Source organism: Podarcis cretensis, assembly GCF_951804945.1.
Source record: "Podarcis cretensis genome assembly, chromosome: 8".
NCBI classification, from domain to species: Eukaryota; Metazoa; Chordata; class Lepidosauria; order Squamata; family Lacertidae; genus Podarcis; species Podarcis cretensis.
In genome coordinates, this window is record NC_137177.1 from 12449804 (window position 1) to 12589722 (window position 139919).

Below are 139919 nucleotides of genomic sequence, written 5' to 3' on the forward strand. Positions count from 1 at the left end.
ACGAAATCTATGGTCGTCACCATAGACTGACTTAGACGAATCGGAGGCGACCTCATTGAGGTGGCTGCGCTTGCCCCATAACTCTATGGTAAAAGAGCCTTCCCACCTATCGTCAACGTCTTACTTGGACGCATCGCGCCCCTTACGTCGCACCAGGGCTGCCTAAAATATTGCCTGAAAAAATAATCACGGAGTGTGCCCGTCTAGGGACCACAGAGGGGTAAACGCGCGAAGACTCCCCAGTCCCAGTCTATTCCTGTATCCAGGCCACGAATAAAAAGCTGTGGCGGCAACGACATAAAAGTATGTGCATGGATATTAGTCAGGTGGCTGTTTAGACATCGCCCTACAGGAAATTGGCGAGGGAGGGCCTTGTTGGAGATGGAAGGTCCCCGGAAGCAGAGGAAAAAAAAAGAAACGTAGAGAAAGGTGACGGTTGAGATGTGCATTTTTATTTTTTCGCGTTGACAGGGGAGCTGAGCGGGCCTTTTCGAGAGAGGCTTTTCCTTGTTTCTTAAGGGCCGGGAGTGGAGAGATGGCCGAGGGAATTGCCTGAGGAGGAGCTGGAACAGTCGAGGGACTGGCGAGAGGTGAAGGTGGGAGACCTGACCGCGAGCGGAGGGAGGAAGAGAGGCTGTTCTGGGCCGAACCGCCGCGTAGGTGGGGAGGGGGCACCGCTAGCCTAGAGAAGGGGCTGGGAGCCTATGGTCCCCACAGCAGGCCTTTCGGGGACTCTAGCTCCCGGCGGCAGTAGCCGGCGGGACCCATGGCTGAGGATTGTGGGAGTTGTAGTCCCACGAGGGCTCTCCCCCTCCCGGCTCGGAGGAGGTGATGTTGTGGGGCTAGGGGTGAGGTGGGCGCTTTTGCGGGAGGGAGGAGGCTCTTTTTAGGAGACGGTCAGCGAGGAGGAAATGTTGGGGGCGGGCCCAGATGTATAGCACTTTATTAGTTAAAACAACCTTTCAAGACACGTTGGGTGGTTGTTGTGTTTATTAGCATGTTATATATTTTCACGTTTTTGGTTCGTAAAGCACCGTGTGATCCTTGGATGAAGTGTGTTATATAAATAAAATAAATAGTACGATTGTGATGATGATTACCAAAAACCTGGTAAGCTGGTCCATGAAACAAGTAGTAATAGCCTCTTAGAATGTCCGCATATACTTTTGCTAGCATAACAGCGGTCTTAAAAAAGCAACAACTGTATGCTTGTGCATTTATTTTTCCTTGGAAGACAACACTTTCAGTAATGTTTGCACAGAAACAGCAACAACAAGAGTCCGCCTGTCTTCTAGTTTACAGGTGCCTCTTCGCTTGGTTGACCTGAAACAGTATGTTGAAAAAAGCTGCTTCGCTAACTGCTCTTTACATTTCCTGGAAGCAGAAGCTATGAGGAGCATCTCCTTTAAAAAGGAGTTTATCACACATGGGCATAACCTGAGTTGTGTATGAGGAAGGGAGCCAAGGGGGATTGGTTTTTTTGCTCACAACTTGGTTTCATTCTTACAGGTAGCAATGGCTGACTCTTCTGCAGTCGGTACGCCACTGTTGACTGAGCATCTTCTTACAAAGGTGTCGGACTGCAATGGGCTTGATGTTTCAATAGCCCAGGAGCATCTAACAATCTGTAAGCCAGAGCCTATCTGTGTAGAGGAGGTGAGCTCCACAATGCTGCCCCCTGTCTGCCCAGGCACAAATGACAGAGAAAAAGGACCCCCTAGCAACAGTACAATCTGTGAGTACTATGGTTTTGTTCTTGCTTTTAGAATTTAAACGATTCTCCAACTGGTGAAATAGCACCCTTATTAAAAAGTTGCATTGGAAGTCCTAATCTTCATGTTTCTCTGCCAGCATTCTGAAATATGAACAAGGATGTGACTGCATGGCATCATGAGACACAGGTTTTCTGCATGGCACCATTTGCAGTGCAGACGGCCAGCTCTAGGTCTATGCATGCAACCCAATGTATTGCCCAGGTTCTGCAGTTTCCTAGCTTTCATTAAAAAACGAGGGGAAAGCTTCTAGCTCTCATGACTATAGAGGGAAATCTTAAAAACTGTTACTTAATTTAATGCTCACTTTCAGGTAAGTAACCACTGCCTCTAGGTGAGGAATGCCTGTCCACTTTTATTGCCTATGTCACTTTCATCCTGATAGTTTGCATGTGAGGCCCTTCTCCTAATCAACTCTTCATTCTCCCTTTATCCCTGCTAGGGAACAGCCAAAGTGTTCCACAGTGATTACTTGACTGGAGAAACACAACAGTGTGTAAAGGCAGCTGATGCTTGGTATCTCCCCTCTCCCCACTTCTGCTATCAGGTATCACACTTCATCAACAGCTGATGGAGAGTAGCTTATGCATCCACCTCCTCAATAGTTTGTGTACAATGCTGACTTAAGCCCACATAGCTTGCGTAGTCCAAAGGTTGTGAGAATGAATAGTGTCCTGCTGATGAAAAACTGATTGCCAGGAAGGCAGACTTTTCATGGCATTCTTTCCACCTGTTTCTCCTTCTCTTCAGGGAGGTTTTGCAAAGTAAGCTGCAGGTTCTGCCAGGCCCTGCTTGATTCCCTCTGTTTCTCTTCATCTCCAGACAGCCTGGGTGCCAATCAGTGTTTTCACTGCCTGATCACCTTCCCAGATGAGAAGTTCAAGGAACGGCACATGAAGCGGGAACACCCGGAGGACTTCGTTCAGGCCAATCTGCGTGATGCTCTTTTTGTCTGCTTCATATGTAACAAGGCCTTTGAGAGTTCACGTGCGCTCATCTGCCACCAGCGGGGCCATGCGCCAGCCCCGCCCTCCGACTCTACTGACTCCTTGCGCCCTACCTTTGACTGCCATGACTGTGGCCGTCGCTTCAGCCAGTTGGCCAACTACCAGCGTCACCGCCTGGGCCATGCTGCGGGCCACAGCTTGCCTCACCAGTGTCCGGACTGTGGCAAGAGCTTCCGACAGCTTTCGAACTTGCGTCGGCACCAGGCTTTCCACCAGCAGACCCAGGAGTTGCTGCCCTCCCTCCCCTATTCCTGCATGGACTGTGGGGAGAGCTTTAACCAGGAGGCTGGGCTGCATGAACACTACATCCGCCATGCCCGCGGGGAGCTCTAATATAAGCTGTAGCTTCGTATCTATTCCCTGGATCCAGATGGAGGCAGGAAGATGACAGGCATTGCTGTGTGAGATGAAGAGCCAGAATGAGACAAGAAACAGAATTGACGGGTCCTTTCTGGTTCAGAAACAGAAGGGGGAAGCCGCTATTTTCAGGAGGTGTCACATATGGTTTTGCTACAGCCAGGAAGAATAGTTGGTACAGGGATATATGCAAAGCTGCATTTTCCTTATAGGAAGTGCTGTTTCCATAGAGTGAGGATAACTGAAGGACTGAGGATGGGAATATTCACTTTTAGGAGATGCTGACTTCCACCTAGTTCATGGCAAGATTTGCTACTGGTCAAAGGGGTGGGAAGCTTCCATCAGTATTTTGACTTTTCTAGATGCTCGGCTGTCATGAAGGGCATACTTTTTGCACTCCCACCTCTCCAAGCTTGGAATTTCTGGGTAGCCTTGCAGAGAACCTGCTTGCTTCCTGCAGAAGGTTGGGAAGAGTTAAATGTTTGAGGGTGCAGAGTAGAAGTTAAGTCAGCTGATTAAACCCTACAAGTGCTTTTTTATAGGGAAAGGAGAATTCAAGTGAGATTATTCTCTTGCTTTTTAAACCTGAATTATACACAGCTTTGGATTTGAGCCAACCCCTTCAGTTGTGAGTATCCTGATTGGATTCTCTACTCAAGTGAGAGTGCGGCTGATTGGAGGCAGAATACCAGTGCTTTTTCCCTTGGGGGTACTCGAGGGTGCACAGTACCGGCACCTTTTCTTTTCCTAGAAGAAAAGCAGTGGTTAAAAACATGGCACTTACTGTAACAACTTCATGGTGAATACTGGCACCTTTTTTTACTGGCACCTTTTTTTTTAAGAGGAAAAGCACTGCAGAAGACAATATAAATTACGTTCTCAATAGGCCAGCAGTGGAGAATCATTTTCCTGTTGATGGCTGCATTCCCTTGAGGGAGGGAGGCAGAGTCAAAAGTGGGCAGGGCCACCTCTCTTCTCTCCTTCCTTTTCCTTCCCCACCCAGCAGGCAGCTGGGGGAAGTACATATCTGTGCTTCCCAGATATCTGAGCCAGTGTCTTGCAGAGTCTCTCTGCTACCTCCATCCATTTCAGCCTTCCTTCTGTATTTTGCCCCTTCCTGCCCTCTTTCCCCAGACATTAGGCTGCATGATACTCTGAAGTCCGCCGATTACCCACTCTGGCAGGATGGTAAACGGCGTTTCTGTGCGCTGCTCTGGTTTGCCAGAAGCGGCTTAGTCATGCAGGCCACATGACCCGGAAGCTGTATACCGGCTCCCTTGGCCAGTAAAGCAAGATGAGTGCCACAACCCCAGAGTCGTCCGCGACTGGACTTAATGGTCAGGGGTCCCTTTACCTTTTACCCTTTCTCCATCCCCCTCCTTGTCCCTTGAGGTAAACATATGCCTTGAAAAGAGAATGGCAGAGTGGTATACAGCGGTACCTTGGGTTACATACGCTTCAGGTTACAGACTCCACTAACCCAGAAATAGTACCTCGGGTTAAGAACTTTGCTTCAGGATGAGAACAGAAATCGTGCTCTGGTGGCGCGGCGGCAGCTGGAGGCCCCATTAGCTAAAGTGGTGCTTCAGGTTAAGAACAGTTTCAGGTTAAGAACGGACCTCCGGAATGAGTTAAGTACTTAACCTGAGGTACCACTGTAGTTTTTACACTCCAGTTTGTTTGCTACTCAAGCATGGAACAGATTACGCTGGCTCTTCTGGCCAGTGCGATGTGTTAGAAATGTGACAGCCCTATGCTGTCCACTTGGTGGCACTGCCAGCTAGAAATTGAAAGCATAGTCTCCATTCCAAGGCATCTAACACTAACAAATAAATCTACTTTGTTCTGAGTCACTATATATACTGAGTCATTGGTCTGCTTGGTCCAGTACCGTTTTTGCCAGCTGACATTTGAGAACACTCTCAAATCCCAGATCCTTTTAAACTGGTGATGTTGCAGATGGAACATGAGACCTTCCGTTCTCCCAAAACTGAGCTGTGAACACTGCTAAACCATGCTGGATCACATGGAATGGCTTTTGCTTGCCCAAATAGGCACTTGGGCCCCTCCTGCATTACAACCTGCTGTGTTATACGGCTTTAAATTGTCATGGCTTTCCCCCAAAGGATCCTGGGAACTGTTGTTTGTTATGGGTGCTGTGAGTTGTCAGGAGATCTCTAATCCTGTCACAGAGCTACATTTCCCAGAGTTCACTAGGGAGAGGGATTGATTGTTAAACCACTCTGGGAACTGTAGCCTTGTGAAGGGAATAGGGGTCTCCTCACAGCTCTCAGAATCCTTAACCAAGTAGGATGTTTTGGAGAAGAGCTATGACTGTTTACAGTAGTACAATACTGCTTATGGCGCCTCAAACTCAGCTCCTGGTCCTTTTTATTTTATAATTTCCACCCTGGATAATAAAAACAGCCCATGATTTCTTTCTTTCCCCACTAATGCAACTCTAGTAGTAGTCGTCGTAGTAGTAGTAAAAGATGGCTCTTCCCATTAAAATTAATTGTGTGGCTGTCTTGAGAGAGCTCTATCCCCATTTACAGCTTGTGATTGCCATTATTCATATATTGCTACAGGGCTATACAAGTACTCCTGTGCTAGAGGAGCACAGCAGAAAGCTCAGTATCTGAATTCACAAAATAAAACTGAAAAATGTTAACAATGATTTGCGTGCACATGTCTAATGTGGGATAATGAGTTGTTGCTCTTTACTCATTGATAACACAGACACTAGCCAATAGGTGCCTGCCATACTCGCTCAGCCACATTCCACCCAGCACACAATGGATATTTTAGTGGGAGGAGGAAAATTGCTTAGCAATGAAATGTGTCTTAAAAGCAGGGAAGTATGCTGTGCCCATAAATAGTAGGGCTACTAGAAGTGTCTGGGTGCATGTCCCAGGTTCTGTCTTCATCCATCTTCAGGTAGGGCTTGGAGAAAGCCCTGTCTAAAATCCTGGAGAGCTGTTTCCCACCCATCTCGGCAAGACTTAACCGAGATGGACCATTGGTTCTGACTCTGTAGAAGGCAGCTTCCTATGCTCCCCATATTTGCCTGTGTGGGACTGTTTTGTTCTCCTTCTGCATGAGCGAACAAGCCAGGAAGTCAGTCACACACACTCACTTCTCTCTCTCTCTCTCTCTCTCTCTCTCTCTCTCCTTTCCAGATCAAAGCACACACAACCTGTTTTTTTAAAGTGCTTCCTTGATGGCACGCATAGCTAATCACAAGTACTTAAATAGAACCTAGATCTCCTCTGGAAATAAATAATGATTTATGTTCACCAACAAGAAAATAATGTTTGGATTTGTGTTGTGTCACATTAGTGTTGTAGGAAAAGAAGAGTCTAGCATGCTTTGGGAGGGAGATGGATGGGTAGAAAGTCACCAGTATCCTGCTCCTATCTGAGCCAAGAGTTACAGTAAGTTTCCCCAAAGTCTTATGGCAATATTGTGAACTTTTAAATAATAGTGGCTTCTGGGATGTATAAATATAGCTACTGGTTTTTTTAAGTTAAGAAGGCAGGAACATTACTCAGGACAACAATGGACTTGTTCTGGAAGTAATCCAAAGATGACCCCGGGGGTGTGTGTGTCCCTCTAAATTCTACAGTTCTATGATTTGCTATCTCAATACAATGGTACCTCTAGTTGTGGACACGATCTGTTTTGGGGTGCCATTCGCACCCTGAAAAGTCCGCAACTAGAGTGGAGTTTCTGTGCAAGCACAGAGTGCGATAGAGCGCTTCTGCGCATGTGTGCTAGGAGAAACCCGGAAGTATACACTTCTGGGTTTGCTGCGTTCACAAGCTGAAAAGACACAACATGAACCTAACGCAACATGAGGTATGACTGTACAGCAATGAAAATGTTGCCCAGGTTGGTCAGCAAGGCAGGGATGGGGAACCTGGGACTAGACTACATCTCCCATAATTACACACTAGTGGCCATGGCAGGTCAAAGATAGATACCACCCTGTATATAGCAGGTGCAGAACAGAGTTTCCCAAACTTGGGTCTCCAGCTATTTTTGGACTACAACTACATCCCTAGCTAGCAGGACCAGTGGTTAGGGATGATAGGAATTGCTGTCCAAAAACAGCTGGAGACCCAAGTTTGGGAAACCTTGGTGTAAAATTAATAACCAAGTAAAGATTTCAATCTCACCTCCACATAACATCAACATTTCCCATCGTTTCACAACTTTATTATATAGGTAACAGCAAGCAATGCCACATAACAACAGTTCTTGAATTGAGCTGAGCAGGTGCCGGGTGAGAGACTCGCGAATAAACAGCTGTTTGGGCTCCACCCCAGCATCAGCATCCTATTACTGAGCAAGCAATAAGGAATGGCAGGCCGTTCTGGCAGCATCTTGCAGCATGACTTAACAAATACATAACAAGCCATAGATAATGAGTGGCTGACTAATAACTCTTCCTAGTGCCCATCAACAACTTGTGTTTGCCTTTATTAAAAAAACAGTTAGTTTGAACAACACAAAGCCTCTGAGGGTCCATTCCCAATACAGGCTCAGTGGCTCTTCTGTTCCTCAAAAGAACAAATACTTCTGAAAAGGAAGAGCACATGTCAACCCCTCTGGGTGCATAGGTCAGGGTCCCAGAAGAAAAGAAAAGATGCACACCTAATTTTGTGCAAACAAAGAGGTTTTGCACTTTCATTCTCCCTCCCGCCTCCATTCCCTGTCTGCCATTCAAAGCCAAGCAAGGGTTGGGCTGTGATTTAAGGTATTTGTTTGTTTCTAAACCAAGGGTTTCTAAACCAAGGCCAAGCAGTGCTCCTAAGGCAACTTGCTTTTTGCATGTTGAAAGTTACTCTCAATCAGAACAATTAGTCAAAAGTTGCTCTTCGGAGGGTTCTTGAATTCACAAGTAAGCTGTGGCTGATGGTGCCCATTGGGGATGGAAGGCAGCGAGACCAGCAGTAGATGGAGCCTGAGCCAATGAGCACCAAATAAAATTGTCTTCCTCCTTCTCCTCCTCCTCCCTTTGTTGAGTTCCACAAAGCCAACACTGAAACTGAGGAGAAGGAAGCTGGCAGCCATGGACCGCTTGAAAAGGAGGCGGCAGGCAGGTGGGCGCACTCAACGTTGGTGAGGCAGTGCTCCAATTGACCTGGGTCAGCCTATCCTGTAAGTAAGATTATTGAAACAGCAAGATCACACAATAAGCAACCAAAGACAAGGAAATACAAGGAGAGGTGGAAGGGAGGGAACAGGAACCCAGCTGGCTCTGCCCTGTGGCTGAGGCTAATATGTGCAACATTTCTGCCTACTTGGTTTGAACTGGTCATCAAGGAGTGTTTAGACAATCTTCCCCTCTTCCATTCATTACGGTCCTAAAACGATAACCGGCACACTTTCAGGAGGACATTTTCAAGGCGAGGCCAGTGTGAGCCCAATGGATCGGTAAGCACTGCAAAAGGGCAATGAATGACTCTCACAGGTAATGCTTAACAATGCATGAGCTGAGTTCAAAAAGGATTTGTTTTGAACTGGCTCCGTTAAAAAAAAAAATCATGTAAGATGGTAAAGTTGTCCTTGTGCTAGGCTTGCCATATGTCAGGAACATTCCAGACATGTCCTGGTTTTCAGGTGTAAAAGTGGCAAAAATGTTGAATCTGCAAAATGTCAGGGGAAACCCGGATGTATGGCAATGCAATGGAATAAATAGCAAAAACAGCTCCAAAAGCTCAAAATAGCTATTTTCAGGGGAGGTTTCCCCAACGAAGCTCAACAATTCTGGGGTCTCAACAACTTCGTGTCTACTATACCACTGGGGATTTACAGAACTGACTCTTCATCCCTTCCCCTAACCAAAAAAAGCTCCCAACAGAAGGCTGCTGTTGTCAAGAAATTAGCATAGCCGCCTCAGCAGATAGTTGCGGTGAATCGTGAGACACCCCTGTCTTCCCTGGCTAAAGTGATGCAACCCAGTGTGTCGCTTCTCATCTCAGCGACAAATAGACACCCCCCCCTTCTCATAGCCAAGTTCTGCCACAAGTCTTGGTCTCAGATAGTCATGATGGTATATAACCAAGGCAGTTGGATGCTTTACTTTTTAAAATCCATCGTAATGCCACTCTCCTTGGAGACCCTTGGTCTTGTTCCATCTCATCCTCCTTATGCGCTACGTTGATAGGTTATATTGTTAAGGGTGGTGTGCAGCGTCGCACCCTCTAAATCAGTTCCTACCCAGCTCTATTTCTCCGTGTAGGCCAGCTGCAGCACCGCCTCTGCGTTCTCAGACAGTTCCACCACAGCTCGCCTCAACATCTGGTAGGTGGACTCAAAGGAGATTTCGGGCTCCACCTTGACACCCCGCCCCAAATAGGGCACATAGCTCCATGCCCAGCTGGTCAGGGAGGTCGGCTTGGTGATGAGGCTGAGCACGTACGCAGGGTCCAGTGGTTTAGCAAAGGGGCTTTGGATCACTGCCTGAAGCAGCCGGCGGGTTGTGCCGGTAGCCTGGGCAGTGTACTCTAAGGAGGCCTCATCCAGGCCAAACTCTATGCAGAAGCTGGCAATGGTGGTGGTGAGGCTGTCGACCACGTCCGGCTGGGGATGCTCCACCCAGAAGAGGCAGCTCTGAAGGGCCTTCCCCCACACATCTTTCATCAACACTTTGGCTTTCCGCCTAACCACTCGGGACAGGACGGTTGGCAGGGCTTTCCTCAGAGCTTTCTTCTTCAAGTCTGGAGCGTTGCTGCTGAGGACTCCCAGGAGGAGCGGCAAGTCAAAGGCATCTGGCTTGAGGCAGGAGACCAGGAAGACCTGTGGGGAGTCCACACCGTCCTTCTTCAGAGCTTCCTCACAGCTCTTCCGCACCTGACTCTGCACTTCCTCTTTGGCAACGGGTTGGCTCCCAGGCCGGGTCTCCACATCCACATCTATCTTGCTCCTCACAAAGAAGAACTGCTTCCCTGCTGAGGTGATGGCTCTGGCCAGGCAGCTGTGGGTGTGCTTATAGCGCTCGGAAGCCACCAGCAGGAAGAAGTCGTAGCGGCTGAGATCCAGGTGGCTCACGTCTTCCTCTGTCAGTCCCACTCCTGGCAAGTCCCAAAGGTAAAGGTTGGGGACAGCTGGGAGCAGGTAGGGCACGGCTTTCTTCGTCATCTCGGTCACCCCAGTGGGGGCTGCATCTGGTTCCCCACAGCCCACGCCTCTCAGAACATTAACCAGCGAGGACTTCCCTGAGCCAACTTCACCTATCACGGCGACGTCCAGTCGTATTTGTGTGGGGTCCGTCAACACGGATGAGATCACAGTTGGGACTTCTGACAAGGTGCCGTCCTGGCAGATTGCGTACAGCTCCTTGATCTTCTTCTGGCTCACTTTGTTCAAATCCTCCAGGCTTCCATCGTGAGTTCTAGAGAGGAGTGAGAACAGAATAATAAATATCCACAGTCTGGGGCTGCATTTCCTCAGGAGTTGCACGTTGGCAGTTGGCAAAGCCGAAGCCAGTGGTGTAGTGGTCTGGGGTCGGAGGGGATAGCCAACCTATTGGTATTTCTGCAGCAGGGTCCCAGCACTCCCTGTCTCCAGCTTCCTAGGGCCACCCAATGAGAAGGAAAGGGGAGCTTTTTAGCTACGGTATGCTCCGAAGCGAAGTACTTAGGAACATTGAAAAGGTAAGGTGCTCCCATTTCAAGAGAATGGGCTGCAAGTACAATGGGACTTTGAGGAAACACAACTCCAAAAGTTGGAAATAGTGGATCTAGCTAAAAGGCAACACATGGGAGTTTTGCATTGATTGTTGCAATGCATCCCTAATTATGATTATTATTGTAAAATAATTATAAGATGGTTGGCATGGTCTTAGAAGAGAGTATGGTTGTGAGGGGCCATCTTCAAATATCTAATGGACTGTCACATAGAAGAAGATGGAGTAAGCTTGTTTTCTCCTGCTCTGGAGGGCAGGACTCGAACCAATGGATTCAAGTTCCACCAAAGAAGATTCCAACTAAACATGGGGGAAAACTCTGATAGTAAGAGCTGTTTGGCAGTGGAACAGACTCCCTCGGGAGGTGGTAGGCTCCTTTCATTGGAGGTAAACAATGCAGTATTTGCAAAGCATAATCTAGTGCGGGTGTGGGGAACTTTCAGTACTCCAGAGGTTGCTGAACTACAGCTCCCATCATCCTTAGCAATTGGCCATTCCTACTAGGGCTGATGGGAGTTGAAGTTCCCCACTCCTGGTCTTGTGTCACCCCATGCCACAGATTTGTCACTGACACAGATTATGAGATACCGCCAAAACGAAAATTGAGAAGCTTTCCCCCGTCTCCAGAGTTCACAGAACGGTATGAAAGGGAACCCCATTTCCAAGAATTTATCCTAGTCTATTTCACCTCTTGCTTATTCACATCCCTGCCTTAGCTAAGCCAGCTGTCATGTTCTAGCATTCTGATGTTCCACTGGTCCTATGCGAGAAAAAAAGTTCATGACCCCAAAGCTTTAGCACACACTTCACCCAGGTTCCCTCCCCCACGGTAAATATTTTTTTTTTGTGCTACTGAAAAAAGTTAGCACTGCTAGTATCTTCTTCTTGTTTGAAGGCGGCACAGTTTTGGCTACATAGCCCTAACCACTCAAAGCTTGAACAAACACTTTTGCATTTCTACATTGTGAGCGGCTGAATGATCCTTCCCATGGTGCTGCTGCACCAGAATTATCTGTTTTTAGGAGTGCCTGGATGAAAGGACAGGACAGCAACTCATTCAGAGATGCAATAGGCAACCTCCTTTGTAGACGAGTACTTTGGACTCACAAGAGTCTTCCATTACATAATTTATTTTTTATTTCTCAGGGCTTGCTAGGACCATTCTTATGGGACACAGCCTTTTAAAAGGTTTCTGCCTTTTAAAACCGGGGTAGATTTGATTTAAATCAAATCGATTTAAATCACAATTGAAATCACTATGCAGGAAGACTTGATTCAAATCATTTTTTTCCTAGAAAGACTCGTTCTTGCTGGTGTAATCTTAATATTTACAACCAGATGAAGGTTTCATTTTTGGAATAATAAATTTTCAGAGTCGTTTTTACAGTTATATCAAAAATTACTGATTTGGTTATACTATTAGAAATACACAGATAATTATGAAATTATTCTGAGGTTCAATAAGTTAACTGTTTATATTTGGACAACTTTTCTGCTGTGCTTTATTGGAAGGAGAAAAATAATCATTTCCTTGATAACAATTTATTTAACTAAAACAATAGCATTATAGCATATGTATCCATGTTTGTTAACTGATGTGGTTAAACAATTAAAAAACAAACAAACTTAGACTGAGTTTTAGCACACATGAAAAACTTAAAACAAATCCTTATTTCCTGATGAATAGCCTTTGAACTATAATGTAACCCAAATAGAAAACTATCTTTAGAAAGATTTTTCCTCCAAAAGTATTTATTTTAAAAATCTGATTTAAATAAAAAAAAATGAGTTAAATTTAAATTTTATTTTTTTAAAAAAACATACTTGGTTGTTCTTGCGCTCTTTTTATTTTAGCTGTTTTTAAGGATATCTCTGTAAATTGCTTTGGAGCGTAGATACTGGAGGCAACTCACAAATAAATAAGTGAATCAAGAGAGGCACTTGCTTCCTGACTCACCTCTTCAAATTGAGCACCTCTTCTTCCAGGCTGTCTTCAAAGCGTGCAAACTCATATCTGTCCGTCTCCAGCCCTGACACCAGGAATACCTTCTTGGGGTCCATCCCATGCTTGGTCAAAACACCTGCCAGTTCCTTCCGGATCAGCCCCAGCTGCTTGGCCGGATTGTACCTGGATCTGAGCCGCCGCTCGGCTGTGTGCAGGTCCAAGTCCACCTTGGTGCGTGCCAGGATGAAGCCTTTCCCCTTCTGCTTGATGGCCTTGAGGACTTGGAGGTGGCTGTCCCTCAAGCCTCCAGCCCCGACCACCACCACAAAGCAGCTGAATTTGCTCAGGTCGCCCAAGCGTTTGAGGTAGACGGACGGCTTCTCCGATGCCTCAAAGCCTGGCAGGTCATGCAGGGTGAGGTCAGGGTAGATGGGGTGAGCGTGGACAACTGGCTGCTTCGTGGTCTCAGGGGCCTCTCGAAGATAAGCCCATGGATCCGTCACCCGGCGGGGCTTGTCCAGGAGAGCCCCGACCAGAGTGCTCACCCCTGAGCCACGCTCCCCCAGGATCCCGACCTGGATCTTGAGGGTGTTCACACAGTCCACCAGAGCCTGGATTTGGGAAGCAGCTCCGCTGGCGTTCTGGGCCTCATACTGGGCCTTCAGGATCTTCAGGTGCGATTCGTCCAGGACCGAGGAACCGGCCATGGCTGGAGCTGCAAAGAGGACGTGGGAGGTTACAAGGGGTCAAAAAAAATATGGATGTACCGTGCTATATTAGAAGCAAAAAAACTTGTTTTGACGAATTGGAAGAGCCGCAAAAAGATTCCATTGAGCACATGGATTGATAACATGGACGGATTAGCTACATACGAACGAATTGCATGTCAACGCAAATTAAGAATGGATAAATATGAAGAAATCTGGAAGGAATATTTAAGCGATAAGGCGGACAATGGTGGGAGGTAGGGGAAGGAGAGAGAGGTGGGAAAATATTGTTAAAAAGGTGTAGTCATAGGTATATCAGTGTATTCAAATCTGAATTGTCAAATTGTGTTATTAGTGTTATTATGGTTTTTGTTGTACGCGTCTTTTGCGGTTGCTGTTTGTATTGAAAAAATGATTAAATAATAAAAAAAAGAGGACGGGGTGGGGGGGAAGAGAACGCTATCTGCAGTTCTCTGTGTGCTCTTTTGGGGTGCATGGGCAGATGCTTATCTCTGCCTGCCTCCCTCCTTCCCTCTCTCACACACATATGTATTTACCATCCATACAGTGAGTTGAGGAAGTGGGGGGCCACCCATTTGTGATCTGTCTCAGAGCCACTTCCTTGGTTACCTTAATGGTCCATGCTTTGAGGGCCATTATCTCACCAGGAAGCTAGCCTGGGCTATTCCAAGAAATGAATGCTGTGCTGGATCCAGGAATTTAGAAGGGCACTCATGCACATATCCTACCCTACACCCCAAAGAAAAAGATATAACAGTATGCTTATGTCTGTAGTATGGTTAGATTCCTCTTTGTAGAGTACTCTCCCCAGGGAGGCTCACCTGGTGCCTTTGTTCCATATCTTTAGGTGCCAAGCAAATAACCTTCCTGTACAAGGTAAAGGACCCCTGGATGGTTACGTCCAGTCAAAGGCGGCTATGGGGTTGCGGTGCTCATCTCGCTTTCAGGCCGAGGGAGCTGGCGTTTCTCCACAGACAGTTTTCTGGGTCATGTGGCCAGCTGCTTCTGGCGCAACCCGACACCGTGATGGAAACCAGAGCGCACGGAAACGCCATTTACCTTCCCGCCACAGCGGTACCTATTTATGTACTTGCACTGGCGTACTTTCGAACTGCTAGGTTGGCAAGAGCAATGGGAGCTCACGCCATCACGGGGATTTGAACTGCCAACCTTCTGATCGGCAAGCCCTAGGCTCTGTGGTTTAGACCACAGCGGTACCCGCGTCCCTGTACAACCAGGCCTTTGACTAATTAAACAATCTATGGTCTTTAAAACTGTGAGGGGAATCTATTGTTTTTGCTTGTTGCTATGTTATGTATTTGTTGGTGTTTTCATATTGTAAGCTGCCCTGTAGTCCTCGGATGAAGGAGAGGAAGAAAGGCAAATTTATATAAGTGACAACAACAACAACAAAAACAACAACAACAACAGAGACAACAACAACAGAGAGTTGCTAGGCACTGTCTGCAGTTAAAAGCTCTGCCAGCAGGCTTACAATCTAATAGCAACCAGAGTCAAAAGGGAGGGAACTGGAGAGTAAGGGGTGCAGCAGTCCCCAAACGACAGGGAAAAAGTGCCTAGAAAAAGAACCCAGTAAGTCAGCCTATATAAAGAAAGAAGACTTTGGCTCCAGCATCAGACCACTAAATATATGTCCCAGTCAGGAGTCCTGTTTCCAAAGCAAAGCCACCTCTGCCCACTTTAAACAAACAAAGCCAGCCCACGAGCCCAACAGGAAAATCAAATATTTGGTTTCTTTTTTCTTGTCAAAAACTAAGTGCTGCATCCAACCTCTACTCAGAGCAGCTCCAACCAAATCAATGGACCTCAGTTAGCCACATCCCATTAATTTCAATGGGTCTACTTCTGAGCAAACCAGCACTGGATAGAACTCTAAATTTTGTTAAAGGAACACTCCTTAGCCCCTGGAGAAAACCTAGAGGTTGTAAGAGAAGAACTAAGAACTACTCTCCTGGATCAGACCATGAAAGGCCTACCTAGTCCAGAAGCCTGTTCCCACATTGGCCAACCAGACACCAAAGGGAAGCCTGCAAGGGTGAAGTGAGAGCAATAAGCACAAGAATGGAACTTCTCAGTTGTGGCTCCCCAGTTATGGAACACTCTCCCCATCATTACCTATATTTAGGCAACAGGCCACAAACCTTTCTTTTCTGCCTGGTCTTCGGCTTTTAATTATCCAATGCATATTATATATAATATGTACGTGTTTTCAGCTTAAAGGGGGTTAGACAAATTAATGGAGGAGAAAACTCTCAGTGGTCACAATGGTTATATGCAACTTTCAGGATCAGCAGCAGAATATCAGTTCTATGAGGGATTATTATTATTAATCCTTTATTTAGTTATCGAACTTATCGGTCACTTAAAAAACAACAAATGAAAAGCAACTCAAAAAGCGACTTATACATTAAACCAAAACAATCCCTAAAAGCCTAATTTCTTAACTAGTGCAAACAGTGTGTTACGTCACTTGGCACCTGCAAGAGTGCCAGTTCTGCAGATCAAAGCATTTATGGGATGAGGTTGATCCTGCAGGTAAACTGGCCCCAAGCAGTTAAGGGGCTTTATATGCTAATAGTAGCATGTCAAAACTAACCAGTAGCAAACTGGCCACCACTGCAGATATCAGAGCAGAGGAGTTATAGGCTGACAGGGTCTCACCCCTGCCAGGAAACATGTCACAACATTCTGAGTTGGTGGCCACATCACGCTCGGAGCTGTTGGTTCATAGCTCAGAAGCGCCTACACTGATTGGCAGCAGCTATCCAGAGGACATTCCCAGGCCTACCTGAAGATGTTGCCAGGCATTGAACCTGGAAATTTCTGTCTGTAAAGCAGATGCTCTACTAGCTGAGCTACAAGCCCTTCCCCGTGACAGCAAATGCCCTAAGAACAGGTGTGTTTTGCTGGAGGCAGATCTGGGGAACTGCTAGACTTTCCCAAACATGGGGGTCAGCCAATGGCTTGTAACCCAAGACCTTGAGAGAGACGTTTAATAATCAAAACAAGCCTGCCGGCCTCCATCTTGATAGATGCAGGCCTTTCTGAGCACAACACACCGTCAATAATTGCCCTTGTTCGTTTAACTGCTCTCTTTCCGTTTGTTTTTGAACATCGAGCCTGATGCGGAAGAACGCCGAAGAGCTCAAAAGCTTGCTCACTATTTCGTGATCTTTTGCGGGGTTGGTCCTAATACAAATAAAGTAAAATCAACGTGAGGATTTTGGATCCTGGACAAACGCGGCTATGATTTTTATATTTTAATTTATTTTTTAAAAAACAGTTTTAATTAGGCGCTGTGTGCATAAATATGCTCTCCTTTGCGTGTCCCGGATCCCCACCCCCGACTCCGGTTCTGGTCTTACAGCATAGGGAGAATGCCAGCTACAAAAGCAAAAACACCAACTAATCCATTTCCCCTTCTCCCTCCAACAAAAGGAACCCAGGAGTCCTGGATGGCTGCCAGCCAGCCAACCCCACCCGGCCACCCAGGGGCAAGACCTACCCGTCCGTCTCTGCCTCTCCGGGTCTTCCGTGCGCGGCGAGGCTTGGATGCTGCTGCGCCCCTGCGCCCCGGCTCCAGATGACGCGCAAAGCAAAAGCTGGGAAATAGAAACCTATTGGAGGGGGGCGGAGACGGCGGATCCTCCTCTTCCTCCCGGCTGGCTGTGCTTGGCAGGCGGAAAGGCTGGTCTGACGTCTCTGGGATGCGCAGGGAAAACAGATCAGAGCGCATCGGCAGGCGAGTGGGATGAGGAACCAGCCATAGGGGGACAACGCCAGGAAGCCGAGCGAACGGTCCCGGGAGCAGCCTTGTAGCGGGTAAGCGAGCCCAGGCCGGCGGGTGTCTCCCCATCTTCTTCAGCTTCCCAAAAACGAAGTGTCAGACGGCGGGTCGTTCTGGCTGCCTGAAGATCTTCTCCCCGGCCTGATGGAAAAGGCAAAAATAATTTCTGGCCTCTTTCCGCATTAGTGCGCCGCTGTGTCTGCCAGATCGCTTAATCAACCTGTTTTCTTGCCTAAGAATCAGCAGCCCTCTTATGCCATAGGCACAACCCTTACGCCAAAACTAGGATAGGCGAAGGGTCGCGTCTTTTGCTGGCGGGGGATGACCGACTTCAGGGGCTGGTGATTTCAAGGCTGGATTACTGCAATGCTCTTTTTGTGGGGCTTCTCTTGCAACTTGATCTGGAAGCTGCAGAATTCTCCAGGAGTCAGGCCCTGTTAGCATATAGCACTCCTGCTCAGAGATCTGCACCGGCTGCCCGTTTGGGGTGAAACCGCCCCCCTCCCGCCAGCATATAACACCTTGTTTGCGGGGGTTGTACTGCTTGCCAATCTTCTACCCAGGTTCAAGATTATACCAGGTCATACCATTCAGGACCAGGTGACCTGGGAGATACACCATGGCTGTGGTCCTCAGCTTGAGGCCTGGCCCATTCCATTTTGGTGGTTGTTTATGTGTGTGTGTGTGTGTGGACTTAAAATATATACAGCCAAGTTCCTTGTGTTTAATCACAGCCTCTGAGTAATGTTGTTTTTCTCTCTCCTCCCATCTCTCCCCTTTCCTTACGTTTCCACAGCATCCCTCAAGAAGCCCTGTTTCCCTGCACCCAACATGGCTCTAAAGACCCCCCAGGGCTCTGCGCTGAGCTCCTCAGAGCAAGGGGATGTCTCTGTGGTCCTTGTGGGAAAATCTGGGGTGGGAAAATCAGCCCTCCTTAATGCATTGCGTGGGGTGACTGAAAACGATGTTGGATGTGCCCCGTTGGAAGCCCCGCCTAAGTCCGGGGGGCCTGTCATGTACCCCGACCCATCCCACCCCAATTTACTGATATGGGAACTAGCTCTGGATTGTGAGGGGCAGGCCGACCGGTGGCTGAAGGAGGCTGACGTTTTTGTCGTGGTAACAGATGGCAAGTTTGACGAGACTCATGCCCACCTGGCCGGGGAGGCCCGGGCGGCTGGCAAGAAGGTCTATTTTGCCCGCACCAAGGCCGATTTGGATCTTCATACCCTCAAGCGGTTGATGGGGGAGCGCTACAACCGACCCGAGGCCCTGCAGGCCCTGCGGGGTGTCTGTGCTGAGTCTCTGGGGCCCCACGGTCTCGGGGAACCCTTTGTCTTCCTGATCTCTGCTTTTGAACCCTACGCCCTGGACTGCCCCCAGCTGCGAAAAGTGTTGCTGGAGGACGTCCACACATATGAGAGGTAAGTCAGGCAACCAGCTTAAGCGAACTGTAGGAACATAGAATCATTATCAATGAATGAACATGACTAAGATTCATAATGACGATAACAATACAGTGGTGCCTCGCAAGACGAAATTAATCCGTTCCGTGAGGCTCTTCGTATAGCGGTTTTTTCGTCTTGCGAAGCAAGCCCATTGACAGTTTAGCGGATTAGCGCTATTAGCGGTTTAGCGGCTTTTAGCGATCAGCTGTTAAGCGGCTTATCAGCGGATCAGCTGATAAGCGGCTTAGCGGCTTAGCGGCTTAGGAAAAGGGGAAAAAAGGGGGAAAAAAACCCATTTTCGTCTTGCGAAGCAAGCCCATAGGGAAATTCGTTTTGCGAAGCGCCTCCAAAACGGAAAACCCTTTCGTCTAGCGGGTTTTCCGTCTTGCGAGGCGTTCGTCTTGCGGGGCACCACTGTATTGCGGAGCTAGAAAAGGGTTGCCGAAGCAATCAAGGGGATGAAGCCACTCCCCTATGAGTTTAGAAAAAAAGATGATTAAAGGGAGAGGACATGATAGAGGTGAGTAAAATTAAGTGTGACACAGATAAAGTGGATAGTCATAATACAGTTGTATCTTGGTTGGCAAACACCCTGGTACTCGGACATTTTGGCTCCCGAACGCCGCAAGTGTTCCAGTTTCCGAGCGTTTTTTGGAAGCCGAACGACTGTTTCAGCTGTCGGCATTGTTTCCGGGGCCAATCAGCCAATTGGATCCACCAGGGCTCTTAGGTTCTTAAGTTTAATGGAAGAAGACCTACAGAGACTTCATGAACAGAGTTTTGAGGCCAGGTGCCTGAGGGCATGGGCACATCGCTCATAAGGACAAGGGCCTCTGGCTGATGTTCTTGTAGCGTGACAAGGAATGTAAATTACAGCCGCAGGCCGATATTTATATCCTGGCAGCCTTTGCTCGAGTGTCATCAGGACTTTTGCTCAGAGCAAAGCAACCAGAGAAGTGGCCTAGTTGGTCTCTGTGCCTCCCCTGTGGAGAAAACAGTGTTTACAAGCAACAACCCCCACCGCCAAGATGCTCCTGTTACCCAGAGTTGTAATCAAACAAAGCTGTGCAAATCCAGTGTAGCGTAGTCTTGACCTCTAAAAAGGGTGGCAACCTTTTACAACTCCACCACCTAGGAAAGAACGTTCCCTCTACCTCTTTGGACCTGTAAAATGGTAAAAGATTATTGGGAAATGATCCATAATGAATTGAAAAAAATGTTTCAAAGTATTCCCCCCACCCCCAAACCAAAGTCCTTCCTGTCAGGGATAATTCAGACTGAAATTCCAAGGTGTCAAAAAAGGTTATTTATTGATGCAACAACTGCGGCCCATGTTTTGTTAGCTCCCAAATGGAAAACGAGTGAGGTTTGGCAACTTAAGTTGACAGAATATGCACAGCTTGCAGACTTAACATATAGAATAAGAGAACAAGAAGAACATACGTTTAGAGAAGATTGGAAAACGTTTATTGAATATATGGAAAATAATTGTGTACAGCTGAAAATGCTGATAGCATTAAGATAAATTCAGCAGTGTAAATAAGTTTTGATGGATGCAATAATGGAATACTGAATGGCATAGTTTTTGTAAAATATGCAGGGATTTATGATATGTAAAATGAACCAGGGAAGAAGGGAAGTCATTGATATCTTAAGGATGTAACAATGAGTATTTAAAATTGTAAAACGGAAAATTTAACAAAAATTATATACAAAAAACCGAAAAGGGTGGCAACCTCTAAATGAGCTTAGTTGCTGTGGAATGCCTGCTGACCAATGGGAAATGGAAGGGGAACGGGAAATGGAATGGAGCACTCCACAATACAACATTAATTTCATATGATATTAATTCTAGTCATTGGATACTAATGATGTTAATATAATAGGATATCAATTATAGTTAACAATATTAATCCCAGTTCTTGCTCCCTATCCTTTGCTGTGTCCTGTTTACCCCCACAGGGTCCTAAAGCCCACTCGCTTGGACTACGAGGTGATCAGCGAGCAGGAGATTGCAGAGATCCAGGAGGCCTATGAGCTGGGAGGCCTCTCGGAAGTGGTGACCCGCATTCAGTGCAGCCTGGAGACCCTCTGGAATGCCCAACTTGACATTGGCGTCACAGGGGAGTCAGGCGCTGGGAAATCCACCTTTGTCAATGCCTTGAGGGGTGTGGGCGATGAGGAGGAGGGAGCCGCGGAGACGGGCGTGACGGAGACCACAGCCCAGCCTACGCCATATCCTTACCCCGGCCACCCCAACGTCATCCTGTGGGATCTCCCTGGCATTGGCACGCCCAGCTTCCAGGCCGAAAGCTACCTAGAAGCGGTGGAATTTTCTCGCTATGACTTCTTCATCATCCTGGCCTCAGAGAGGTTTAAGGAGAACCACGTTCATTTGGCCAAGGCCATTGTCAAAGAAGGCAAGCGGTTCTATTTTGTGCGCACCAAGCTGGACAATGACCTGGAGTCCATGAAGAGGCGGAAGAACCCTCCAACTGAAGAGGAAGTCCTGGAGGAGATCCGGACTGACTGCCGGGAGAAGCTCACCAAGGCCGGGCTGGCAGACACCAAGGTTTTCTTGCTCAGCAGCTTTGAGATTGACAAGTTTGACTTCCAAGTCTTCGAGGAAACCCTGGAGCAAGAACTTCCGAGCCACAAGCGCCATGCCTTCCTGCTGTCGCTGCCCAATGTCTCCTCGGTCATCATTGACAAGAAGAGGCAGCTCCTTCACCAGGAGGTATGGAAGGTAGCTCTGATCTCCAGCTTGGTGGCCGCCGTCCCTTTGCCGGGCCTGGCCTTCACCTGTGATGTCTCCATTTTGCTGAGGAAGCTGTCCACCTACCGCCAGGACTTTGGCCTCGACGCAGCGTCCTTGACCCGTCTGGCCGAGCGGTCGGGGAAACCGCTGGAGGTCCTGAGGGCCGAAGTCCACAGCACTCTAGGCCGGAGCATCAACAGGGATGTGGTCATTGGGTTGCTGGGGAAGGCCACCGGGACAGGCTTGGTGGTGGCCAATTTCTTCATCCACCGGATCCCGATTTACGGAGCCCTGGCTTCCGGCGGGATTTCCTTCCACACCACTTACTACATGTTGAGCCAGTGCTTGGAAGAGCTGGCCAATGACTCCCAAAGGGTCCTCATGAAGGCCTTTGAAAGTGAAGTCTGAGGCAGCTGGAATAAGGCGGCAGTCCCTAGGCGCCTCTGTGACTCTTCCTCAGATGCCTTAGCACTGTTACGTTTCTGCTTTAGCTTCATCATGGCTGAACTACTTGTTGATGTTTATGGAGTCATGGGACCATGATCTTGTTTTGGAACCTGGTTTTGACGAATGGGAGTTGCATGAGGCCGCCATCCCCCACTGGAACGAGAGCAAGATTTAGACGAGTAATTTCTGTGCAGTGTCCCAGAAGGCTCCACAGTTCCCTGTTACTCAGGGGCGGCCAACCCTTCCAAATGTTGCGGAACCCATCACCGCTGCATGTAAGCCAGGGTTTCCCAAACTTGGGCCTCCTGCTGTTTTTGGACTACAACACCCATCATCCCTTGCCAGCAGGACCAGTGGTCAGGCATAATGGGAATTGTTTTCCAACACTGCTGGAGACCCAGGTTTGGGAAACCCTGGTGTAAGCCATGCTGACTTGGGCTGATGGGAGCTATAACCCAACACCTGGAAGACAATTAGTTCCCCGTCCTGTTTTATGATAATGTTACATGACTAACCTGTGCCCTTCTGGATGCTGCTGAACCACAACTCCCATTTTCCCTTTCTATTGGCCATGTTGACTTGGGGTGATGGAAGTTGTAGTCCTTTAACACTGTAGTCCATCAACATCTGGAGGACCAAAGACTTGTCTGTTCTGTGCCGTTAAGCATTCAGTGGCAGGTTTAGTAACAGATGTGGTAGCTTCAGCTTTTGGAAACTGGAGCTCACTTTGCCTCAGATACGTGACATAATTTGGAATGTTTCCTAGAGATATGTCCATGGACATGGTGGAGAAGGGTGTGTAGGAAAGGAAACTAACGTATTATCAAGCTTTCTACACCGTCTCATGCAGCTGATGGAATCGGACTCTGGCCCTCACATGCTTTTTTCCTGGCCACAATAAAACGTGTTAAGTGCTGTGATGCTGCTATGTTTTTAGCTATTCTTACTTTTGTCTGTAAGCTTGCCTTGAGTCCCCATCAGGGAAAAAGGTGGGGTATAAATAAACATAGAACAAAAACGATACTTTTTGCAGGTTTCAAAAGCTGCAAACGTCGCACTGCTAACACTTTTGGGATTTTCCCATGTGGTTGTCCTTATAAATGCACATGGTTGAAACATGGTGGAATTGGAGGGATGCAGCCTGGCCCTTTAAGAACAAAGGGCTGGTGTCTATGTGCTTTGTTTCCTTCAAAGCAGTGGAGTCAGAGCACCACCTGGTGGAGGGGAGCTCCATGGCACTTGAGACAATGCGGTGTATTGCAGCAGCCCAGTTCACTTGCTGGTGGAATCAAAAGAGTGGCTTGATGCAAGTATGGAGCCCCATGAAGCCTGGTCGATTAGGGTGACTGGCACACTGCCCTGCTCACCTCAAATCAGCACCCTGTCGGTCACCTCCTTATTCTTACTTATTTATTTAATTTGTTTACCTGTGGATATCAGGGCAGTTCACAACACAGCCTTTTGGGTGATGCTGGCTGTCAGCTGCCTCCTCTTTAGTTTTCAGGGGTTCCCTGGTGCAACTCAGCAGGGAGGTTGGTGTGGGTCAGACCTGGGATTAGTCGGCTCCACCTCAGCTGGATAGCTCAGTTGGTTCGAGCACAGTGCCGATAACACCAAGGCTGCAGGTTCGATTCCCCGTAAGGGACAGCTGCCTATACCTTCATTGCAGGGGGTCCCTTTGGGCTCTGTGATTCTATGAAAATAAGCTGTACACATGTTTCTTATTAGGAACCTGCTATAGGCTCTGACTTTGCCTCCTGTTGGGCTCCCTTCTCCCTGCCCTACCAATTCCAGTCACTAGTGGATGGAGCAATCTGTCTCTCCTCCACCTGCCTGGTCATTCGATCTGCATGGAATTCCCGGTCACTTGCGGCGACCAGGCTAGCACTAAATTATAAGGCTGGGCTAGAAGATCCTGGGAAGCAGAGCTTTCAGTGGCCTCTGTCTTAAGACCTCGCAAAGGAGCTACCCATTGGGGTAGGTGGCGGCCCATATGGTTGGAGTCCAGCTCTCATTATCCCTGACCACTTACTGGGACCGCAAGTCTAACAATGAAGTCATCTTAGCTTGGTAGAGCATGTGACTCTCAATCTCGGGGCTGTGGGTTTGAGCCCCACGTTGGGTGAAAGATTCTTGCATCGCAGTGGGTTGGACTAGATGTTCCTGTTGACACTTCCATTCCACCTTAAGGAGCAGACGTGTGGAATTGTTGCGTGTCACATGTCTGTTTTCATTCCAGCACAGCTTGCTGGGAACTTCCATTGTGTATAGCTTTTGCTTTTTTCTCTGAGATGACGAGATAGAGAGACATGTTTCTTTGTCCTGATCTATGATTAATAAATCTGTAGTTGTAGTATGCTTCCACAAGCCTCACACCTATTCTGTGTGTGCAGTTCAATCTGCTGATAGTGTGCCCTGGCTCAGAAGCCTGGATCAGTGATTTACATCGGAGCAGAGGTGATGGTCTTCGCAGCGGCATGGCTGGAAGGAGACGGCCCAGCCCGGGCTAGCCAGCTGGCCTCCCGGCCCTCTGCATGCCGACAGTTCCTCGTGGTCCCTTCCAACTCTACCCTTATGATTCTATGATCTCAGTGGGCCCACAGACTGCTGACTGCAAGTGATGGACATTGTCGGAAAGCGGCTCATTTTACAGTGTGCAAGGAGGTGAGGGAAAGGGAGGGCAAAATACTTACCTGGACCATGAGGGAAAATCCCATATGATCATTTCAGAATCCAATCCAAGGCATGGGCTGGAGGTTGGGGAGGAATGTTGTGCCTCTAACAGCAGTTTCCCTAGTATGCCACTAGAGGGCAGGGCCATGCAGTTTCTGGAATAACACCTGCAAAATTTGCACTTGCAATCCTTTTGCTGCATTGGAAGGAGAGGGAAAGGGGAGTGTGTGTTTGTACATGAGAAAATGCACGTTGAGGAAATTGCCAAATCAGGCAGTTTCTAATTACGTAGCTCCCCCTTCCCCATTTTCTCCTGTGGTGAAACACTCATATTTCCCTGCTACCATTAATAAAGTTGTTAAGGCATTATCTGTTGTCCTCATGCTTATTTATGAAGTCTCTTGACTATTTCTTTGGAGCTGTTTAGGTGTGGAAAGCTTTTCTAAAACCCTCAGTTACGAATAGCCATTTATAACCAAGCAACACACTTTAGCCTGTGAATAAGTCCGTGAAAGTTAGTAGCTGACAGCAAAACATAATGCGTAGAATTGAGCCAGTTTGGGATGTGCTGATTTCAAGGGGGGGGGGGGGGAATCCAATGAGAATCACATCGGCCATAAACTGGGAGGGTTGCAGATCAGTGTGAAAATGTTCTATTCAAAGTGTGGATAGAAAGCATGGCTTGCTCTTCTGATCTGATTTGGTGATGCTGTCATATTGCAAACCCTAACGGGTTACATGATTCCTGACTGGGCCACTTAGTAAAGAAGAATTTTTCTTTTAAAAAATGTACACAAAGCAATTATTGAGAGAGGCAGCTAAACGAGTGAAAATGAAATAAATGCAGGACTTTTTTTTTTTTAAGGGAGAGCATTCAAGGTTCCTGTAACACCCTATTCTGGCATTGAAAATGCCCCTGGAAACTTGGCTAGGTTCCAGTTATTTACCTGCCTATGCTGAATCAGTGGCCTCAAAGAATCGCCTACAATTTCCATAGTTCCCTTCGTGGAGGAATTCATGGTTAAACTGCTCAGGGAATGGGAAACGGGTATCTCCTGACAACTCTCGGCACTCGGCACTTTGGGGAAAGTCATGTCTGCTTAAAAGTGCTATGAGAATGCTTTAACTGTAACGTGGATGTGAGCTGAGATTCAACTGTCAGCCCACTCTGCTGCTGTCTGAGGAATTCAGGCAAGGCACTATTTTGTCCTTCACCTCAGATACTAAATAGTTCTGCGAAGGCCCTGTTCATGACAGATGAGCTAAACACACAACTTTTTGCTGTAATTTATTTGTAGATGACATAGGGCACGCATGCCAAAAGTTATTAAGAACTTCTTTTACAAATTCATTTATTCGTGTTACGTGATCTGCACTACCTGCACCAGGGGCCTCCTTCCCAGCTTACATTTTTTGGGGACTTTCACTTCTGCCTGGGACGTGGGTGGCGCTGTGGGTAAAACCTCAGCGCCTAGGACTTGCCGATTGCGTGGTCGGCGGTTCGAATCCCCGCGGCGGGGTGAGCTCCCGTCATTCGGTCCCAGCTCCTGCCCACCTAGCAGTTCGAAAGCACGCTTAAGTGCAAGTAGATAAATAGGTACCGCTTTATAGCGGGAAGGTAAATGGCGTTTCCGTGTGCTGTTCTGGTGCTGGTTCGCCAGAGCAGCTTCGTCACGCTGGCCATGTGACCCGGAAGTGTCTGCGGACAGCGCTGGCTCCCAGCCTCTAGAGTGAGATGAGCGCACAACCCTAGAGTCTGTCAAGACTGGCCCATACGGGCAGGGGTACCTTTACCTTTTACTTCTGCCTCTGCTTTAGTACCGTCGGCACTGACGAGGCCCTAATTTTAGACACAATTAACTGCTAGAGCAAAAACTGATGGTGACACAAGCACTTATATGGCCACCTTGCCCCGATTTCCTCGCTCTGAGGACCCCATTGGTCCTACCTAGAGCAGGGGAGGAGCTGGAGGTGGAGGGCCTCACCTCTGGATTAAATTTTCTGTTTTTCAATTTCAAATACTCATTTTACATCCTTAAGCTATCAATTGCATCGCTTCTTTTCTTTCCATGGTTCATTTTACATATCTTAAATCCTTGCATATTTTACAAACACTATACCAGTCAGTTTTCCATTATTGCATCCATCAAAACTTATTTACACGGTTTAATTTATCTTAATGCCACCAGCTTTTTCAGCTATACCCAATTATTTTCCATATATTCAATAAATGTTTCCCAATCTTCTCTAAACACATGTTCTTCTTGTTCTCTTATTCTATATGTTAAGTCTGCAAGTTGTGCATATTCTGTCAACTTAAGTAGCCATTCTTCTTTGGTTGGGACCTTGCTCGTTTTCCATTTTGGGGCTAACAAAACACAGGCCACAGCTGTTGCATACATAAATAACCTTTTTTGACACCTGGGGATTTCAGACTGAATTATCCCCAAAGTACTTTTTTGGGAAAGTACTTTTAAACATTTTTTTCAATTCATCATAGATCATTTCCCAATACCCTTTTACATGTCCACCCCACCGCCTGAGGTCTTTGCCTCAGTCTGCCTAATGGAAGGGCCGGCCAACTTCTGTAATCCTGCAACACCACGAGGGCCACCCTGGGCCCCTGACCTGGGTTTACATTTTAAGGCCGCTAGAAAGAGAGTTGGATAATTAATGACTGTTGGTCTGTGGCTGCTAAACAGAAACTGTTCTGATGAGGTTTTTCAAGATTGCCCAGACTTCCCAATCCTCGTGTGTTGGCCAAGTGGCGGCACATGTCACAACAATCCAGTTCCTCAGAAATGACATGTTCCAACTTGGTGCAGTGAACTCGGTCGTATTTGGATATGATAAATGTTCTCGATTCATGGAAGTGCGGGAGTGGCATTGATGACGGGGAGGAAGGGGTGTGGGCCATATGGCCAGGCTCCTGTGTGGATGGGAGGCAGAAGATAAGGCACAGAGATGGGTTTGGGATAAGCACTTAACAGCATATGAACCACAAGGTAATGAGACTGACCTGCAGGGAGATCCATTTGTGCCTCTGCAAAAATCAACCACAACTGGTAAGTGTGGGGGTGGAGCTGATCAGCGATTAAGTCATTTTCGGTAGCATTGGGTGGTATCCTGATAAGTTTTACTCAAAGCGGACCACTGAAATTAATTTGCATGATTATATTAAGCCCTTTAATTTCAATGGGTCTGTTCTGGATAAAATTTAGAAGAAATCATCTTCATTTAATTTAAACTGTAAGAGGGAATGGCAAATTGGCCAATTACAGTTTCCCATTTCCCCACTCTTAACAGTCTGCAATTAGAAAACCCAGCAGCATTTTAGTATGTTAGCTTCACTAAGAAGCACGTTAGTGAATATACACTTTAGCATGTACATTTTTGCAGAATCGCATTGTAAAATTAAAATGTGGAAGGGTGGTTGGTTTTCGGAATGCATATTGTTTCACAGAGTGTGATTAGTTTTGCCTTCAGATGCAAACTGAATCCAATTTCTCCCTCTTCCCGAAGTCTTAAGTGAACAGGTACCACCTGAGTCTGACACGGACAGGTGTTGCTAGCTCAACGTCTCTTATTTGAGATAGCAACTGCTGGGAACTTTCTCCATCCCAAGTTCTGTAAGGAGGGTGATGAAAATTAGCTGGGAAACTGGATTTCCATGTTAGGGGTGCTGTTAGAGGGTGACCCTTTGGGTCATTTCCATGAACCCTCCCTGTTGTAAAATGTAAAAATTAGAAAGTTTTATTTTGCTTACAGAGTGTCTGGGGGCACTGCAGATAGGCAAGACCTCAGCAATCCAGCATCTTAATTTGCCCAGATGCATCTATGCATCTAAAAGGCCCTTTACAGTGGTAGTTCCTCAGTTGTGGAATGACCCCCCTAGTGCAGTGTACCTGTCTCCATTATTACCAACTTCCAGGAGGAATCTGAAAACAGTCCTGTTTACCCAGGCATTTGGTGGCTGAAGAACACTATTCCTGGCAACCTCGAGATCATTGATTGGAAGCATGTTTTTAATTGTAACTGCTTTGAGATGTTTTTAACTGCAGTTGTTTTTAGAATGCCATCAACTGTTCTAAAATGTTTTTTGCATTGTTTTTAAATTGTTTATCTGTTTGCCACCCTGGGCTCCTTGGATTGGAAGAGCAGGATATAATTGCAATCAATAAATCGGTGCTTGAATGCAAATTTGTACCATTCGCTTACGGACAGAGTCATCTGTGCATTTTTGCAGCGCTCTTCCTTCCCACAATAAAAGACCTAAAGCGCCGGTTTCCCCCTGTTCTTTCCAGTTCTTCCCTTCATCATCTCCTGTTCTGAAGGTTTCAAACACATCCTTGCCCAAGCTTCATTCTATATTTCTGAAGTCAGCTCCCTGACAAGCCCTCACCTCTGAAGCAAGCCAGGTTTGCTCCTCCTCAGGTTTGCTGCCATGAAGTTTCAGGTGTCCCTTGTGATCTTCATATTCTGCCTTGGTGCAGGTAAGTCTCAGGTGCATCTGGCTGTATGTGCACATTGTGTGATGTGGGAACTGAGTGGGTTGATCTATTGAGAGCACCTCTTGGGTGCTCCCCCTGCTAACTTCAGCCAGGCTTGCATAGAGGACAATTCAGGTGGATGGGGACTAAGATGTTTGAAAGATATGCAGCTATACAATATATTGCAATTAATTCTTTAGCCCTCTAGAAGTGGACTTTTGTGGTACTTAGATTACAGGGGAAGGGGCAGAATAGCTTCATCCCCCTTACCCTTTGTGTTGTCTCACTTAGGCTGAAATCCTATATACATTGAAATGAGAGTATGTCCCATTGAACTCAATAGGACTTCCTGTGTCACCAGCTATAGGAGGGGGTCATAAATATGGCTAAAACTTGTGGGCCGGAGAAAGGGGCCATTGGATTTTATTAAGGGCTCCTCTATTCCGGCTCTCCCCACCCCCCAGAAAATTTGAGCTTTCAACTTTAGTTTGCAAAAGCCACAGGAAATTTGTTCGACCACCATATAGCTAACTTTACAATGCAATCATATGCATGTTACTTTTTCTTTTCCAGAGGCAGCACTCACAGTGCTTACTCTCAGATGGTGCATAAGATTGAAGCCGTCATTGAGCTCAGATCCCACCAAGATCGGAGGGGCGGGGTTGAAACATTAGTTGAAGCAGAAGTGGTGGTTGGTTTGCATTGGACTGGTAGGGCAGAAGGCAAGGAGCCCAACAGTAGGTGGCGCTAGATCCCAATACAGGAAGAGTCAGAGGCAATGACAGGCAGGGGCAACTAAGCCAGCTTTTGCCCATACCTTTCTTCTTCCTTAGAGGAATTTCTTAGAGGAATTTGAGACTAAGGAGGAAGAAACTGACAAGTAGTTCTTACCCAGAGCCCTGAAACTGTCCTCCCTTCCTCCTTACATCCCATTCCTCCAAATGCCACTTTTAACCCAATTCCACCTGCCTCTTCCCCAGTTCCTCCCTTCGCTTTCCCCCCTGTCCACAGAAGACTACAACTGTCACACACGCAGGGACCTTTCTTCCTCTCCAAGTCACTTAATACAGATATGGACCCCCCTACTTTTTCTTCCTGCCCCTCTTCCTTCCCCCACTTTTAGAACCTTGGGAGACAGCCCATGAAAACAGGGTGAAGACAGACTGGTGCAAATATAGTATAAAGAGAAATATGTCCGTTCAGATGGCACAAGCTTATTCCGCGATGAAATCGGTTAACTATATGAACAAGCTACTACTAGCTGTTCTTATGACTTAGCATCTCAAAAGCTGGAAGTGGCCTCTCTGGGCCTCTGAGAGGGCCTGTGCATCCCCAGCGCAGGTTAACCGTAGCATGGAAAAAGCATACACTATCTTTGTGTCTTTCTCCAGCCGACAGCTTGACATGCCAGAAGTGCTTGAGCAAGAACGGGAAGTGTGCAAAGAACGAAGTGGAGGTTTGTGAGCAGTCTCAAGACGCTTGCTTCATTGAGACCAAGGACTACGCTGGTTGTAAGTGCATACCCTCCAACATTCCTCCAATCAAAATAGGGACGTCCCATTCCATAATAATAATAATAATAATAATAATAATAATAATAATTTTATTATTTATACCCCACCCACCTGACTGGGTTGCTCCAGGTGCTCTGGGCAGCTTTCAATATATAAACATAATAATAAAATGTTAAACATTAAAAAAACCCTACCCTAGACAGGGCTGCCTTCTAAAGGTTGTATAGAAGAGTTTGGATTTGATATCCTGCTTTATCACTACCCTAAGGAGTCTCAAAGCGGCTAACATTCTCCTTTCCCTTCCTCCCCCACAACAAACACTCTGTGAGGTGAGTGGGGCTGAGAGACTTCAGAGAAGTGTGACTAGCCCAAGCTCACCCAGCAGCTGCATGTGGAGGAGCGGGGAAGTGAACCCGGTTCACCAGATTACGAGTCTACTGCTCTTAACCACTACACCATACTGGCTCTTGGCTTGGGGATTGCATAACCCCATATCCTCCAACATTCCTCCCATGAAAATAAGGACATCCTAAGAAAAAGAGGGACATTCGGGTACCAAATCGGAAACCGGGACGGCTTCTATAAATCTGGGACTGTCCCTGGAAAATAGGGACAGGTGGACACTGTTATTCAGACAGTGGCAGGAGATCAGAAGTGCATTAGCGACCATTTGATTGGGGCTCATGCCTCTCTATGGACATTCCTCAAAATTTAACAAGAGGCAGCAGCTGGCCAACGTCTGGTGAGGAAATGGGGTTGGGCAAGATGCTCTGCATTGCTCCAGGATCATTGATGGGTTGGAAGCAGCAGGCCTCTGAGCATCTGTCATGGAAGGCTATAGAGCAGCAGTAGGGAATCTCAGCCCCAGGGGGTGAATGTGACTCTCCTACTCTCTCTGTTTGGCTCTTGCAACTGTTCTCAGGCTACAGCCCTTCCAGACTATGCTTGAGTGTGTCTGCCTTGCTGGAATGTGTCCTTGGACCCTGATAATGCTTCCTCGGGTGAAGGACAACGAAGAGTGTGTGAATGCATGCAGAAACTTACCTACTGTACAAAGGTGAAATTTGCCTTTCCTTCTGCACTCACTTTTGCCTCTCACCCAATCCACCGCTGGCATGTGACCTGTGGAAGGTTACCGAGAATGTGGTCCTCTGGCTGACACAGCTTAGTCCCATAATTCAAGCATTTCCCATAGTTTAAATACTTGCTATAACGTAAAAAATCTCTGTACAGTGGTACCTCTGGTTAAGAACTTAATTCGTTCTGGAGGTCCGTTCTTAACCTGAAACTGTTCTGAACCTGAGATACCACTTTAGCTAATGGGGCCTCCCACTGCCTCACAATTGCTGTTCTCATCCTGAAGCAAAGTTCTTAACCCGAGGTACTATTTCTGAGTTAGTGGAGTCTGTAACCTGAAGTATCTGTAACCTGAAACATCTGTAACCTGAGGTACCACTGTACTTTAATTAAAGTACATCTCACCATAGAGGTGAAAACTAACCAGGGGACCTGTGCACCTGCCAGTCTGCTCACCAGCAGTGGGGAATTTCAAGGCCCCACTTCTTCTTCTTCTTTGAGTTTATTTACAAAATTATTTACACTGGACCTGGACCAGGCATAACATCCTTTGCAAATCTAATATGACACTTGCAATAGCGCCCTATGCTGGCAATGGGTTAACTCTTTTGTTTGATCTTTTGTTTGCAGTGGATGCAGGAATGGTGAAACTGGGCTGTGGCGACTCAAATTTGTGCCGCCGTTATCATAAAGGGAACAGGGGATCTTTAAGCTGGTCAATGATTTGTTGCTCCTTCGATCTATGCCAGCCCCTGACACGTGATGGTATGTGGTACAGAAATGGTACATGCCCATGTTGATGTGATCTGAGTTTAGCCGTGAGGCTATGTTGGGGGCAGTGATAAACACTTTCATGAAAACATCACCTCAGTGCTTTGCCAGTAATAAATAATAATAATAAGCCTATTCAACTAATGAATGAATGAATTTATTATTTCAGTCACAGACCAGTTCCAGCCCACATACAAGGAAGTCATAAAACATGATAGGGATACATTTGAATTTGCAATTAGGTATAACAGGGACAATACAGATATAGCAACAGTTAAAATTGTTGTTGTTTAGTCGTTTAGTCGTGCCCGACTCTTCGTGACCCCATGGGCCAGAGCACGCCAGGCACTCCTGTCTTCCACTGCCTCCCACAGTTTGGTCAAACTCATGCTGCTAGCTTCAAGAACATTGTCCAACCATCTCGTCCTCTGTCGTTCCCTTCTCCTTGTGCCCTCCATCTTTCCCAACATCAGGTTCTTTTCCAGGGAGTCTTCTCTTCTCATGAGGTGGCCAAAGTACTGGAGCCTCAGCTTCAGGATCTGTCCTTCCAGTGAGCACTCAGGGCTGATTTCCTTCAGAATGGATACGTTTGATCTTCTTGTAGTCCATGGGACTCTCAAGAGTCTCCTCCAGACCATAATTCAAAAGCATCAATTCTTCGGCAATCAGCCTTCTTTATGGTCCAGCTCTCACTTCCATGCATCACTACCGGGCAAACCATGGCTTTAACTATATGGACCTTTGTTGGCAAGGTGATGTCTCTGCTTTTTAAAAAGCAGAGACAGTGTGTGTGTGTGTATATATATATATATATATATATATATATATATATATATATTAGAAATTGGCTTGCAATCTGTGGGGGGCACAATAGTATTCAGGGGCAGGAGAGGAAATAATGTTATGTCAGAGCAACCTGGAATACTTGTGCTGATGGAACGTTTTCCTTAATGAATTCCTAATAATAAAACAACTTCTTCTTCTTCTTCTTCTTCTTCTTCTTCTTCTTCTTCTTCTTCTTCTTCTTCAGCATGTTCTCCTCTTTGCACAAGTGTCTCAAAGTGACAGAGTAAAGCAAGCTATACAGAACATGAAAAACAAAACAATTGAAAGCCAAAACCTATTGCGTTGTATCCAAAGCCAGTCCTACTCTGAGTAGACATGCTGAAATTAATGGAGAACTTGCAACCCAACCCCTCCATCCCCCTAACATAGGTCTGGCCATCACAGAACAGCTCCCCAAGGAACAATAAACCAATCACCATCTGCTGCAAAGAAAAAGGTTAACACTGAAAAGTTATCAGTGTTGGTGCCAGGCAAGCCTTCATGGGGATAGTATTCCACAGACTACGGAAAAGGCCCATTCTTTCATCATCACACATCATCTGCCAGAGGGAAAACACATCCCCCAATTAGGGGATGTGACAGAGCCGGCCTGCCCATAAGGTAGGGTGAAGAGTCCGCCTCAGGTGGCAGAAGTGCAAGAGGTCGCATTCTGCCTGCCCCACCTCTTCTGCTGCCAAGAGGGAGGTGTTACAGCGCACAGTGTTGCTGCTTATCTTCCCCAGGTGGAATGCTTTGAGGAGCACCCTGGCTCCTGCTGAGTTTGGTGACAGCCAGGGTGTTCCTGCATGCCATGTTGCTGATCAGGTGACCCCTCCCTGGGGTGGGGAGGAGCTGAATGGCAATGCTCTGAGGAGTGCTCTTGCTTTTGCCAAGTTTGCTGAGAGCTGGGAGGAGGCAGCAGAAATGGTGGGCATATGGGTGAGAGGGGGGTGGCAGGCAGCAATTTCCATTTTGCCTCAGGTGGCGAAATGGACTGGAAACTGATGATCTCTTTCTCTTCCCCCTGCTGCTCACTGTTGCTTCCAACAGTTCACAGAAACGGATCAAAAAATGGTGTGCAGTGTCAAACCTGCATCGGGAGCGCAGCTGAATGTGGCCTCAATGCGCCCACAGAGCCATGCTATGGGAGTGAAGACCAGTGCGTGCAGATCTCCCAGCACCTCCTGCCAGGTATTGCCAAGTGGGTACCAAAGCATTCAAAGCGCACAGGGATAGGAGAGACTAAAGCATCGCTAAGGATGTGATGGTCACTAGCCAATAGGTGCAGGGAAACCTCTGCAACCGCAAAATGGGGCGTAATCACCACTGCAAATGATGCACGTGGTGTTGGAAAAACATATTTCTGAGTTGCTCTCCTATGTTTTTAAGACTGTGTGTGTTTTGCAATAAAATGCAATTGCAGAGCTGGTCTTTCTAGGCTGGACAGGCAAAGCCCTACGAAAACCTTTAGAGGCAACTGTTCCTTTAATTAAATGCTTTGGTTTTTTTTGTTCTCACCATTTTACTTCTTCCTGCTGGATTCATGATAAATTGCCCCTTGTTAGAGGGCTTCTGTTTCCTGCTTGGTGGGTCAGTAGTTTAATTACTAATTTCCTTGCATATTTTTATACTCCTTTTATAGTGAAAGAGAGCTATTTAGCCATAAAAGAAAGGAAAAAAAAAAACAGGAAGCAAATAATTTGCTACTCTTCTCCACTACAGTGGGGAACGGAAACTGACAAATATGGGGCAATTAAGGGGCAATGCACCACTATCCCATATCCATGCAATGAAATGAGTGGAGCCAGCTAAGTGGAAACTTCAAATTACAAGAGACCTTTGCTGAAAGGGGCTTACTTTTGAGTAGCCATAGATGGATCTTGCCCATTGGCGTTGCTGGATAATATAGAACTATATTAAGTTCTCTGTGAAATCTGTTTTAATTGCATTTCCAGCTAATTGCAAAAAAGGAACAGTGCCTCAATGCTAAAGGGCAGTGGATACTGTGGAAGCTGTTCCACGGACCAGCAAAATATCACCCACCATGCAAATTTAAACATACATAGTATATGGAGATGCTGTAATATGTATTTAGTGAGATAATAAAGGTAAAGGGACCCCTGACCATTAGGTCCAGTCGTGGCCGACTCTGGGGTTGTGGCGCTCATCTTGTTTTATTGGCCAAGGGAGCAGACGTACAGCTTCTGGGTCATGTGGCCAGCATGACTAAGCTGCTTCTGGTGAACCAGAGCAGCGCACGGAAACGCCATTTACCTTCCCTCTGGAGCGGTACCTATTTATCTGCTTGCACTTTGACGTGCTTTCAAACTGCTAGGTTGGCAGGAGCAGGGACCGAGCAATGGGAGCTCACCCTGTCGCTGGGATTCAAACTGCCGACTTTCTGATCGGCAAGTCCTAGGCTCTGTGGTTTAACCCACAGCGCCAATGGAGTTAAAAGTGGAGACAATCTACTAGCTGCATTTCTTATATCCAAAAATGGTCCTGTTGTTTGTGGACATCACCTGATGATTGCTTCTCCAAGGTGAAGAAACAGAACCCATCATAAAGGGATGTGGAGGCAGTTCCTTTAAGGACACATTTGTGGCATACCAGATCGGGAGAGATTTTGCCTTTGTTGAGCAAAAGGTCTGCAGCAGTTCCAACTGCAACAACAGGAACTTCCCAGGTAAATGACAATCGTCGTGCTTTGATAACCTTCTGCCAGGTAGGTACTGCCTGGGTGTAGGATTCTGCCTGTATGCCAATTAATAACAATCTAGGACACTGTCTGAAGGGAAGTCCCCCCCAGCGCAAGCCCCATGGGAATGAACAGGAGAGCTGCAGGAGAGTCGTCGCACCTCTTCCAAATTAATATTTTGAAAAATAGGAAATCCACAGAATGTTTAATTTAGGTAACAATTGTACTCATGAGAGCCAGTGTGGTGTAGTGGTTAAGAGCGGTAGATTCGTAATCTGGGGAACCGGGTTCTCTTCCCTGCTCCTCCACATGCAGCTGCTGGGTGACCTTGGGCCAGTCACACTTCTCTGAAGTCTCTCAGCCCCACTCACCTCACAGAGTGTTTGTTGTGGGGGAGGAAGGGAAAGGAGAATGTTAGCCGCTTTGAGACTCCTTCGGGTAGTGATAAAGCGGGATATCAAATCCAAACTCTTCTTCTTCTTCATTTTTCAGAAGATAGAGGTGCTGTCTTGTGCCCAAGATTGAGGGGGTCCAGTGCATGTCACACACTGGTGCGCATTGCATGCACTATTTCTGTAAGGGATGCTTTAGATGAGATTCCTGCACTGCAGGGGGTTGGACTGGGTGACCCGTGGGGTCCTTTTCAACTTTACACTTCTGTGACTTCATGTGTATGATGTTGCATCATCGGGCAGGGGGAGTCTGAGTGTTGAGCCCAGCACAGAGGAGAGGGCCAGCAGAACCCTGCTGGTGCAGCATTGCATAAAACCCATCATTTCTGTAAGACGCCTTGAGGCATTTTGGAGAAAGGTGACTTAAGAAATTGAATAGATCATCATCACTAAAGCCCCCACACTTTTTTTTACTCTACAGTCATAACTTCTGGACAGCCCAATGGGCTGCAATGCTATACCTGCCAGGAGTCTGGGCATGGGGAGTGCGCTCAGGACAGACTGCAAGTTTTAAATTGCACAGGAGTCATGGATCAGTGCGTACGTGTCATCGACAGAGGTAAGAAAGCGGCAAGGGTGCGTATACAGAGGACTGGGAAGCATGCCTGTTGGCCTGATCAGATGCTAAAGAGGGCACAACTCCTTATCTCAAAGTGTTAGAGAGAAGCATGGATCAGAAAAACTGCTGCTACAGGAATCCACCCTTTGGGATACACTGCTTGAGGGCCATGTGAAATTACCTTAAACAAGGAGAGTCTCCATACACAGAGGAGGTTATTTGTTACATCTTTGTTCCGGCTTTGATCCATCCCAATCAGTATCTACAGTGGTACCTTGGTTTTTGATCGTCTTGGAAGCTGAACGTTTCGGTTTTGAACGCCGAAAACCTGAAAACCCAGAAGTAAATGCTTCCGTTTTCGAACATGCCTCAGAAGTTGAACGGCTTCTGCTGAGCATTTTTTCTCCATTGAATTTGCAGAATGCCCTTTGTGCCTCAGTTTTCAAATGCTTTGGAAGTCAAGCGGTCTTCAGGAATGGATTACATTCGAAAACCGAGGTACCACTGTGCCAGGAGCAATTAATTCTGCAACACCTCTCCGTCAGGTAGGAAATAATTCCTGACAGAGAGGATGCAGCCAAGTGACCTGTTCTCAGGTGAGGTGCCCCATCGCTTCTCTGTGTGAGTCACTGTTCTTGGTGTCCCTTCTTTTATCAACATCTGAAGTTGGTTATTCATGCAGAGACACAAGGAGCCGGGTTCCTTTGAGGACAGGAGATTCTTGCTTTTGTACCACCCATGCCATGGATTTAAAAGTGGTTTTAACAACCAACACTTTTACTTGGGCCACTCTGGGAATTGTAGTCCTGTGAGGGTGGTAGGAGGGGGGTCTCCTAACAATTCTCAGTACCCTTAACAAACTACAGTTCCCTGGATTCTCAGCGGGCGAGGGGGAAACCTTGACAGTTAAAGTGTTATAAAAGTGTGGGTAAACAAACATTCTGGAGTCTTCCTTTTTGAATGGATTAGGTGTGGCTCTCCAACATCAGAAGTGTAGAAGGCACCAAAGCAAAGGGTTTAGGTCGCCCTGATCCCAGATAAGCCTCCCACAGTGAAGCATGCAGATTCTGATCAATTTCATGGCCCCTTTTAATTGCACCTCCGTATTGATTTGTGCTCCTGATGCTATCAAGGCGTTTGCACACGCTATCCCATTTTCAAAAGATCGAGCATTGCATCTGTTTTGGGGAAACCACATTGCTTCACTTCCAATGAGTGCCTATCTCCGTAACTATTTACCGTATGACACAAATGTTCTGGTTTATTTTTGTCCTGCTTTGGTTGAGTTTTAAAGCCCCTCCGGACGGCAAGGATGTGGCAGCATTGGGGAGGCATCATAGAGCAAATCCACCACAGATGCACCATCCTTGTGTTGAGAACATGTTGCAGAATACACCTGCAATAAAACATCGTTTCTTGGAGGGCCCCTCAATTTCTCACTCATTCTTTACTTGTAGGATATGTCTTAGTCTAAGAGGACCATTTCGCCCTCTAGTGTCCATAGGTGGAATGTGATGCAGGTTTTACGCTGCTCTAAAAATCTCCAATTTAGGAGTGGGGAGCCATCTGGTTTTCAGACAGCTTAGTTCCTGAATGTTTTGGCTCCCAAACGTCGCAAACCCGAAGTGACTGTTCTGGCTTGCGAACTATTTTTGGCAGTGCTTTTTTTCTAAAAAAATGTTTGGGGGTACTCTCCTTTTCCTACTCATATTGAAATACTTCTTAAGTTATAGATGTAAGAAGAATTTATCGAGATCTGATATAACATATATTACTGTCTTTACTTTTTGGATGAATTTTTGTTCGTTTTTTTCTTTTTAATTTCAATAAAGCATTTAAAAAAGAAAGAAAGAAAGACTGCCCCTCAATGAGGCCAAAGTTAGATTCACAAAATGTTTAGGGGGATGCGTCCCCCCGCATCCCCCCAGAAAAAAGCACTGATTTTTGGAAGCCAAACATCCGTCGGGGCTTCCGAGGCTTCCGATTGGCTGCAGAAGATTCAGAAGCTGCACTTTGGTATTTGAATGATTTGGAATTCGAACTGACTTCCAGAACGGATTCCGTTCGACTTCCAAGGTACGACTGTATCTCTATTTGGCCTTCATAGAATCATAGAATTGTAGAGATGGAAGGGACCACAAGGGTCAACCCCGCCGCAATGCAGAAATCTTTCTCCTTGTGGGAATCAAACCCACAACCCTGAGGTAAAGAGTTCATGCTCTACAGAACTCTCCATAGGCCACGTCTCTCTCTTTTTTTGCCTGTCCTTGAACTTCGATAATGGAGAGGGTTGTTTAAGTGTGGGTAGAAACTAGCCTACACTACAAGGTGAAGCTTCCATTAGTTGCCCCGCCCACTTTCCCCTCTGGCTCCACCCACTGCTGCCATGCGGCCCTCAGAAGATTGCCCAGAAGGGAATGTGGCCCTTGAAAAATCAAAAAAACCTGTCTTCCTTCTTTCCCAGAGAACAGAACTGTGACCCTTCAGAAAGGCTGCGCCACCGAGACCATGTGCAGCAGCTACGAGGATATCTATTCCAAACTGATGGGGCTGGATTCCTTTGTTGAGTGTTGCAAAACGTCCTTCTGCAACCATGCCAGAGAGCTTTCTGGCCCACAGATGCTACTGATGGTGGCTGCTTCTGCCTGGTGGCTGGCATGGATGGTTTGACCATAATGGCGGCTGTCTGGGTGGGCCTTCAAGAAAGGATCGGGCCAGTCTTTGAAAGTTGGTTGCATACATGGGAATAGGTGCTTGTCGGCTACTGGGGCTCCTTTATCTGCCTGGAAGGAGGTGGCACTGAAGCACTGCTCCCCTACTGTCTATATGCCATGCCAAGACTGGATTACTGCAATGTGCAGCTTTCCTTGTGCTTTCCTTGTGCTTGATCCGGAAGCTGCAGTTAGTGCAGAATGCTGCGGCAAAAGATTAAGACCCCGGTCAACAGAGGACACCTTTCTTTAGAGGCCTGTAGTAGTTACCAATTTGCTGCTGGACCATGTTCAAAGAGTTACTATTGGTATATAAAGCCCTTAACAACCTGGGACCAGTTTACCTGCGAACCGTCTTACCCCACATATTGTATGCCTGCTTGACTGCTTCGATTACAGATGCCACAAAATATTTGTAAGAAATTGACCTTTTCCTGTGGCAGCATCCCTGCCTATTGACATCAGCCAGCAGCCTTCATTATACTCTTTTCAGTGCCTGCTAAGACCCTGTTTGCTTAGGCAAGGCTACCCAGATATGTAGAATGTCGAAGTGTATTTTAATCATCTTCTTTTTTAGCTCATTGTTGTTGTTTTTTTTTTTTGGGGGGGGATATTTTAAGTAGCTGTTTTTACTGATAATTTTGTCGTTTTATTCTTTTTTTTACGATCAAGAGGTATGGAAATTTTATGAACTAAATAAACGATAAACAAAACACACAATGTCGAAATCAGGTGTTTTTGGAGAGGCAGTTCCCATACCTACTGTTCACATGCAATGCCCTTTCTTGGCTAGAGTGGGCATTTGATTTTTAAGAGTCTCATCTTCTCACTGCCTGCATGAGGGACATCCATGCAGGCTCACAAACACAAGTCTCAAACGTGGTTGTGTTAAGGGACACCTCAACAAAAACCAAATCCTATAGGTTGAGAAGACAAAATATTACCTTTTCCAGGTTCACAATCATTCTCATGATTTCTGTTGGATACTTCTATACTATGGAAAGGACGGTTTGCTTAACTCCGGATTATTAGAAATCTGGAAAGCTGCTATTCCACAGGGCAAAAGCAGAACAGCAGTGATTGTGTCATCCACATCTAGAAGCACCCACTGTTCAATATTGCCAACAATTAAGAGATTTAGATCTTGATTTAAAAAACCCTTCAAGTTGTCAGAGAGGGCCATTCTGAGTGCAGCGTTGCTTGCCATCAAGTCCCGTTTTTGGAGAGGCTTCAACCTCCCCCCCCCACCCCGAGAACTGAAGGCCACTTGAAAGAAGGATCACTGGTGGCAGTGTGTACTTTTGCCTCTTATTAAACGGGTTGCGTTAGTTTTTAATTTTGCAGCTCCAAAACCCTGCAAAACCAGTTTCGCCAGAGTGACAGCGAGCCTAAGGAATTATGCATATATATTATGGCAAGCGAAACCTGATGGAGACGCCAGCCCAAGAAATTAGTTCTGAAAGTGTTTGTGTGTATGAGGTAAGATATAAGTGTGTGTGCGCGCACGCACACATAGAGAGACCGGGGTGTGTGTGGAACACAGGAGGTTGCTTATACCAGGAGACAAACCATTGACTCATCTAACTCAGTGTTTTCTATGGCTCTGACTGACAGCAGTTATCTAGGGCTTCAGGTAAGTGACTTTCCCAGCTCCACCTGGAGATGCCAGGAACTGAATTTTGCATGCAAAGTGGATGCTCAGTCACTGAGCTGCAGCCCTTAAATTTCTTAAACATGTGCGTGTGTGTGCATGCACGCGCACACACACACACAGAGGTCTGCACCATCCCTACTAACATTTGGCAGTAGAAAATAATTACGACTTGTTTGTGTTATGTTAGCAAGCCAAGAGAAGGATGTGTTCCCATGGGATCCGATGCCAGCTTTTGCCAAAGACCTTCGGAAGTATTAATTTCAAAATAGGCTCACCTACAGTTACAAACGCACACCTCCCTCCTGTTTAGCATCTGCTTTGCATGCAGAAGGTCTCAGGTTCAGTCCTTGCCATTTCTCGGGAGGCCTGGGAGAGAATCTTGTCTGAGATTCCAGACAGCTGCTGCAGAATCACCAAGTTACAGAACTGCAGAGTTGGAAGGGACCACGAGGGTCATCTGTTCCAACCGTCTGCAGTGCAGGAATCTTCTGCCCAACATGGGGCTTGAACCCACGATGCTGAGATTAAGAGTCTCATGCTCTACTGGTTGAGCTATTCCAACATACTAAGCTAGATGAATCAGTAATTTGACTCAATATGAAGCAGCTTCCTATAGTCCTATTTTATTAAATGATGTTTCTCTCCTCCACTCCCACTCAAAGGACATGTTTTTGGATTTTCAAAACCCAAAGTGCACAAGGACTCTCCTAAATCTCTGGCGGAGCTCTTTCCCTGCCTTGTCACTTGGGATCCTTTCTAGCTGGCTAGGAGAGAAGAATGATGGTGGGGAGAGAGACCCAAGGGCCAGAAAGAGAGACATGGCAGGTTGCATTCCACACACACCCTGGGCGTGAGGTTCTCCACCCCAGCAATAGGACATATAGAGAGTTCTGCTGGATCAAACCAAAGGCCATAGCTGTCAACCGTCCCTTATTTGGCGGGAAACTCCTTTATCCCACTGCTGTCCCTTATTGATGATGTCCCTTAAATTTCCTGGGTTTCAAAGGAAGCAGCTCTTCTCCCTCTCTCCCTGTCGGCCAGGGAGGAGGGAGGCTCCAACTGTGTTGCTTGGTTGCCCGGCCCACCCCCCTCTGGCCTCCTCTCACCAGCCTCGGCCCCTGGGAGCCCCTCCCTGCCGGGACTGGTGGGAGCCTCGGGCCCTTCCGCCGCCATCCTCCTCGCAGCCACCAAACTGAGCGTCTCTGCCTGGGATCTCCCCTCTGCCTGCTGCCGCCGCTCCCACTGGGCCGTACTGTGGCTGTGCCACCAAAGGACCCGGATGAGATGGGCAGCCTGGCGTGGCCTATGAATTGCTGAGGAGCCTTGAGAGGAGAGCGAGGGCAACCACAGAGAAAGCAGTTCAGAGAGAGGAGGAGGAGGTGGAGGCAGAGGTAGAGGCGCGGGCAGGTGTTCCAAGGGCTAACCATAGAGGGGGAGAGCGGAGGAAGGACCGCAAGTGCTTCTCCCATATATTTGTAGTGGTAGACTAGCATAGAAGGTCTGATCTGCGGGTTAACTTCGGGCGCTATTTCCCCCCCTCTTTCTCCCACCCCGCCTGATGGAACTGAGAGCTGCAGCTGGAGCACGAGAGAAAAGATACAGAACTGCAGCAGCATCTTCGTAGCTTGGACTTCATTTTGTGCAAAAAGTGGTTGCTGCTTGTAGTTATTTCGCAGTGTTTCATCAGCTGGTGTCTTGAGCAGCAACCTCTGGAAATGAAGGGCCAAAAGCCGACGCTGCTCTCCAAAATTATCTGGTCCCTTTTAACTTCGTATTTCGGCTGGTTGACTAAAATCCCTTATTTTGGCTGCCGATCCTTATTTTCGAGGCTGCTGGTCCCTTATTTTCAAATCTGTAAGTTGACAGCTATGCCAAAGGCCCATCTAACCTCACAGCGGCCAGCCAGATGCCTATGGGAAGCCGAGATGCTGGGCCTGAGCTCAAGTGCAGTCTCCACACCCATGCATCTCAGAAGCTGGCGTTTAGAGGCTTACTGTGGGTGTAGAAGAGTCACCTTGGCTAGCAGCCATTCTTAAAAGGGCGAGAGAAGTCGATTGGGAGGTCCTGCATAACAAACCCGCTTTGGGTTGTGCAAGAAGGAAAGTGATGGGAAGATGTGCTGGAAAGTGACTGACACTTCCTGTGATGCAAGGGTGTCACACCTCCACACAGAAAGGATGCTCGTTAAGGAGCCAACACAGTCTCCAACCTCCCCGCAAACAAATCAGGGTGGATGATCGACAAACAATTTCTCTGGAAGTACCTGGCATCTAACCACGGTGTAGTCTTTGCACAAGCAAGTCAGGAGGAGCCTTAATGCATCGTCTTCCACTCCTCTGGAAGCTGCTCCTTTGCTTACGGATGTGAATTAAAACCATCAGGGCTGAGCTGCAGCCAAACAGCATGTTTCATAAAAAGGCTGTACCCTCCTGTGATGCAAGGTAATTAGGATAATAACGAGGCACAGCAACCTGCTGGCTTTGGGGAGGGCCCTTGTGGACTCTGGAAGATGAAAAATGACTGTGGGAACCATGCTGAGAGCTTGGAATCGGAGTGGTGTTTTCTGGCAATGCAGAGCGCAGTTGGCTCCGGAACAGTCGCTGGCATCTGCTTATTTTTAGGGCGGTTTCAGCCCTTCCTCCTCAAAGGAGGAAGGAACGCAGGGAAGTGGGAAACTGAGTCACTCCTGAAGAGAAGAGGATGGTATCTCCAGCCAGAAAGCCTTGCATCTCAAAGCAGAGTCCAAGGTAAGAGAGTGACCTTGGATAGGGAGGAACCTAGGGCGCTGCTTCCCCCAAAGAATTGTGGGAGCTGTAGTTTGTTAAGGGTTCCGAGAGCTGCTAGGAGGGCCTCTATTCCTCTCGCAGAGCTACAATTCCCAGAATCCTCTGTGAAGATGGATTGTTAAACCACTCTGGGTATGGTCTCTTTGGGAGGGGGACAGCTCTCAGTACCCTTAACTGACGATGGCTCCCAGAATGCTTTGAGCGAAGCCATGGCTATTTAAAGCTGTATCAAAGCACTTTAAATGTATGGTGTGAATGTGGCCCTTGTTTGCCCTTAACAAGGAACTGTTGACAAGCTTATGAGGACCCCCCAACCCCAGTTCTGAGGAACAGACACAGAAAACTAAGTGTCAGGCTTCAAAGCCAAGGTCCACCCACCAACCTGCAATATAGCAACTGTTTTAAATATTGTTATTCCATGTGCTGTTTTGGGCTTAACCAATCACTTCCAACCCCCTTTCTCTCTGAGTGCTTCCAGATAGGTATCTATCATGGGTGCTCCTCATCTGTGCAACAATTTTTTTAAAACAGCATCTGCAGGGCATTGTTGGAAATTTAATCTGAATTTACCCTTTCCAGGAGAAATCAAGCAAGGGACCCTTGAGGCTGGCGTTTTACTGTGGATACATTCTGCAACACAGTCTTGACACAACAATAGTGCATTTGTGGTGAATTTATTATTGCTGTCCAAAAGGGCTATGGTGCAACAATAAGCGGAAGGAAAGCAAACCAGAACATTTGTGGTGTAAAAAGTTACGGTATTTCACTAGGAAGTTGTGGGATAGGCACTGCTTGGAAAGGAAGCCGTATGATCACCCCAAAACCTTGGGGGCACAACCAGTGTTGAAAGCACGATTGCGTACGACCAACCCTGATAGCAGCACAAGCGCAAATCATCATGCATGTGCATGGATATCCTGAGGCCCTCAGTTAAAAACAAATAAACTGTTGTCAACATCCCCCTTGCAATATGTGAATGGCTCTTAAGCCATTTTTAATGTTGCATGTTAAATTATTGCAAATCATCACCATCCCCTGCCTGGCAGTGACCTCTGGGCTCATCCAGACTTCTGCTTGTTGTGTCGCATTCCCCCCCCCCCCCCGGGAAAAACCACCCTTTACTGCTTGACATTTGCTCTGATTCTGCGCTAAAGAGAAGGCTTTCCCAGGAAAGCAGCAGGGCAAACAGAAAACTGCTCAGATCCATGCCTATAAAGCACATTGGAGAACTACTTGGACCCAAGCTTTCGAGGCATGGGACAAGCAGGAGTGTGGATGCGCCTTAGTCAGCTTCCTCTCTGTATTTCTCCATCCATCTTCATTCATTTATGTAGTTATATTTTTCTCCTGTCCTCCCTCTATGGAGCACAGAGTACTGTTCATGGCCTACCTCCTGTTTTATCATTTCAACAACCCTATGGGGTAGGCTGGATTGAAAGTGAGAATCTGGCCCAACATCACCAAATTTGCTTTCAGGATGAGCAGGAATTTGAACCTGGATTGCCCTGGGCCTCCCCAATCCTCCCCACTTTTCCTTTGTCCCAAAGATGCTTTTATGATGTACAGTCGTAACTTGGTTTGTGAACGCCTTGCGAGTCAAACGTTTTGGCTTCCAAACGCCGCAAACCCGGAAGTAAGTGTTCCAGTTTGTGAATGTTCTTTGGAACCTGAACATCCAACTTCCTGCAGCTAATTGGAACTTCCTGCAGCCAATTGGAAGCCGCGCCTTGGTTTCCAAACATTTTGGAAGTCGAAAGGACTTCCAGAACAGATTCCATTCGACTTCTTAAGTACCACTGTATTGTGATGACCCATCTTCAATCTGATTGCAGTTCATTTGCCTGTGCAACCCCTCAACTGAATAATTATAATTATAATAATTTATTATTTCTACCCTGCTCATCTGGGGTTATAACAAATGTTATAAAGTTTTTTTGGGGGGTTGGGGAGAAGTAGGGGGGAAATCCTCCAGGAAGAGTACAGTGGTACCTCAGGTTACAAAAACCTTGGGTTACAAACACTTCAGGATACAGACTCCGCTAACCCTGAAGTAGTACCTCAGGTTAAGAACTTTATCTTAGGATGAGAACAGAAATCGCGTGGTGGCGGTGCGGTGGCAGCTGGAGGCCCCATTAGCTAAAGTGGTACCTCAGGTTAAGAATGGTTTCAGGTTAAGAATGGAGCTCCGAAACGAATTAAGTTCGTAACCTGAGGTACCACTGTATATCGAAAGCCTTGCCTTTTCTGGCTAAACTAGAGACACTGCAGGGTTGGAAATTGCAACCTGCTACAGCTGAAGATGGTCCTGCCAACAAACGGACCAGCCACTGGCGTGAAATCTGCAGAAATGAAGTAGAAATTAATCTCCCTGGATCCGAGGCTGGAACTAACCCAGCTGCGCCACTGCTTTCCAAGCCATTTATTTGGTTTTCCGCTTGCTTATTCCCCTCTCCCTCTCAACCTTCTGAGATGAGTTGAGAGAGGCAACCGATACAAAAAAGGGAAATACAAAACGTGACGTTAAAAGCCCTTTTTCACACTCAAGGGGGTGGCTCAGGGGCCATGAGAGATGGCCTGGTTTTTCCATTATATAATCTTATTAAAGCTCCCGGAGCAAGTAATCCCGAGTGGCTGCACCGGACGTGGGTGGAAAGTTAAAGAAGCAAACAGCTTGCCCTCTTGCGGGCTGCGTCCTTTTGAGTTGTTGTGGGAGGGTTGGCGAAGTTCAGTGAAACCTGGCAGGGCTAAGAAGGAGGGCCTGTGGGTAGGAAGACTTCCAGAAGTCCTGCTCCCATCACGTTCCCAAAGAAAGACACACCTTGGTGACGCAGGTGGGGCACTGCCAGACCTGGGATAGAGGGATTGTCTTTCCGTGGAGGCTGATCTACAGGAGTTTTGCATTTGGGATGGGGGCAGACAGGTGAAGAAGGCATTTGCGGTTCAGTTCAGGGCTATGAGCAATGAGGCTGCCAGGAGGGCAAAGAGGATGCCCTCGCCTCTCCTTCCACCCTGGCCCGCCGCTCTGTTGCAGAAGGGGCCCTGGCAGCAGGTCACGTAGCTGACCGGAAGTTTGGGCAGCAGTGTTCCATAGAAGACCGTATCCTGGCAGAGCTGCTGGTTGGCGCAGCCAGCTCGGAGGGTGGCACCGCGGACGTAATCTGTGTTGGAAGAGAGGAGCGGAGGGAAGGGAGTTGCATATCTTCCCAAGACAAGGGATCAGATCATATGAGTAGGGACAGGAGTATTGATCAATTTCATTTCTCTCCATTACTCATTTCCCCAATCTTAAATTCAGTTTGTCACATTTCTGCTGCAAACACACACACACACACACACACAAATTCACCAGCATTTCAGGGCAAATTTCTCCTAACAAAGACATCGTTCCAGGCACTTTTGACTAATGTGACACATTCTGGGCAAGCAATTCCCTACAATCTAATGCATTTTTGTATCCAATGCATTTTATAGCTTCATTTTGATGCACACTCTCCCTTAATATATGTATTCTTATGAACATTGCTTGATTGGAGAACTGCATTGAAAAATTCAGAGAAGTGTGAATTTTGTAGGATCGCTGTGTTTCGGTTTGCGTATTGTTTCAGAAAGTGCAAATCTGATTGATTCGGCTTTAAATGCATCCTGAATCAAATTTCTCATCCATCCTTCATCTGAATTCTAACCATGCATTCCTTGTGTTTGGGGCAAATCAACTTACTCAGTTTCCTGTAACCAGAAGCTGGAAGGGCCAGAATGTGACAGGACTCTGAGGAAGGGCCATATCTGCTTTGCATGCAGAAGGTCTCAGGTTCAGTCTCTGACATCTTCAGATAGAGCTGGGAATGTCTCCTGGCTGCCCTATGGGCTCTCCTGGGCTCTGCACCTGCCTGGCATGATTCAGAATGGGCCCCTTTCCCTGCTGTGAAACTCTTTGACTCCCACATCCCGCACTGAATAAGGCTGATTTGTCTCCCCGATTGCTCTTGATGTAGATCTTCACTCACACTTCCTTCCCTGGGCAGGGCGTGGGGGGTACCATTTTGTGGTTTGCTTCAGGTGCCAAAATGTCTTGGACCGGCCCTGGCTGTAGGATCATCAACATCATCATAATTTATTATTTATACCCTGCCCATCTGGCTGGGTTTCCCCAGCCGCTCTGGGTGGCTTCCAACAGAATATTAACAACACGATAAAACATAAAACATTAAAAACTTCCTGATACAGGGCTGCCTTCACATGTCTTCTAAAAGGCAGATAGTTGTTTATTTCCTTGACATCTGATGGGAGGGCATTCCACAGGGTGGGTGCCACTACTGACAAGGCCCTCTTCCTGGTTCTCTGTAACCTCACTTCTCGCAGTGAGGGAACCACCAGAAGGCCCTCAGAGCTGGACCTCAGTGTCCGGGCTGAGCGATGGGGGTGGAGACGCTCCTTCAGGTATACTGGGCTGAGGCCATTTATTATCATGCTGTGTATTAATTGGTGTGCATGTATGCTTTGGGTTCTTAACCATTTGGGCTTTCCAGTGCTGCAAGTAAGCCAGTGCTGTAGGCCTTAGGAACGAGAACTTACCTTGGCTAGTACCGTGATTGGTACATGTGAGTTGGACCTAAGAAGGTATTTTAGGATCACAACAAAGAGGAAACCAACCTGGCCCAATCCACTGGTGAGTGAAGGCACACCTGCTCTGGTGCTTGCTTTCCTTTACCCTCCCCATTCCCTTTTCCTTTCATATCATGCCTATCAGATTGTGTGCCTGTGGTCAGGGACAGCCCTATCTTTTAGTACTGGTACAACACTTAGAAAATGTTAGGCACTTTAGAATGGTAAGATAATTATCATTACCACCACCTGAGGAGTTACCGCCGACTCAAAAGCCTCCATCCACCTTTTGCCATAAATCTTGCACCATCTCTTACCTATGACATTCATGCAATGGTCCATGTTTCCCATGCAGTTCATGAGTTGCAGATTCCCTGCACTGCATTCATCATTTCCTGTATCTAGGCAGCTGTAACACACCAGCCCGTTGAGTTCCCTCACAGAAAACTCTGAAAGGTAGGAGATGAAAGTCTTTCTCAGTAAGGGCCAAATTAGGTGTGACAAGTACCATGATTTTGTTTGTTTGTTCTGCAAATAGCAGCTGTTAGGAGAGCTGAGCAGCCTCTGGACTGTGGGAATGAGGAGTTTAATTCGTTCTCTTCCAGCCCCAACACAAACCTCATCTCCCCAAAGCTGCTATTTGCATTTTTTTAGGCCAGAATGACGTGGGACAAAATTTGGAATCAGAAATTCATGGATTCCATTTCTGACACAGTCATACTGAGACAGTGAGAGTGGAGGAGCTTGGAAGTAATGCAGGACTTTAAAAAAGATAGGACAAATTCAAGGCTATTATTCAGGGATGACCATATAATATTTCCAGGATCAGAGATGCTGGGGGGGGGGGAGAGAGAGCGAAAGCTATTGTGTTGGATTCTTGCCTGTGTACTTACTTGTAGAAGGGTAGTTAACCCACATTTGGGGGAACTTCTTTGCCCCCCTCAGTTTTATTATTAAATATAATAACAAATATTTCCCAGTCTTATCCACAGATATTTACTGCCTAATAATGCTGCTTTTTGTGGGTAGGATATTTTTATAAGGGGGGGGGGGGGGAGCATGTGAGCCAAAAGGACTTCAAAAATACATCTATGCAATCCAGAGATATTAAAAAAACCCCGGACTTCTGAGTTTTTGCAATTATCAAATTTTGGTTTTAAAGTCCTCAGCGGGGAAGGAATTTTAAACACAAAGCACCCAAAGTTTTATTTTAATTTTGGCATGCACATTTGAGTTGAAATTGGCTCTGGACTCCTGCCGCTCCAATTTGGGTCATCCCAAGACGAGTTACCTGTGAAAGAGCTGTTGTTGCACCTGGAACCTTCACAGACACGAATGGTCACGTAGCTGATTTTGCCTCCAATGCTGTATGCCAAGAGTGTTTCCTCCTTGGGGTAATTCCCACAGCCTTTGATGATGGGCTCCACCAGACCTGTTCCTGTAGAAACAGAGGAGGGTGTCAAAGATCCTTGCCAATGGCTGTTGGGGAATGTATTTGAGCAAAGGGCTGGACTATTCTGTATGCCAAGCACACTACAGAGGAGCTCAATGCGTTCGCAGCGAGTAGACAACCATGTAGGACTCCTTGATCTTCTCTTGCAGTACAATGTGCACTTACGTACAACCAGGCAGGGGATGCCTCCACCTCTCAATAGCTCTGGCTCCACATTCCATTGGTCTCCTCTCCCTCTGCTCCTCCAGTTCCAATGGGCACCAGGCACCCCCAGCGCACTGCCAGTTCTCACGGGACATTGGAGAGGCCAGGCCATTGCCCCACATGAACTGAGAGTGCACTCTAGAATCCAACCTGAGATCTTTTGCAATGCACACATGGCTTCTGCCACAAAAACCAGCAGGGGTTCTTCAGCAGATACACCTCTGTTTCTATCAGGGCTGGCTAATCATTTTTGGGGTCAAGGGCTGGGGCCTGCTGCCCCCATGCCAAGGTGGGCAGGGCCAACATACCAAAGTGCAAAGTGAGTGTGGCTTTTCTTTCATTTTCTTTTCTTCACACTCTGGGGAGTCGGGGAATCACAAAAACCTTTTGGCATCCCAGAACCTCAGCCGAGGATCTGCAGAAGTGGTTGGTAAAATGCGTACACGCACACAACGTTTAAACTGTTTCTTTTTTAAGGGCAAATTCTGGGGTCCATCCCCCAAAGCTTTTTGGCATCACAGTGGGGTACTGATGGGAGCAGTTTAGTAATTATTATTATTACAGTGGAACCTTGGTTCTTGAATGTAATCTGTTCCGGAAGTCCGTTTGACTCCCGAAACGTTCAAAAATCAAGGCGCGGCTTCTGATTGGTGCAGGCGCCCCGGAAACAATAGCTGACAGCCGATTCGGACGTTCGGCTTCCGAAAAACATATGAAAACCGGAACACTTACCAATTTGTTCATCAACTAAGCCTTTTGAGAACCAAGGTTCCACTGTATTATTATTTTAAATGGATTTTTTTTTCCCCAGCAGGGCTTGAGGACGTACAAAATGCCTTTTGACATCAAAGCAGGGGAACCATAGATGCAGTTATAGCTTTGGGGCAACTGTGCCAGGGCTGGGCTGGGGGCCTGAATTCTGAAAGAAGTGACAAATTGGAAGGGCACAAAAACACCTCTCAGATAGATTACCTGGCAGCCACTGGCGAGAGATTTCCACACAGCGGTTCTCTTTCCCTCTGCACTGGGCTGTGGGAATGCTGGTCCCATTACACTCCTCCAAACTGCCAATGCAACTGTAACACTCCACTCCGTTGCGTTCGGTGCTGTACGTGACTGCGGGAAGGCAAGAAAAAAGAAGGGTCACCAATTCTGAGGACCACAAGCACTGCTTGTGGAAGGCTTCAGTAAATAGCACCTCAAAAATCCACATTCTAAGAGGCCCTCTTGGTGGTTCTACCTCCCTCAGGAGCTTTGGTGGCAGCAGTAGTCCACAAGGTGGTCAAGGAGCCCATGCCAATGTTTAAAGCCCTAAAAACAATGTAGACCCCAAATATCTAAAAGGCCACTTCCTTTCACACAGACCCTCTTGGTTGGTTCCACCTCCCTCAGAAATTTGGGGTGAGTGTGACCTGGCAGAGGGCATTCTTTGCAGCAGTCCCTGAGTTGTGGAATTCCCTCACCAGAGAGGTGCGTCTGGTACCTTCATTATACATATTTTGGTCATTTGCAGAGGACACACCTGTTTGCATTGGCCTTTGACATTTGACAGATATATATATATTTGGGACCCACCCTACTCTTGCGATTGGAATTTGTTTCAAACTGTTTTCAGTGTTGTTGTTTTAAATGGTTGTGACCCATTTGGGGACTCCTGATCAAGGATGGGTATTAAACCAAAATAACAACAATAAATATTTGACATCACTGACTGCCCCATACAGAGAGCAGGAGATAGGCCACATTCACACCATAAATTTAAAGCGTTATGATACCAGTTTAAGCAGTCAAAGCTTTCCCCACAGAATTCTGGGAGCTGTAGTTTGTTAAGGGTGCTGAGAGTTGTTAGGAGACCCCTATTTCCCTCCCTGAGCTACAGTTCCCAGAGTTCCCTGTGAAGAGGGAATGATGTGAGGGAAACAAGGGTCTCCTCTTGGCACTTTTAAATCACAGCTCCCAGAATTCTTTGGGGGAAGCCATGACAGCATAGAGCAGTATCATAGTACTTTAAATGTATGGTGTGAATGTGGCCATACTTAGTAGCTCATGAAAGTAAGCAAGTCAGCTCTTTTTCCAGTGTGTCACACATGTCTCTGGAGAGCGCATAGGTCTGATCATTTCCACTTCAGGGTTGACCATACTCCAGGGACTCTTACCATTGTAGGGGACATCATTGCAAAGGTCTTCGGAACAGCAGTAGATGCTTCGCGATATGAAGCCCCTGCGGGTGGAGAAGTAGGACTGGCAGTACTGGAATGTGGTGCACCCTCTTTTCAGGGTCTCACTTATGGGGCCTAGAGAAGGGAAGGCACAGCAAGATGGTAGCTAAGGTGCATGATGAGGCTTACAAACAGCAAGCAACTCACTGATCACTAGGGAGGGGGAAGTTCATGTTTAAATGTGAGGTTATGAAATCCACACTTTTAAAAAAAGGAGACGAAACACAGCCATCCTTCAGAATTTGCAGTTATCCGAATTTTGCAATGCAGTTACCTAACTAAACAATACTTATAAAAAGGCATATATTAGGTAGGGTTGCCATACATCCATTTTCCTCCAGACACCTCTGGGATTGCAATGGCAAAATTATCATCCAGGGGGAATTTTCAAAAATAGGCTAAATGTCTGGGTTTTTTGAAAACAGAAGCAGGAAGTGTTGTTTTTGGGCGATTCCCCCAAACAACTTTTTGGGCAATTTCCCCCCCAAAACCCCTCAACAACTTTTTGTGTCCAGATTTTTGCTTTTTGAAATAGTCATACCTCGGTTCCCAAATACCTTGGGAGTCGAACGTTCCTGCTCCCGAACGATTGAAAACCAGAAGTGACTGTTCGGGTCTTCAAATGTTCTTTTGGAAGCCGAACATCTGATGGGACTTCCACGGCTTCCGATTGACTGCAGGAGCTTCCTGCAGCCAATCAGAAGCTGCGCTTTGGAAGTCGAACGTTTTGGAAGTCGGACGGACTTCCGGAATGGATTCTGTTCGACTTCCGAGGTACGACTGTATGGCAACCCTATATTAGGGGTAAGTACGCATAGCAGTAAGTTGCAAAACAAGATGTGCCACCCCAGCAGGGAAACCAACAACAGGTGAAGCCAGAGCCAATGGCAGGCAGAGCCAGCTGATTCTGGTTTTGAACCCATCCTCCTCCTCCCTGCTGAGTTCTGCAAAGAGAAAAGTTCCAAAAGGTAGTGAACTAGGCCTCTAGGCTTCTCAGAACTGACCTCTGTTTTCCTGCCCGATGTTAACCTACAGCAGTGCCTTCTCCTACTTAGTCATATGCTTCCTTTAAACAAACACATAAACCTCTGAAGCAGCAAATTGAATGTTAAATGCCAGGCCAGGAAGCCCTTAAACGGGCAGCTAATGACCCTCCTTGCCTGGAGACAAAGCTAACCAGCCACGGTCACACATGATTTTTTTTTTTTTAATTGATAGAGATCTGAGATAAGACTATTCCAAATCGAGCCTGTAGAAAATGTGACGCACTGGGCAAAACACAGCCCAAACACAGGCTTGATGAACCGGTTCATTAAGCCGAGTGGGGCATCTAGAGGGAATGATGACCAACTTTTCCTGTTGGGACAGCAAAGGGCTACTACCCTTTCAGTGTGTCACTGTGCCTGTGCAGCGGCTGGATTTATTTCGTATATTATTGCATTTATGCCTTCTTCAAAGAGCTCTAGGTGGTGCACATGCCTCCTCCCCTTCTCTGCATTATCCTTACAACAGCCCTGTGTGAGGTACTTTAGTTAGGGTGAGATTTGGGGTGACTACTAGCTCAAGGTCACCCAGTGAGCTTCACGGCTGAGTGGGGATTTGAACTCAGGTCTCGCAGGTCCCACTCCCACACTCTGACCACTACATTGCAGGCAGGTGGTGATGCACAACTCTCTGCAACATTGTTTTTTTTTTTTTAAGCACCACATTCTGCAGATCAGGGCCGTCTTAAGCATATGTGGCGCTAGGGTTGTCGACCTTTTTTTAGGGCGGGCCTGTGAGATGTGCACGGGAGAGCTGGCCTGGCCAGCTGCCTCAGCAGCAACAAAGGAGCCCAAGGCGGCAGTGGCAGCGACTGAGCGAAACAGGGCACCTTGTGTGTGCAGTGTGCACTGGGCAGATCTCTCAATGGTCCACCAATCCCTGGCGCGCAGGAGGGCGGAGCCGGCCGGCTGCCTCAGTGCCTCGCTCACCCGCAGCAGAAGAGCTGTGGTTCTCCAACAGGCTCTGCTCCACTCGGCAGCGGCTGTCGGCTCTTCCCAATCCCTGGACTCCAAATCTCAGCCCTGGACTCTTGGCCTGGCACCCCTGAGAGCCCGGCGCCCGGGTGTCCTGCACCCCTAGCGCCTATGGGTAAGACAGCCCTGCTGCAGATCAAGGGACATGCGCAGGCCAGGTCAGTTGGCAACCTCTTCCCCAGGCCACGTACCATAGGTAGCTCGGGTTTCCTCCATGCAAAGGGTCTCGTTGCTGCCACAGAGTTGCTGCTGGTTCGTGCAATTCTCACGTGTCCCCAGACACTTGTGGCAAGACAGGCCACGAGCTTCAGGAAGCAAAGCTGAAATGACATTTTGCAAAGGAGTCTTTCCCCATCAGGACATATTTCCCCATCAGAGTGCTTGGATAAGATGTCCCTGTGGAACTGGGCACCCCTTAAATCTGGCGATGGGGAACCTTCCTGGGGCAACATTGGAAGGGACCTCAGGGGCCATCTAGCCCCTGCAAAAGCAGGAATTGCAGCTGAAAAAATTCCTGATGGATGGGCACCTAACCTCTGTTGAAAGCCCTTCTTCAGATCAGCTACCAGCCAAGAGGTTGCCTTTCTTTGGGATACTTTGCCTTCGCTTTTAGAAAAGCAAAAAATGAATATAAAAAACCCACATGCCAGTGGTGGGTGAGGCCAGAGGCAAAAGAGGGTGAAGCAGTAAATGTAAAAAAAAAAATGCCTTTGTATAGAAGGCGGATTTGCACACACACAAACATACTCCCACCCCGCTCCCTCCAGCCAAGCAAGAAGCGTGATCAGAGTTCAAGGACAGATTCCAACCAGAAAAAACAATTTCACAGAGGGTGTGAAGCAGGGACAGTGAGGGTATGGCTGGGGAGTGAGGGAGGTTTGGAGAGTGTTGTGAGGGCCAGACCGAAAGTGTTGTGAGGGCCAGACCGAAAGTGCTTCAAGTGCCACATTTGGGACCCAGGCCTCAGTTTCCCCACCTCTGCCTTAAATGTACAGGGGCCTTCTCGGGGTCTGGACATGCCTAGCTTACAACACTTTTTTTTTTTAAAAAAAAGGAACAAGGATTTCCTCATCTCTCTGTGTTTTATTGAGGGTGAGGTTTGGGCTGTTTTTAAAATAATATTTTGTTAACCCCCCCCCCACATTTGATTAACTTTTAAATTTTTATTTTAAAAAAGCATATGCTCCTCTTCATAGAAGAAGTTTCACAAAGGAGTTCGGAACAATACGCACCAGCAAATAAATCACAACTCAGTTTTAAAGCAAAAAGGGAAGGAAGCACTCCAAACAGCACCAAAATGCTGTTAGAACTAGTACCTAGTAGAATGATGGGACCGTAGCAAAAAAAACCAAGCAATACCTGTGGAATAGGCACTTTGAGCAACAATAAAAAGCAAGTTGTTCTTTAACAGCATGATCCTAGCTATGTCCACTCAGAATTAAATTGGCTTTGCTGCCTGGCATGTGGCGCTCCTATTACAGCCTAAGGCCCACTGAAAAAGTGTTGATGGACTTTGTGGAAACCAAGAACCCATGTATATTAAATAAGCACCAAGCTGACCAATAAGCCCATTTCAGCCCAGGGCAGTGGAGGAACGGAGGAGGAAGAGTTAATTATCTTTCACTTAAAGTTTTCCCACTGACTTGTGTGGGTAGGTTGGTGTTTCTGAGGTTGTACGGCGATGTGTTCATATGCAAGGCAGGATGCAGGCTGAGATTCCTGAGTTGCCTCCCTGAAACCATTCGGCAAGAGAAGCGATTGGAGCAGGTAAAGCTAGGGATCCTGGATTTTAATTCCATGGTAGTACCGTCTGAAATTTTGGTGTGTGTGTGTTTGTGGCAGGGGGGTGACTCTGTGGCAAGGCACCTGTAGGGAGTCCTGCAGGGGGGTTCTTTCCACCTGGTCTGTTTTTGTGTGTTTGTATGTGTTCTGCAAAAGGGACGCAGGTGGCGCTGTGGGTTAAAGCCTCAGCGCCTAGGGCTTGCCGATCGAAAGGTCGGCGGTTCGAATCCCTGCGGCGGGGTGCGCTCCCGCTGCTCGGTCCCAGCGCCTGCCAACCTAGCAGTTCGAAAGCACCTCCGGGTGCAAGTAGATAAATAGGGACCGCTTACCAGCGGGAAGGTAAACGGCGTTTCCGTGTGCGGCTCTGGCTCTGGCTCTGGCTCTGGCCAGAGCAGCGATGTCACACTGGCCACGTGACCCGGAAGTGTCTCCGGACAGCGCTGGCCCCTGGCCTCTTAAGTGAGATGGGCGCACAACCCCAGAGTCTGTCAAGACTGGCCCGTACGGGCAGGGGTACCTTTACCTTTACCTTTATGTGTTCTGCAACACGTCGTTCATGCAACAATAACAGTTGCATGAGTGGTGGATTTATCCTGTCCTCACATCATTCTGCTTTAGAAGTTGTCCAGTATTATTGCATTATTTCTATCTGGAGGGCTGCTCTTGCGGTGTAGAGCAACAAAAGTGGGATGGAGAAACAAATCAGAGCAATTACTGTACAATCGTACCTTGGAAGCTGAATGGAATCCATTCCAGAAGTCAGTTTGACTTCTGAAAAGTTTGGAAACCAAGGTGCACTTTCTGATTACTCAGGCACACCGGAAGCAATAGTGGAAGCCACACCAGACGTTCAGCTTCCAAAACAATGTTCAGAAACTGGAACACTCACTTTGGGAGCCAGAACATTTGACTCCCAAGGCATCCAAGGTATGACTGTATAAAAAGTTTCAGGATAACAGAAGGATGTTCTGGAACATGTACTGGTTTGGAAGCCATGCTGCGTGTCTGCCCTGAAAACTCTGAAGGCACAACCTGTATTGAAAACTGCAAGGAAAACTACATTGTCGATACCTTCATGAGCACAAATAATTTTGCATGCACAATGAATAGGATATCTGGAATAGGCAGGGGTGAAAATTCAGAATTTTCACACACCTATTTTGAATGCTCTATGTCAAAAGAGAGAATGCAAATGAAGATGGGGGGCAGTGACCCTTTGCTAATTTTGGCAACCCTCGGCAAATGCCTGACCTTACCAAGCTCCGGAGCTGGCCCTATTCCCCACCTGCTTTTGAGGGAAAGAACTGTGGGTCAGAACCAATTTGGGTCCACTTTCCACCTAGAGGAAAGGAGCAGTAGAATCGAATGCTGCGAACAGGGTCAATGACGGGTGCTGCTAAAAGCCAGGGATACACATTACTTTTTCCAGCTCAGAAAGGGACCGGTAGATGATAATTAGAAGAGGAGCCTGTGGTTGGTCGGATTCCAGTACATGATGTGGGAGAGGAACTGTGTGGTTAAAATTGGAGGGATGGGAGCCACGGGTTGCCGTATTTCTATTTGAGAATTAGGCAAAGGAGTAAGTAAGGCTCTGATACAAAGAAGGTCCCTTACTAAGGGTGGAACCATTAATACTGGAATGGAAGAGGGAATTTTGTGGGGGACAGCTTTTCTCCACTCTGTAGCACTGTGAGAGGACAAGCTAATCCCCACCAAAATTTTGTCTTCAGTGCAATTGTTTTAGGTGCAGGAGCCCTTGTCCCTGTTGATCTGAAGCTGCACATACTTTTAATGCATACCCACCCCAAAGAATCCTGGAAACTGTAGTTTGTTAAGGGTGCTGAGAAGAGGTAAGCTATAGTTCCCAGGATTCTTGGAAGGGGAGGGGAGAATGCTTTAAGTCCATGATGTGTACGCAGCCTCGGTTACTCTACCTGAGGGAGCCGGGAGTCAGAACGACTGCCTTCTCTCTTGGGTGTAAGGGGAAGAAAGGTTATTCGGAGCAGCAGGGAGTTCCCCTGGTGGCAACCCACCTGTGGCCAACAAGGCAATCAGGATGGTGAGCTCTATGGCCGCCTTCATTGTCTTCCCCCCTTTTTTTAATCACTTCTCCGGTCTGTCCTGTTCTCCGGCTTGGCTTGGCGAGGTGTACACTCCCAGCTCTCTGTCCTGATTGCCTCTGGTTGGGAAAGGCAGCTTGGTCCTAAAACCTGCTCAGCAGGGGAGAGGACAGGGTGATGCAACCCATCCATTCATCAACAAGATGCTGCCCTAGGAACCTTGGCCAGTTCCCTCTGGACCAGATGAAATCAGCACTCTCGGGGATGGGACAGAATGGACGAGCCGAAGTGTGAAAAGGGGGAAGAGCAGATCTCAAGATGGGCTGCAGGGCTCCTAGGGAAGTGGTTCGGAAGAGACGGAAAGATGGAAGGTGCAGCCAGAACTCAGTGTTAGAGCATCTGCTTGGCATGGAGAAGGTCCCAGGTTTGATCCCCACCCGCCATCTCCAGGGAACACCTGAAATCCTGGAGACATGTTGAAAGCAGTGGAGGCTGATCTACAGTGTCCCCTTAGCCAGCCCCGCATCTGCCTACATATCTACTTACAACCTGGCCAGAAGATGGCCCTGGCTGTCAGTTGCCTCCTCCTCCTCTCCTCCTTCTTTAGTCTCCTTGTTTCCTTTGTTGGTAGGACTCAGCAGGGAGGAGGATGGCTCCAAAACTGGAGCCTGCCATTGGCTCTGGCTCCCCTTACTGTTTGGGCTCCCAATGGGCAACAGCCAACACTGGGTGCCACTCAGTGTAAACAGTGTAGACCAGGGTTTCCGAAACTTGGGTCTCCAGCTGTTTCTGGACTACAACCCCCGTCATCCCTGACTACTGGTCCTGCTAGCTAGGGATGATGGGAGTTGTAGTCCAAAAACAGTTGGAGACCCAAGTTTGGGAAACCCTGGAATGCTGAACTAGGTGGTCCAATAGCTAAGAGTATTCTGACTTTCCAGGTTGGCAGCCGTGCAAGGGGCTTCTAAGGCCAGTGTTTAAAAAAAGAAGGCTGGAATCATAGTTCGTGAGCATAGCAAATCTGTAGCCATTGCATAATGCAATGCACTCCAGTTGCAGAATGATTTGTTTCTCTGTTGCACAGTTGCAGAATTTCGGCTTTTCGGTGGCATGGATTGCAGTAGCAAATAATAACAACATAGCTCTTGGAAAACACCAGGCAGGTGGGTACAGCAATAGCAGCAAGCAGACTGAGTGGAAAATTTTGGTCACCAAAGGTTAGGGAGTGCAGCCTCAGTGTGGGAGCTGGCTGTTTTCCAACTGAAGCTTGTTAAAATTTATGAGGCATAACTTCAGAAATATACTGTGAAACACCTAAGGTAATGTCTCGCTTCATCACCCACATGGCTTCCTCATAAATGGAGTGTTTTTCACCCCCTGGATGGCATTGCCCAATTTTGCTCAGGCTTCCGGGGAGGTGTGTTGTGTTGGGAGGCAGTTTTTTTTTTTAAAAAAATGCTACAAACAGTCATATTTGCCTTAATAGTTAATAACATACAGTCCAGTGGCCCATCTAGTCTAGCATCCTGTTCCCACAGTGGCTAACCTATGGGCTTGTGAGCTCCCAAGCAGGACTAGAATGCAACGACACTTCCCCTACTAGTGAATCCCAGCAACTTTTATTCAGGGGCATATTTTCATTTTCCATTGTTGCTGTGTGCTAGCCTTAATAAACAGCCTCTTGTTCTGGGTCGACAAAGTGAGTCGACCTTGCCATATCTATCTATATAATGAATTGTAAGGATGCCGTCACGCTGAGGACTGCCCTGGAGGTCTGGGAACCCTATGTTGAATCTTTGATGTGAGAATAGGGTGTTACAAACATGCTTCTGTTTTTGTTTTGTGAAATGTCGGAGGTCATGTGCTTGTGTGTACAGCAGTATTTCTTAAATGGGAGGCTGACCAACCCCAGAGGTGGAGCATGAGAGACCTTCATGGAAGGTCAGGTGTGAATAATTTTCAGTTGGACCGTCAGTGGCTGGGCAGCTGCGGTTTTCCTTGCCTGGGCGGCTAGCTTGGGGGTGTGCTGGGCTTCTTGGCTTGGGAGCAGAAGGAGAAGGGCAAAAAAGCTTTCTTTGTTGCAGCCTCCAGTGCGGTCTGGCAGCATTTCCATTTGCCCCCAGACTCCAGTACTACAGATCTGATACTTTGATCCCAGCGAAAACCCATTCCAGAGCACTCTTTGGAGGACAGCAGTGGGAAGGGTGTCCCCAGAAGCCTCAGTGCACTGTGGTTCTCTGAACCCACTTTTTGACTTTTTCCCTATGGTTGGGTACCCAGAAATTAGACTGTGTTCAGAAGGGGCCAGCAAGTCAGGAGAACCGAAATCCTAAATCCTGAAGAGCAGCGATGCGTTGCATGGAAAGTTAATGGGCTCAATGTGCCCCTTATGTTTCTGCCATATCTTGTCAGGAAGATTCACAACTGTAAGTTTTTCTTATGCTTTCATTCATGTACGTTTTACCTAATTCCATTCAGGTTTGCATTAATTCCTTTTTTTATTTCATCCCATTTTTCTTTAACATTTTCATTTGAAATATCTTTGTTTAAAGGGACATGCTACGATCAGCCAGGGAACATTAGCACTTTAAGCTCATTTAAATCACAGCCTGTTTGGGTCTGAGTTGACTTCTATCGATGTCACCTTTGTGTTACTTTTGCACTGTCAAAATCTTTTGCCCTGATGACTACATATACAGATGAATGAATCTAAATCTTACGTTTCTGTTGATTTTCCAGGGGATGAAAGGAGGCTGCTTGGGGAATATCTCTGGAGTCTGAAGTCCACAGAAATAACCCTTCTGTTTGCTATGCATTTAAAAAACCCCCAAAGGTTGTGTTAAGCTGGAATCTCCAAACAAGCCTCCTGTTTGTACTCTGGAAATCAAATGGTGGTGAATTTCCCAAGAGAAACATACTGTATCTTGCACCTTGTCTTCTGCCAAACCCAGCCTCTTTGGCTTTTGGAGAGTGGGTTGCAGGAGTTCCCAGAAACCTCCAGCTGGCTTGAGGTTACAGGACGCATCTTCCGGTTAAACCTAGCCAGACGCGGCTGTTGCAAACACACTTTTCACTGGAAAGGGAAAACAGCCACTTGCCTAACCCACGAAGACGATGGGACAACGGGAGATGTTCCGGCACAGGAGCCAGGCTATGCTGGCGATAGCTACGGTCTTCTTCTCCATGTTGGCTGCTGGTAAGATCTATTCATTAAGTTGCTTAATGGTGGATTTTTGCTGTGGAATAAGGCAGAGCAAAGCAGGGCTTGAGGGGAGAAAGGCTTCTATTCTTTTCCTCCCCCCTCTCCCACAGAATATTTCTTGCAGGAACACAGAAAGAGTTTTTATACTGAGTCAGACAAATGGTCTATCTATCTCAGGATTGCCTACACTGACTAACACCAAAGGCTCTCCAAGGTTTCTGGCAGAGGGACATTCCTAGCCCTACCTGGAGAAGCCAAATAATTGAAACCAGGATATTCTGCCTCCATAGCAGATCCTCTTTGGCTGATCTGCCAGGCAACCCAACCCACCCAGGGCCAGTGCAAGCAATGAAAAATAATGCCATTGCCATTGTCTCCCTCCTGCATCTTGTACTGGGGGTGGAGGAAGGTTGTGTGGGGATTTTGATCTCCTCCACTCCGTTCTATAGGTGAACGGATAGAAGGAAAAACCTGTGCACCACCAGGCAGTACCTTTGTTTTACTATTTTCGGTGTTTGCTAAAAACATTTTTGTTCCGGCAAGTCTATCCAGGCATACAGAAGTTGATGTGTGTTTTAAGCTCTTTTAAAGCTCAACTGTTGATTTGAATTACATTTTGAATTTTCCAAACACCTCTTTTTTAACTTTAATTGATAATTTTAATGTTTGTTTCATTATTTGCAAACCGCGTAAAGGTTCTGCTTACAATCAAAAGGTATATAAATGTTGTAAAAATGAACAAACAGATGACTTGCGCTCGCTGTGGTATCACGGTGGGTATATGCAATCCCACGCTCATTACTATTGGTTCTTGCAAAAGTTTCGGGGCGAGGCAATTAGTAAGGGGGAGTCAGAGCCAATGGCCGCCAAAGCCAATCAATTTTAGTTTTGGCCCCACCCTCCTTCCTGCCAAATTCTACCTAAGTTAGTCATGCCCATTAATTTCAATGAGTTTACTCTGGGCTGACCCACAATTCCTCTTGTTCTGCAGCTTTCCCTCGAGGGGAACCGCTCTTTAGTGCATAATCGAAGCAAATGTCAATGGATTTTCTCCAGACTGACATTTGCTCCAATTTAGCACTAGAGAGCGGGTTTTCCCTGGGAAAGGAGTGGGGCAAGGGGAAAACTGCTTAGACTCGTGCTTTCCAGGCATGGGACAAGTGTGGATAAGCCCTCTGAGTTGAACTAGCATTGGACACAACTCCCATAGGCCACTCCTACAATGTAAATTCAAAATAAAAACAACAGTAAACCATAAAATAAAGTTTTAAAATACAAAAAAATAGATTTATTGCAGAACATAACAGGATCATTATTTCAATAAACATTAGTAGGACGCCCCTTGGTTAATTTGGGCAGAAGTAATAAAAAATGAGGAAAGAGTGTGAGGAAGTCTAACAAAGTTCTGATTTCTTCTCTATCATGGCTACTTTTAATGCTTTTTTATATTAAAAAATGTCAAATGTAACCCCCCCTCCCATATCGTTTTTGTTAGCCCTAAGCACAAGCTTAGTCTGCCTGCTGAGTCATCCAGTGCTGAACACTGTTAAAACACTGGAATATAGAAAAGCAATTATAAATCTACAAGCAGTTTGAAAGCAACCAGCAACTGCTTCTCCCTCCCCAGAGAGGAAATAACATGGAAGTCTTGGGGTCACATCCTGTGTGCTGCCTTAGCAGTGGCAGAACCCCACCTTTCCTACCATCAGTGTTCATGGTTTTTGTTTAGCTAATCTATTGTTTTCACCCTTTCAGCCAACAGCCTGCGGTGCTATCAGTGCGTGGGGATGTTCCATGAATGCGTACAGTCCGAGCAGCTCTGTACGCCCAGAGATCGCTCCTGCTTCTCATCCACCATCAAGCTCTTCTGTAAGAGAACAAAAAAGCACGGGTCTCCTCCCAGACCTAGAGTTCTCAGAGTCCTCTGTGAAGAGGGATTGACTGTTAAACCACTCTGGGAATTGTAGTTCTAGGAGGGGAACCAATGGTCTTCCTAACAGCTCTTAGCACCCTTGACAAACTACAGTTCCCAGAATTCCTTGGGGGAGGACTGCTTAAGTGGTATAATAGTGCTTAAACTGTATAGTGCGAATGTGACCTACAGGCCCCATCATGCCTGGCCATTGGCCATGGTGTCTGGGACTGATGGGAGTTGGAGTCCAGGAAGTTATGGAGGGTCATAGGTTCTCCATCTCTGGTGAAGACGTTGGGTTGCCCCCAAGATTGGGGGGGGGGGCTGGCACATGAGGTGTACATGTGATGTCACACATGTTGCACATGTGTTATGACGCATGTGCAAGGTACGCTTGACGCAGGAGGCTGAGTGCTCTGGAGGAGCCGACTGCTGTGCCTGTGACACATGTTGTGTGCCACGCATGTGGCGCATGCAGGGGCACCTTAAGATTGAGGGGGTTCGGTCCCCTCAAAACAAATATTGAGGGGGCCAAGGTGCCTTTGGCTCCCTACAGTTGGCCTGCCTGGTGTGAAACGTTCTGGTAGAACAAACGAAAGAAGCAACTCTGCCTCATTTGAGCCCCAGACCGCTTTACTGATCATCTGCCTCCCAATTGTCTTCCAGATACAAACAACTACGCTGGAGTTTTTATGCTGCCAGGTGAGTCACACTGTTTGCATGCTTGCTTGTTTACTTAATGAAAGACACTGAGACTCAAACCTGAGTGTTGCTCTTTCCTGCCAGGATGTTTACACGACTGTTTAAAGTGGTATCATAGTGCTTCACATGTTATCGTGCGGATGGGATACCTAAGTAAACATCCTGACATGGTGAGGAGCAGATGCTTCAAGAACTTTCAGGCTATGGTGCCTTATTTCCTCCAGGGCTAATGGCTCTAAATGCACTGATGTGGCTGTTTCTCTCCGTATTTTCAATTCCCTGCATTTTATGTCCCCAGACCTGGAAATAGCCGAATACGTCATGAAAGGCTGCTCTGGGGAAGGTGTGTCCAACCGCACAGCCAATGTGTACTCTGAAGATGACCGAGAGGTGCACAATACTTACTACTGTGACTCAGACCTCTGCAACACCCGTTTCACAGGCGGTGAGTGGGGAGAAGCAAAACCCTTTGGGGAGTTTTCTTGTGGGGGATAGCAGGTCCCGAACTCAGGACTGCAATACCTAGAGGACTGCCTCTCCCCATATAAACCACCCAGACTCTGCGCTCATCACTCGAGGCCCTTCTTCGTGTGCCTCCTCCACGTGAGAGTCAAATATTGAGTCACAGCATCTGGGGTCGTAACCTGAAACATCTGGAGGTGTAACCCCAAACATCTGGAGTCAAAACAACTCACATCCTCCTCAATGAGATCCACTGTTGTTATTGACCTCTAGACTGATGCAGTAGTGCTTGAATCTGAGAAAGTGAGAACAACTGAATAATAGAGAGGAGGGAAATTTGTTTAAAGCATTCTGTTTTCACTTATAAGTGCTAGGAGCCAGAATATCATGCAGAAAGAGACCCAAAGCATCAGCTTAGAGGTGATGAAATCATGGCTGTTGAAGAAAAATGAGGTTTTTTTTTAAAAGAGATGACACACCAGCAAAAGTGGGGCTTACTTAGTCCAGGGCACAGATTTGAGTTTTATCCAGCTACAAATTCCTTTCCTGATGTACAGAGTTAATTGGCTACTGTTGGGTTATTCACAGTGGTTTCATGAGAGAGAAACCCTCCTAGGACTGGAACATGATTTATTTCTCAAGTAAGTTTTGTTTGTATGATGTGCAACAACTTGCTTCCTGTGCCCTTGCTAAAAAATAGTTACATTAAAAGCAGTCAGCTGTTTAGGGAAGTTTTTAATGCTTGATGTTTTATTGTGTTTTTAATATTCTGTTGGGAGCCACCCAGAGTGGCTGGAAAAACACAGCCAGATGGGTGGGGTATAAATAATAAATTTATTATTATTATTATTATTATTATTATTATTATTATTATGTGTTTTACTTAAAGATATTGAAAACTGAGTTGCATTGCATGTTGGATTCTGACCTGGGATTACAGACAATGCAATGCAATGCAATACAAATCACACAGTAAACTGTCACCCTTCTCTGCCTTTTCAGTTCCGGCCAGTTCTCCCCAGGTGCCCAATGGCATGGAGTGTTACAGCTGCTTCGATCGAGGCACTGGAGAGTGTGCTCCAGGGAATGCCACCCGGATCAAGTGTTTGGGGGACATGAACCAGTGCATGGATTTTACTGGTAAGATGGGGCCTCTTTTGGAATATGTATATCAGAGGCTATTGAAAGGACAGAGTGTGAATGGGAGGCTGTTGGGGGCGGGGAGAAAAAAAGGAATGTGAAAGTGGTTTGGGAAGAAGGAAGCCCTGCTTGCAATACATATTGAAAGTGCACCAAGTTGGTCAAATCCTGCTTACTCCCTGCACCTTGTAGATCTTTGCACAATCCAAGGTGCTCTGTTGGCAGAAGGGTGCCCCCTCCTGCTATATAGTAAAAATGGGTGTATGTTTGTGTGTGTAGACTTTCAAAGTTTTGATATAGTGTTAAGGAATTAACCCTCCTCCTCAAAAAGGATGTTGCATTAGCTGGGAAGGAATTTATTAGCAATAGTGCTAGACCAGCAGGGGTTAAGGGATGCGCTTCGAGGACGTGGGGAGAATTTGTCATAGCGTGAGAGGATCATGAATATGCAAAACAGGAGTCCCACAACCTTTTGGTACCTGGTGATGGGGGCACATTTGTAACTCTGAGGAACTGTTGTACACACCACAAAATACACATTTTGCAGAAGCAAAATGGGCGACACTCAAGGGCCTAGGAATGGCAATTGGCTATGCTGCTATGCTGTCACAGAAGGGATGTGGCTGGCAGACAGGTCTCTGGCTTCCACTAGCAGAGCTGCTCTGCACTGAAGACCTAGGCAGGTGAGGAAGGTGTTTGGGAAGCAAAGGTAGAAGCAGCTGGGCCCTAGGAAATGAAGAGGCAGTGGACTGAGGAGGAAGCAGCAGTGGCTAATGATAGAGGGATGGAAGAATGAGTGGTCCAGAGGAAGGAGGGGAAGAGGCAAAGGCTGGAGGGAGGAGGGGAAGTGAGAACTGGGAGAGATGATGGGCACAAAAGGATGAAACAAACCAGGCCAGGAGAGCCTTTGTCAACCTGGTGTCCTCCTGATTATTTTTTTGGATTATAAACTCCCAGCAGGCTGGGGCTCTTGGGAGTTGTATGTAGGCCAAAGCATTTGGAGGTCACTTGGTTGGAGAAGGCAGGCCAAGAGCCTAAAGGAGTGAGGAAGGCTGAAATTTGTACATTGGCTTGCAACAGGCAGGCAATGAAGCCATAGCCAGTTCTGAGACCCCCTGTTCTAAGCTGCTTGCAGGCTGCAATGTGCTATTCTTATAAATGAATGTTGCTTCCCAGTGACCGACGGTGCCTGGAAAATGACCTACCGTACGTGCGGCCTTGAGACATTGTGCCGCCGCCAGTACGTACTCCCGGAGCTCTCGGGAAGGCTGGACATCAGCTGCTGTTCCACCCCGCTGTGTAATGATGGCCGGCCAGGACAGAAGAGCATCTGCAGCCACTTTTCAGAGCAAGGTAACATTTGTGCCTTTCCTGGATATATTGCAGATATTAATAGTGTGCAGCTTGAAGCAACTGGATACATAAAAACCAACCCCTTTTGAAAATGAAGCATTGTCCAGACCCATTAGATGTTATTCAAACCTTTCCATGCAGAACTTTCTTCTAAACAGAACAGAAACACCAAACGATACATCCAAACAGTTCCATAAGGCGTATGTCTGTCCAAGGCATAAGCTCAGCATCTTCCAAAATATGACATAATTTCAACAGACCTAGAAGCAGAGGTCTGTCTCTCCCTGCAGCCTGCAGTTTGCTGGAGGCTGCTTACCTGGAAAGCTTCATTTGCACCCTTACTCTCGCAGAGTCTGAGATCAAAATACTTCAGCCACCACCCTTCCAAGATGGCGAATTTGCAATTCAACATCTCTAGTATGATCTTAGGTTAAACACTCACATGTTAGCTAGCAGAAAACAACAGTGGTTTATAATCCACTCATCAAGGCAGCAGAGAGCCCTTTTTGCTCTTAATTTAGCTTAGCATACTTCAGTGGAATCTTCCACTTAAAGTTTTTCACCAATACACACAGCCATTCCCATTGCAGTGTGAATTAAATCAGTTATACTTGACAGGATAGTGACAGCAAACTGGCACAGTGAGGTATGGGCTAGAACAGGAGGCTTACCCTTTGCATCCATGTAGACTGGCCCTGCTGTCCTGAAATTGGCTTCTAGGATGGACTGGTGGTGGTGCTCAGACCTAGGTTTGGAGGGGTGGTCCTCAGGGACAGAGGACCTGTAACTTGGAAGGAACTTAAGGACACAGGAACCTCTAGATATTGTTGGACTCCTACCAACCACCACCAGCGTGGGATGATGGGAGTTGTAGTCCAACAACATTTGAATGGTCAATGAGTTCCCCTGCTCTAAGTCAAAGCCCAGTTTCCTCTTTGTTTCCCAGGAGTCAAGCGGAAGCCTGAAAATGGCCTGGAATGTGCCAGCTGCTGTGACTCAGGAGAAGGGGAATGTGCCACAGGGAACTGGACTCATGTCAAGTGCGTTGGGGACCAGAACATGTGTGTGAATGTCACAGGTGAGCTTTATGTGTGTGTAGGTACTAGGAAGCGGGTGGAATTGAGGTGATGCCATTAGAGATCTTATAGTTATGCAATAATAATACAGTGGTCCCTCGGGTTACATACGCTTCAGGTTACAGACTCTGCTAACCCAGAAATAGTACCTCGGGTTAAGAACTTTGCTTCAGGATGAGAACAGAAATCGTACTCTGGTGGTGTGGCGGCAGCAGGAGGCCCCATTAGCTAAAGTGGTGCTTCAGGTTAAGAACAGTTTCAGGTTAAGGTCGGACCTCCGGAACAAATTAAGTACTTAACCCGAGGTACCACTGTAATAATAATCTGGGATGCACTGCAACAATCAGTGCAGGTTTCCTTTATGAGATTTTTATTAAAGTTTTTCGGCTACAAGAAACTACAAATAGAATAAGTCAAATACAGAGTCCTCTCTTAAAAATAATTATTAGCTCTTACACTCCCAGAAGACAGTAGCTCATGACAGCTCTCACACAGGATTTTTCCATTCTCCCCCTTTGCCTCTTGTCCTGGGAGACCAACCTTTCCCTGTCTTTCACTCGGTATCCTCCATCGGCAACCTACCACCCCCATGAGTATGCCATCTCTGGACCTTAATAAGGGCCCCAGATGTAGGAATCAGTGCAGATTTCCATGCATTGCCTTTCTGATAGATCTACTATTTTTGGTGCACATAAATGGGCAAATGATTTGGAGGGCTGCTCTAATGTCTTCTTTCAGAGCAATCTTAAGTTGTGTTTTCCTTAAGGTTCCACTGTACGCAATGTACTGGTAAATTCTACTGAAATGGAAGCACCTTCTGTTTTCAATGTTCCTAAATGGTCAGCTTTGGTGCAGACAGTGGGTGCAGAGCTCCCCCTTTGTGCTGTTTGGGTGGCTGTAGTCTGCTGGAGATTGGGACTCCGTTGCAGAAATAGCAACGGGTTTCCAACTCACCGCAGGTCCTGGGCTGCTACATCACTGACAGATTCCAGCCAGATAAAACCACTAGGGGAGAGTTCTGAGCAGGACCAGTGAGAGGTGTGGATTTTGCAAGTGGCATTGCCCTAGGGCCACAATCAACCTGTGGGATTGAAGTTCTCCACCCCTGCAATAGAGGATCCTCATATAACATCAATCGTGAAAGACCTACATTGGCTCCCAGCACGTTTCTGAGCACAACTCAAAGTGTTGGTGCTGACCTTTAGAGCCCTAAACAGCCTTGGCCGTATATACCTGAAGGAGCGACTCCACCTCCATTGTTCAGCCCAGACACTGAGGTCCAGCTCCCAGGGCCCTCTGGCAGTTCCCTCACTGTGAGAAGTGAGGTTACAGGGAACCAGGCAAAGGGCCTTCTCAGTGGTGGCGCCAGCCCTGTGGAACGCCCTCCCACCAGATGTCAATGAAATAAACAACTACAGTGGTACCTTGGGTTAAGAACTTAATTCGTTCTGGAGGTCGGTTCTTAACCTGAAACTGTTCTTAACCTGAGACGCCACTTTAGCTAATGGGGCCTCCCGCTGCTGTCGCTGAAGCAAAGTTCTTAACCCAAGGTACTATTTCTGGGTTAGCAGAGTCTGTAACCTGAAGTGTCTGTAACCTGAAGTGTCTGTAACCTGAAGTATCTGTAACCCAAGGTACCACTGTATCTGACTTTTAGAAGACATCTGAAGGCAGCCCTGTTTAGGGAAGTTTTTAATGTTTGATGTTTTATTGTGTTTTTAATATTCTGTTGGGAGCTGTCCAGAGTGGCTGGGGAAACCCAGCCACATGGGCAGGGTATAAATTATTACAATTACTACTACTACTACTGCATGATCTGCAAGTCCCTCCTGTGCCTCTATACTGGACGTCTCATCTGTGTTTGTTTCTAGAGGAAGGCCAGACGTTGCTGCGTGGCTGCAGCTTGGAAAAGCTTTGCTGGGAGAAGCCACAGTTGCTGGGCCTGAGCCGGAATGCATCCATCCGATGCTGCTCTGGCTCCCTCTGCAACCGCAGCACAGAGCTGACCTCCGGGTCTATGCTGCTGCACTTGCTGCTGTCCGCTCTCCTGATGATGATGATGCGGCTGCTCTGACGGACCCCTAAGGATGCATGGACTCCACCGAAAGGGCCAAAGACAGGAGAAGGGCAGAAAACACTTGACCAGCACTGCATGTGCAGTTGTATTCTTGCAGCCAATGCAGCATTTTTGTCACCTGCAACGTTGCTCTGGTCTGCCATGCATCGCAGGTGCCTGTGCATTGCAGCATCTGGTCCAAGAATGTGGCAGTGTTGCATGCAAGGCTGGATTCCACGGCACCCTCTGTGACTTCTGCTTCCTACTTCCCAGACTGGAACTTTCAGGGAAGGGTCAGTTTCCTTGCGAGGGAAGAGAGGATCTGTTTACAAACGATGCCAGGATGGCAGCAATAGGTTGGCAGAGGCACCCAGACTTGTAGTACCAGTCCTGAAATAATGTCTGTCTTCCCCAAAGCGACCACACACCCTCGCAACTGCTTCTCATCTGCCAACCTCAGAAGCCTTGGCTTCCTTCTCTGTTGCTGCCCTGATTGAAACTAGAGAACTGATTCCTTCATTCCAGGTGTGGTGGCAGGACACAAACAACAGCGACTTGGCATGGCTACTGTCCATGGAAGACCTTTAAGCAGTCACCTCCATCTCTCGCCTGCTGCACCAAAGCCTAAGAAGAGTGGAGTGGTTATTGAGCACCTATCCTGATTTGCTTGTGCAAAGCTTAATGCAGAAGTTAGACTATGGGTGTCATACTCCCTGGGGATCTGGGTGCCCGAGGACTCACAAAATTCCCCATGAAGGGGCTGGGCACCCACAAATTTCTGTGCCAGGGCCATGCATGCTGCATGGCACCTGCTGCCCCAGGCACCCACAGTTGTGGGGCCAAGTTGGCACTCCTGATGAGTGTGTTCACATTAGTGCCTTAGAGTGCAGTGAAGTTGTCCCCCACAGTGTATACAGCTGTTCTCTCCCACCAGGCATTGTCCACATCAGCACAGCTTCATTAATGTCAGATTTGTTTCTGTTTCTGTACACCCCCGGGGGTATTGAAAGGGCAGGGTGGTCTTTACACTATGCAAAGGTGGTCCCACCTTGGCTAGAGATGAATAAGGACCAGCTTAAGGACTCCAATCAGCATGAAGCTCATTTGAGAAGTAACACATCACACAGTAGTGTTTTATTACAAAGTACAGGGTATGTATTTTGGATAATGGAGTGTGAAATCCATTAAAAACCCGGCCCTGGAAATGCAGCAAGTGCACAGTAAACTGGGGCGTCTTCATTGAACATTTGTTCTGGTTTGCTCATGGGGAGGTTAGACAACAAACAGCAATCTATCCTGACTTGCTTGGCTATGTGTCTTCTCATTCATCTTTTCCTCATCCCACACTTGAAGTTTGTTTTTCCCATCATATTCCTGACCACAGAAAGTCTGTTTTCATTTTTAATTGGATCTCGCTGCCCCAGGACGGCGGTGTTTTAATACTCGCACAAACCTAAATGCCCTGTCTGGAATGCCTCCCACAAAATACCAACAGTCTGGAGGCGACCTTGTACCACCAAGCAGCATGCTTTTGCAGCCTCCTGCGCCTGGCTGTTGTTGTGGGTGTTATTTCAGTCACTGCTTTGGGGTTGCGGGCATTGTTCCATGCCACTGCTGCTGCAATATTTCACCTGTGCAGAAGGATTCTATTGCACACTGAGAGCAGCAGGGACTGATCGAGTAGCAGTGGAGGCTGCCCATAGCAGCAGCAGTGAAGAGGTCTTGGGATTAATAATAGGGGATTAATAAGGGAAACCCTCCACCTGGGCACTGGACTTCACCTTTGGGCAAGCCGGGCTGGTGAAGCCTTTTGGCTCCAAAGCATAGAATCTGATGGCTTCACAGTTTCACTTCAAACTGTTGTAAGCCAAAAATAGCTTATCTCCTGAGTTTATGCCAGTAAAACTCGGAAATGGGAGGAGTTAGGAGTCCAATGTTGTTTATTGCAAAGCAATAGGTTACAGTCGGATCGTTCCGCAAAACTGCAACCCCGCCCAGTGATCCAGGCAGCGGTATTTATAAAATTTCGAACAAAGCATTTCAATTTTCACCAATCATATACATCATTACCTCATTTCATATTTAATACACATGCACAATAAGCACTGGCAATTTCTGCTGAATAAGTTCTGATTCCCACTGTGTTCTGTTACATTGTGTTAGTGTGCGTGTTGGAAACCTGTGTTATGTGTAGCCATTTGCACCATGTAGCAACTTATGTTCCAGTTTTGAGCTGTATCTTTGTGATTCACATATTAGCTGTATTTCTGCCCCAATGGGGCGGTAACTTGCAAAACCATCAGTTGCATAAAGTAACAGGCTACCGTAACTTCTCTATTAGAAGCACACTCAAGGATTCACAGGGTTACACATTATCACATTTATTGTAGCCCTCTGGGCCACTGCCACAAAATGACAAGGGAATTTTGACTCAACATTAGGAAGAAAATTATGACAGTATTATGTGACACTGGAACCAGTTTCCCTAAGAAGGTGGTGGATTAGAGTTGCCAGGTGGCGCTGTGGTCTAAACCACAGAGCCTAGGGCTTGCCGATCAGAAGGTCAGTGGTTCGAATCCCTGCGACAGGGTTGGCCCCCATTGCTCGGTCCCAGCTCCTGCCCACCTAGCAGTTTGAAAGCACGTCAGAGTCAAGTAGATAAATAGGTACTGCTCCTGCAGGAAGGTAAGCGGTGTTTCCGTGCGCTGCTCTGGTTCACCGGAAGCGGCTTAGTCATGCTGGCCACATGACCCGGAAGCTGTCTGCAGACAAACACCAGCTCCCTTGGCCTATAGAGCGAGATGAGCGCCGCAACCCCAGAGTAATCTGCGACTGGACCTAACGGTCAGGGGTACCTTTACCTTTTTTTTGGTCTGCCAAAATACAGGACAGGACTGGGTGGGGGATTGCACACCCCACAAGTGACCCAGACCGGGACACCCCACATTTTAATTATGAGAGCATGGCGGTCATTTTGGTTGCCATGATCTCACGTGATTTTGCGGTGCATTTCACCCTGAAAAAGGCTTTTTTTCTCAGGGCTGAAATGTCATGCAGTGCCCCCAAAACACACATTTATGGGCACCGTACATGAGAAAGCACTTTTGGGGGGAACAAAATTGCGCATGATCATGGCAACCAAAATGGCCGGCAAGCTTTCGCCACAAAAAATGGCAAGATGGCATCCCGGATTTTGGCTTTAAAACGTTGGATGGTATGGGGGAAAAGAGAGAGAGAGAGAGAGAGAGAGAGAGGGAGGGAGGAAATACAGGACAAACTGCTTCCTGTATTAAATCAATACAGGACATGGCATTTTACATTGAAATATGGGATAATCCTGTATTATATGGGACGGGTGACAACTCTATGGTGGATTCTCCTTTATTAGAAGTCTTTAAGGTAGATGGCCACCTAGCAAGAATTCTGTAGTAGATTTCCTGCACCAGAAGAGGGTTGGTCTGGATGACCTTTGAGGCTTCCTTTCCCCCAGCTCTGTGATTCTGATTTGCATCATATATCCCCTTTGAAATTTGTTGCTTAAGGCTCCTGGACATGGGCTACTCTGATGGAACTTCCCTGCCCCCTTGTGGTGGCTAAGGTAAGTTGCTACAAGAGGAGAACGAAGATTTTAAAATTCTGTCTCTCTTTCTTGCTATTGTCGCAGGACTAGCCTGCCATCTACACAACTTGAAGGATTCAGGTTTCACTTTTTTCTTATTTCTTTGGTTAAGGAAGGGAAATCCTGCTGAATCTGTAGGAAGAGCAATGCATAGGAATAGTTGCGAGCTGTAGGGAGTGCGTGTGTGTTTGCATCATATTTAAGGAGTCACAGGATTCAGCAAAGAATTACGCAGAACATCAGACTCTACTCCTAAGCCATAACCAGTGAGCAGAGTGGGGAACTTCAGGCCTTGGCCCCAAAAGCATCCCCCCAGACCTCTCTGCCTGGGTCTATCCCAGAGCTGGATTAAGACCTTTAGAGTCCCTAAGCACTCAAAAGATTTTGGTTCCTCCATGTATATCTAATTCAAAATATAAAACAACAATAAAGCTTAAAATAAAATTTTATTTTTTCGAAATGAAGCAAAACCTACAGCATGATGGAAAATAATGTTTGTTTTGGTATACTTCCATTTTCTTTATGCTTGAATTTTTTCTCTCCTACTTTTTCTAATTGCAAAGTCTTTGGTCAGATCCTCAAAGCTAATCTTACAAAACACACCTGCTTCTATACTGAGTAGAGATAAGGCACCAAGCTTGCCTTGCTGCATAGTTATTCTGTTTGGGATTTTCTTTAAATATACTTCAACGGAGAAAATGAACAATTTGTGACCATTGATGTTAAAAATCTGGCAATGGAAAATTTCTGTGGTGCCCCCCGCTTCCCTTGATGCCCTAAGCACAGACTTATTTTGCTTAATCATTAATCCAGCCCTGGTCTTTCCCCAGGCCACATCCCTCACTGATTTAATTCACACCCTGCTTCAGTATTTTTTTTACCTGGTCAGAATATACCGTACTTTTCTGTGTATAAGACTATGTTTTTCAATTCCAAAATCATGTTCAAGATTAGGGGTCGTTTTATACATGGGTAGTGCATTGTGGGGCCATGGGATAGGTTGCTGCCGCGAGTTGGAGATTGTTATTGGTGGCTGCTGCAAAGGCTGTTTTCTTTTTCTTTTTTTAATATACATTTTTATTAGTTTTTACATATATTTTCCAACATTTTGGCTATTTTATCCTGAGACTTCCATCAACTGCGTCTAATGATTTTCAAACCTTGTTTCTTAATCTTACATTTATTATCCTAACTATTACTTTTGATAATCCATAACTTAAAATCCATTCTCACAAATCTTTTCTGCAATATTTTGTATAATTCTGCTTACAAAACTTGTAGTCCTACAGGCATAGTCAGCTGGTTACAATTGTCTTTCAAATAACTTGTATATTTACTCCAATCTTTCAATAATTTTTAGGCCCGCTGGTTTCAAATTCTTCCTGTCATCTTATCCAATTCTGAATAGTCCATCGATTTCATCTGCCAGGACTGTTTTTGATTGGGTGGTTGATTTGCCGTGTTTTTCGGCAATGGGACAGAGGATAGTTTGCTTTGGCGATGTGTTCAAGCTCAACAACTCCCCCCCCCCCCCCCAAGCTCAACAACTGCTGGAAATCCTCCCCTCCCTAAAAAAAAGCTCAATAATTCTGTGCAATCCTCCCCAAAAAAGCTCAACAACTTTGGGGAATCTCCCCCCCCCGCATTTCCCCCCCAAAATCGTGTATGTGTGTCATACATGGGGCCGTGTTATACACAGAAAAGTACGGTATCCTTGAACTCTTGCTTGCTTGGATGCAGGATAGAGAGGGGTGTTAGAAAGAAAGTAGCCTAATGCAGGCACCCAAAGGCGACATTGCAGACACCCAAAGGTGTCATTGTCTCAGTGATCAAATGAGGGAAAAGTGCAAAGTTAAACTGCGGAACTCGCTCCCACAGGAGGGAGCTGTAGGGATACTAGGCTGGAAAGTAAAGGTACCCCTGACTTAGGTCTAGTCATGGATGACTCTGGGGTTGCGGCGCTCATCTCGCTTTATTGGCCGAAGGAGCTGGCGTACAGCTTCCAGGTCATGTGGCCAGCGTGACTAAGCTGCTTCTGGCGAACCAGAGCAGCGCACGGAAACACCATTTACCTTCCCGCCAGAGTGGTACCTATTTATCTACTTGCACTTGACATGCTTTCAAACTGCTAGGTGGGCAGGAGCTGGGACCAAACAATGGGAGCTCACCCTGTCACGGGGATTGGAACTGCTGATCTTTTGATCGGCAAGCCCTAGGCTCTGTGGTTTAGACCACAGTACCACCTGCATCATATATAAAAAAACGCGGATGAAAATTCTTCTGAATACCAGTTGCTGTAAACCGCAAGAAGGGAGAGGGCTCTTTTGCTTGGATCCAGCTTGTGGGATTCCCACAAGCATCTGGGTGGTCACCTTGTGAACAGGATGCTGGACTTTGATGCTCCATGGCCTCATCCAGCATTGCTAGTCTTAGGTTCTTATTAGAGGGGGACTTCTCAGCTGCCCAGAAGAAAACATACCTGAGCAACTCAAGCTGATGTCACAGGTGTATATAGCTTGCATCTCCCAAGCCAGGAAAACAATGGGCTCTTTTTTTGCCCAAAGGTTAACCCAGCCTCACCAACAGCTGCTAGCCAAAAGGGGTGAGAGAAGGTTCGTAATGCATGTGAGATGAGAAAGGTGGATTGGGCTGAATTATATTCTTGCATGCTGGGAGTTTCTGCTGGAACTAATCTACTTTCTGAGCGCACGGGAGAAACTCACCTCCAACTCAAAGTTTCCTGCCAAGCTCTGGTGAGCACAGACTACTCCAAATGCATGGGAAAGCAGGGCTGCATGTTCAAAAGCCTGCCAAAGTTCTGTAAGTCTCTTTCTTCTGTTATGTACCAGCATATGGGAGTCTGCTCTAACTTTTAAAAGTGGATTCCACACCCCCGCTTTCCATTGAAGCCAACATAGAACATAGGAACCCCAAGGAATCAGATTCTTCCACCCACCTTACAGACTCGACCTTGATTTGCCCAGACTGGTATAGAATAATCTTTCTGGTTGGACTGGTCCACCCAGATTCTCGGTTATCTTCTGCACCGCTGCTTTATTGGGGAGGGGTGGCTTCATCTGGAGCTGTCAGAGACGAAAGGCTTATGTTTCATCATCTGAAAAAGAACTCAGACTTCTCTTGAGCCCCGATGGAACAGTCTGTTCATTGGGTCATGTTGCAGGGCAGCCTTTGAATTTGGGAGCACCAATATGCTGTCTTGTGCCCTTTGAAAGGGTTCATCCATGCTTACCTTTCCTCTGCTTTTTCCAGGCACAGATTTAAAGCTCAGTGTCCAAGCACCCCCCTTTCTTTGCTCTGGAGCTTTCCCCATGAAAACCCACTCTTTAAAGCTCAATCAGAGCAAATGGCAGTCCACAGAAAACCCGAATAAATGTTTGCATCAATTCAGCTTTAAAGAGCAGGTTTTTGTGGAGGAAATCTCTGGGGCAAAACCAAAAGGAAACAAACCAACAACACCACTTGGACATGGAAATATTAAAGCACAGAAAGAGTGGGGCAAAAGGTAAGTGGGGATAAGCTTTAAGACAAAAGAAAACTGGGTTGACCAAGGCAGACGTTATGCCTTCAATAGAAAACCAGAGTTCAGGTTGTCTCAAAAAGCTTGCTCAGTATTTTGTGATGTTTTGATTGGCCATGAAGGTATTTTTTATTAAATCAAAGGGCCAATCACTTTGGTGAATCAGATACCGGCAAGCGGAACAGCACAACAGCATTCATACTCTCCAACACAACACAATCCGAATCTGGCACACCGTCTTCCAGGTCCAAAATCCTACGTGTCACGTGACCTGCACAAAATTGTGGACCCAGAAAACGTTTTTGGTGGGTGCGGTATGGTGCACTAAAGCACATGTGCTGGGGTGCCATGTAAGATCGTGGACCCAAAAAATGCTTTCTTCAGGGTGAGATCTTGGCTTGAAATCATGTGAGAGCAAGGCACCCCCAATGGCCATTGTACTCTCACACAAAAATGGGATGTTTGGGTTTTTCTGGGGCAGTTGATGGTTTTGCAGCACTCTGCCTACCTGCAATTCCCAGGAACTGGTATTCAGAAAAATTACAGCCTTTGACTGTGAAGGCAGAGAATAGCCATTGTGGCTAGTAGCCGCTGATAACATTATCCTCCTCATGTCAAACTTGCAGGAGTGCATTCCATTGTTTAGCTGTGCGCTCTCTAATCCAAGCTCTTTGCAGTGAGCTGGCATAAACAGTGCAGTGAAGAATGTGAATCTCAGAAAGGAGTGGTGCCAGCTTTGGGGGACTCTGATTCAGCGCCTTGTCAGTGGATTAAAAGAGATTAATATGTTGGGTGATGGGAACATGATTTGGTTGTTTTGGCTCATGACTCCATGCAGTGCATGGAATTTGTAAGATTTATTTTCCCAAGAGAAAAACTGGGTGTATGAAATGCAGCTTGGCAGTGACAGCCCATCTGTGTCTGCAGAGTTGAAAGTGAGAGGGGCCATGCTACAATCTCAGGGAAAACACAATGAAGATGATGTATAGATGGCATCAAACTCCAGAAAAACTTGCTAAAATGTATAAGAACAGATCACCTCTATGTTGGAGATGTAATAAAGAAACTGGGTCTTATTTGCATATGTGGTGGAAATGTACAGATATTTGTGTTTTTTTGGAATAATATATATGAAGAACTTAAAAAAATATTTCAATTAACATTCAAAAAGAGGCCAGAAATATTTTTTATTAAGCGTTTTGCCAAAAGAAATCGGGAAATCGAAAAGAACATTGTTCATGTATGGAATAATGGTGGCCAGAATTTTAGTAGCAAGAAATTGGAAAAACACAACAATATCCAACACGGAAGATTGGCAGATCCTAATGGTAGAATATCTGCAGCTAGCGAAAGCGACAGGAAGAGTAAGAGGCCATCGAAAACCAAAAGTCTGTAAGGATTGGGGAATCTTTAAAAAATATTTAGAAAACTATGGAATAAAAGGAAACATCTTGGCAGAATTAGACTGATCCCTATATTGTATAAATATGAGGTCGTAGGGAGGTAAAAAGATATTATATAAGAAATATGTAACTGTGCGGTATAAAGTAATGGATAGATAAAGTACAGTGAGATTAACTGGAAGTCAGTTTTAAATTTCTTCTCTATAAGTTTTATAATTGTGTTCAGTATCAGGTGTATATATGATGATAATTATATTAATCTTGTATCTTATAGTGTGGTGGTTTGTTTCATTTTTTTGTTATTTTTTTGTTTGATTGTATGTTTGTTTACTTATATGTACATCTGTTTTCTCATAAATGTATTTATTTTAAATTAATAAAGATTTTTTTTAAAAAAAATGAAAATGAGAGGGGCCAAACAAACTCAAGCGGCTCAGAGAAATCACAAAACTACGACTATTGCAGCCCAATGGCTCCTGCTAAGGTCTGTACGCCAAGCTGCTTTTAGAGGCACATCTACAGAGGCCTGCTGAAAAAAGCAGGCAACCCTAACACGTTCTATGTCATACTCTCCAGCATTCCTCTGATGTAAATTGGGACATCCATCTTTTGGTGCTGTGCTGTCTCAGGAACCCGCTGATTTGTGCGAGAGTGTGGCACTGCTGCAAATACCAGCACTCATTTTGGAAAGCCTAAGAAGGAAGATTTCTTTCTACTCTCTTGCAACAGCTTGTCTAATAAGACAATAATGAAAAAGGCATTCCTTGGGTGTTACACAACAGCATTAAGCAGTAAAGGACAAGCATTAAGCATGCATTCTGTTTTAATCTGTGACTTTTTGAAGGGAGGGGGAAGCAGATAGTAAATGTGACCTCCTTAGAGTGACGCATTATGGGGAGGAGGGTGGCTGTAAAGGATTTAAGAAGGGAGGTGTGATTTACAGAAATTACATTGGATGCTGGCATCTAAAAGAAGAGAAGCCTTCAGGGAAGTGAAGAGGAAAGATGGGAGGGGCAGCTTGACAACTTGAAAGGCCAAGGCTGGTTTTGCCCAGGGCATCACAAAAGCGCACTGTTACTCAACCCAGCTCTGTGCCCTCGGAGTAACACAACCCTGTCCCTCCCAGTCCCAGCTGTATAAACTCCCCAGAGGACAGGTGGCATCTGGCTCAGGTTCCTGAAAGCTGAGGCAATTCCACTTTGCGGTACCATGTCTCTCTTGGCTCTTTCCTTCCTGTTGGCTCTGTTGGCTACAGGTAAGTCACGGTCCGGATTGATCTTTGCAGAGTGTCTCCCCTAGCGGTGAAGGGGTTACTACTGGCCCCTCAAAATAAAAGGACCCCAGTTTCTTCCAAGTGTGAATTCTCTGGATGGTAGGTTGGCTTACTGCAGGATTCCTGCACAGTTAAGAGTTCGGTAGCTTTCCTGCAGGGGTGATTTGATCATGCAAGTTTCTGTTACAGCTGCAGGTGGGTTCCAGATTTCCATCTCCGGTTTCTCAAAATGTGTGCCTGCGCTGTACTTGTCTACCGAGTGCCTGGCCAGGGTTCCCTATTTTTGGACTGGCTCCCCCTTTAGTGATTAGAAGGTGTTGAATGTTTGTGGGGAGTGGGGAGCTTCACCTCCTGAATTCATCTGTCGAACCTCCCCCTGAAGGCGTAGGAGCAAGCCGGAGTCATTTCCCCGGCCAGTTGGCAACGCTAGTTGAGAAAGCTTGTACTTTGACCCTGTCCTTTTGATACAGGCTTAGCGGGTGAAGGTAGTAATCTGCTTGAAGTATTGTGGGAATGGAAGAGAATGGGCGATAGTAGTGGTAATTCTCTGCTGTGGCTCAACACAGGCATCAGGAAGCTGCCTAAGGCAGCTGTCTAGGAGTGTGGAAGCGTCCATGCTCTCAGTTCCATTTCAGTATGGGCATAATGACTCACAGAAAAAGAAAGGGTTGCCATCTTTTTAATCTGGCTTTCTTCCATGCCTTATAGAATCATCAGGGACCTTGTGGGTCATTTGTTCCAACCCCCTGCAATGCAGGAATCTCCACATGCAGTCCCCCATCCAATCTGAAACCATACCGGACCCTGCTTAGCTTTGCAAATGTGCTAGCAAGGTGTAGTAACAGCCTGACATGCAGACATTTACTAAGTGAAGCTTATTTCCTGGCACGGAGCCAAACAAGTAGGAAAGACTTGTTTGTTTAATTTATCAATGTCAGGCTACTGTTGAAAGGGACAGGAGCAGCTCTGGTGGAAAATCTGGCAGCCCTCCCATGCTGGGGTGTTTTAAGGACAATTACGATAATAGTTGTGAAACATTTTAAACACTCCGGTGCCACAAAAAAGAAAAAAGAAAAAAAAAAGAATTTAACCATTCTTGTTTTATTTAAGTTACATTGGGGTCCCGTCTGCACTGTACATTCAAAGCAGTATCATGCCACATTAAACAGCCATTGCTTCGCCACAAAGAATCCTGGGAATTGTAGGGGTGACTCCTATTTCACTCACAGAAATACAGTACTATACTCAGAGCAGTTTAACAATCAGTCCCTTTCTCCAGAAAACTCTGGAAATTGTAGTTCTGTGAGGGGAATAGGGGTCTCCTGGCAGCTCTTGGCACCTGTAACAAACTGCAGTTCCCAGGATTCTTAGGTTTAGAGTTGTTCAGCATTTGTTTGCAAGAAACAATATCTCATTTCTAAGCAAATGGGGGGGGGCACACCAACATTTTAAAAAATCGTGAAGATAGAAGATAGAGGCTTGCCAGGGAGAATACACTGTGTCATGCTCCTGTGTCATTAACAGCTACCTGCTCAACAGAATCCAGCAGGTGCTTTTGAAGGCAAAGGGATAAAGCTTATCAGCTGCTATTGCCTGCAGACCAAGGAGCTATTAAAGGCACAGAAGGAGGGACTGGTAACTTTCCAACACTAGGGCCTTATTAATGTGTTCACCTTTAGCATATGGTGGGAGAAGTGTTGTAATGCAGGTTACCTTTGTGCATTGAATAGGGATGTTTGAAGGTGGATTTCCTGTATGCATGATGGATTGCACATTTATCAGGATGTGCAAAGGACCATTTATTTTGCTTTCATCCTGATTTACTTGCACAAAGATTAAGCAATGCTTTGACCATGGCCACATTTATACCACACATTTAAAGCACTATGATGCTACTTTAAACAGTTGTGGATCCCCCCAAATAATTCAGGGAGTTGTAGCTTGTTAAGGGTGTTGTAAGGGGACCCCTATTTCCTTTCCTGAGCTACAGTTCCCAGCTTTCCCTGTGGATAAGGATTGATTGAAAGTGGATGTGTTGTGCTTGGCACAGGGGTCAGCAATCTTTTTCAGCAGGGAGCTGGTCCACTGTCCCTCCGACCTTGTGGGGGGCCGGGCTATATTTTGGAAAGAAAAAAAAAGAACAAATTCCTCTGCCCCACAAATAACTCAGAGATGCATTTTAAATAAAAGGACACATTCTACTTGTGTAAAAACACACTGATTCCTGGACTGTCTGTGGGCCAGATTTAGTCGGCGCTTGGGCCAGATCTGGCCCCCAGGCCTTAGTTTGCCTACCCATGTGCTAGAGTGAGAGAGCACCTTATTCCTCTTAGATTGTTTGGTTCTAAATTTCCTGCCATGTGTTTGCATATTTCCTGCAAAATACTGGCAGTCTGTAGGCTCCCAAAGATCCCCCCACCAGATCTTCCTTCATGGGCAAACATCAAGAGCGCTACCAGCTGGGATGGAGGCATTTGGGGCATGGCTAGTGTGCAGGGTCCCTCTTCTTCCTCCCTGCATCCTGGGAAGGAATCTACCTTAACACAGGAGTCAGACCATTGGCAGAGGCTCGCCAGGATTTCAGACAGTGTTCTCTGCGAGCCCTGCCTGGAGATACCAGGGATTGAACCTGCAACCTTGGTTCAAGTGAACCTTGAGGAAGTGCCATAGCTCAGTGACAATTGCTTGACCGCTGAGCTATGGCCCTTCCTCAAGGCGACAGACCGACAAGGGCTTATGTATAGACATTTCAATCACATATCAGCTCAATTCACATAGAAGTCAGTGGTGATGGTGTGGTGCTGGCTCCACTATTTTTATGACATGGAGCACCCTATCCTGTTTCTTACCTCTCTGTGCATTTCCTGTTGTGTAAAGAGCAGACCTTCTCTTGCTTTCTACGTGCTCTTTTTCTAACCTCCATTCCGGTTCAGTTGCAGGGTAGAAGAATTTCTAAAACTAAGAACAGATAAGATCTGCTATACACATGCAGGTACAAAGATTGCCATGTTTCAGCCTCTGGCTTCATGGACTTTTCCACCGAAGCAAAACTTTTTGCTCCCAGCCTAAGTAACGCTGCACCTTTTCAGAGATGGAGAGCAGCATTAAACTGTTGCAGCAAATGCAATGAAGACTCTCAAGTGTGGCTGATGGTCAGGCATCTGCTGAGGGTCCATGCCTCAGTAACAGGCCTCACTGGTGAGAGACCTCCTCTGTACTTCCTGCAGCAAGGAGGGCCACACGGGTGGGTGTCAGAGGTGGTTTTAGGGTCTCACGACTTTTTCGGCCACACTGGGTGCTACAGGGAGTGCCACAACAATGCTGTAGAATGCGAGAGGCAGTGGGGTGGGCACATGCTGAATTTTAGCACCACACAGGTCACTGCTGAAATTTGAGAGCCTGTGAAGTCCTCCACAGTGTGTCTTTTGCTGAAGGAGCCTCCAAAATCTGGAGCCAACCTTGCGGCTCCTTAAAGGCAACTGGATTTTGTGTGGCATAAACTTCTGTGGGTCCAATACTGTGGGTTGGGTCCTCCAGTCCCCTTACGAAAGAGGGCATAGATTCACATAAAATTTGCGCTGGCTGCAAATCAGCGTCCTCTTATTTGGGTGGAGTGGAGGGCACCAAAACCAAATCAGTGGCCTTACAAGTAACAAAGTGTCTGACAGGCAGAATGTAAATGGGTGAAGCTTCCCACACAGTTTGTATTTCTGAACTAGAAAAGGCTGAACCTGTTGAATTTTGGCCTGCCACGCAGCTGCTAAAAGCACCAAGCTCCATGCCATCCCTCAGTGCCAACCTGCATTTGCAGGTGTGAGAATAGGAGCAGGAAACTTTGGGGGCAGTGCTACTGCTTGCAGGCCTGCTCTTTGCTCTCATGTTGATATTAGAGCTGTGCAAGTTCTCCGGCCAAAGCTTGGATCCTGAATCAAATTGAGCTGATTCAGGTTGACCCAGAATTCAGTGGATTATCCTGGGTTTCGATCATCACCTTGTCATGGTGAGTGGGCTTGCACATTCCTATGACCCATGTGAGCGAAGCTGTCGGGAGTCTCATACTCCCAACAGGGTCACTCAAGGTGGGAAGGTCAAAAGGGTGGAATGATCCAAGAAGTCATCAATGGCAGAACAGGTGAAAGATAACAAGCGGTATGTTACAATGGCTGTGAAGGTGGATGAAGGCTACAGCAGATAAGAATCTACTGATCCTTGTGACACTCATACCATCAGAATAGAGCCTTACTGCTGGGCTTGATGGGAGAGGAAATTGCAAAGGCAAATCAAAGATTATTTATGTGTGCAACAACTGTGTCAAGAACTTTATTAGCCCAAACTTGGAAATTATAGGAGTTACCAACGTTGGAGGAGTGGCAGACGAAGATGATGGATTATGCAGAACTGGCAAAACTGATCCAAAAGCAGGAAGAAACAAAATTCCAAAGAGATTGGAGTAAATTTATTGACTATATAAGTAATAACTGTAGAAGTTTGAGGACATTAGCAGGACTGAAATAAATCTTACGACGTGGATTTCTGGAAAGGACAGGAAACTGTGAGATCTACCGTATTTTTTGCACCATAACATTCACTTTTTTCCTCCTAGAAAGTAAGGGGAAATGTCTGTGCGTGTTATGGAGCGAATGCCTGCGGGTGGCAGAGGGGATCTGCTGCAGTTGTGAGCAGAGGATCCATGGTTCCCCTTCCTTCCATCCTCCGTGGCTCACTTTGAAACAGCAAAGCGGGAGAAGAGCCACGGAGTGGGGAGGAGAGAGGGACAGAGAGCCTGCTTCTTTAAAGGAGCAAAGCGGGAGGGGAGAGGAGCCTTCTCCCCTTATACCCCTCTTCTTCATTATTAGCAGCATCCTTCTCCACACACCCCACGCGTGCTTCTTCTCCCCTTAAACCCCTCTTCTGCATTATTAGCAGCATCCTTCTCCACACACCCCACGCGTGTTCCTTGTCCCTTGAGTGCTTTTCCTTCCTTCCCCAATTAAAACGTGGTTACAATCCACATGGATCCTCAGGATTTTTGCATTGGGCTACTCCAAACTCACTGTCAGATCACATGTCTGTGACCACAGCATGAACCACAAAAATCATAAACCCACTGTTTCGTTTAGAATATTTTTTTCTTGTTTTCCTCCTCTAAAAACTATGTGCGTGTTATGGTCTGGTGCGTGTTATAGAGCGAAAATACGGTAGATTGAAAAAGAAAGCCTGTGGCTGGGAGGGAGAGAAGTCATTGCTCAGCAGAGCGGTGGAAAAGGAGTTGAGTAGATGAATGTGGAAATTTATTGTTTGTTGTTTAAAGTGGAAATTTAAAAAAAATGTATTTGAAAAAAGAAGGAATAGAGCCTTACTGCAAAGACTGTGCGTTGGTCAGCGCACACTGATCCTCACACATAAAACAAATTCACGCACAGGCGTCTTCCAAAAACCCATCCTGGGTCAGAATGGGGCCAATCCTAAGCACCAGATCAGGCCCTGAATTAGATATGCAACTCAAGTTGATCTATACAAGGACTAATATTGACCAAATATAGCTTCTTTTCATCTTCAGATGCTGCAAAGGAACAGCACTGTAAAAGACGAAGAGAAGGTTGCATGGGACCTTCTGCCATCATGTCCTTTGAACTTTTCAATCCAGAATGAGTCGTCTAATCCTTGGTTCAGTCATGGGGGCTGGTGAGCCAGTCTGGTACAGGGCTTGGCCCAGTTTCCTGAACAGCAAAGGAATGGGTGTGTGCTTGCTTAATTAGTGTGATTAACCTCTCTGACAAGTCATCCATTCAGGCATATCCTATTTTTCAAAAAAGAATAAAAGGGAGGACACTTCTTTCTTCCGCCAAAGTCCATGATCCTTTAATAGCTGGATGAAGGAGCATAAATTCAGCACATAAAGCTTATCCTGGTATGTGGAGCCAAGTGAGTAAGAGAGAGAGAGAGAGTGTGTGCGCATGAAAGAGAGAGAAACCAACTATTCTGTGGTGAGAAGGCTTGGTTTGGAATGTCAATTTCAGTTTTGGATACTGTGAAACAATATGAAAGAGAATGCCTCTGAGTATGTCAAAAGTGCATATTTCAAAGCCATCACATAATTGTGCCATATATATCTCCCACATGTATTTGATCTCTTTCCCATTGGTGTTAGTGGTTTGTTGCGCCAGGGCGCTGGCCTCTCAGGGTCGCTCTAGCGAGTGGAAGAGCTGCACGGCTTTGCCGGCAGCCTCCCCTTTCCCTGCATGCCTGCCAGCTGCACCCCGCCAACTATATGGCTGGCGGGCGTGCAGCTTCCTTCCCAAGCCTTCACAGGAGGAGAGCGATCCCCGCAGAGGCTTAGGAGGGAAGCTGCTTCCCTCCCAAGCCTCTGCATCTGCTAAAGACGGCCCTGCTCCTGGTTGTTGTCCTCCTTCTGCTTCCTACCAAAAGGCGGCATGCAGCCTTCCCGGGTGCCCAGACTCTAGAGAGCATGTCCACCAGCACGTTTTCCTGCTTGATAACCGCCACAGCCGGGGATCAGGGTGGTGGGGGAGGCAGAGGAAATTTTCTATCACCCTCTCCCTTGTTTTGGAGTTGCCGGGGGGGGGGCGGCAGAGGGGTCTTTGCACCACGGTGCTGGATATGCTTAAGACGACCCTGTTTGATCTAATATAATATCTCCTATATATTTTGGATCTAAGAAAGGAAAGGCTTTGGGATTTGTGAGGGTGTGATTTTCAGACAAACTTGAGCCCTCCCTGAGTTTCACTTCTGGTTTATGGTTTTTGGTTTAGGGGGAAGTTGGCATGTGATTGAATGGTTCTGCTGTCAGCCTCAGCCCTAATGGCTGCACTTTCCCCTCTCTGTTCTTCCACAGGTGATGCTATCTACTGCTTCAACTGCACCAGCACTGAAGGTTACAACTGCAGTACAACCCCACAAAAATGCACTGACACAGTCAACAGCTGCATCACCATTGCCCGGGATGAAGACACAGGTAGGGTGGTTGTGAGTTTGCGCCTTAACCTTTCTCTGCTGCCAGACTTCTGAGAGCTACAAACAATTAATGTTTACATCTAGTCCCTCTGTTGTTTTAAGCATGCAGATGGGCTGATTCTCCTGTTTTTAAAATGTATCATGATCCTCACCCCAATTTCTCGAGTGGTGAGAAGTCCCAGTATTTATTGTCTAAAGTTAAACATTCTGAGATTCTGCTCTGCTCCAGCAATGTACCATTACCGACAATGTGCAGGGTCTTTAGAAACATCTGTGGGGCTTTGAAGCAGGTGTGAAGAAATTTAGGCCCTCCAGCTGCTGCTGAACTACAATCCCCACCACCCCTGGTCATTGGCCATGCTTGCTGGGGCTGATGGGAGTTGTGGTTCAGAAACATCCGGAGGCCGAAAGATTCCCGACCCACTTTTTAAAGAAAGTTTTGGGTTGTATCCAGCTAAATTCTACTCAAAACACACCTACTGAAATTAACGGGTCTGATTAAGCCATGTCCATTGATTTCAACGGCTCTACTTTGAGTAGGACTAGTATCAGCTACCACGCACAACTATTTCCCCATGTCCAGTTGTTACAGTAAGGGGCTATATCCTTCTCTACCTCAGAGAAGGAGATGCACAGATAAGGGGATGGCTTCTCAGTCTAACAGACTTTTCCATTCTTAGGGTCCCAGGACATAGAGAACCCAACTTATGAAAAGAAATGCAACTCGGACGATCGCCTCTGTAACAAGTTCTATGGGCTGGTGGCGGGGGATTTTCGCATGCGCTGGAACTCCAGTTGCTGCCGGGCCGACCGCTGTAATGTCAACAAAGTAATTGGTAAGGAACTGGGGTTGTCTCGTGTAAAAGGAACTGGTCAGGACTTCTGTGTGGGGCTGGTTTAATCGGTATGCTCACTAAACCTTGGAGCAGAGTTCTAGTACAGTTGGAAAGCCTTCTAGGCTATGAATATCTTGAGTCCTTTTGTGTAGAATGTGGTCATGCTCAGGGTCCAGATGTAGGCGCACACCCTTGCAAAGAAAACCACAAGGAGGTTCTCTAAAACCATTCCAAAGATGTTTGTCCCACCTCAGAAAGGATATTGGATGAGGTTAAGAAAAGGTAAATGATAAAGGGGATGGAATGACTCCTCTGGGAAGAACGGTTGCAGCATTTGGGACTTTTCCATTTACAAATAGCATGGAGAAAGTTGATGGAGAAAAGATTTTATCTCTCTCACAGTTGGAGGCAGCAATGCTTCTGAGTACCAGTTGCTGGAAACCACAGGAGAAGAGAATGTTATTGTGCTCGAATCCATAGCTTGGCCACTGTGAGAACAGGATGCTGGACTCAATGGGCCACAGGCCCGATCCAACAGACTCCTCTTATGTTCTTATGTTAACTTTAGAGATGTTGACCAAAATGGTGAAAGCATGGGCAAGGCAAAGGTCCCTTCCAATTGCTTTTTACTAAATAATAATTTTTTTTTAAAAAAAATTTTTTTTGAGGGAAATATGAAAGTATTTGCAATGCAGTATTTACGTGTCCAAATCTGAAAGCCATGTGGATTGTGGACAGAACTAGGCATAATCTGGAATTCACTGGCTTTGAAGAGTTACTGGGCAAGAACACAGTTTTACATGTTAAGACTGACAACATACTGACTGTGGCAACACTAATGCATGCGCTGTAGGGCTCCCTGTCTTACGCTTTGTCTGCCCCTTTTCATGAAGTGTGGCCTATATATGTGTAGAACCTAATTAAACCTAATGTTTCTGTGTGTGGAGAAGGGTGCCATGAACTCCATCCTTCCTCAACCTGGCACCCTCCAGATGTTTTGGACCACAACTCCCATCGGCTGTATGAGCCTTAGCCAGCGCAAATTATGGGAGTGGTAGTCCAAAACATCCTGAGCTTTAGGAAGGCTTCCTTCTACTCTATCATATGTAAGGAAACTAGATTTTAGAGATGTTGAACGTGGCAGATCACATCCCTTTTCTCTCCTCCATCCATAGTTCAAAAAGCGTCACAGCAGCCTAACGGCGTTCGTTGCAATTCTTGCTTTGTCTTTGGCTCTGATATTTGTCTGAACAACACGGAGTTGGCCTGCACTGGGACTCTGACACAGTGCATGCACTTTGCCACCACTGCCAAAAACGGTAAGTGGGGAAGTAATACTGGAGGGGTAATTGGTATTGGGCTAGATCGGGGTAGCCAATGCAATGGCCTCCAAATGTCAGTAGTCTACAACTTCCATAATCTCTGACTGATGGCCATGATGGCAAGGGCTATTGGGAGTTGGAGTCCAATCTTGGGAGGGCACCCTATTGGCTACCCCAGTATCCCAAGGTTAGATGACGACAGAAAGGTTTGCTCCACCCTAATTGCAGAGTAATTGGTTGGCAGGGTGACACAAGGCAGGGCAGTGTTGCTTACCTGGCTTCTCAGTGCTGAGTGTTGCTGCCAGTTCCTGAGAGGGAGCTCAACGCAGGGTAGGTGTGTTGCTGCTGTCACTGTATCCGCACTGCGTTGAGCTCCTTGTGCCTCACATGAAGTTGCCCATCAACAAAATTAGCACCTGGACGGCAGACTGAGTGGAACCTAGAGGTCACCTGGGGACAGTTTACCCCACAACAGTGATATTGTTTTTCTATTTAAGTTTGAGGCTGCGTACACACATAGCTGTTTGTAGTGCAAAAATACAGTTTTTCTCAGTACAGGGTCATTCATGCTCATCCCCAAAATGCTGTTTTCAGTCTAGGTTGAGTGTAGAACCTGCTCTCCCTGCAGGTGGGTGTGGTTACTTGGTATGTGTTTGAAAACTCACCCCTTGCAATCTTTGCATACTCCCACCCACAGTGCCATTGGGCAGGTGTGGATACCCCTCCAATTTGCTGGGACCGCCTACGTCTGTTTTCAAACATACATGTTGTGGGGCAACAGAGTCAATTGCAGCAAGCTTTCATTTTTGGAATGAAACCAGTTTCTCAGGAAGCTCTTTTCAGGAGCAAGCAATATGCAGCAACTCTAGATTGTGTTGACTAGGTTGGAGGGGGGGGGGGGAGAGAGAACTTGCTCTCCATTGATTCTAGAACAAAATGTTGCACGTATGTAGCCATAGAAATGATTTCTAAATAGGCATTACCTATAAATTAGCACATGGAAGTTCTATGCAAATCTGCTTCCTCCTTTTTGCTCAGGCAATGCAGCCACTATATGATCATGGCCACTCTACTTTTCTGTCCCTTGTTACAGAGGAATCCAAGCACCAACAAGTTGCCTTCACAGGATGCGCCACCAAGACCATGTGCGAAATGGGAGCCGAAGTGCTGTTTGTTGCTGGCCGCAATGTCAAAGTCAAAGTCAACCTGTGCAGCAGTGCACCAGGAGTCCCCTCCCAATATAGTCTGGCCCTGTCTGTCCTGACAGGGTTACTCTTTCTTGCCCATTAGTCTTGATTCTTTTTAAATCCCCCCCCCCACAACTTTCTTTTGTTGGTCCTCTCCTGCTTTTTCTTCCTCTCCTGTAAGTTTTCCTTCAGTTCTCCACCCCAGACATCCATTCCAGCCAGGAACGGGAGAGGAATTCAATCCATTTTGCATTTAGAGGTGAACCTACTTGATTTGCAAATTCCCAAACAATAAGCACACCAAAACACAGCCATTCTGCGAGCTTTTGCACTTCTCTGAATTTTGCAGTGAAGTTCTCCAGCCCAGTAATGTGTGCCGAGATGCATGCGCTCAGGTAAAATGTGCCTAAAATGCACCACTGCGTAAAAATAGCAGTCAAAATGCATCACGTAGGGGAAAATTGCTTTGCAAAAATGTGTACATTATGCAGAATTGCAGACAAACGGGGGTCTATTTGGATGAAATTTGCAATAAAATGTAGCTGAATTTTCACAAGGCCTTTTTAAAAACAACAACAACAATGAACTGATGTGAAGAACTGAACTTAAGGCTGTAAAAATGAGAAATTAAGAGAAACTGAAACCGATATATTTGCTCACCCCTACTTATATCTCCCCTCTCGGAATATTTATGCATGTTGTCCTACATCTTTCACTGATGCTATTGGACTGAGTAAGGTCAGAAAACTCTTCACATCCCCACAACATCTGCCAATGTTGACTTCAACCTAAGCCCACCACACCTTGAAGGAAGGAGCTTTGTATTGTGTCCAGGCCTTCTCCACCTATCCCCTGTATGTAGGGTGTATTTCTAATGACTATGGGGGGGGGGGAGAGACCTTAGTCCTACGGAAGGTCAACAAACTCATCTCATATATCAGAGCCATCACCAGTGTGATGAACAGAGCATAGGACATGGATCAAGGTTACCCATAGGCACCTGACTGGCCACTGCGAGAAAAGGACACTGGAGTAGATGACCCCTTGTCCTGACCCCGCAGGGGCTTTTCTTATGAGACCTGGGTTCAAATCCCTGCACAGCCATGGAACTCACAATGTGACTTTGGGCCAGTCACTTGCTCTCAGGGTTGCTATACCAATAACATGAAGAGAAAAAGGGCCTCTTGAGAAACCTTTGGAGGAAGGGTAGAATCTCTGGTTGGTTCAGTTAGGTATAGGCTTTGGATTTAATGGAAATGTGTATCATTTGACTCACCACATTTTAAAGTCAGTCAATTCTACTGTGTTTGGGGACCCTGCTGCTCATTTTACTGCACGAGGCCCCGGGCTTCTTCCCCAAATGTCTTGCCCTGATGGCATCACTGGGTGGGGCAAACATTGAAAATCAATATGTGCAGCCAACGAAGTGCAAAGCTATAAAAATGGGTTAGATTCCACTTAGTACTAGATTCCCATGAGAAAAGTGGTGCATGCTCTGTGCCCCTCCTTCCCCCAGACAAAATGTTAGTAACAAGGAAATAAAAGAAATTGGCCAATCAGGTGGAAATATATATATATATATATATATATATATATATATATATCAGGCACACTTTTTGCATCTGTTTGCTTCTTTTTCATAAACTCAGCTATCGGCAGAATATACACAAATATATATCTATATTTGCATTTTTTTAAAAAAAGCAATGACTAAAAAAAGGGATGGCTATACAGAAGGTAGATTTATTGCAGCACAAGGGTGTGATATGCAGGAATGGAGGAACAGAATCCATATAACCCTCTTGCTACTGACAGCCCATCGTTTGCTTAAAGATCACACTCAGTACTGCAGAAATGCTGTCCTTCTCTTCTCTGTGTATGTCAAAGTTACATGTGTGTTAACTTTCAATTTTTTTAAGCAATAAAAGAAATACCAGCCAGATTCTGTTCTCTCAAAAATCTGTCAAATGTGCATTTTATGTATATGGTGGGGCACTGATCAGGGATGAGGAACTTATGACCCACCAGGTGTTGTTGGATAATACCTCATATTTGCCATACCAGGAGTGCCACCGATTCCTTACACCTGGTATTACACCGAGTGAAATCAGTCTGTAGGAAAGGAAAACCACCACTCACTAGAATGGCTTCTCAGCTTGTCATATGGTAAATTTATTGGCCTAAGTTAATCTGTTTTGAAAGGCTGTGCATCTATTGGAAACATAGCAAACAATTTCTGCCCCAATAGCCTCTCAAACCTGCAGAGCCAGTGTGTATTTCCTGATATACCAGCCTCCCAAAAGCATTGCAGAATACAAATAAAACAAGAAAGCTCACATTCTGTGAGACAGTTTAATTCTGCACCAGTTGAAAGTTAATGCACCCCCCCACTTTGGATGAACGGTGTGTTAATTGGTTGTTGTGCTCTACAGAATCTCTTTTGACATTGCCATTGTATGGAAGGATAGTTTCAATGTACAATTGCACAGCCTTCTCTGTTGTCCAATCAGACAAGCAAGAGTCATTCTGAGAGGTTAAGGAACCCTGGACAGTTAAGTCCAGTCAAAGGCGACTATGGGGTTGTGGTGCTCATCTCACTTTCAGGCCGAGGGAGCTGGTGTTAGTATAAGGGCATATTCCAGACAGGCCATAACATTCAAGTTGGAGATGAACCAAGGCCATTGAGGGGTGTGGCTAGGGAAAGGTCTAGGGAGAATCCCAAGGGCCAGGCAAAGAGGCCCAAAGGGCTGCATTTGGTCCCTGGGCCTGAGGCTCCTCTTGTGCAGCGATCTGGAAGCCTGTGGTCCTCCAGATGTTGTTGAACTCCAACTCCCAGCAGCCCCAGCCAGCATGGCCGGTTGTGAGGGATGATGGGAATTGTGCCACCCATGATGATGTTGGAACCACAGGTTGGCCACTGCTCCACTCATTCTTACAGATCTGAATATGTCGTTCTGCTTTTCTGGGAATGGACTAAGGGCTGTTCCCTACTTCCTTTGGAGCTGCTGCTTCCCCGTCTCTCCTGTGGGGCAGCCATGATTGCCCAGTGTGGTGTAGTGGTTAAGAGCAGTAGACTCTTAATCTGGTGAACCGGGTTCGCGTCTCTGCTCCTCCACATGCAGCTGCTGGGTGACCTTGGGCTAGTCACACTTCTTTGAAGTCTCTCAGCCCCACTCACCTCACAGAGTGTTTGTTGTGGGGAGGATGGGAAAGGAGATTGTTAGCCGCTTTGAGACTCCTTAAGGGGAGTGAGAGGCAGGATATCAAGTCCAAACCCTTCTTCTTCTCTTCTTCTTCTCTGTTCACCTGCTGGAACGTGACATTTGGCTGACATTGCTTCCTATGTCATAATTAATAAAGTTCTTGGAGGGAAGCCATTTCCTGTCTGTTCCATTGGATTGGCTGGATTTTCTACAATGAAGCAGCAAATGGCCAACATTCTCTTGCATGGTGTTTCTTTGAGCTGTGGAGAAGGTGAGGCTGTTGTGGGGAAGGGTCAAAGCCAGGTGAAGCAACATAGAAATTAACAGAAATTAACAGTGTGAAATTCAGAAAATTCATAACCGAAAAATTACACAGGAGTAATGTGGGCCCTGAAAATACACCTCACAGGTGTCAAAGACACATTGAGACACCTCATGGGTCTCAAAGGCATTGAGAAGAGCATTGTCAACATTTGCCCAAAGCTGTACAGCAGAACCTTGGCTCCTGAATGCCTTGGGAGCTGAACGTTCCAGCTCCCAAATGATTGAAAACTGGAAGTGATTGTTCCGGTTTTGGGCCGTTCTTTGGAAGCTGAATGTCTGGTGTGGCTTCCGTGGCTTCCCATTGGCTGCAGGAAGCTCTGCGGCCAATTGGAAGTTGCGCCTTGGTTCCTGAACCGTTTCAGGAATCAAATGGACTCCCAGAATGGATTAAGTTCAGGAACCAAGGTTCCACTATATAGTGATTGATTTGTAAGCCTTAAAAAAAAAAATCTTTAAAGATTTATGAACTGCCACCTCTAAGTGGTGTACAAATATAATTATAGCTAAAACAAAGCTGTGGATGAGAGGGACAAGAAGCCGAGGCAACTACAGCTAAACATCCCACCACCCAGCTGGATGTAAGACAAACCAGCGGCCATCTTGAAGTAAGAACAGCAACAGCAGAGCTCTTTTCAGTAGGAGCCGTTTTCTCTTCCCAGAGGGTCCTTTGCCATATTATGTCATGCTTCCTAGGTGAAAGGTACACCATTTTTTTCTGCAGAAACCCCCCTCAGAATGATGCTATGCCATGTGACATGGCAATTCCAATGGGCATGGCAATTGTTATTATTATTTGTTGAATTTATATACGACCCTATACCCGGTTGGACACGTCAGATACCTCCGACAATTCCCCCTCCCCCCCACTTAAATTTATTACCTCACAAAAATTATACTCCACTTGATTGTAATAGAAATGCAAAGTGGTTTACAAAGAGTATAAAACAACGAATTTATCAGAAATTGTCCCCACCTTCAATATGTGGGCCTTGCTTTTCAGATTTCAAATCCAAAAAGTTCGTTAAGTCTGTGGGTGAGGGAAGTTCCTTGGCACAGTGGTTAAGGACACAGTTTGCATGCAGGCAGTACCAGGTTCAGTTCCCAGCACCTCTAGATAGGTCTGGGGAATATCTTTATCTGAAACCCTGGAAAGCCGTTGCCAAACAGTATTGACAGCTCTGAGCGAGATGGAGGAGCAGAGGTCTGACTCAGTATAGAGCAGCCTACTAAGTCAAAAATTTATGCTGGGATCCTTCTGCTGATGCCAAAAGCCTGTTGACTGTGACTGAGGTGCATTAACTGTTGTTACAAGGCTCCCACACCCATTTTATCTTCTCTTGGCTTATTCAAAGGCAGCAGCCTTAGTCATTAAAAATTAAGATTTTGTGTCCCTCCATAGGCAGGTCAGAAGAATCTCAACGGTGTTCATAGCTCAGTTGTTGCTATACAGATGATTGACAGGTGTGGACCCTGTATATTCTTATCTATGTCACTTGGATGTATTTTAAGGGTTGGGAGTTGCTTATTAAGCTGTTCTGTAACAAATGTTTTTATATCCATTTTTATCTCCGATCCTTCAAGCCTTTCCAGAGGTGTGTCAGCCACTGAGGATTGGCTTCAAGGGTCACTCAGGAGAAGGTATGTAGGAAGTATGAAGAAGTTGTTGTTCTGTGCACTCCAAAACTAAGCATTTAAGAACACTGACAATGCAAGGTGCTTCCGTTTGAAGACAATGACATGTACATTTTGTCACGTTCAATGGAATTTCAAGGAAAACGCAACTTAAACCACTCTGGAAGATGATATTGGAGCATATCAAACCTTTTGCCCAGATAGGTGCACAGAAAAGAGAAGATCTAGCTGAAAGCTAAGACATGGAGATCTGCATTGATTGTAATACATTCCTAATTATTATTATTCCATAAGATTATTGTATAATCTTAGAACAATAATAGTAATTTATTATTTATACCCCGCCCATCTGGCTGGGTTTCCCTAGCCACTCTGGGTGCCTTCCAGCAAAATATTAAAATACAACATTTCATCAAATATTGAAAGTTTCCCTAAACAGGGCTACCTTCAGATGTCTTCTAAAAATCAGATAGTTGTTTATTTCTTTGACATCTGGTGGGAGGGCGTTCCGCATGGTGGGCGCCACTACCGAGAAGGCCCTCTGCTTGGTTCCCTGTGGGCGTGGCTATGACTATCATGGAGGGACCCTGCATTTCTGAATTTGCCACTATGCTACCAGTTCTGAATGTGTATTCAGATCACCCTATATACTTAAGCTTTACAAAGAACTGTCACATGTGATATCTCTTGGATTTCATAGTCATCTTGCCCGCTATTTCCATTCTCACTCTCTCTCTCTCTCTTTCTCCATCTCTCCATGTGTGTGTGTGGAATGAGTTCAAAGCAGAATTAAAGTGCTGGCTACACTTAAAACATCCTATAAATTATCCACACATACCTTGGACAAGATCCTTTTGCAATGCTTACCTACAAAAGTAAGTTCCAATCAGCAAAATATCTTTCTAAGTGGCAGGTTATGTTCATTTTATTACTTCCTTAATCTGGGCTAGGGGATTAGCCTCTAAATCGTTCCTGCTACTTTCTCCTCCTGAGTGGAGTGGAGGCAGAGAAGAGGGAGAGGTTTAATTATGGGTTTTCTCTCTTTTGTTGTGTTTGAAATGGCCAAGCTAAACTTTTACTAAAAAACCGGAGGCATTTCTATAAAGTATTTTAGATAAAGAGATCCCAAAAAATCTAAGAGAGGTATTCTTGTATGCAACCTCAGCGGCTCATATACTTGTGGCCAAGGGATGGAAAGATCACGAGGCTCCAAAAATAACAGATTGGCAAATCAAATTACAGGAATTGGTGGAGACGGCTCAACTGACTAGTAAACTCAGAGGAAACTCAAAGCAAAAATTTGTGGAAAAATGGGATGGTTATAGAATATATGTTCAGAAATACAATAATAGTTTTGACTCTGTGTTAGCATTCGAGTGATAAAGGAACTAAAAGGAGGTGGACAACAATTAAGGATTTATTATGTTTTTAGAATGTATTAGAAAATTTATATAGAAAGGTTTATTGTTTTGTGTACATTCGATTGCAAGATAAAATATATGCAAAGGGACTTGACAGGAAGTCAAAGTTGAAGAAAAGATTTTGGAAGATAAAAGGGGAAAATATTTACTTTCATTATTATCATTTTGTGTGTGGGTGTGGGTGTGTGGGTGTCTGCACATATGTGTGTTTTTGTATGGAATGTTTGGGAGGAAATAAGACAGTAAATAACAAATAACAAACTAAATATTGATGTATGTAATTTTTATTTCTTAATTATATTTAGTGGTAGTATGGCTGTATTTTTTTTTTGTAACATAAAATCATTCAATAAAAATTATAAAATAAAATTAAAAATGAAAGGCCAAGCAGCACTAAGAAAATAAAAAAGTGAGAGGAAATAAGTAGGTAATAACAACCGGGTCCCTGAGAGAAACTGACTCTGGGCCCATTCAGACAGGTTGATTTAGTTACGATATTTATGGGATCTCAGAGCAGAAGACAATGAGCCTGTGCTAATTCTTAACATCGCTGACAGTTGCACACAATTCTAAAATAATGCCTCAGCTCCATCCAATTCATTTTAATGAAGCCCATTTCACAAGATCATATTTTTAAATTAAAATGTGCTTAGTTTTTTCAGCACAACCATCCATGGAGAATTTGGGAATCGTGATGCTGTTTTTCAGAACCCTCCCAAGACATTCACCAGAGGGTGCTGTAGCACCATAAGAAACCAACTTGGTTTATATTCTGGCTGGAAGTATTTTATGCATTTCAGCTTGTGTGCCTGGCAGCCTTGCTAGCAGTGATACCCAGCTAAAAACACAGCAGGCAGATAGAAATGTTTCTATCCTGACTCTGCAACCTCCCAAGTTGGAAAGAAAGGATGTAGGAGTTTTGGCTCTCACTTCCTGATTTTCTGAAACTCACTTCCCCCCCCTCTGTTAGAGGAGTCCTGCCTCTGTTCTCTTGCTCCAGCACCCCCCCCCCAGACCCTTCCTCCAAAAGAACCAAGGATCTCCAAATCTTCAAGGCAGGGGTGTCCGCAAACTTTTTTCAAAGAGGGCCAGATCTGACGAAGTGAATATGCATGAGGGCTGACTATTTTGCCTGACATTCTTTGAACCATTAAAATTAAATGCAAATTAACTATTTTATGCAAAGTTTATTGCGAACGGCATACTTTTCATTTCGTCACATGGATGACAAATCACTCTGCCTTTCATATCTGAAGGCCGGATGAAAAATATATATCCAGGAAGCTGAAATATATGTCAGGAACACTGTAAAGTACATTACATATTATTGGTACAGTGGTACCTCAGGTTAAGTACTTAATTTGTTCCGGAGGTCTGTTCTTAACCTGAAATTGTTCTTAACCTGAAGCACCACTTTAGCTAATGGCGCCTCCCGCTGCTGCCGCGCCGTCGGAGCATGATTTCTGTTCTCATCCTGAAGCAAAGTTCTTAACCTGAAGCACTATTTCTGGGTTAGCAGAGTCTGTAACCTGAAGCGTATGTAACCTGAAGCATATGTAACCTGAGGTACCACTGTAATAAAGGTTGTCTGTCAACTTTTAAGTTCAAAAAATATTAACAGGAACATAACACCAGGTATACATGTCGTGTTCACACTATGTCATCAAGCAAGCCATTCCATTAGTCCTAGTTTCCTGTCCCACCTGCAAAATTACACATTCCCTTAAATATGCATGGTTCTAGTGTTCAAAATTTGTACTGTTGTACCTTTCACAACAGTCCTGTGAAGTAGGCTGGGACAAATCCTAACCTACTTCGCAGGTCTGTTGTGAAGGGTACTCTTGATAATTTTTGAACAATTGAAACATGCATGCATAAGAGAATATGCAATTTGTGCTGATGGTAGCAATCATTCCAGGGGATTATTCACAACTGCCTAATTTCTAACGAACCCTGAAAGTCAAATGAAAGCACCTTGTTGCTAAACAAAAAACATGCTATTGATTCTAAAGTTGCTCTCTTGCATTTCCTCTCTACTTCACCAGCGATCCATAAAAAAGAGATATCCCAACTCAAAGGCGTATCTCAGGGTCCTTTCTTGTGTAAATGTGCCTGCAGGGTGAAAATCTGGGCAGAAGATGGAACTATCCCCACTCGCTTCAAACAGAGGCATCTTAACTTTTCTCGTCTCCAGCATATTTTCTCAGGGTTCTTCCCCCCCCCCCCCCCGTAAGAAACAAACCAAGTGGATCGAGCAGAGAGAAGCCGCCCATTCCCCCGCTCCTCTCCCTCCCCACCCCTCCAATTCTTGTCTCCTGTGCTGTTCATTGAAGGAAAATTATATGAAAATGATTTATAGATGGTTGTTGTTGTTTAGTCATTTAGTCGTGTCCAACTCTTCATGACCCCATGGACCAGAGCATGCCAGGCACTCCTGTCTTCCACTGCCTCCCGCAGTTTGGCCAAACTCATGCTTCTAGCTTCGAGAACACTGTCCAACCATCTCGTCCTCTGCCATTCCCTTTTCCTTGTGCCCTCCATCTTTCCCAACATCAGGGTCTTTTCCATGGAGTCTTCTCTTCTCATGAGGTGGCCAAAGTATTGGAGTCTCAGCTTCAGGATCTGTCCTTCCAGTGAGCACTCAAGGCTGATTTCCTTAAGAATGGATAGGTTTGATCTTCTTGCAGTCCATGGGACTCTCAAGAGTCTCCTCCAGCACCATAATTCAAAAGCATCAATTCTATTTGGTATTTAACACCAATAAATTTAGCAAAGATGTATAGAACTGCTTCTAATGTATGATGGAAATGTAAAGAAAGAGAAGGCACATTCCAGCACATGTGGTGGACGTGTAAGGTAACAAAAGCATTCAGGGAAATGGTGTATAATGAATTGAAGAAAATGTTTAATATAACATTTATGAAAAAACTAGGGACGCAGGTGGCGCTGTGGGTTAAAGCCTCAGCGCCTAGGACTTGCCGATCGAAAGGTCGGCGGTTCGAATCCCTGCGGCGGGGTGCGCTCCCGCTGCTCGGTCCCAGCGCCTGCCAACCTAGCAGTTCGAAAGCACCTCCGGGTGCAAGTAGATAAATAGGGACCGCTTACCAGCGGGAAGGTAAACGGCGTTTCCGTGTGCGGCTCTGGCTCGCCAGAGCAGCGATGTCACGCTGGCCACGTGACCCGGAAGTGTCTCCGGACAGCGCTGGCCCCTGGCCTCTTAAGTGAGATGGGCGCACAACCCCAGAGTCTGTCAAGACTGGCCCGTACGGGCAGGGGTACCTTTACCTTTACCTTTTATGAAAAAACTAGGGGCTTTATTATTAAGTGCTTTAGGAGGCTTTTTAAAATAGGTGTTTTATTGTGGTGGCGCAGAAAAGCCCAGCCATGATGCAATGGACAATAGCAATGAATATTAACTTTGGGGGCAGGGCCCAGCATCCTCAAATATTTTATTGTGGGAGCCAAAGCCCCTTCCCCTGTAACCTTCACCCAACTCTTCTGCACCTGCCTCCTCTGCCCACATCACCCCCTTTGGGTCCCTGGCCATCCCTGACACTCTGTGAAGGTAATTGAGGGGGGTCTCCTAATAACTTTCAGCCCCCTTAATAATCTAGATTTCCCACCATTTTTGATGATACTGCTGTAAATGCTGCACCCCGTTATACAAGACTCACCAGTACTGATGCTGACTCCATAGTAGAAGCAGTGATCCTCCTTATTTTTATAGTTGAGGCACACAACTATCTGACATGAGGGAGAAGCAACTCAGGCCCTTGAGCCCATTGGGCATCCTCTGCTCATACTCAGGCAATGTCAAACAACCCTTGCTGTTAGTCCGCTCAGCGTATTTCTTTTGCAGATGCAATCCACATCTCGTTGTAGGTGAGTGGCGGGAATTGTACCAGCTTCCAGCATTTCTCCAAGTGCAGTGCTTTAGCCTTGCTGCATTCACTCAGAGCTACATTCCAAGATACAAAATGGTAGCCTCCCCCCCCCGCGCGCACACACACACGCACACACACATAATGGTGGACAATGTTCTACAAAACAGTCTTCTTTCTTAGGGAGATGCAATGATCTCAGGCAGGCAAACAAGCTCCGATAAGAATTAATGAGCTTCTTGGAAGATTTATGGTAAGTTTATTAACAATTAACACAGAGAGAGCAGCACGAGCCCACTATTCTCGGCTAAGAATTGCCCAGTCTGTGTCCCTGCCATGTATGCAACATGAAGGCCGACAATGTCCAGTCCTACCCCTCTTGTCCTTCTGTTGCATCTTAACCCTTTCCTATCTCCTGCTTTGTGGAGAAAGTGGGCAGACTTCACCCCCACTCTCTAAAGAAGAGTACTCTGAATGCTGCTTTCCTCCAGGTAGCCTAGCAACTCCCCCCAAGGTCGTCTCCCCCTTCATTCCCAGACTATGAGCTTCCTGGGTCCACTGCTCTAAAATGTCTTGAAACTCTGAAGGGTGCAGGGCTCAACTCACCCACTCTGGCTCTGCCTGTGACTGCGTTCTCTCAGTCTCAGAGTCAGACCTTTCCCAGTCGTCTGACTCTACTACATCCCTGGCAAATGTTCCCCCCAACAAATGTTGCATTTGGAAAAAACACACACACAATGCAACACTCATTATTGGTCACATATATTTATTTTGGACATGATTCATTGACCTCATTTTAACATGAAAGTCAAATACAGCCTTTCCTTGAGGAGGAGCTTCTAGAATTCTGGAAATAAAGGCTGGGGGGCTTCAGGCTGGGACCTCCCCTGCTTCAAGCACAAGGCAGCCAATTTCCCTAAATTGTGGGTTCTTCTGCGAGTTGGAGATTTGTTCTCTCTCTCAACTACAGTTCATAGACAGAGTGATTTGCTTTGACGCACTCTGCTCTAGTGATCCGGACTCCCAAATATTCACCCTTAATCTCTGTCAATCCATGAATGGAGCGACACATATTTGCCGTTGCACAGCCTCGGGTAGCAATCTTTATCGTATCATTCCATGTTGGGAAAAAAAACCACACAAACATGTGTGTGTGGGGAAAATGGAATAAACAGCTACAGGGATCTAGGCAGGAATTCATCAAGGTTTACCAATGATCTTGCAGTAACAGGGGTCTCCTAATAACTTTCAACACCCATGCCAACATATTTTGGGAGAAGCCATGACTGTTCAAGGTGGAGTGATACTGCTTTAAATGCATAGGGCAAATGGGGCCCTAGCTGCACTCAGCGAATGCAGAAACTCACCGTAAGTGCCGCTACCCCCAAAGTAGAAGCAGTGGTCCTCGTCATTTCCGCAGCTGATGGGTATTTTCGTGTAGGTGCACCGATCTCCTCCTAAGTAGAGGCAACTTGGACACTTCAGCCCATTGAGCTCCCTTTTATCAGGCTCAGGCACTGTAAAACAACCACCACCCAACCATCATCTTTCAGGCTGACCTGTTTCACAGGGTTTTTTGAGTCTAAAATGGTGAGCTCTTCGGAGCAAAGGGTAAATATTAAAAGCTGCTGCAGGAGAGGGACCCAGGTGAGGGGTGTTTCTTAGACTAAGGTAAAACTGTCAAGCTCTCTGGTTATTTTTGCTAATGGTTGCTGCAAGTGATTGTGTTATATTTATAGTATTTAAACACGAGTTTGGGGTTTTTAAAATATTTGCTATTGTTTTACTATGTTATTATGTAATGCAGATATCCTCTTAGAATGCACAGATCCCTTGGCAAAGACTGGAGCCCATGTTGCGGATGGTTGTAGAAGGCCTGGCCAATCCAGAGGCATCGTAGTGCCTCACCAGTCACACCTGAGGAGGCCTCAATATGTAGTTCAGCCCAGCCTAACTTCAAGCTTTGACGTTCTCAGTTCAAATCCCAACCCGAGCTTCTGTCTTCAGTTTGAAAAGGGCTGGAGGCAGTGGGAGGGAGGCAGACTCTGCCGAGAAGGCTGCCCTTCACCTCCATGGTGGCCCCACCTCTCTTCCTCTCCCCAAGGGGAAGGTGAGTTGCCCCTGCCCTGCTTGGAAACAGCTTCTGTCAGAGCTGGATGGCAGTGATGTTGGTGGGGTCCGGGGAGGGGTCTTCACAGCAGGGAGAGGGAAGCGAATGCCCCCGGGGCAACCAGCCCTCTTGCACCCCCCACTGCTGCTGCTGCTGCTACGACTTACGTTCAAAAGGTTCACTGTTGCACATATCTGTGTCACAGCAGTAGGTCTTGGTCACCATGTACATATCTGGCGTTACGGTGGCCCTGGAATAGCCTGTGCGGCAAAACTGTCCATTGGTGCAGGACCTGTAAATAAATTTCCTCCCAAAAGAAACTATAGAGGAAAGAAAAAACAAGACCTGGAGATATGGCTTGCCCACACAAGAGGACATATCCCCCAGGGGCAGCCTCCTATGAAAGCATTGCAGGCTGCTGCCACCTTTGCAGCTGTGGTTTGTTCCTTGGAGCCCAGATCTTCCACCTCCTCGGCAGCCCCTCCAAATGCCGCCTCTGTAATGGCCTCTTGGCAATTAGGAGGTGCTTCTGGTCTCCTCCCAGCCTTGTTGCCAACGTACATCTTATTCCCACATAAAATTCCAGTGTAGATCCCCATTCCCACCCCCTTGTTCCTGATGTAGATCTTCAGTCCCCCCTTCTTCTCTGCCTGGCCGGTGGGCAGCATTTCATGGTTCGCCTGAAGTGTCACACTATCTTGGGCTGGCCCAGCCTGGAGTGGAAAGAGAGACCTCTATTTGTTGAATGTGAGGCAGGGATGGAGAACTTTTGAAAAGTCCTCATGAAAATTCACCAGCATAGAATGCTGTTTCTATTCCAGTCGATATCAGTGATAGGCAAGACAGGACACCTCAAAGAATCGCACAAAGGTATTTCTAGATTCATCTGGCAGGGGAACAGACCTAGAATAAAATATAAATTTCATGACTGGACAACTGGATTGCAAAAATGGGAGAAGTGTGGATGTGGAAGGAAGGCTTTGTTTGGTTTTGCATATTGTTTTGGAAAGAACCAAGTAGGTAAGCTCACCTTCAAATGTGAACTGACTTGAATTTCCTTCTGGTTCCTACATGCAATACAGGATCTAGAACACTGCTTTATGAAAAGCTACACCCTGTGGTTTGTAGCTAAGATATGGCCTTAGAAAGTCTGGGGGTTTAGGAATTCCGGAGGCGGCGCCAACGGCAATGGCGGTCTCCTTCTACTTTTGAAGGGGAAGCTCCGCAGAAACGGGTCGCCCACTACGGCGAAGTGGAGACCCTCATCGGGAAACCACAGGCAGCGGAAGCCTGTGGCCGTGGGACTCAGCGGGCACCATCAGCGCCCCCCGAATTTGCAAAGGGACCTCGTAGGGGGTCCCGGAGCATGACGGGTCGGCGCGGTGCTGTGAGTCGATCACTCTTTCTGTGGGGTGAAGCCGCAAAGCTCTTGTCGGTGAGCGCTGACCTTTTTCCTGGGACTATTCGGCTAAGAAAACAACTACCCGTGAGTAGGTGAAGTTTAATGAACCTGCGATCAATTGGAAAATAGAGTTTGAATTTGGCACTGAAGCGGGAGGCGCAACCAAGAAGTCCGTCTCCTGGCTCTGTTTAAGGTTTTAAAGCAATGACGTTTAAGCCTAATGCTTTGGAGATTGTGATTTTAAAGACTTAAATCTCAACATCAAACAGAAGATCCCCCCTCAAGTAAACTGAGGGGGAAAGGGATAAATTTGATCTTTGTCTCTTCATTTGTGGATTTACAAAAACTTCTGAACTCCCGGCAATTGGGCTGCCAAGTTGTCAGAACTGTCAGGCTGCTTTGAACTGTTATATTGTAACTCGCACTCCTTGGAGACATTGTAACTTTATTAGGACTAACTCTGCAAAAGTTAAAGGTTTTGGAAGGTTTTCTGGAGATTAGCTACTGTGTAAACATCTAAGGGACGCTTTGAAAATTGAGAAAGACTCTATAAATTGTGACTTTAAACATAGTGTCCCTTTAGTGGAGTATTGAAACTGTGCAACTACTGGGGGATTTTTCCATCTCTGGACTTGGGGATTTTCCATGGGAAGAGCTGACTGTGGGACTGACCTTGATTCATAGACAGAAGTGGGTTGAGCAGGATAACAAGATCAACTAAAACCAAAACACAGCAGCCTAGCATAATTTCTCAGTTACGCAGATCATCTTTTCCCAGTCTTCCTGTGGCACAAGAGGAAGACTTAGATCAAACTGGGCCTGAAGGAATGGCCTCAGGAGGGGACTTTACTTCTGTGTTAAATAAAATTTATGAAAAATTGGATGGCCTAAGTAAGCAAGTGACTGAACAATCAACTAAAATTGATCAAAATACAGCTAGTATTAATAATTTGAGCAAGCAAGTTAATTTAAATGCTCAATCTATTGGGAAATTATTGGAAGACACTACATTAAACTGTAAAACAGGCAAGTTTTAATTAATAAAAGACTAGGTCAAGAGTTTATCTCATCGGATAAGGTAAAGAAGAGAGGAGTTGTTATTTACGCAAACGAAAGCCTATCACCAAAATTTCTTTTTAAAGATGAACAAGGAAGAATTTTGGCAATTGAAATTCAAACCCAAGGAGAAAAATTTTTGATTTTAGGAATTTACGCACCAAATGAGGGGAAATTGGAATTCTATAAGAAGTTGCATGAGACAATGTTGGACTACATGGACTATAACAACATCATTATGATGGGAGATATGAATGGAGTGGTATCTACGAACATGGATAAAGCACAAAAACAGATTGTAACAAAAGAGGGCAGACTACCGAAAACTTTTTTTGAATTGACTGACAATATGGATTTGATTGACATATGGAGAACTAAAAATCCCCTAGGTAGAGAAGGGACATTCTTTTCTGAAGCCAAAATGACATGGACTAGAATTGACCAAATATGGATAACTAGAGGACTGGCACCTAAGATAAGAAAGGTGGAAATCTGCCCAAAAACTTGCTCCGACCATAATGCTGTAAAGATGGAAATGAAACTAACACCAATCGGTTCCTTCAGATGGAAGATGAATGACACCTTATTAAGAGACCAAGAGATTGTTAAGAAGGCCCAAAAGACCTTGAGAGACTATTTTGAAGTAAATTTGAAAACCACGGTTGAAAAAAGAGTAATCTGGGACGCAAGTAAAGCGGTGATGAGAGGGTTTTTGATACAACAGAATGCAATAAAAAAGAGAACTCAAAATGAGAAAAAAGACAAAATTTTGGAGAAAATAAAAGGAGAGAAGAAATTAAGATCAAAACCAAAGTCACAAGAGATTTTGAGAGAAATTAAGTTATATCAAGTACAATATATGAAACTGATAAATCAGGAAGTAGAGTGGAAAATTAAACAAATGAGACAGAAGACTTTTGAGTCGGCTAATAAATGTGGAAAACTACTAGTGTGGCAGTTGAAAAAAAAGACAGAAGTTAAACACGATTATAAATCTTGAGATTGAAGGGAAAAATATCCAGAATCCTGTGGAGATTAGAAAGTGCTTCCAGAGATACTTCAAACAACTTTATACACAAGGGCCACAGAAAGAGACTGTTATAGACCAATTTTTAAGAACTAATGGATTACAAAAAATATCTCAAGAAAATAAGATAATGTTGAACTATAAAATTACAGAACAGGAGATTGAAGGTGCCATTCAGAATATGCAACTGGGCAAGTCTCCAGGGCCGGACGGGCTAACCTCCAAGTATTACAGGACTTTGAAAGATTATTTAATCCAACCACTAAAGGAGGTTTGTAACGAAATCATGGAGGGGAAGAAGGCTCCGGAGTCGTGGAAAGAAGCTTTCATCACACTTATACCGAAATCTGAATCTGAAAAGACACAACTTAAGAACTACCGTCCCATATCCCTTTTAAATGTGGATTACAAAATTTTTGCAGATATTTTAGCCAATAGACTAAAAAGAGTGTTAACTGAAGTGATACATAAGGATCAGGCAGGCTTTCTCCCAGGCAGACATTTGTCTGACAATACAAGGAACATAATTGACATTTTGGAGTTATTGCAAATGAATATTAACACAAAAGCAGTTTTAATTTTTATTGATGCGGAGAAGGCCTTTGATAATATCTCTTGGAACTTTATGAAGAAAAACCTTAAGGGAATGGGAGTGGGACAAGGCTTTGAAAATGGTATAGATGCAATCTATTCAGAACAAAAAGCAAAATTGATAGTTAATAATGTGGTGACAGAAGAATTTAAGATAGAAAAAGGAACACGACAGGGCTGCCCTATCTCTCCATTATTATTTATTTCGGTCCTGGAGGTGCTGTTGAACATGATTAGAAGGGACCGTTTGATTAAAGGAATTCAGGTCGGAGCTAAACAATACAAACTGAAGGCCTTTGCAGATGACCTGGTTTTGACATTATAGGAGTCAGAATCTAGTACGAAAAGGGTTTTAGAACTGACTCAAGAATTTGGTCATGTGGCAGGATTTAAACTAAATAAGCTTAAAGCTAAAGTTTTAGAGAAAAACTTAACACTAACGGAAAAAGAAAGGTTTCAGAATGAGACAGGTTTAACTGTGGTTAAGAAAGTGAAATACCTGGGGATTAATATGACAGCAAAAAATTTGAATTTATTTAAAGACAATTTTGAGAAATGTTGGCTAGAAGTAAAAAAAGATTTAGAAACTTGGTCAAAATTGAAGCTTTTCTTGTTGGGTCGAATTGCAGCTATAAAGATGAATGTATTGCCAAAAATGTTGTTTTTGTTTCAAACTTTACAGATTGTGGACAAGATGGACTGTTTCAAGAAGTGGCAGAGAGATATTTCCAAATTTGTCTGGCAGGGCAAAAAACCCAGAATAAAATTTAAAATATTAACTGATGCAAAGGAAAGAGGGGGGTTTGCCCTGCCAGACATCAAGCTTTACTATGAATCAGCAGCATTCTGCTGGTTGAAAGACTGGCTGCTTCTTGAGAATACTGACATTTTGGATTTGGAAGTTTTTAATAATGCTTTTGGGTGGCATGCATATTTGTGGTACGACAAGGTTAAAGCTCATAGAGTATTTAAAAACCATATTGTCAGAAAAGCGTTGTTTAATGTCTGGACAAGATACAAAGATTTATTGGAGAACAAAACCCCAAGGTGGTTGTCACCTATGGAAGCTAAGGCTCTGAAAAGACTCAATATGCAGGCCAAGTGGCCGAAATATTGGGAGATATTTTTTTTTTTTTAAATAAAATTTTTATTAATTTCCAAATTTTTTAACATAAACAAAAACAACATAAAAACAAACACAAAAACTCATATTTTCTTAACCTTATTTCCATAACCCTCTTTTCCCGGACTTCCCCATACCTTTCCCTTTCTGCATCCTTAATTTTAAACCATTATTCAGCAACCCTTCTTAACAATTAAATGTAAATTCATTCTCTTTTTCAATTCCACCCTAAAATTAAACACAATTTTCCACTGCAATTCTATGTCTTCTTTTCCCTCAGCATTTTAGCACTCCTCAATTTTATAATAGTTCTTAAGATACATCTTAAATTTCTTCCAATCTTCTTCCACAGTCTCTTTCTCTTGGTCGCGGATTCTGCCGGTCATTTCTGCCAATCCCATAAAGTCAATCACTTTCGCCTGCCATTCCTCCAGCGTGGGTAGCTCTTGTGTCTTCCAATACTTTGCTAGAAGAATCCTTGCTGCCGCAGTAGCGTACAAAAAGAAATTCTTATCCTTCTTCGGCACCAACTGGCTGACCATACCCAAGAGAAATGCCTCTGGTTTCTTGTTAAAGGTGCACTTAAGCACTTTCTTAATTTCATTATAAATCATTTCCCAGAAGGCCTTAATCTTTGGGCAGGTCCACCAAAGGTGGAAAAAGGTACCTTCAGTCTCTTTACATTTCCAACATTTGTTATTGGGCAGATGATAAATCTTCGCAAGCTTGACTGGGGTCATGTACCACCTGTAAATCATTTTCATAATGTTTTCTCGTAAGGCATTACATGCCATGAATTTAATACCTGTGGTCCATAACTGCTCCCAGTCAGCAAACATAATGTCATGACCTATGTCCTGTGCCCATTTAACCATAGCAGACTTCACTGTCTCATCTAATGTATTCCACTTCAACAGCAAGTTATACATTCTTGATAAATTCTTAGTATTGGGTTCTAACAGTTCTGTTTCTAGTTTCGATTTCTCCACCTGGAAACCAGTTTTCCTGTCTTGTTTGTAGGCCTCCATTATTTGAAAATAATGGAGCCAATCTCGTACCTTGGACTTTATTTTCTCATAACTTTGTAATTTAAATTCACCACCTTCTTGTTCTAAAATTTCAGAATATTTCGGCCAATTAGTTCTCATATTAAGTTTCTTTACCTCCTTGGCCTCCATAGGTGAGAGCCACCTGGGAGTTTTATTTTCCAATAAATCTTTGTACCGTATCCAAACATTATATAGTGCTTTCCTGACAATGTGATTTTTAAAACCCTTATACACTTTAACCTTGTCATACCAGATATATGCATGCCAACCAAAGTTATTATCAAATCCTTCCAAATCTAGAATGTCTGCATTTTCAAGAAGTAGCCAATCTTTTAACCAGCAGAAAGCTGCCGATTCATAGTAGAGTCTTAAGTCCGGCAGGGCAAACCCCCCTCTTTCTTTAGAATCGGTAAGTATCTTAAACTTAATTCTGGGCTTTTTGCCCTGCCAGACGAATTTAGATATATCTTTCTGCCACTTCTTGAAACAGTCCAGTTTATCAACAATTTGTAATGTCTGAAACAAAAATAACATTCTAGGCAATACATTCATTTTGATTACTGCGATTCGACCCAACAAGGAAAGCTTCAGGTTTGACCATATTTCTAAATCTTTCTTTATCTCAGTCCAGCACTTATCATAGTTATCCTTAAATAAGTTTACATTCTTAGATGTCATGTTAATCCCCAGGTATTTTACACTCTTTGCCACCAGTAACCCAGTTTCCTCTTGGAATCTCTCTCTTTCAACATTTGTTAAGTTTTTTTCCAGTACCTTGGTTTTTTGTTTGTTCACCTTAAATCCTGCGACCTGGCCGAATACTTGAATTAGTTCTAGAGCTCTTTTGGTACTAGTGTCTGGCTCTTGCAAGGTCAATACTAAGTCATCTGCAAAGGCCTTCAATTTGTAGTGTCTGGCTCCGACCTGAATCCCTTTTACCAGCTGGTCCCCCCTAATCATATTTAGCAGAACCTCCAGGACCGATATAAAAAGTAATGGGGATATTGGGCACCCCTGACGTGTCCCTTTTTCTATAGGTAATTCATCCATAACCACATTATTTACAATTAGCTTTGCCTTTTGCTCAGAATAAATTGCACTTATACCATTTTCAAACCTTTGGCCTACCCCCATCCCGTGGAGATTCTTTTTCATAAATTTCCAAGATATATTGTCAAAGGCTTTCTCCGCGTCCACAAAAATTAAAACTGCCTTTGTATTAATGTTCACTGTCAACATTTCTATAATGTCAATTATATTCCTTACATTGGTAGATATATGCCTACCCGGGAGAAAGCCTGCCTGATCTTTATGGATCTCCTCCACCAGCACCTTCTTTAATCTTTTTGCCAAAATGTCTGCAAAAATTTTATAATCCACATTAAGTAGTGATATAGGGCGGTAGTTCTTGATCTGTTTTTTATCAACCTCAGTCTTTGGTATAAGTGTGATGAAGGCTTCTTTCCACGTCTCAGGTGCCCTTTTCCCCTCTAATATCTCGTTACAAACCTCCTTAAGCGGCTGTATTATCCAGTCTTTCAAAGCTTTGTAGTATCTGGAGGTTAATCCATCTGGCCCTGGAGATTTCCCCAGTTGCATATTTTGAATGGCACCCTCAATTTCTTGTTCAGTTATTTTCTCATTTAAAAGCAACATACTTTGTTGCGAAATTTTTTGTAATCCATATTTCTTGAGAAATTCTTCCATTTCTCTTTCGTTTTCCGGCCCTTGTGCGTACAGTCTTCTGAAATAACTCTGAAAGCAATTGCTGATCTCATTTGGTTTAGAAATGTTCTTTCCGTCTACCTCCAAACTTGTGACTGTGTTCAATTTCTGTCTCTTCTTCAATTGCCATGATAGGAGTTTTCCACATCTATCTGCCGATTCGAATGTCTTTTGTCTCATTCGTTTAATTTTCCATTCAATCTCCTGATTCATCAATTCCATATATTGCTTCTGGTACAGTTTAATTTCTCTCAAGATCTCATGTGACTTTGGGTTAGATCTCAATTTCTTTTCACTGTCTTTTATCTTTTCCAAAATTTTATCTTTCTTCTCCTGCTGTTTCCTCCTTTTCAAGGAATTCTGCTGTATCAGGAAACCCCTCATCACGGCCTTGCTTGCGTCCCAGATCACTCGTTTCTCCACTTCTGTCCTCAGATTCATCTCAAAGTAGTCCTTCAAAGTCTTTTGGGCCTTTTGGTACACCTCTGGATCTCTGAATAGGGTGTCATTCATTCTGAAATATTGGGAGATATTAGAACAAGAAGGAGACATATTGAAATTGCAGAGTTTTGAGAAATTAAAAGATAAAGTGCGAGATTGGCTGCATTATCATCAAATTAGAGAAGCCTATAATTTGGATAAGAAAATGGGCTTCCAGGTGGAAAAATCAAAACTGGAAACAGAATTGTTAGAACCAAAAACTAAGATACTTTCAAGAATGTATAACTTGCTGTTAAAATGGAATACACAGGATGAAACGGTCAAATCAGCTATGATTGAATGGGCGCAAGACATTGGTCATAACATTATGTTTGCTGACTGGGAACAATTGTGGACCACAGGTATGAAATTTACGGCATGTAATGCCTTAAGAGAGAATATTATGAAAATGATTTATAGGTGGTACATGACCCCGGTCAAGCTTGCAAAAATCTATCATTTGCCTGATAATAAATGTTGGAAATGTAAAGAAACTGAGGAAACATTCTTTCACCTTTGGTGGACGTGCCCAAAGATTAAGGCTTTCTGCGAAATGATCTATAATGAACTGAAAAAGGTATTTAAATATACCTTCCTTTAGAAACCAGAGGCCTTTCTCCTGGGCATTGTCGGCCAATTGGTGTCAAAGAAAGACAGAACATGTTTTATGTACACAACAACAGCAGCAAGAATACTCATTGCAAAACACTGGAAGTCGCAAGATTTGCCCACCCTGGAAGAATGGCAGATGCAAGTGATAGACTATATGGAGTTGGCAGAAATGACTGGCAGAATCCGAGACCTGGGAGAAGAGTCGGTGGAAGAGGACTGGAAGAAGTTTAAAGATAATTTGCAGAAGCATTGTAAAATGTTTGAATGTTAAAATGATGTTGGATTTAAAGATAATATGGCACTAGTGACATAGTTAAAAGGAATATGCAAAAATGATTAAAAAGAAAAGGGGGAAAAGACCAGAGTAATATTATGTCAAATGGCACAAGGGGTTAAGTTATTAAGAATAGTTGAAAATTGATTTGAAAAGAGAAGAAAAATTGGAGACATAATAGGCTGAAACATATAATTATAAATGAGATCTGAAAGAGGGTAAGGATTTGCTGAACTTGATTGTGTAAAAGGGAACACAAAAGGGGAGATGTGAGGAAGTCAAGAAAGAGGGTTATAGAATTATGAAGTTAAAAATTGGGGTTTTTTTTATCTCTCATATGCTTCTATGGTTAGTTTTCTTTTTTTTCTCTTTTGATGTATCTTTTTTGTTGTATGTCTGTTTTATTTTCTATTATCTATGTATCTTTTTTGTAAAATCTTAATAAATATCTTAAAAAAAAAGAGAAAGTCTGGGGGTTTATGTCTGGTGGTCAAAAAGGCTGAAAGTTCTTCTCACTCCATTCGGCCTCTGAAACGGAAGAAATGCAGAGCTGATCTATGTCTTCATTACACTCCTGAATGGTGGTGTTTTTGCAGTCTTCATCATTAGTCCAACAAAACTGACATTTCAGAGATGCCACTGCAGACATGGGGAAATGGGTTTAGAAAACCTTAGCACCATCCACATATGGGAAATGGGTACATTAAGGCACATCAGCACCACAGTGCTTCCTACAAAGTCCATCTCATGAGAGGCAGCAAAGGCCACCAACTTGGATGGCTTAAGAAAAGGAATAGATAAATTCAAGGGGGTTAATAAGTCTGTTGCTGGCTTCCAGCCTCAAGAGATATTTTCTCTCTCTAACACTGTAGGCACTATTAGATCCTGCTTGCGAACTTCCCATAGGCATCTGGTTCACCATGGTGACAACAAGATAGTGGACCAAACGGGCCATTTTTCACTTATGCAGTGCTGTATATATATGTTTCCCCTGTAGTTCTTAAGCTGTGTGTGAATGGGGGCTGAGTCTTGGAAAGACCAGAGAATGATTGTCCTAGGTGGCTCCTGCAGTCTGAGAGAGAGGACCTGTAGGGCAGGTGTGAGGAAACCTTTGACACTCCACAAGTAGCTGAACTACAACTCCCATCAGCTCCAGAAAGCATGACCAATGGCTCTGGATGATGAGCACTGGAGTTTGTCAAAGATGCTCCACATGTGCACTAGCAGAACTTAAAAAGGAAAGGTATATTTATTTGAGAAGTGGTGAGGAGATAAAACCTCATGGAGGAGGGGCGGGGGCTAAGCTTTAATGTGTGAGTACCTGTAGGATGAGTTTCACCATATTGCCTATTGAATTGAAAATGAATTATGGGCAAGCAGCTCAGTGGAATAACTACTTCGCCTTGTCTTTAGTCTGTGTCAAGCCAACCTGAGGAGTTCAGTAATGAAATGGGAGTCAATATCCTTGGGGTGCATTTTGTATCACCAGGACACCCCTGAGTGGAGAAAAACCTCCTATTGTCGACATAACACTCTGCATATGTTTTTCTGGAATCTTTCTCTTTCTTACTCTCTTTTTCTCACTCTTATACAGACTCACCAATATGGACCTGAATCCGCCCTTCACTTATAACTGACTATACAGTACACTGAAAAGGGGAAGGGATGGCAGTGAAGGGAAGAAATTGAGGTTAATAGACACAGCACTGATAGCAGCAAAGGAGGAGAGTAATCCTGGTATTAATAAGGTGAGTGGTGTGAAGCAATGGAAGAGGACAGAGGCTGGGGACCTACAGCAAATATTTTGGGGGTGTCAAGGCCCCCAGAGCCCCCTAGAGTTGGTGCCACTGTCAGTAGAGCTAGCTGGATGGGGTCGTTGGAGGAACAAAAGGGTGATGATAGTCAGTCATTAACTCATTAAGAAGGCCATTAAGATAAACTCTTTGGGCCAGATAGAAAATGGGGAAAACACCTACCTGAAGTGAGCGATAGTTAGGAGAGACAAAAGGATAGAGTTTCAGAGGAAGCTGCAGAATCTGAGTGTACGATGAGGTAAACAAACAGAAAAAAGTGCAAGTAACATATTCTTTGTTGTAGATGAAAGCTAGAATTCTGGTTTATGCAAGAGTGGACAACTGCCTCCCTTACACCCCTAATGGACTTTGGGATACTAAACCTCTCAGTATGTATTTGGTTAAATAAAAACAAATATAAATATTGGGAACAAAAACAATCTATCATTGAGGTTCCTTTGTAGTCTGGCCTTGTGCTTTATTCCTCTACTTTTCAAAGGAACAACAAGTCCTTTCTTATACTGCTTTAATGGCTGACCCCCCCCCCCGTTAGTTCCTTCTTGGAAACATGATGAAGAGCATAGAGGAGGCAGGAGATCAGGAGTGTCTTCTTCATTCTAGAGAGCTGAAGAGCCAGGAAGGAGTTTGAGAGCAGCACTGGGCTGTACATGGAACTGATGCATTAAGAGGCTTCATTGGAGGAATTTACAGATGATGTCAAGGAGCACTTTGCCAGCACCCAGGAACAACGGATTCAGGACAGTGTCATAAATTGCTAGAATTCTAATTATGCTATACCATAATGTAAAGCACAGTGCTGAAAACAAATTAAATATCTTCCCCCTTCCAAGTACTCCAAGGACACGTCCCTCCTAATCTGTGCCAGCCTCAATTTCACATCCTTACTAATCTAGATTCTATTATCTGAGACAGGCAGGCAGAGAGAGAGAGAGAGAGACTGTGCTTTTGTAATTCAACAGCTGCAGACCCAAGGTTGGGAAACACTGGCCTAGAGGACCATAGCTTCTCATTCCTGATATAGGAGTTCTTTAAAGTCTGCTCTGATTTTCATCATCCTGAGGAGAAGCAAAAACCCCATCAAACTTGGTTAGCTCATCAACATTTTTGCACCTGCGAAACATTGGTAGAGTTAAAACTGTCAAGAATTCAGGGCCGGTCAGAGGTATGTGCCTATCTCTCCAGGCACCGGCTGAATTCTTTTGACCTCCCTCCGGCGACTCCCGGTAGGAAAAACACACGAGGTCCGTTCCGGCGATTTTCCTCAGGCTGTGAGAAAAACACACCAAACTGCTTCTCCTCCTCCCTGCTCTCCAGCATATCCCCAGGGAGGGGAATCAGACACAGACAGAAATGTATCTACATGTTTTATTCCTGTCTTCAGCAGTCAAACAGTAAAAGATGTCCACTCTCTTCAACAAACAGAGAGAAACTCCAAACTCCACCCATGTACATCCTGTACAGGTCATATGACACACACACTGAGCTAACATCCGGTGCTCAGTACAGAATGGACTGCCCCTTTGTTTCCATGGCAACAGTCACACACATCCTGTCTGGCTTTGCAGCCACAAGCAGCTGACTGGGCAGCTATAGCCTTTGCTTGCTGCTGCATTGCTGCTTTAGAATAACATACTCCCCCTAAAGTATCAATGCGTGCTGCGAGCAAAGCGTCATCCAGAGAAGAAAACAAACAGTTGTTATATTTATAACACTCCCCTGTTGTTTCCGTTCCACCCTTGGAACTACCCGCCACTGGTTTTACCAATGTACCTCTCTGGTTGTGTGACTTCCAAGGAATGAGTGCTTCTGTATTACCTTGGTTAGCAACTCTCTGTTGTGCCTTTGTCTCTGACTCAGACACAGCTTCTATCTGACCTTGGTCGTTTACAACAGCAACACATGCAATAGCTTGGTTGGCAAACTCTTTTGAATACCTCTTGGGTGGTACACCCTTCGTTGCTCTCTCAGACCTACGTAAGAGGTGCTGCTCTCCCTTGCTTTCTGGTTCAGCCTCTGAACTCTCTGAAGAACCAGTACTAAGCTTAATCAGTGGTTCATCCTCCTCTTCTGAGGGTCTAGTCACAATGTGAGATTTCCTCTCAATGACTGTGACAACTGAGCTGTCTGAGCTATCGCTGTCATCATTAGTACTACTGAACTCAATAAGATCAAACTCATCATCATCAGCATCATCATCAGAATCATCATCAACTCCTGTGGGAAATGTGTGAACAATCACTCGCTCCTGTTCAGGAGCACTCTCTAGGAACTTTGTGAGAATCACCTTACCAGATTCAGACAAAATTACTCTGTAGAGACCCTTTTCATAACCCACAAAAATGCCTCTGGCATTCTTTACTCCACCTGGAGCTTCTGTTCTCACATGAGACCCGAAAACCTTGAAATGGGCAACAGAAGGTTTTCTGTGGAACAGTTTCGCAAAAGGAGAACATCCCAAGTCTTTTGAAACCTTTCTCAACCACGTGTAACAAAATGACATTAGTGACTCAGCCCAGTACTCATGTGGCAGATGTGAACTAAGCAATTGCGCATGCATTCCCTTTTGCAATTCTTTGTTCACCCTAACACAGACACATCTGTTCCAAGCTTCTTCGGAGGCTGCAAGTTTGTGTCTTATCCCTTTCTTCTTCAGGAACCTCTGGAAATCCTGTAAGAGAAAAATTGGCTTCTCATCTGTGCAAAGACAATCTATGTCAGCATCATGCATATTTTTAACCTTGTCACAAAACTTTTTAAACCTTTCTAAGGCTTCTTTCGGTCTCTCCAAAAGATAAATCCAGACAAAACCTGTAAAAGAATCAACACATATTAGGTAATACTTTGCATTGCCTCTAGATGGTGCTAAAGGACCAATCACATCAGCATACACCCGCTGAAATGCCTTGTCGACCCTCGAGGTGACCTGCTTGGCGTTCTTTTCAGCTACACCTGCAAAAGAAATCATGTTAGAATCACAAGAATTACATTCCATGTAATCACTTTGATCAAAAGTCAACAAATACAGTCCATCTTTCTCTTTGGCAGAAAGATACAACTCTCCATCTTTGTAGATCTCGCAGTGTTGATCATCATAGGACAGTTTTAGTCCCTTCTTGGCAATCTGCGAAACGCTGAGCAGATTGTACTTCAACTCTGGAACCAAATAAACACCGTTTATAGTCAAGTTCAGACTTTTAAGATACACAGTCCCAATTCCGGTGGCTTCCAGCTCTCGACCGTTGGCTTGTTGTACAACGAAGCTTTGCTTCTTTAACGACGAAAACAAATCCCTGCGATGGGTCATGTGAACCGTCGCTCCCGTGTCTAAAATGAAGGAATTCCCCACTTGTGGTGTGGCTTTTAGGGACATCAAAGCCTTTGCAGGCTTCGCCTGTGACTTGGCATGACTTCTGCCTGACGCCTCAGACTTCGTGGAGCTTCCCTTGGCTCCTTTGTTCTGATGTGGCTTCCTGCAGTACCGCTGAAGATGCCCAGTCTGCCCACAATTGAAACATTGGAAACGTTCAAAGCTACGGCGTCTCCTCCAGTAGCTACAGCAGTGGGGGTGTTAGAACTCCGTTCTTCCCTCCCCCTGTCCTTGACTTCCAGGGCGGCAAGTCTGTCATGTTCGTTCAGAACCACAGCAAAGACCCTGTCCGCCGTTAGATCTTGCGCTGGGAGAGACCCCAGCTGACTGGCAACCGTTTTGTAAGTCCGATTCAGGCTGCTGATCACCATGAAGCAAAACACTTCCTCCTGCAGACGGAAATTGCGTTCCACCATCTGCTGACGCAGAAATTTCATTTCCGTCAGGTGCGCTTGAACATCTCCATCAGGCGCAAGCCTCAGGTTGGTCAGCTTTTCAAAATACAGCAATGCTGAAGAACCTGCATCTCTCTGATGTGTCCTTCTCAGCGTGTCCCAAACATCTTTCGCGTGCGGTAAATCTTGTATATGAATAAGTTGAGAGTCTGACACGCACAGAATTATAGCAGTTCTGGCCTTCATATCCTGTGACTCCCAAACAGGCGTTGGTGCTGCAGGGATGGGGTTCTCAATCACCCTAAACAGTCTCTGATTCTGCAGCAAGGCCTTCATCTTAATAGACCAAGATGCATAATTGTCACTGGTCAAGAGGGGTGGAGAAGGCAGGCTTCCCTTCTTGACATCCATTTTGAGTCCTTGCATTGACTCTCAAACACAAGCCTCTAAAATCCAATAGCTGGCTTGTTTACACTCTGTGCACCTGGCAGCAATAACACTGGCTGCTTGGAAAGTCCCTTCCAACAGTTCCTTTGTAAAGGCCTAGTCAAAACACGAGCTGTTTGTGCCTCTCTGGGCATAGCCTGACTTCCAGCCCTTATCTGCGTTGCTAAGCAACCACATTCCTTTCCTTGGACAGGAAAAACCACAGGAATGTTTGGAATGCAGACTCTTCTCTCTCGGAGCTGTTTTTCCCAAACGTTGCTCCCATGAAGCAGAGAATGAATCCATCTGCATTCACACTCTTAAGCCCGAAAATCTCATACCTGGGCTCCGTAGCTTGGCTTTCAGCTTCTTCTGGTCAGCTTCTGGCTGCAGAGAATCAGCTTCCATCTCAGGCTTCCATGGAGAGGGATGAATACAGTCTCCTTGATGCAGACTCCCATGGATCGTAGCAACCGTCAACTGCTACCAATGTCAAGAATTCAGGGCCGGTCAGAGGTATGTGCCTATCTCTCCAGGCACCGGCTGAATTCTTTTGACCTCCCTCCGGCGACTCCCGGTAGGAAAAACACACGAGGTCCGTTCCGGCGATTTTCCTCAGGCTGTGAGAAAAACACACCAAACTGCTTCTCCTCCTCCCTGCTCTCCAGCATATCCCCAGGGAGGGGAATCAGACACAGACAGAAATGTATCTACATGTTTTATTCCTGTCTTCAGCAGTCAAACAGTAAAAGATGTCCACTCTCTTCAACAAACAGAGAGAAACTCCAAACTCCACCCATGTACATCCTGTACAGGTCATATGACACACACACTGAGCTAACATCCGGTGCTCAGTACAGAATGGACTGCCCCTTTGTTTCCATGGCAACAGTCACACACATCCTGTCTGGCTTTGCAGCCACAAGCAGCTGACTGGGCAGCTATAGCCTTTGCTTGCTGCTGCATTGCTGCTTTAGAATAACAAAAACAACACCCACCCACCCACACCCTGCTAAAACCATGCCAATGATTGCAATAAAAACATCATGGCACCAGCTCTTCCTTTAAAGTAGTCAGTTCCCAAAAGCCCATTGGAACAAGAAAGTCTTCACCTGTGCACTGCCATCATACTTTCTGACTCAGGTACACCTTCCTGGGGTCATGTCTAGTTTGGTCAGATGAGCAGTTATTACCTGACTTGTCAGACTAGGTGTCCATTGAGGGTCCCTTCCAGCTTTATCATTCTATGACTTCTGCAGGTCAGATTCCAGATCAAGTCTCCAGCCGCAGCGATGGACAGTACTGATCCTGATGGTGATCGAACCCCCCACTACCCCTTGAAATTCCTGCTGTTGTTATTGACTACTTGCTTCTCACCTTAAAGTCTCAGGATGGTTTGTGGGATTAAAGCATAACATTCAGAATAGTTTAAAGCAATTTATAATCAGAGAAATAAGGTGGGTTCTAAAAATATTTTAGAAATTAATAAAGGTTTGCATTCCTTTCTCATAACACTAGAATCTGTGGGCAGCCAATGAAACTGAATGTTGGAAGATTCCAGACAGATGGAAGAAAGTGCTGCTTGAAATAGCATGTAGTTAAACTCTGGAATTTGCTCACAGTATTCCTTTGAATATCAGTTGCTGGGAATCACAAGTGGGGAGAGTGGTGTTCCCGTCAAGGCTTTGCACAGGCATCTAATTGGCCATTGCGACAACAGGGTTCTGGAACAGCTGGCGTTCTAAAACCAAGGCATGCTTTCCCATAGAAAGTAATGCAAAATCGATTAATCCATTCCAGACTTTCAAAAACAACACCTAAAATATGGTTACCAGATTTGTTTCAATGAATTCGGGGACACTTTTTAAAAGATAAATAAATTACATGCTTTATTATCCCTAATTACATCTATACATCAGCTGTTTTGCTGTCTTCAGAAGTCCGGAGGAGGAGAGAAACCTGCGGGGTGGAGTTGGAAGCAGAGTTTGAGAATACGACTGTGGGACGATCACAGATTCATAGATTTGCAAAGGACCTCTGAGGGGCATGCAGGCCAACCCCCTGCAACTGAGGTACCTCAACTCAAGGAGCCTCAACTTAAAAGAACACAAGGCTTCCCTGCTCCAATTTGACTTCTGCAGTTCCCGGCCATCAGGTTCATGCTGTCTCTCACGCTCAACTGCCCTGCTCTGCGCCAGCTCTGCCGCCACTCCAGTTGGCTGAGGGGATCAAAATCATATCACCCCACCGCATCTTGCCCAGCAGAGAAACCGTGCCCCCTGTGCCCCCTCCTGGACAACGGTGCACCACCTGTCCGTGACTCCTGAGCCTCCCCCAATCTCCTTCCCCCTTCCCCCTTCGTTTTGAGAGTTTCACTGGGTGCAAAATAAGAGCTTTGCACCTTGCCCAGCAGAGACACCTTGCACCGCTCCTGGGCAACAGCCGACCACCTGCGATCTCTCAAAATGAAGGGGGAAGGGGACAGGAGATCGGGGAGGCTCAGGAATCATGGACGGGTGGCTTGCTGTTGCCCAGGAGGGGTGCAAGGCATGCAGTTTCTCTGCCGGGCAAGGTGCAAAGCCCTTCTTTCGCACTCTTTGACCCCCCCCACCTCTGCCTCTGCCTGTGCAAAATCTTCCCACCCCTCCAGCAGCATATCACCCCAGGAAAGCAGGGTGTCACCTTTCCTGGGGATATTTAATGAAATCCAGGGACATTACAGGGACATAATTTGTCTGGGGACAGATTTGCAAATCTGGGCGCTATCCCCGGGAAATGGGGACATCTGGTAACCCGACCCTAAAACATCAAGCTAACATGAATTTTACTATCTAATGAGACCATCAATCCATAAAAATTAAGCAATACTCAATGTACTGTACTATAAAATAAATAAGTCAGTATTATAGATGATAAAAATTTAAATTATTTTTTTCCTTACGTGCACTGATGACAGTAATGGTTTGGAGGGGGGGGGCTTTTATCCATTTCTGCAGTCACACAATCATCAGTAGCTGAGCAGGGTTCCACACAGTCACAAAAACAAGTGACAGAAATGAAGTCATAAGCCACATGTCACAAAAATGGAGTCACAAGCCACAGCACAAGTCAATTCCATGAAATGAAGAACAAGTGACAGTGAAAATAATGAAAAAGTCACACAAACAAACTGCAAAAAAATAGCAAAAACAAAAGCTCCAAATGTCATCTCTGTGTTATGTGGGTGTTTGGGACTCAACAGCCGACCGACTCAACAGGAAGCCTCTGATAGGTGTAGAAGACTCAATGTACAAACGGAACACACTCAACAAGGAGCGGAACATGTTCAGCTTCTAAGGCAAAGTTCACAAACCAAAACACCTACTTCTGGGTTTGCAGTGTTCTATTTCCAAGTTGTTCATAAGCTAAGCTATCTAAAACCAAGGTACCACTGTATAGGAATGTACCAAATAAGTGTTGGAAATGCTCAGAGGGGGACGACAACAAATGGGGGGAGTGTCAATCGTGGAGAGTTTTCATCTGAGGAATGTTGGAGGGTATGCAGTGGCTATTGAACATCAAGATGAAGCTGTTGGGAAGAGTCATTTGGAGTTTAGGAGTGAAGTGTCATCCATATGTCGAAGATATCCAATTCTAGAATCCCCAATACACAAAACCCCAGATTGGTGCCTGGATGCCATGGTGAAGGACAGCCAACAAACTGAGCTTGAACCATGAAAAACTGGAGGCCTTGTGAATGATTGATTTCTGGGTCTTGGAGTTAGGTCAATTGCTTGGCAGCCTGGACACAGTGGTTCATGCACTGGTAACTTCAAGACATTCAAGGTGCTTATGTTTATTTCCACAAATTCCAAAACAATGTGAGCCCAAGGTGCCTTGAGGAGTATGCAATCCCTTATGTGACACCTCAAGCATTGATATTCTTTGATTGGGGCAATTCTTGTAGCTCCCTGCACCCCTGAGGTTTAGTCAGCCTTCAATTCATAGGAAGCCTTTAGTGCAACAGGACAGAGAAAAGCTGTTATTCCTTTATCATAACACTAGAATTTGTGGGCAGCCAATGACAGCGAATGTTGGAAGATTTGAGAAAGATGGAAGAAAGTGCTGCTTGAAATAGCACATAGTTAAACTCTGGAATTTGCTTACAGGAAGTAACAATGGGCAGCAACATGGATGTGTTTGGTTGAGGATTAGAAGAAAATAATGGAGGATAAGGCTAACAATGGCTACTAACCAAGTTGGCCGTGTTCTTCCTCAAGTGTTGGAGAGAGTATTCCTCTGAATGTCAGTTGCTGGGAATCATAAAGGGTTAGAGTGGTGTTGCTGTCCAGTTCTGCTTTGAGGCTTTGCACAGGCACCTGGCTGGCCATTGCGACAACAGGGTTCTGGAACAGCTGGCCTGGTTCAGCAGGCTGATGTAAGCTCTAGCCAGTTGAAGCTTGTGGGAAATATAACATTTGCCCAAATCTTGATTGCTCACCCAGTGTACCCACTGAAGGCGAGTGGATTCACAATGTACTTGCTGAAGAAACATGGTTTCACAATTTCTTTCTAAAATCACCAAGCTGTTCATTTGGCTGAGTAAGGAAAGCCAAAGGAGAATGAAAATTGGGAAACTTTGGAGCCCTTTTGTAATCTATAGCAGGGGTGAGGAACCTCTGACCTGGGGGCCAAATGCACCTGCTGTCTGCCTCTCCACAGGGCCCAGGAGAAGGGTGTGCAGTTGTCACATTGTTCCTCTGCTTGGGGTCACAAGGGGGACCTCCAAAAATGTTTGCATATATTATGTGAAGACTAGCATTTCCATTTTGTGTAAGACAACCTAAAATGCCATGACGCCTCTTCCTCCCTCTGCTTCCTCTTCTGCCAACATGCCCCGGCTTACTTGTCCTCATGGAAACAGAGAGGTGGCGCTGAAGTCCTGGTGAAAGATAGCGTGACTGGGCAAGGTGAGAGGTGAGTGAGAAGGCAGACATTCCTTGCTACTCCTGCAGGTGATGTGCTCTGCCTTCTGAGGGGACTGCCACCCACCCGTGAAGTGTGAGATATTTACCATGCAGCCAAATCAACAATACATGTTTGTTAGATAGGCACATGACAGGAGCTGAAGCCCTCAGAGTTTCTTCCTGAATGTTTCCCAGAACGAACTCTGAGAGACACTTCCACTGTGCCCCGCTCTGGGGAGGGTGTAGGCACTTCCTCTCCCTCTTTCTCTCTCCCCATCCATCCATCCATCCAGCAATGTAGAACCATCTGCTTGTCTGAGCTCTAAAGCTCAGTCCCCATCATCATCTTGACCAAAGTATGTCTTTGTAACTGGATCACCATTTTAAGCCTGCCTGGACAAAGCTGCTGTATCTGTTACTCTTCAACAAGTATTCTGAGTGAGTGAATGTTATCTTTACCTTTTACAAGCAGTAATCTGCGTGATTATTAAGAGGAAAAAAGGGTAAAGACTTTTTCAGCTGCAAGGGGATGCACTTTGCTGAACTCACAAACATGAGGAAGGAAGGATAATATCTAATCAATACATCCTCTCCTAGCATCAATACACATCTTTACTTGAAGGGCAGCAGGTGATGGCATGATGTGATGTTGATGTCATGGCATCACATTGTGTGTGTGGGGTGTCACCCACAATCTGGGGCCCAGGTTGGTGCCTCTGGTTACAGGTGTCTTCCCCTTCTGCTGCAATAGGCTCTTCCCCTTTGTCCTCCCACTGAAAAATCCCCAAGAGGGGCATAAAAAGGACAGAGGAAACATTAGCTGCTCACAGTCTCAGTCTTGGAAAAAGCCCTGGAGAGGAGGAGACATAGGCAGATATGGGGCGTCGGGGACTTTTCATCTTGGCAGTTGATTTCATGGAAGACCCACAGGGAATGATCTGCTGTGCTCATTAGGCCTGACACTCTTTGAAAATTGTGTTTTTCCTAAGAAAGAGTTTGAACACTCAGTGGCGTAGCGTGGGTTGTCAGCACCCGGGGCAAGGCAAGTAATTTGCACCCCCTAACCTGTGGATTTGCGCCCCCTAACCCATGGATTTGCACCCCCTAACCCTAACCCCCAGATGTTGCGCCCGGTCCCCCCTGCACCCCCCACGCTACGCCACTGTGAACACTACAATTTACTGACTATGACACAGACATATGTGGCAGTGGATTTGGAAGGTGAGAGATTTTTCTCTGTAGCTTATATGCATGCAGTGGAAAACAAGGAATGCAACAGTCAAGGCAGATGTTACTTCCTTGTGGAGCCAGTAGAAACTTGAAATGTGCCCCAGTATAGGACTGTGATTGATTAACCTCCCCCAGGAACTTCAAAACGACGCTTTAAAAAGTATCTGAACTTGTAAATGAGGGACAGGCAGCAACAAACTTTAAAGAAAATATAATATTTACATGGTTTTGCAGAAGAAAATATGCTGTACTCATTGATTGATTCTTAAAGAAATTACTGAAGTATTAGCTTACAAATCTGGTGCTTGTAGGATTTTCTTTTCTTATATTACCCCTTTGGCCAAAAATATGTTAGAATGCATCATTTTGATAAGGAATGGCAGGATTTATTTATTTTTTTAGCAGATGTAGCTATTTCTTTCCAATTGTCTCTCGCAGGTGCTTCTAGAAAATCCAAGTTTGAAATGGGATGCTCTACAAATTGACCCTAAGCAAATTATAAAAGGCTCCCATGCAGCACACCTTTGGGTGCCCTGCCTACCCCATCGCCTCCAAGCGAGGTGCCAATTTTTGCTAACAGAGCAGTCTTTGTTGCCAGCTGAGAGAGAGCAATAAAAACCTTTAATGTAGGCAATAACAGCAGTGAGAATACTATTGGTCCAGAGATGGAAAGAGGATAAAGTTCCAACCAAAGAAGACTGGATGATGGATATGATGGACTATGCCAAAATGGCAAAAGTGACGGGGAGAATGAGAGATCAGAACGAGAAGAAGTTTGAGAGAGAATGGGGAAAATTTATAAAGTATTTAAGAGAACATTGTAAACAACTAAAAACTTTGGCAGGATTAGAGTAATATTTGTAAAGTACAAAATATAATGGAGGAGTTAATAATAGATATAGCAAATTGGAAAAAATAAAGATAAGCTGAAGAAAAGGATAGATATGGAAGCCAGAGAGGGGCGGGGGGAAGTCAAGGGATTCTGGGAATCCAAATGTGAAGGTGAATGATATGTTTAAATTGAAATATGTTATGAAAAAATGAATTAAACAAATTTCAAAAGGAAAAAGGAAACGGCAGCTCTGTGTCCTGAACACAGCCAAGTGTCACCCAAACCTCTGCACCACTTTCCCCTGCGAAAAATCCTGTGGTTTAGTGCTGAATCGGAACAAACAGCAATCAGGTTTTTCTGCAGATTTCCTGGGAGGAAAGCAGTGGGCACTGGCGGAGGAAGAGGCGTGTGGGGGGAGCACACTGCTCCTGGCAACTTGATCCTGGCTGCTCCTGGAAGCTCGCCAGCCCTGCGCCTGCCTGCTCTCTGCCCCCTGGTGCCGGAGCATGGATCTCCGCCACTGGCAGTGGGGCAAGGCAAAACCAATCAGACCTGTGCCCGGAAAGGATGGTTCATGTGGAAAACCATGGGACAAGTGGAAGTGTGTGTGTGTGGGATCCAGAGGTTTCCAAAATTATGACTGCCTGTGGGTGCACTGCAAACTCTCCAAACTATCTGAAGACATGTGCATGCACATGAAAGCTCACACCAATAACAAACTTAGTTGGTCTGTAAGGAAGGAAGGAATTCTTCTGGAAGGAATTTTTTTATTTTGTTTCTCCAAACTACGTGTGTGGATGGGAGGAGAAAAAGAGACCCCTTGCAGCTCTTTTCCTCTCTCCTCCTTCTCCTGGTCTCCTCCTTCTGACTTCTCCAGAAACACCACTAGGAGTGGCACAGAACCCAAGAAATCACTAGCCCCTTCCCTGTGATGTCTAGAATAAAATATTGTGGCCGCCCAGGCAAGCCCTGTCCTGCATAACTGATCACATGATGCAGTGTAAAATAGCAATGCCCATTAACGTGGGGGGGGGGCAGCCACCTCAAATATTTTATTGTGGGGGCCAAAGCCCACACAGCTCCTAGGAGTTAGCTCCTATGCCCCTACATCTCTGACAAATGCCCCCCCCCAACAAATGTTGCATTTGGAAAAAACACACGATACAACACTCATATTTATTTTGAAAGTCAAATACAGCCTTTCCTTGAGGAGGAGCTTCTAGAATTCTGGAAATAAAGGCTGGGGGGCTTCAGGCTGAGACCTCCCCTGCTTCAAGCACAAGGCAGCCGATTTCCCTAAATTGTGGGTTCTTCTGGAAGTTGTGGGTTCTTCTGGAATTGTTGGTTCTTCTGGAAGTGGGTTCTTCTGGAAAAGATTTCCTTTCTCTCTCTCAGCTACAGTTCATAGACAGAGTGTTTTGCTATGGAGCACCCTGCTCTAGTGGTCAGGACGCTGTAATTTCGAAACGCAATGTCTGTTCCACTGATGAAGTTACACATATATGCCGTCGTACAGCCTCGGGCAGCAGCCTTTAGCTTGGTATCCCCTGTTGGAAAGAAACACACAGGTGCTTTTTGTGGGATATAAAGCTGCAAGTCAAGTCCAACATTCCGCGAGAGGACTAACTGCCTCTATGTGGCAGGGAGTTTTGTCAGTTGGCCTGTTGGTCGGATGCTGCAAGGAGTGTTAACTGGTAACTGCTCGGATGCAGTCTTCTCATGATTCACTACTATCTAGTATATAGTTTATCTGTTATGTAACCTAAGCCTGCCTTCAGGAACAACTCTGTAAACCTGAATGAATCTGATAGTAAAGTAGTTTATGTTAATATGATTCAGATTCATGTTTGTTTTCTTTAAGAGGGACAGAAAGGGATTATCAACCAGGAAGGTATAATTATTGATAGGACTCAAACGAGTTAGCAACCTGCTTGTTCCTGCATAAACTCAAACAGGGGACTCTGCTAAATTATATAAACCTTCCCACACTTTTGGAATCCAAAACTCTCTCCCTCAAAAAGAAGGGCATAACCAGAAACGTGTGTGGGCAATCCAGTGAGGACAAAGCGTTCAGGTAGGGTATAAAGTGGGGCTTGTGAAGGGTGTGGCCTAGGGAGAGGAGGTGTGGCTAAGTAGGATTCGAAGGGCCAAAGAGAGAGAGTCCTAGAGGGACGCCTTTGGTCCCTAGACATGAGGGGCCCTCCCCAATTAAGATCCAAATTTTAGGATGTATTTTTATTTAACAAAATCAATATACCTCGTGACTGCAGTAAAAATCACTAGGGGTTTACAAGAAATATTAACATTAGCGATACAAGCAGTTAAAACTATTAAAATATTTAAAACTCATTAGAATGAACAGCAAAAGGGAATAGAGTGCGTCCAATCTACATGTCTGGATAAAGTAAAGGTAAAGGGACCCCTGACAATCAGGTCCAGTCGTGACCAACTCTGGGGTTGCGGAGCTCATCTCGCTTTATTGGCCAAGGGAGCCGGCATACAGGTTCCAGGTCATGTGACCAGCATGACTAAGCCGCTTCTGGTGAACCACAGCAGCACACGGAAATGCCGTTTACCTTCCTGCTGGAGCGGTACCTATTTATCTACGGTACTCGCACTTTGATGTGCTTTTGAACTGCTAGGATGTCAGGAGCAGGGACCGAGCAACGGGAGCTCACCCTGTCGCAAGGATTCGGACCACCGACCTTCTGATCGACAAGTCCTAGGCTCTGTGGTTTAACCCACAGCGCCACTCATGTGCCACATGTCTGGATAGGCGTGTCTAAACAAAAATGTTTTAAGGAGTTGCTGGGAAAAAATGGAATAAACAGCTACAGGATTCCAGGCAGAAATTCATCAAGGTTTATCGACGATCTTGTAGTTTTCAGAGCAGCACAATATGGAATACTACTTCGATATACATCTGGCTGTCACCAGTATGTTCCTGGCAGCTGTCCACCACCATGGGGCACATCTACACTTGCTCATAGAGCAGTCTATTCTGCCTGCTGCACTTCAGGTTCCAGTGGAACTCTATGGTCCAGTTCTTAGTTCAAGCTAAAGCGATGGAGAACTAAGATTGTGGATTACAAACTCCCAGCTTGTTCTGGTATTGGGGGTGACAGCAGCAGCCTGGGCCTGATTACAAGCTACCTAAGTTTTGTGAGTCACAAGAACTTGTCTTGCTCAGCAGAGTAGCATTAACCATCCTCCCTTGGCTAAGCCTAATTCCCAGAGTGGTTTAACAATCAACCCCTTTCCCAAGAAAATCATGGAAATGGTAGCTCTGTGCCCTGAACGCACCTAGGGCTCATCCATTCTGCTGGATGTGTAAGTGGAAAACCAATTGGAATTGTGCTTTCTAGGCATGGAACAAGTGGAAGTGCAGGGAGGATCCACAGTTTCCAAAGCTATGACTCTCTCTAGGAGCACCACAAGTTCTCCAGACTCTGAGGGAGGGTGGATGAATCGGAAGAAAAAGAAACGTCCTGCAACTCTTCTCCTGCCTCTTTCTCCTGCTTTGTATCCGGCTTCCTGGTCTCCCCCTCCTGCCTCTCTTCCACCACCACCAGGAGCTGCCTCACAGGTGGCACAGAAACCCACATATCACTAGCCCCTCCCCTGGATGCTCCTCCACCCGCCTCCTCTGCTCACCCATCCCTCCTCCTTGAGCTCTTGACTATCCCAGACACACTGTGAGGGGAGCAGCGTCTCCTAATAACTTTCAGCACCCTTGCCAACATATTTTTTGGCTAAGCCTGACTGCTCAAGGTGGCGTGATGCTGCTTTAAATGCCCTAGCTGCACTTACTGGATGCAGAGACTCACCAAGACTGATGCTACCCCCATAGTAGAAGCAGCGGTCCTCGTTATTTCTGCAGCTGACGGTTTTCTTGGACTGGCACTGATCGCTTGTGAAGGAGTAGCAACTTGGGCACTTCATCCCATTGAGCTCCCTCTCCTCAGGGTCTGGCACTGTAAAGCAATCACCACACCACCCCAACCTTGCAGTTAGTTTGCAGCTTCCAACCACATCTGGCTGTCTGTGAGGGGTGGGAATTGTGCTCCCCCTTCCAAGAGGGATGTGTACCAGCTCCCAGCACTACTCCAAGTACAGTGCTGCAGCCTTGCTCCATTCATCCAGGGCTACATTAAGGCATGGTGCAAGAGATTTCTGACTGGGGCCACATTCACAGCATACATTTCAAGCAAAGGGATACCACTTTAAGCAATTGGGCTTAGCACTGAGCACCATTGGAGGGGATTCTGAGAGACAAAATGGTATCTACAGAAACACACAAGATGGTGATGAAATACTACAAAATTGCCCTCTTTCTTAGAGAGGGGAAGAAAAAGAAAACTCATCTCTTCTGGAAAAAGATGTGCTTAGTTCTAGGTGAAATTACAATTTTACCTAGGAAAAAATGGTAGATGATGATGATACTACAAAATTGCCCTCTTTCTTAGAGAGGGGAAGAAAAAGAAAACTCATCTCTTCTGGAAAAAGATGTGCTTAGTTCTAGGTGAAATTACAATTTTACCTAGGAAAAAATGGTAGATGATGATAATAATAATAATAATAATAATAATAATAATAATAATAATAATAATTTATACACCGCCGTCCCCGGCCAGAACTGGGCTTGGTGCGGCTAACACCAATAAATTTACAATATAAAGTAAAAGAAAAGGAAAAAACAGGTAATGAAGATACAGGTTAAACCTGTAAGATCCCTCTGTGGACCTTACCTGCAGAAGCACAGGCAGTTAAGAAAAAGAATATGAATGGGGAATGGGCCACATACTGATTATTAGTAGAAGGACAATAGGATGAACCTTATACTGAAAAAATATGAAGAAATTAAAGGGCACCTAACAGACTGGCTGCAATATTTTAAATTCATCAAAGATTAACCATTGATAAAAAAACAGGACTTGCAAAAGAAACATCAGAATTTGAAAAAGCATTGATACAAGGTAAAGGAAAATATATCTCCCGTGTATACGACCCCCTATTGGAATGGGAGGTAAACGAAGAACAAGTGAAAGCTGTAATGGTGAGATGGGCACAAGATTTGGGTTATAATATTTACATGGAACAATGGGAAAAATTATGGCGGTAAGACATAAAATTCATGGCCTGCTACCCTCACCGGTTCTGGAAGGGTCCTAGAGAAGGGTCCTGTTATGTACTGGGTTGAATAGGATCCAAACTGCAGCAGTCTGATTGGCCCTAGAACAATAGGATCCAAAAGGCAGCAGCCTGATTGGTCCTAGAACAATAGGATTCAGAATGCAGCAGTATGATTGGTTGGCAGGAACTACCCAATCATGCTCCAGATAGAAGTGAATCCACAACCTGATTGGCTTACAGTAGAATTCCGGAATTAGCCAATCATGTGCAGCCCATTGTGTAAATAATGTATATAAAGCAGATACCTTGAGGGGACATTCATTCATTCCTCCTCACCACTATGAGCTGAATAAAGAGCATGAAATCACTTTGCGACTCTGAGTATATTTCACTGGCGACGAAGGTGGGATCCCGCTGAGCTGACTGCCACACACAGCACCGCAGCACCGCCACCTGCCGCATCGCTGCCTCGCACCGTGTATCCAGGCTTCAGCTCCGGGACACAAGGAACTCAGAATGGCAACCAACAGCAGCTTTTCGCCGTTCAACCCAGCATCTGGAGACTGGGAAGCATACGCCTCCCGTTTCACCTTCCTCCTAGAAGCCAAAGGGGTCACCGATGAAGAAGACGCCAAGAAGAGGGCAATATTCTTCAGCGTCTGCGGAGAGGAGACGTTTGAAATCGCCCGGGCTCTCCTTGCGCCTGAAGACGTCGCTACTGTTCCATACAAAACAATAATGGAACAGCTGAAGGGGCACTTTTCGCCGCAGCCCTCAGTGGTGGCTCGTCGAAATGCCTTCTACGCAAAGCGGCAAGCCCCTGGGGAAACCATAACTGGGTTTGTGACGTCTCTCCGCCAAGCCGCCCGGTTCTGCAACTTCTCAGAGCTGGAGAACATGCTTCGTGACCGCCTCGTCGGTGGCCTGAGGGATGAGAAGCTGCAACGACGCCTCTACGCTAAGAAGGACCTAACGTTCCAGGTCGCTCTGGAGGAGGCCCTGGCAACGGAAGCTGCCGAGAGGTCAACGCAAGAGGCACGGCCGAGCCAGCCATCCCAACCGAGGGTCCACCATGAAGACCTCACCGACGACTCAGGATCCAACAGGGAGGAGGTGCACCGAGTACAGCAGCGCACTCAAGCAGCCCCCATACCACAGCTGCCTCGACGAGAAGGAGGGAACTGCGCAAGCTGCGGAGAAAGTCACGAGAGGAGGACCTGCCGTTTCCGCAACGCAGAGTGCAGGCAGTGCAGAAAATCGGGACACATCGCCCGGGTGTGTCGGGCTCAGCCCACCCGACGCCAGGCATCAGATGACCAATCCAAGAGCCCCAGGTCCTGGGGCCCAACGCACCAAGGCAACTCGACTGAGCTCACGGACTTCCAGGTATACCAGTTGCCCCACCCCAACGTAGAGAAAATTTATGTTGACGTACAGATAGAGGGGGCCCCATGCCGCATGGAGCTTGACACGGGTTCAACTCTATCCATAATCTCGGCAAGGACCTTAAGGAAACTGTGTCCTACTGGGGGTCCCAAACTCAGGCCGGCCCCATTCACCCTCCGGGACTTCCAGAAACGTAAGGTCCCCACAATGGGGGTGGGGACCTTCAGGGTGCAATACCGAGGGCGGACACGGCAACTGGACTTACTTGTGGTCAAGGGCCCCTACATTAGCTTACTGGGATTGGCATGGTTTGGACCACTGGGGCTAGCCGTCACCGGGGTGAACCATACTAGCTTACAAGTGGACGTGGACGCCATATGCAAGGAATTTCCGGGGGTTTTTGATGGGAAATTGGGACAGTATACGGGCCCCCCCATTGCTCTACAGCTTGACCCCGCAGTACGACCGGTCAGGCTCAAGGCCCGCCGGGTCCCGTTCGCCCTGAAACCCCGTATAGACGAGGAATTGGACCGGCTTGTGGAGCAAGGAGTGCTGGAGCCGGTGCCTAATGCCCCCTGGGAAACCCCAATTGTCACACCCGTCAAGCCTAATGGTTCGGTCCGCATCTGCGCAGACTACAAATGTACCATAAACAAGGCCCTTACGGCCCATGCATACCCAGTGCCAGTGGTCAGCCACGTTCTTGCCACCCTGGCTGGGTCGAAAATTTTTGGCAAGCTGGACTTGGCCCAAGCATATCAACAGCTGCCAGTAGATGAGGCCACAGCAGAGGCACAGACGATTGTGACGCACAGAGGAGCATTCAGGGTAAAGCGGCTGCAATTCGGTATCAGCGTGGCACCAGGCATATTCCAGAATCTAATGGACTCTCTACTTAAAGGGATTCCTGGCGTCACCCCCTTCTTCGATGATGTGTTGATTGCCGGGCCCACACCAGAGGAGTTTGAGGACCGCCTCCGCACCGTTCTGCACCGTTTCCAGACGGCGGGTCTCAAGGTGAAGCGGGAAAAATGTCTACTAGGAGTGCCTCAGGTGGACTTTCTGGGATTTATGGTGGACGCAGAAGGGGTCCACCCGACTGGGGACAAGGTACGGGCCATTTGTGATGCCCCAGCGCCCAAGAACAAGACTGAACTTCAGGCCTTCTTGGGACTATTGAACTTTTACCATTCCTTCCTTCCCCACAAGGCGGCGGTAGTGGAGCCCCTACACAGACTCCTGGACAAGCGGGCCCCTTGGGTGTGGGGCCAGCGCCAGGAGGCTGCATTCCAGGCAGTCAAGGACTTGCTTGTCTCAAACTCGGTCTTGGCACACTTCGACGAGAGGCTGCCGGTGGTGCTAGCATGCGACGCCTCGCCCTATGGAATTGGCGCTGTCCTGGGACACCAACTCCCGGATGGAAGAGAGGTACCAGTGGCATACTTTTCCCAGACACTCAACGCAACTGAGCGGAACTACTCGCAAATCGACAAGGAGGGTCTGGCAATCGTGAAGGGAGTAAAAAAATTCCATGATTTCTTGTACGGGCGGCCCTTCACCGTGGTGACTGACCACAAGCCGTTGCTTGGCTTGTTTGCCCCTGAAAAGCAGACCCCCCAAGTGCTGTCTCCTCGCGTCCTCAGGTGGTCAATTTTCCTTGCCAGCTACCAGTATGCACTGATTCACCGTCCGGGGAAGGCGATGGGCCATGCGGACGCCCTCAGCAGGCTACCACTACCGGAAACAGGCCCCGACCCAGCACCTGCACAAGAGGTTATGAGCCTGGAGCTGCTTCCTGACCGCCCCATTCAGGCACAAGAAGTTGCACACCATTCCAAGAAAGATAGGGTCATCTCCCGGGTCCTGGACTGGGTGTGGAGGGGATGGCCCAGCAGCAGCCCCGGGCCAGAATTCGCCGGCTACACAACCCGCAAACATGAACTGTCGGCCCACAAGGGGTGCCTGTTATGGGGAAGCAGGGTCGTTGTTCCCCAGCCCCTCCGCAAAAGGGTCCTCACAGCCCTACACGAGACACACCCAGGGGTAGTAAGAATGAAGGCCCTTGCCAGGAGTTATGTGTGGTGGCCAGGGATCGACGGAGAGATAGAGGCCTGGGTCAAACACTGCCAGGCCTGCCAAGAATCCCGCCCAGATCCCCCAAGGGCCCCAGTCCAGTCCTGGGAGTCCGCCCGAGCACCATGGTCACGCCTGCATGTGGACTTCGCTGGCCCCTTTCAGGGGAAAACATTCTTCATAGTGGTGGACTCCTACACCAAATGGCTGGAAGTCGCACTGGTACCGTCCACTTCTACGTCCGCAGCCATCCGGGTACTACGCAGGCTGTTTGCAACCCACGGGCTCCCTGACACTCTTGTCTCAGACAACGGGACTGCATTTACGTCAGGAGAATTTCAAACCTTCACAACGCAGAACGCCATCCGCTACATCCGTTCGGCGCCATTCCACCCTGCCACCAATGGCCAAGCAGAACGCATGGTGCGGACCACCAAGGACACCCTTCGCCGTATGACACAAGGGGATTGGGAGTACCGCCTTGCCACATTCCTTCTAGCACAGCACAGCACCCCCAGCTCAACGACTGGCAGGAGCCCCGCTGAACTACTAATGGGTCGGCGCCTTGCAATCAGATTGGACCGCCTTCACCCCGATAGAGCTCAGGATGAGGCAGTGTTGGGGGAAGGCAAGAACCCCCGGACCTTCGAGGCTCAGGACCCAGTGTACGCAAAGAATTTTGGGGCAGGCCCAGCATGGGTACCCGCCACAGTCACCAGGGTCACTGGCCCCGTGTCGTATGAGGTGCTAACGGATGGGGGGCAATGCTGGCGCCGCCACTGCGACCAGATACGGCGACGATTCCCAGGAGAAAACCAGGAGGAGGAAAGGGCAGAGGAGTCCCAAGGGAACAGAGGGGCAGTGAGGCCCATAGAGCACGAGGGGCCAGCAGGAGATGCAGAATCAGTAAATACAGAGAGGACCTGCGAGGCCGAAAGGACACCGGAACCAGAACCACGACTGAGTGAGCCGGTTGCGCCAGACCAAACAGCCCCATCACAGCCAGCATCCTTGGAACACGAGCCAGAACCTGAACCCCGGACCAGGGAACACCCCAGGCCGCAACGCACATGTAGGCCGCCGGCGTACCTCGAGGACTATGAATGCGACCTCCCGGGCAGGACTGGAACTTAGAGGGGAGGGGTGTTATGTACTGGGTTGAATAGGATCCAAACTGCAGCAGTCTGATTGGCCCTAGAACAATAGGATCCAAAAGGCAGCAGCCTGATTGGTCCTAGAACAATAGGATTCAGAATGCAGCAGTATGATTGGTTGGCAGGAACTACCCAATCATGCTCCAGATAGAAGTGAATCCACAACCTGATTGGCTTACAGTAGAATTCCGGAATTAGCCAATCATGTGCAGCCCATTGTGTAAATAATGTATATAAAGCAGATACCTTGAGGGGACATTCATTCATTCCTCCTCACCACTATGAGCTGAATAAAGAGCATGAAATCACTTTGCGACTCTGAGTATATTTCAGGTCCCGTACACACAGAGACTTTGCACCTGCCCATTAGGGGAAATAGGAAGCCTTGAACATATATTTTTAGATGTCCTTTTTATGTTGAGATTCGTAGAGACACCATTGATCCTTTGCTGAAGAGGCTCGCCGATCTTTCAGACAAGTCTAAACTTAATTCTCTCCTCTTAGGCAAAGATCATAAGAAAACCTGGCTGGTAGCCAGATTCTGCACCCAGATTTGTAGGCGCAGATCATCCTCTAGAATAAAATAACTTACTAGGGAAATGCTGAAGTTGCCCTTTGAGGCGCCTCAGGGTCAATTTTTTATGGTAGCCCAAATCTCAGTTGTACGGTTGTATGCATATATCTTAATTTTAACTCATGAGCTGCAATCTGCTCCAATTGTATATTTTATCTTTATGAACACTGTTTTTATTGTGTTATGTTATGTGAGCTGGTCTTTGACCGTAATAAATTATCTATCTATCAGTAGGTTAGGGAATTCCAAGGCCCAGCCAGCCACCACATCCAACAGGCCTGACAGGGTGGCTGCTGCTGCACTAGGTGGTCAGTACACCAGCCAGACAGCCAAACTCTCCTTGGTGCCCCACACTAGGCCAACACGTTCAGTGCTGGAGACTGATGGTGATAATAAGAACTATTTTGTGGGGGTTGATTGCTAAACCGTAGCTCTGTGAGGGGAATAGGGGTTTTCCTATCAACTCTCAGCACCCTTAACAAACTACCACTCCCATAATTCTTTGTTATAGTGCTGTAAATAACAGTATACACCAGGGTGGGGGGATTGCTAAAGGGAAGTACGTAGTGCTGTGTGTGTGGTAATTCCCCCCCCCCTTGACACTCATTTCCAGCCTCCAAGGTGTGCTCTACTGTGTTGGTGGCAGCGGCAGCAGCAGAAGGTAAAGCATTCCTTGGAAGCTGCCTCTATTGACCCTGTGGATCCTGCTCCCTGAGGAGGTCATCCCACCTTGCCTAATAATAATAATAATAATAATAATAATAATAATAATAATAATAATACCCCGCCCATCCGGCCGCATTTCCCCAGCCACTTTGGGCGGCTTCCAACAAAATATTAAAATGCAACAATCTGTTAAACATTAAAAGCTTCCCTAAACAGAGCTGCCTTCATATGTCTTCTAAAAGTCTGGTAGTTGTCCAGGACTGCTGGACTCTGCTGCCCAGGAGGACGCTCCTGTGTGGGTGTCTGAGGGCCCTGCTCCTTCTTGCCACTCACCATCTGGCCTGGGGCGGGGCCTGAAGCCTCACAGGGACTGCTGCGCTCTGCTGCCCAGGAGGACTCTCCTGTATGTGAGTGTCTGAGGGCCCTGCTCCTTCCTGCCACTCACCATCTGGCCTGGGGCGGGGCCTGAAGCCTCATAAGGACTGCTGGACTCTGCTGCCCAGGAGGACTCTCCTGTGTGGGTGTCTGAGGGCCCTGCTCCTTCTTGCCACTCACCATCTGGCCTGGGGCGGGGCCTGAAGCCTCACAGGGACTGCTGCGCTCTGCTGCCCAGGAGGACTCTCCTGTATGTGAGTGTCTGAGGGCCCTGCTCCTTCCTGCCACTCACCATCTGGCCTGGGGTGGGGCCTGAAGCCTCACATGGACTGCTGCACTCCGCTGCCCAGGAGGACTCTCCTGTGTGAGTGTCTGAGGGCCCTGCTCCTTCCTGCCACTCACCATCTGGCCTGGGGCGGGGCCTGACGGGCCTCACTAGGACACTTGCTGTTACTGCTGGAGGGGTGCAGAGTGCTTTTAAAATGTTTTTAAAAAATTTATTTTGAATTTTTTGTATGTGGGGTGGGGTGGGGTGGATGTTTATTGGGCCTGGGAATTTGTTTGATTTTATGTTTTTGTAATTTTTATAATTTTTATTGTTTTTTGTTTGTATTGTTTTATTTGTGTTGTTGCTTTTTTGTTGTTGTTTTTTAAAGGGGTTATTTTGTTCTTAAGGGGAGGGGTCAGGGCTGCCGGGGAGTGGGCCCCAGCCCACAAAATGGCTGGGGCATGTTCCACAGGGGGGGATGCACTGGGACAACCGATCTCAGTGATCACGGGTAGGAGGAGGAGTTACGCTAAGACCAGACCATGTCATTACAGAGGAGCCAGGTTTAGTCGTTGTCTGAGGACTATCCCTGCCTCCGGGTCTGGTCCTGACCGGATGAATACTAGAATCAGCAAGGGATACCCACATGACCTGAAAGTGTTGCTGTGCAATGCCAGGTCAATGATTCATAAGACCACTGCCATCCATGACTTGATCATGGATGGAGGACTTGACCTGGCATGTGTAACAGAGACTTGGTTGGATGAAGCAGATGGGCCTGTCCTTGCCGCTGCTTGTCCACCAGGTTTCTCTTACGCACAGCAACCCAGGTCATGTGGGCGGGGAGGGGGGGTTGCAGTGATTTTTAGGAAGTCATTAGTTTGCACCAGGCGTCCTATTGGGAAGACCCAGTTTTCTGAGTGCATGTTCTGGAAGTTGGGCAATAGGGGCAGTACAGGATTCCTTTTGGTGTACCGACCTCCCCGCTGCACCAAGGATTCCCTGCCCGAGCTGCTTCAGGTCGTGGCGGATGTTCTCCTGGAGACACCTAGCTTGGTCGTCCTAGGGGATTTTAACATCCATGCCGACACGACCTTACAAGGGGCCGCTCGGGACTTCGTGGAAAGCATGGCCTCCATGGGGCTGTCCCTGAATAAGTCTGGCCCAACCCATAGCCGCGGACATGCCTTGGACCTGGTGTTTACCTCTACGGATGTTGGTGATCTGACACTAAGTAAAAGTGAAACGAAAGAAGTGCCATGGTCAGATCACTTCCTGGTGCAACTGGACTTCTCTGCGACCCATCCCCTCTGCAGGGAGGTGGGACCGATTCGGATGGTCCGCCCCCGCCACTTAATGGATCCAAATGGTTTCCAGAGAGTGGTAGGGGATGCTTTATCCCATGTTGATGGCCTTTCAGCCGATTCCCTGGTGGCCCGCTGGAATGCGGAATTAACCAGGGCTATTGACTGTTTGGCTCCGAAGCGCCCTCTCCGATTGCATGGAGCCCGGAGAGCCCCGTGGTTTTCCACGGATCTGAGGGCAATGAAACAATCGTTGAGACGGCTAGAGCGCCGGTGGCGGATAACCCATTCTGAATCTGACCGGACACAGGTTAGAGCTCAACGTCGAGCCTACCAAGTGGCGATAGCGACGGCGAAGAAGACTTTCTTCACCGCCTCTATTGCATCTGCAGAAAACAGCAGCAGGAGACTCTTTCAGGTGGTTCACAATTTAGCGGAACCACCTGTAACATCGGGGCCCAGTACGGGCCACATGTTCTCCTGCAATGATTTTGCAAAGTTTTTTGCAGATAAAATCGCTCAGATTCGGGAAGAAGTAGACTCCACCGTGGGAGCAGGGCCGGGGCGGGAGAGTGCTAGAGTCCTGTCTGGTCAAGTTGTGTGGGATCAATTCCAAGCTGTTACCTCCGAGGATGTGGACAGGCTGCTCGGACGAGTGAAGTCAACCACCTGTCTCCTGGATCCTTGCCCATCCTGGCTTATAAAAGCTAGCCGGGAAGGACTGGGCGATGGGCTTCGTGGGGTGGTGAATGCTTCCCTCCGTGAGGGAGCCTTCCCAGACCCGCTGAAAGAGGCGGTTATTAAACCGCTTCTTAAAAAACCATCTCTAGATGCGGCCACGATGGCCAATTATCGCCCAGTCTCAAACCTTCCATTCTTGGGCAAGGTGATTGAGCGAGTGGTTGCTGAACAACTCCAGGCACGCCTGGAAGAAGCGGACCATTTGGATCCCTTCCAGTCGGGATTCAGGCCTCATCATGGGACTGAAACTGCCTTGGTCGCACTGGTTGATGACCTCCGGCGGGCTAGGGACAAAGGTGAGAGCTGTTTCCTAGTTCTGCTGGATCTCTCAGCGGCGTTTGATACCATCGACCATGACATCCTTCTGGACCGTCTTGAGGGGCTGGGAGCTGGGGGCACTGTCATACAGTGGTTCCGCTCCTTCCTCCTGGGCCGTGTTCAGAAAGTGGTGGTGGGGGATGAGTGTTCAGACCCCTGGGCTCTCACTTGTGGGGTGCCTCAGGGTTCTGTCCTCTCCCCCATGCTTTTCAACATCTACATGCAGCCGCTGGGAGGGATCATCAGGAGGTTTGGGCTGGGTGTTCATCAGTATGCAGATGATACCCAGCTCTACCTCTCCTTTAAATCAGAACCAGTGAAGGCGGTGAAGGTCCTGTGTGAGTGCCTGGAGGCGGTTGGAGGATGGATGGCGGCTAACAGATTGAGGTTGAATCCTGACAAGACAGAAGTACTGTTTTTGGGGGACAGGAGGCGGGCAG

At 46.2% G+C, this 139919-nt stretch overlaps 8 protein-coding genes and 2 long non-coding RNA genes across 20 annotated transcripts in view; 7 read left to right on the forward strand and 3 right to left on the reverse strand.

The window, feature by feature from the left end:
- Positions 1–368: 368 nt before the first annotated feature.
- Positions 369–5813, forward strand: ZNF576 (zinc finger protein 576). 4 transcript variants are annotated; one of them, XM_079989070.1, is made up of 3 exons: positions 369–429; positions 1510–1735; positions 2523–5813. In XM_079989070.1, exons 2-3 carry the CDS (start codon positions 1516–1518, stop codon positions 3110–3112), a joined length of 810 nt encoding a protein of 269 aa, XP_079845196.1. In that variant the 5' UTR covers positions 369–429; positions 1510–1515; the 3' UTR covers positions 3113–5813. The 4 variants fall into 4 exon arrangements, with proteins under 4 accessions (XP_079845196.1, XP_079845194.1, XP_079845197.1 ...); XM_079989068.1 differs by having other exon boundaries at positions 401–596; XM_079989071.1 differs by having other exon boundaries at positions 401–596; positions 2595–5813.
- Positions 5814–7321: 1508 nt separating this feature from the next.
- LOC307221130 (interferon-gamma-inducible GTPase 10-like) lies at positions 7322–17274 on the reverse strand. Of its 2 annotated transcripts, XM_079985417.1 has the most exons (5): positions 17029–17274; positions 16583–16712; positions 15500–15550; positions 12787–13489; positions 7322–10535 (listed from the first exon to the last, which is right to left on the reverse strand). In XM_079985417.1, the coding sequence occupies exons 1-5, from the start codon at positions 17257–17259 to the stop codon at positions 9368–9370; spliced, it is 2283 nt and encodes a 760-aa protein (XP_079841543.1). In that variant the 5' UTR covers positions 17260–17274; the 3' UTR covers positions 7322–9367. The 2 variants fall into 2 exon arrangements, with proteins under 2 accessions (XP_079841543.1, XP_079841544.1); XM_079985418.1 differs by lacking the exons at positions 15500–15550; positions 16583–16712 and having other exon boundaries at positions 17029–17166.
- Positions 17221–25005, forward strand: LOC307221178 (interferon-inducible GTPase 5-like). Its single transcript, XM_079985527.1, has 3 exons — positions 17221–17345; positions 18107–18734; positions 20721–25005. Exons 2-3 carry the CDS (start codon positions 18142–18144, stop codon positions 21922–21924), a joined length of 1797 nt encoding a protein of 598 aa, XP_079841653.1. The 5' UTR covers positions 17221–17345; positions 18107–18141; the 3' UTR covers positions 21925–25005.
- A 2206-nt stretch (positions 25006–27211) lies between these two features.
- Positions 27212–40453, forward strand: LOC307221283 (phospholipase A2 inhibitor NAI-like). 2 transcript variants are annotated; one of them, XM_079985710.1, is made up of 8 exons: positions 27226–27701; positions 28941–29129; positions 30518–30637; positions 32348–32482; positions 34364–34504; positions 35856–35999; positions 36885–37022; positions 39487–40453. In XM_079985710.1, the coding sequence occupies exons 2-8, from the start codon at positions 29081–29083 to the stop codon at positions 39690–39692; spliced, it is 933 nt and encodes a 310-aa protein (XP_079841836.1). In that variant the 5' UTR covers positions 27226–27701; positions 28941–29080; the 3' UTR covers positions 39693–40453. The 2 variants fall into 2 exon arrangements, with proteins under 2 accessions (XP_079841837.1, XP_079841836.1); XM_079985711.1 differs by lacking the exon at positions 32348–32482 and having other exon boundaries at positions 27212–27701.
- An 892-nt stretch (positions 40454–41345) lies between these two features.
- LOC307221264 (urokinase plasminogen activator surface receptor-like) lies at positions 41346–71658 on the forward strand. Of its 6 annotated transcripts, XM_079985678.1 has the most exons (10): positions 42102–42274; positions 43247–43828; positions 61251–61707; positions 63469–63582; positions 64292–64327; positions 64626–64772; positions 65792–65929; positions 67106–67282; positions 68229–68360; positions 70230–71658. In XM_079985678.1, the coding sequence occupies exons 3-10, from the start codon at positions 61626–61628 to the stop codon at positions 70430–70432; spliced, it is 1029 nt and encodes a 342-aa protein (XP_079841804.1). In that variant the 5' UTR covers positions 42102–42274; positions 43247–43828; positions 61251–61625; the 3' UTR covers positions 70433–71658. The 6 variants fall into 6 exon arrangements, with proteins under 6 accessions (XP_079841807.1, XP_079841804.1, XP_079841802.1 ...); XM_079985681.1 differs by lacking the exons at positions 42102–42274; positions 43247–43828 and adding an exon at positions 41346–41366; XM_079985676.1 differs by lacking the exons at positions 42102–42274; positions 43247–43828 and adding an exon at positions 43843–44134.
- LOC307221278 (urokinase plasminogen activator surface receptor-like) lies at positions 46129–59641 on the reverse strand. Its single transcript, XM_079985704.1, has 7 exons — positions 58485–59641; positions 54861–54989; positions 52589–52726; positions 51405–51548; positions 50067–50213; positions 49093–49224; positions 46129–47331 (listed from the first exon to the last, which is right to left on the reverse strand). Exons 1-7 carry the CDS (start codon positions 58531–58533, stop codon positions 47114–47116), a joined length of 957 nt encoding a protein of 318 aa, XP_079841830.1. The 5' UTR covers positions 58534–59641; the 3' UTR covers positions 46129–47113.
- Positions 71659–79852: 8194 nt separating the features above from the next.
- LOC307221670 (protein RoBo-1-like) lies at positions 79853–92101 on the forward strand. The gene is made up of 5 exons (XM_079986418.1): positions 79853–80229; positions 87104–87223; positions 87903–88058; positions 89234–89377; positions 90474–92101. Exons 1-5 carry the CDS (start codon positions 80184–80186, stop codon positions 90668–90670), a joined length of 663 nt encoding a protein of 220 aa, XP_079842544.1. The 5' UTR covers positions 79853–80183; the 3' UTR covers positions 90671–92101.
- A 9073-nt stretch (positions 92102–101174) lies between these two features.
- LOC307221804 overlaps positions 101175–139919 on the forward strand; it is a 44333-nt gene continuing 5588 nt past the window's right edge. Inside the window, exons 1-2 of the long non-coding RNA XR_013841535.1 lie at positions 101175–101281; positions 114072–114225. This is a non-coding gene — a long non-coding RNA (uncharacterized lncRNA). The remainder of the gene's footprint in view (positions 101282–114071; positions 114226–139919) is intronic.
- Positions 126676–127321, forward strand: LOC307221786. The gene is made up of 2 exons (XR_013841514.1): positions 126676–126813; positions 126863–127321. It is a non-coding gene; the product is annotated as an uncharacterized lncRNA (long non-coding RNA).
- Positions 126883–139919, reverse strand: part of LOC307221733 (phospholipase A2 inhibitor and Ly6/PLAUR domain-containing protein-like) — a gene marked incomplete at its 3' end in the record, with an annotated part of 15255 nt that continues 2218 nt past the window's right edge. Inside the window, exons 2-3 of the mRNA XM_079986525.1 lie at positions 129315–129461; positions 126883–127034 (exon numbers count right to left, since the gene is read on the reverse strand). Coding sequence (XP_079842651.1) covers positions 126883–127034; positions 129315–129461 — 299 coding nt within the window. The remainder of the gene's footprint in view (positions 127035–129314; positions 129462–139919) is intronic.

What these genes read in the sequence shown, in the direction of transcription:
- ZNF576 (XM_079989070.1), top strand. Translation starts at nt 1,516, where the DNA reads ATGGCTGACTCTTCTGCAGTCGGTACGCCACTGTTGACTGAGCATCTT. An exon ending in CCCTAGCAACAGTACAATCT is followed by an intron (nt 1,736 to 2,522) that starts GTGAGTACTATG and finishes CCTTCTCTTCAG; the next exon opens with GGAGGTTTTGCAAAGTAAGC.
- LOC307221130 (XM_079985417.1), bottom strand. Translation starts at nt 17,259, where the DNA reads ATGCGCTCTGATCTGTTTTCCCTGCGCATCCCAGAGACGTCAGACCAG. An exon ending in GGAGAGGCAGAGACGGACGG is followed by an intron (nt 16,713 to 17,028) that starts GTAGGTCTTGCC and finishes TATTTGTATTAG; the next exon opens with GACCAACCCCGCAAAAGATC. An exon ending in GGAACAGGCTTCTGGACTAG is followed by an intron (nt 13,490 to 15,499) that starts GTAGGCCTTTCA and finishes TCCTCTTTGCAG; the next exon opens with CTCCAGCCATGGCCGGTTCC.
- LOC307221178 (XM_079985527.1), top strand. Translation starts at nt 18,142, where the DNA reads ATGGCTCTAAAGACCCCCCAGGGCTCTGCGCTGAGCTCCTCAGAGCAA. An exon ending in GACGTCCACACATATGAGAG is followed by an intron (nt 18,735 to 20,720) that starts GTAAGTCAGGCA and finishes TTACCCCCACAG; the next exon opens with GGTCCTAAAGCCCACTCGCT.
- LOC307221283 (XM_079985710.1), top strand. Translation starts at nt 29,081, where the DNA reads ATGAAGTTTCAGGTGTCCCTTGTGATCTTCATATTCTGCCTTGGTGCA. An exon ending in GACCAAGGACTACGCTGGTT is followed by an intron (nt 30,638 to 32,347) that starts GTAAGTGCATAC and finishes TTTTGTTTGCAG; the next exon opens with TGGATGCAGGAATGGTGAAA. An exon ending in CTCCCAGCACCTCCTGCCAG is followed by an intron (nt 34,505 to 35,855) that starts GTATTGCCAAGT and finishes TGCTTCTCCAAG; the next exon opens with GTGAAGAAACAGAACCCATC.
- LOC307221278 (XM_079985704.1), bottom strand. Translation starts at nt 58,533, where the DNA reads ATGAAGGCGGCCATAGAGCTCACCATCCTGATTGCCTTGTTGGCCACA. An exon ending in GGAAACCCGAGCTACCTATG is followed by an intron (nt 52,727 to 54,860) that starts GTACGTGGCCTG and finishes TCCCTTCTCTAG; the next exon opens with GCCCCATAAGTGAGACCCTG. An exon ending in CAATGATGTCCCCTACAATG is followed by an intron (nt 51,549 to 52,588) that starts GTAAGAGTCCCT and finishes GCCTTCCCGCAG; the next exon opens with TCACGTACAGCACCGAACGC.
- LOC307221264 (XM_079985681.1), top strand. Translation starts at nt 61,626, where the DNA reads ATGGGACAACGGGAGATGTTCCGGCACAGGAGCCAGGCTATGCTGGCG. An exon ending in CAACACCCGTTTCACAGGCG is followed by an intron (nt 64,773 to 65,791) that starts GTGAGTGGGGAG and finishes CTGCCTTTTCAG; the next exon opens with TTCCGGCCAGTTCTCCCCAG. An exon ending in CAGCCACTTTTCAGAGCAAG is followed by an intron (nt 67,283 to 68,228) that starts GTAACATTTGTG and finishes TTTGTTTCCCAG; the next exon opens with GAGTCAAGCGGAAGCCTGAA.
- LOC307221670 (XM_079986418.1), top strand. Translation starts at nt 80,184, where the DNA reads ATGTCTCTCTTGGCTCTTTCCTTCCTGTTGGCTCTGTTGGCTACAG. An exon ending in GTTGGCTCTGTTGGCTACAG is followed by an intron (nt 80,230 to 87,103) that starts GTAAGTCACGGT and finishes GTTCTTCCACAG; the next exon opens with GTGATGCTATCTACTGCTTC. An exon ending in TAATGTCAACAAAGTAATTG is followed by an intron (nt 88,059 to 89,233) that starts GTAAGGAACTGG and finishes CTCCATCCATAG; the next exon opens with TTCAAAAAGCGTCACAGCAG.